The 139,313-nt window shown below is 41.1% G+C and overlaps 15 protein-coding genes, 1 long non-coding RNA gene and 4 pseudogenes across 16 annotated transcripts in view; 5 read left to right on the forward strand and 15 right to left on the reverse strand.

Moving 5' to 3' along the window:
* Positions 1-414: 414 nt before the first annotated feature.
* On the reverse strand, positions 415-3,286 carry LOC114868192 (succinate receptor 1-like). Its single transcript, XM_029171636.2, has 2 exons — positions 3,266-3,286; positions 415-1,388 (listed from the first exon to the last, which is right to left on the reverse strand). The coding sequence occupies exons 1-2, from the start codon at positions 3,284-3,286 to the stop codon at positions 453-455; spliced, it is 957 nt and encodes a 318-aa protein (XP_029027469.1). The 3' UTR covers positions 415-452.
* A 741-nt stretch (positions 3,287-4,027) lies between these two features.
* On the reverse strand, positions 4,028-9,535 carry LOC114868193 (succinate receptor 1-like; annotated as a pseudogene).
* A 486-nt stretch (positions 9,536-10,021) lies between these two features.
* On the reverse strand, positions 10,022-14,801 carry LOC114868591 (extracellular calcium-sensing receptor-like; annotated as a pseudogene).
* Positions 14,802-15,038: 237 nt separating this feature from the next.
* LOC114868024 (extracellular calcium-sensing receptor-like) lies at positions 15,039-19,469 on the reverse strand. Its single transcript, XM_029171301.3, has 9 exons — positions 19,261-19,469; positions 18,804-19,098; positions 18,586-18,672; positions 18,168-18,437; positions 17,881-18,087; positions 17,522-17,797; positions 17,153-17,380; positions 16,792-16,915; positions 15,039-16,567 (listed from the first exon to the last, which is right to left on the reverse strand). Exons 1-9 carry the CDS (start codon positions 19,467-19,469, stop codon positions 15,654-15,656), a joined length of 2,610 nt encoding a protein of 869 aa, XP_029027134.1. The 3' UTR covers positions 15,039-15,653.
* A 3,513-nt stretch (positions 19,470-22,982) lies between these two features.
* Positions 22,983-27,520, reverse strand: LOC114868023 (extracellular calcium-sensing receptor-like; annotated as a pseudogene).
* A 158-nt stretch (positions 27,521-27,678) lies between these two features.
* Positions 27,679-31,713, reverse strand: LOC121202682 (extracellular calcium-sensing receptor-like). The gene is made up of 8 exons (XM_055514006.1): positions 30,991-31,713; positions 30,802-30,888; positions 30,354-30,623; positions 29,927-30,130; positions 29,566-29,841; positions 29,163-29,390; positions 28,950-29,073; positions 27,679-28,805 (listed from the first exon to the last, which is right to left on the reverse strand). Exons 1-8 carry the CDS (start codon positions 31,318-31,320, stop codon positions 27,895-27,897), a joined length of 2,430 nt encoding a protein of 809 aa, XP_055369981.1. The 5' UTR covers positions 31,321-31,713; the 3' UTR covers positions 27,679-27,894.
* A 1,551-nt stretch (positions 31,714-33,264) lies between these two features.
* LOC114868537 (extracellular calcium-sensing receptor-like) lies at positions 33,265-36,750 on the reverse strand. Its single transcript, XM_029172212.3, has 8 exons — positions 36,377-36,750; positions 36,013-36,099; positions 35,654-35,923; positions 35,280-35,483; positions 34,916-35,185; positions 34,581-34,808; positions 34,377-34,500; positions 33,265-34,292 (listed from the first exon to the last, which is right to left on the reverse strand). The coding sequence occupies exons 1-8, from the start codon at positions 36,695-36,697 to the stop codon at positions 33,379-33,381; spliced, it is 2,418 nt and encodes an 805-aa protein (XP_029028045.3). The 5' UTR covers positions 36,698-36,750; the 3' UTR covers positions 33,265-33,378.
* Positions 36,751-38,045: 1,295 nt separating this feature from the next.
* LOC114868540 (extracellular calcium-sensing receptor-like) lies at positions 38,046-42,760 on the reverse strand. The gene is made up of 9 exons (XM_029172218.3): positions 41,493-42,760; positions 41,116-41,410; positions 40,922-41,008; positions 40,453-40,722; positions 40,120-40,320; positions 39,758-40,036; positions 39,325-39,552; positions 39,104-39,227; positions 38,046-38,966 (listed from the first exon to the last, which is right to left on the reverse strand). The coding sequence occupies exons 1-9, from the start codon at positions 41,753-41,755 to the stop codon at positions 38,053-38,055; spliced, it is 2,661 nt and encodes an 886-aa protein (XP_029028051.1). The 5' UTR covers positions 41,756-42,760; the 3' UTR covers positions 38,046-38,052.
* A 2,284-nt stretch (positions 42,761-45,044) lies between these two features.
* LOC114868539 (extracellular calcium-sensing receptor-like) lies at positions 45,045-49,093 on the reverse strand. The gene is made up of 9 exons (XM_029172216.3): positions 48,754-49,093; positions 48,360-48,654; positions 48,114-48,200; positions 47,596-47,865; positions 47,198-47,404; positions 46,858-47,127; positions 46,503-46,730; positions 46,204-46,327; positions 45,045-46,059 (listed from the first exon to the last, which is right to left on the reverse strand). The coding sequence occupies exons 1-9, from the start codon at positions 49,080-49,082 to the stop codon at positions 45,146-45,148; spliced, it is 2,724 nt and encodes a 907-aa protein (XP_029028049.3). The 5' UTR covers positions 49,083-49,093; the 3' UTR covers positions 45,045-45,145.
* An 11,942-nt stretch (positions 49,094-61,035) lies between these two features.
* On the reverse strand, positions 61,036-65,334 carry LOC114868000 (extracellular calcium-sensing receptor-like). The gene is made up of 9 exons (XM_029171242.2): positions 65,084-65,334; positions 64,584-64,878; positions 64,421-64,507; positions 64,043-64,312; positions 63,772-63,975; positions 63,407-63,682; positions 62,934-63,158; positions 62,733-62,856; positions 61,036-62,457 (listed from the first exon to the last, which is right to left on the reverse strand). The coding sequence occupies exons 1-9, from the start codon at positions 65,332-65,334 to the stop codon at positions 61,544-61,546; spliced, it is 2,646 nt and encodes an 881-aa protein (XP_029027075.1). The 3' UTR covers positions 61,036-61,543.
* Positions 65,335-67,872: 2,538 nt separating this feature from the next.
* Positions 67,873-71,198, forward strand: LOC114868194 (extracellular calcium-sensing receptor-like). Its single transcript, XM_029171637.1, has 8 exons — positions 67,873-67,916; positions 68,045-68,339; positions 68,437-68,726; positions 68,915-69,210; positions 69,508-69,707; positions 69,783-70,004; positions 70,076-70,199; positions 70,270-71,198. Exons 1-8 carry the CDS (start codon positions 67,888-67,890, stop codon positions 71,196-71,198), a joined length of 2,385 nt encoding a protein of 794 aa, XP_029027470.1. The 5' UTR covers positions 67,873-67,887.
* A 6,555-nt stretch (positions 71,199-77,753) lies between these two features.
* On the forward strand, positions 77,754-83,876 carry LOC114868130 (extracellular calcium-sensing receptor-like). The gene is made up of 7 exons (XM_029171513.2): positions 77,754-78,029; positions 78,129-78,418; positions 78,560-78,855; positions 79,138-79,343; positions 79,463-79,684; positions 79,757-79,880; positions 79,962-83,876. Exons 1-7 carry the CDS (start codon positions 77,769-77,771, stop codon positions 80,858-80,860), a joined length of 2,298 nt encoding a protein of 765 aa, XP_029027346.2. The 5' UTR covers positions 77,754-77,768; the 3' UTR covers positions 80,861-83,876.
* A 6,884-nt stretch (positions 83,877-90,760) lies between these two features.
* LOC114868195 (extracellular calcium-sensing receptor-like) lies at positions 90,761-94,388 on the forward strand (annotated as a pseudogene).
* A 5,984-nt stretch (positions 94,389-100,372) lies between these two features.
* LOC114868682 (extracellular calcium-sensing receptor-like) lies at positions 100,373-104,394 on the reverse strand. Its single transcript, XM_029172482.2, has 8 exons — positions 104,122-104,394; positions 103,531-103,825; positions 103,152-103,441; positions 102,688-102,983; positions 102,287-102,492; positions 101,969-102,190; positions 101,771-101,894; positions 100,373-101,335 (listed from the first exon to the last, which is right to left on the reverse strand). Exons 1-8 carry the CDS (start codon positions 104,289-104,291, stop codon positions 100,437-100,439), a joined length of 2,502 nt encoding a protein of 833 aa, XP_029028315.1. The 5' UTR covers positions 104,292-104,394; the 3' UTR covers positions 100,373-100,436.
* Positions 104,395-109,564: 5,170 nt separating this feature from the next.
* Positions 109,565-114,490, reverse strand: LOC114868680 (extracellular calcium-sensing receptor-like). Its single transcript, XM_029172481.2, has 8 exons — positions 114,378-114,490; positions 113,766-114,060; positions 113,390-113,679; positions 113,000-113,295; positions 112,388-112,593; positions 112,079-112,300; positions 111,886-112,009; positions 109,565-110,593 (listed from the first exon to the last, which is right to left on the reverse strand). The coding sequence occupies exons 1-8, from the start codon at positions 114,482-114,484 to the stop codon at positions 109,695-109,697; spliced, it is 2,439 nt and encodes an 812-aa protein (XP_029028314.1). The 5' UTR covers positions 114,485-114,490; the 3' UTR covers positions 109,565-109,694.
* Positions 114,491-116,626: 2,136 nt separating this feature from the next.
* Positions 116,627-117,726, forward strand: LOC129605060 (uncharacterized). Its single transcript, XR_008696549.1, has 2 exons — positions 116,627-117,287; positions 117,407-117,726. It is a non-coding gene; the product is annotated as an uncharacterized LOC129605060 (long non-coding RNA).
* A 1,992-nt stretch (positions 117,727-119,718) lies between these two features.
* Positions 119,719-123,613, reverse strand: LOC114868677 (extracellular calcium-sensing receptor-like). The gene is made up of 8 exons (XM_029172475.1): positions 123,474-123,613; positions 122,963-123,257; positions 122,586-122,875; positions 121,978-122,273; positions 121,277-121,482; positions 120,901-121,122; positions 120,701-120,824; positions 119,719-120,614 (listed from the first exon to the last, which is right to left on the reverse strand). Exons 1-8 carry the CDS (start codon positions 123,578-123,580, stop codon positions 119,719-119,721), a joined length of 2,436 nt encoding a protein of 811 aa, XP_029028308.1. The 5' UTR covers positions 123,581-123,613.
* An 853-nt stretch (positions 123,614-124,466) lies between these two features.
* LOC114868607 (extracellular calcium-sensing receptor-like) lies at positions 124,467-128,503 on the reverse strand. Its single transcript, XM_029172351.3, has 8 exons — positions 128,382-128,503; positions 127,775-128,069; positions 127,392-127,681; positions 126,880-127,175; positions 126,457-126,662; positions 126,142-126,363; positions 125,944-126,067; positions 124,467-125,853 (listed from the first exon to the last, which is right to left on the reverse strand). The coding sequence occupies exons 1-8, from the start codon at positions 128,486-128,488 to the stop codon at positions 124,949-124,951; spliced, it is 2,445 nt and encodes an 814-aa protein (XP_029028184.1). The 5' UTR covers positions 128,489-128,503; the 3' UTR covers positions 124,467-124,948.
* Positions 128,504-133,272: 4,769 nt separating this feature from the next.
* LOC114868606 (extracellular calcium-sensing receptor) lies at positions 133,273-136,700 on the forward strand. The gene is made up of 9 exons (XM_055514241.1): positions 133,273-133,630; positions 133,977-134,177; positions 134,264-134,824; positions 134,918-135,048; positions 135,139-135,235; positions 135,359-135,482; positions 135,583-136,055; positions 136,142-136,222; positions 136,350-136,700. Exons 1-9 carry the CDS (start codon positions 133,325-133,327, stop codon positions 136,698-136,700), a joined length of 2,325 nt encoding a protein of 774 aa, XP_055370216.1. The 5' UTR covers positions 133,273-133,324.
* A 1,557-nt stretch (positions 136,701-138,257) lies between these two features.
* LOC114868605 (extracellular calcium-sensing receptor-like) overlaps positions 138,258-139,313 on the reverse strand; it is a 4,462-nt gene continuing 3,406 nt past the window's right edge. Inside the window, exon 8 of the mRNA XM_029172349.3 lies at positions 138,258-139,313. This exon is cut by the window's right edge and continues 201 nt beyond it. Coding sequence (XP_029028182.2) covers positions 138,613-139,313 — 701 coding nt within the window. The 3' untranslated portion in view covers positions 138,258-138,612.

Raw genomic sequence — 139,313 nt, forward strand, 5'->3', positions numbered from 1 at the left:
CTGTTCTTTGTTAAGTTGGAGTTGTAGCACAAGATAAGCAAAAATATCTTCTAAAAAGCTACAAGGAGCATATGCTTGTGAGTTTGTGCAATTCTGTGATGTTTTGTACCATAGGTGTTTACCGATTGAGTGTATTATCATGCAAATCGGTTGTGAACATATGCTAATGTGTGCTAACAATGCTGCTGGAGGGTTAGTCTTTTTGCATAATGCATTTTAGTAAATTGTAGCACATGATGGCTTGTACTTTATTTTTGAAATGCAGAGACTTATTGTGTGTTCTGTATCTCTTTATTTTTGCAGTTTTACAGGGTTATTTAAATAGGTAACAAACGTGAGCCAAAGTTATAAATCAGTGTCATCATTTCAACAAGCTGTTCACCATATATCAATCTATACTGAGACATTTATAGAGTTGTTGTTCATTTATGCTGTTTTATTGTTCTTATTTGCTATCCTGTTCTTCTGACCATTTTTTTAAGTTTAGTAATTAGGAGCTCTCTGAACTTATCACCCACAAAAAAGTAAAAAACAGGATTGATGGCGCTATGGAGGAAAGCCAGTGGTCTGCTCAGGATGTACAGGCCCTCTGAGTATGTCTTTATACAAAGCTCCATCCCTGCTGCCCACGGTTGCCTAAATGCTATTCTGATATTACGCATCACATGGTAGGGAGTATATAGAGTAAGGAACATGGCTGTAGTTGCTGCAACTATCCTGAGAGGTCTCTTGTAGGATGTTGTTCTGCGCTGTAAAGCCTTTTCCTGAGTTTGGAGCAGTTGAGAAATTTGAAGAGAGAAGCCACAAAGTGCCAACAAAGGGACAATGTATCCAGTCAAGGTTAGACCAAGGCTGTAACCTAGTAAATTCATATCTCCATTTAGGCTGGCAAAATCCTTGCAAAGACTCCAGTTTCTGCTCTGCAGGTCCTGAACCATGAGCACTACCATGGGAGCAACTTCCACATTGACTGCTATCCAGCTCAGTCCTGTCAATATCAGAGCTGTTCGCACCCTCAGCAGGTAGTGGTTCCGTGATGGATACTTTACAAGCAGGAAGCGGTCCATGCTAACCCAAACCATGAAGAGTATGGACGAATACAGGTTGACATGCAGGACATAGCGGTTGAAAACACAAGCAAAAGGTTGGGTTTCTGTTTGATTATTGGCATAAAGATACGAGAGGCGTGGCAGCGTGCAGAGGAAAACTAGGTTGGAGACTGCCAGGTTGAAGAGGTAAATGTTGCAGCTTTGCCACTCTGACAAGCAAAATATATAAGCCAGTAGAGCCAACAGGTTACCAGGGACACCAATGCAGGACTCCATGCCATAGGCTGGAGAAAGATAGTCATTTCTGAGCAAGTTCACAAAGTCTGTACAGTTTAGCACCTAGAGAGAGGAGAGAAGACAACATTAGAACAAGGCAAAGGAGGGAAAGATGTACTGTATAGAAATTACTGGCTGACCTACAGTGTGAATTTGTGGAACATGGTTTGAGCATACTTACCATAATGCAGTTGTTTCGCTATCTCATCTCATTGTGAATAGAAAGTGGTTTGTGAGCAATTACTACAACTCCACTGAAAACTGCAGGGACAGGACATACCAATATAACAGCAAAGACATATGTATCTGTAGGTCTTCTAGCTTTTTTTATTGTATTAATGATTAAATGATTGATGCCCTGACATCGTACTGTACATCATAATGTTGTGTTTTTATCATGTAGCACCCTCAATTTTAAATTGCAGTTTTCCTCTATGCTACTAGGTGTTTCAAAGTCTCCCACATTTTTTAACCAACACAGTTTAACGTCTACAGTATATAAAAAAACAGAAAGCCAGTGAAGGGATTTGTAGGGTAGTGAAAGATTTAGGTTTTCTTTCTAGTAGGTCATTGGATCCCTACTTTTTCAGGCTCTAATACACAACTTAAAAAAATCTAATTATAACCGCCACTGTTCTGATACTCATGTGCCTAATGATGAGTATTCACTTGATCTTAAATATTCTTATCAATGTATGTTTCAATCCTCTTGAATGCGATAACAAAAAATGATCTACTTTTACTAAAGTCATAAATATAATAAAAGTAAAAGTATTGCTCATTCTACCAAAATATTATACAACAGCCCGTAGAGCATCAAGGAAGACTATGAACTAAATGAAGGACTTCCATCACTGATATTATTCTTTCTAAAAATTACCTGATTGATACTTTCATCTGGTTTAACCCTAAACACTTTTCAGATTTGAGTTTAGGGTGTACAGGAGGCAACAAATTTCAAGGAAAAACATCAAACTAACAATTCTCACTTTAAAATACAAACCTAGTGATGAAGTCACATGGAGGCGTCTGTAATGGCCACTCCATAAGCTGTGAGGTAAGCAGACTACGGTTTTCTCTAAATACAAATTATAACTACAAGATCCTGTCTTCATTGAAAAAAGGCACATTATCTGTAAAAACGTGTAGGAGCGGTCAGAAGAGAGAGCAGAATAACATGGTGAGTTAACGTAATGCTAATGCTGGATTGCAGTGCCAGCATAGTAAGATCTTAAATGTGACGTTAATTGCTGATACCCATAGCAACATGGCTGGCAACATGAAGACAAAGTGATCTCACAGTACTTGTATATGTGCCAGCTTCTGTTTCTGTCTTTGACCATGTGATGTTTAGTGTACTTATACAAAAAGTATTAATGATGTGTGTGTGTGTGTGTGTGTGTGTGTGTGTGTGTGTGTGTGTGTGTGTGTGTGTGTGTGTACACGCCTTAAGTTACAGCAAAAACTGAAAGCAGTTGTACCATTTCTGGGTGGCTCTCCAAATAACACTTGCACAGTTGTGTTCCTGCAACATAATGCTGAACTGCAGAAGCAAATATGTTTTGAAGAAAAGCTGATGCTAGATATCCAGGATAAGTGAAATATCCTGGCTTGATCTAGAATAATATTTTACAGCAACCTAAAGGCTCAACACTATCCTCATACCCTTTCGTGTGTTTCAGCTATTTTATCCTGTACACTTTTTGTTGTTTGGGTTGAGTTCATTTCTGTCTGTTGGTTGGTTCATCTTTACTATTCTATCCATTGTAAGTTTGTACTTATTTTATTATTGGTTAATACTTATCTGCCTGCATGAGCAGTGATGGTTTGTTCTTACATGTTTTTAAATTATTCTTCCAGTCATGCAGTGATTTTGTTTTTATGAGTAACATTTTGTTAGTAAATGGGTTCTCTAACATTCTCCAACCCTAAAAACTAACCTCCCCCACACTCCACACCATTCCCACTCCTTTCTATTCTCTCCCAATGTTTTCCAGTTATTTCTGTTGTTTAAAGCACTAGATAAACCAGTCCTTAATAAAACTAAATACAAGTGCTCTATTTAATTAGTTTCTGAGAACTCTAACAAAATATTTGCCCACTCTCAATTAAATAAAAAATAGATTTTTTTTGTCTTTGAATAGAACAATATTTTATTATATCAGTTACATTTTGAGTGATATTCACCACCTCCAAATACTTTTTTCTTTACTTTTTTTATAAAGCCATAATGTCTCATTGATGAGAAGTTTGAGGTAGATGGGTGTGAGATGATGATGTATTCACACCCAAACTTTCTGTAAGATCTGTTTGAAGTCTGTTTCTGTTTTTATCTGTTTAAAGTTAAGACAGTGATGACGGCAATTAGAGTTTCTGATGACCTAAATAATGTCCACATTCAGCCATAGTCTATGCATAATTATGCCACAAAGCAGTCAGATTAGAATGAAAAATCAAAGTTTACTATCATACCAACAATACATACTGTATTACGGATATATTATGTATTATTATGCAAATATACTGTTTATTTAGCGACCTTCTTCTCTTTACTACTTAGACAATTAATGTTAAGATGTCAAAACAAATGAAATTTTTACAAGGAATTTACTAACTTCACCTTCATTGTTTATAAAAATAAAATATGTGAACACAAAACTGATCCGTGTGTGCTTTTATAATTAATTCCATTCATGTATCTCTCAAGCTGGTTCCCTTTGCTATCTTAATCTTCTGACCAATTTTTTTAGTTTAATAATTAGGAGCTCTCTAAACTTGTCACCCATGAAGAAGTAAAAAACAGGATTGATGGCACTGTGCAAGAAAGCCTGTGGTCTGGTCAGGATGTATATGCCCTCTAACCATGTCTTTGTACAAAGTCCTAACTTTGCTGCCCACGGTTGCCTAAAAGCTATTCTGATGTTTCTCAGCACATGGTAAGGAGTATATAGAATGAGGAACATAGCTGTAGTTGCTGCAACAACTCTGAGGGGTCTCTTGTAGGATGTTGTTCTGCGCTGTAAAGCCTTTTCTTGGGTCTGGAGCAGATGAGCAATTTGGTAAGAGAAACCACAAAGTGCAAGCAAAGGTACAATGTAGCCAGTCAAGGTTAGACCAAGGCTGTAGCCTAGTAAATTCATATCTCCATTTAGGCTTGCAAAATCCTTGCAGGCACTCCAGTTTCTGATCTGCAGGTCCTGAACCATCAGTACTACCATGGGAGCAATTTCTGCATTGACTGCTATCCAGCTCAGTCCAGTCAATATCAGAGCTGTTCGCACCCTCAGCAGGTAGTGGTTTCGTGATGGATACTTTATGAGTAGAAACCGGTCCATGCTAACCCAAACCATGAAGAGTATGGACGAATACAGGTTGACATGCAGGACATAGCGGTTGAAAACACAAGCATAAGGCCTCGTTTCTGAAAGGTTATTTGCATAGAGGTAAGAAATGTGTGGCAGTGTGCACTGGAAAATAAAGTTGGAAACTCCCATGTTGAAAAGGTAAATGTTGCAGCTTTGCCACTCTGATAAACAAAATATATAACCAAGTACAGCCAACAGGTTGCCAGGGAAACCAATGCAGGACTCAATGCCATAGGCTGGGGAAAGGTAGTACTTGTCCAGCCAAGAAACAAACTCTGTACAATTTATCACCTAGAGAGAAGGCAGGAGAGTAAAACAACAACATCATAAAAGAACATACAGAAAGGAGAGGGACAAAATGAAAGCCTGGGTAATAATGAAAACACAGCACATGAGCATTCTTACCATAATGCAGTCTTTCTAGTAGTCACCCTCAACGGGAATAGAGTGAGCAGGTACAGCCGCAATCGAACTACTGGAAACAGTAGTACATACACAACACACACTTCAGCACATTACTTGAAAATTGCAAAACTAAGACAATGATATCTTTTTTGGTTTGTTTTGTGGGTGAGGCCTTATTTAACTGAATTTACTTCATATAACTAAAAATGCCTCCACACAAGTCACTAAGCACCTTACTCTCCAGAAAACCACTGATACATTTTTTTTCATATACAGCATACTGTAGTTTTTTATTACATGCATAACTGTGATGAATGAAGTGAAGCTTGAAACACAGTATTAATTGAATGAATCTGAATTATTGAATTAATATTTCATTTTTCCTGAAGTGACAAAATAAAAGCAATTATCTATATATTTTATATATAAAACTTTCATGCCACTAAAACAATTTCTCTGGAGTAGGCACGCTTGAAATCTGAAAAGCTGGAACAGCTCCATCAATGCATTGATTGCCTTGAAAGATGGAGCAACAATATACATGTTTAAGTTAATGACCCTTTAATATATTTAATTCACTTGAGTAGAAATAGCAAAAAATATTTCTGTAATAATAATACATTTGTATGAATAACAAATTGTGTAGTCTAGTCGTAGTTTTACTAATAATATTCAATTCAAGATATTTTCTGTAAATTAAAGCTATACAGTAATACTTGAATGTTAGTAAAGCATACTTTAATTTAAAAGGATGTTTTTATTGCCATAAATTCCAAAAATGACTAAAATCAAATATGAACCTTACTACAATAACTGTCACCACACTTTCTCACCCATAGCAGACTGTGGCTCTGAGATGACAAATCAGAAAGATGAGGACCGCTCACTAAGAATCACACCTCAGACTCTCCACCTCCATTTGAATCAGACAGTTCAAGTTGGAGGCAGGAGGAGAAATCAAGACAGCATGAACATCAGCATAACCAAGTTAACATGTCAAGATGACCTCATTGCTGTCTTCTAGTTGAATCATTTCCAATAATAACAAAGAACAACGCCTAAAAAGCAATACTGTACATTCGAGAGACTGCTTTATTGCACTGAAACATAATTAATCTGTTCATTTTCTCCAAAGACTAGTTACACATGCATTCTTTACACTTTGAGTTAGATACAACTCAAACACAGGACACAAAGTACATGTAAATAAGTTTGTAAAGAAAAGGTTTTATTATATTTGTTGGCTTTCAGGTTTGTTTTGTACTTTAGATTGTAATTTTTGGCTGCACCACATATTGCCATATTGTACAATATCTCATAAACCTTACAAGTCCACACTGCAGTAAGTTTCTACAGTATATGTAATAATGAATATTATATGTACTATATACAGGTATTGTGTGTTTTGTCTTGTTGCTTGTATACTTCATGTGAAAATTTGCCAGCCCATATCTCTGAAGATTCTAAAGCATCTTCTACAGTGTTCCACCAGGTCTATGGTCAACCCTAAAGCATCTACTGTAAGTGCATGTACAGTGTTGCCAGATGGGAAATAAAGAAATATGGAAGTCGCTTTAAGATTATCGTATTTTGAGCCAAAGTATCATATGAAATGAAAACAACTTTAAAAATCATAAAAACATGAGCACATAACGTACAGAAAAAACCTACAGGTGTCACAGTCTGGAGTTTTGTTATACATTTCCTGTTGTATTTTGTAGGCACTTCCGGTTTCTGTTCTGTTATGCCCTTTTCTGGCTTTACGGCCTAGTCACGTTATCACACAGCTGCTTTCAATACAGTCTTTTATTTCAGTATATAACCACCAGCACTTACCTTTGTTCCCTGCCAGATCGTTAGTGTTCATAGAGTTCATAGAACTTATTCAGTTTTTGAGTTTGTTCTGTTTCAGCACTGATTCCTTGCCTGCCTGTCGTCGTTTTGTTACCTTTCCCTGCCGGTACCTTTGCCAGAGTTTGTATGTGTTTTAACCTAGAACCTGTTTGACTATCCGCCTGCCTGCCGTCTTTGTACTTTTGCCCATCTGCTTACCCGGTTCTGACCTCTGTATGTATCTGACTAATGAGAATATTAAAGTCCCTCAACCTGAACCTGAGAGTCTACTGAAGCTCTGCATGTGGGTCTGCAATCTTTGCACACACCGCTCCGTGACAACAGGCTTAGTTGTTTCAATTAACCAATTCTTTTTTTCACTGTCAGAGCTATATACTTTGTGTCTTGTTTGTGTTTTCTTTTAACGGTCATGTTTTTAACAATGTAATGTCCGACACAACAAAGGATTCTGCCTCATTCAACAGATGAAGCCTTCCCTAAAACATAGCGTCCAACTCATAGACAGGTCGATAAATCTGCTTTATTTATTCACCAGTCTCTTCTTCTTTTCTTTTACTAGTTTACTTTGTTTCTGAAATTTGCTCAATTCGCTCTTGTCGCTATGCTGGATGAAGCATGCAATTGTGCAAACAAACAGAAACTCGAAAATCAATCCAATCAGCAGCGCTGCTGATGTGATTGACAGAGGGGAGGAGCCAGCCAGCTACAAGTGAAAACAGTTTCTGTGTCAGGGCTGGCAGGTGTCTTGACAAAGCGGACCCGCATGCACGGCAACGGAAACCAGCAGGTACGTACACAGTCTTTAATGTTCACAGTGGATTCCAAGCACAGGTATAGTACAGGCATAGACTCACGTTACAAGGTTCCGTTCAAGGGGCAGGCAAAAGCGATGGTCAAATAGGCAGTGTTGCCAACAGGATTGCTTGGCTAAAGTACAAGTGGACTGGACTGGTGTAATGGGAATGGGATGGGAATGGGATGTACAGTAATGGGAAAAATTGTGCCTTTGTTCTTTTTTTTTAATCCAAAAGTCATGACAGTCGTCATGTGCTGGTTAGGTGCAATATGGAACATTCTTACACAAACAACTAATCTCTTGTGCTCTGACATACAACAAGTTTAAACATCTGATTTTCCATTTGATTGACTAATAGTTTATGATATATGTTTGTCTTTTACACTTGGTCTCGAGCTCTATCCTATCTGACTCCCCACCAGACCAAAGGCTGTAAAACCAAATGCATCTTGTCTTTAAAGCTTGGTGGTACAAACAATTCTATTGGTGCAGAGAGACATTCCACCAGAGCCAGAGAAAGGGGTTAAAAGGCAGAAACAACTTGAGGATTGCAGACTCTTTGCATTATACATTTGTGGTGTATGCACTGATCTCCCTAGCTGGTTTTTGGTTTGTTGATGTGCACGATCAACATCGATGTTTTTAATTTGCTTTCCCCATTATTTTTATTTTCTTTTATTTTTATAATAAATCACACAAAAGACAACTCTCATCTGCCTCTTTATGGGAAATTTCCACCACACTGGATCAAGGTTGAGGTACAGGCAGAGTCAGCAACAGGATAAGCTCGGCTATGGTAAAAGAGAGCTAGGCTACGAACAAGGTCAAGAACTGGCAAGAACGGTAACTGGAACTGCGGATGAAACAATGCTGGAAAGCGGAAGTAATTCAACCACAATCTGCCGGAGGTCTGAGGTGAGTACTGGATGTTAAATACCTTGTCTAAATTGATGATCACCAACAGCTGATGGATATGCGACCGGAAGTAAGGCTTGCACTAGACATGGAATGAACATAACTGGATGTATTACAAAATAAAACAGGAAATGATAACAATGTAAACAGGTAAAAACATGACAGAACCGCCCCCCCACCCCACAAGGTCGACATCCGAGGTGCCCAAAACAGGACCATCCCCCAGCCAAGGTGGGTAGAGGGAGGCCGGAGGAGGGTCTCAAAGAACCACCTCAGTGTCCAAACGGACCGGGGAGGTCTGGATGAGCCTGATGAGAGTCTTTAATTAGGTTGGCGTTCAAGTCTTCCCTGGCCGGGACCCATGAGCGTTCCTCTGGCCCGAACCCCTCCCAGTTGATGAGGTACTGACGGCCCCAGCCTCGTCATCGACAAGCCAGGAAAGCCCGGACCATATGTGCATCAATGACTCGAGGAGGAGGTTGTGGAGGACCTGGAGGAACCAGTGGAGGCAACTGACGTGAAAGGTGGAGTGGATTCGCATGGACCTAGGCAAGGCAAGCTTGACAAATACCGAATTAATGACTTTGGTTATTGCAAATGGCCCAATAGCGCACCCACTTACATGATTCTACCCGTAACGGCAGGTCCTTGGTGGACAGCCACACTTTGTCGGCCATGGCATTCTGTGGCTCAGAAGAGCACTTACGGTCTGCCGCCACCTTATGCCTCGCTTGTGCCCTCATCATGACCTGCCGCTCTTGACACCAAGTCTGCTGGCAGTGCCGGACGAGCACGTGAGCATACAGAACCCTTGCCTCTTCTTCCAGGGATGAAAATAGTGGCGGCTGGAACCCATACACGTCCTGAAAGGGCATGAGACCAGTGGACAAGCACGGAAGCGTGTTGTGTGCGTATTTGATCCATGTCAGTTGCGTGGACCAGGTGGATGGGTTCTTGAATGCAAATATTCGGATATGCCATTGCGACGGCAGTAGCCTGGTCACAAAGTCCAGCGCAATGTGCTACTGTACCACGAACGATGAGGCACCGGGAGCGAGTGCAGGAGGCCCACCGGAAGCTGATGGGATGATTTGTGAGTAACCCCAAAATTATCGTATCAATACAATAATATTGTATGTTTGGCGACACTGTCCAGGTATGATGGTGGTCAGTCGTCAACTTGTCGACTGTGGGTCGATTCTCCCTGATTTTCTGTACAGTAACATAGACCTTTCGTGGGAGGCTGAGAAGTGTGAAAGCGGTAAAATGAAACACCCACTCATGTCCCCCCTTCTTGAAAAGGAACACCACTGCAGTATGCCTCCTCAACAGAAAAATAATTGTGATTTCATGTACAAACGTGTTTTGGGAAAAAAGCATTACAATTTGTGTTATTATCTTTTTTAAAAGTTTATTTTCTTGCAATTAGACTGACAAAGCATGCCTTTACAGAACTACCATGTTTGTTTTAAATTATGTTTTGTTACTAAAATATATTTATATATGTTTTTGTTATTTTGTTAATATTGCAGCCTTGTTTTGCTGCTGGTATAGCAAATGCTAAGGCTAGCTAACTGGTGCAGCTTAGCTAATTGGCTATCTGACAGCATTGGGCCGCTACAATAACAACAATAACAATCTATTGTTTGTGTCTTTTAAATCTAACTGAAATTTTTATGATTTGATGCCTCGGCCCATTATTGCTTTTTTTGTATTTCTCTCTGGTCTCAGCAGGATTATGTAACATTTAGGCCCAAACAGTGCCACAAGGAGGCCAAAACTTGAAGCCAGGATGGCAAACACCTCCACTGCATCAGCATATTTACCTGGCGAGCTGACATAAGCAGGAACAAATGCAATCCACACAGCACAGAAAATCAACATGCTGAACGTGATAAGTTTGGCCTCATTAAAACTGTCTGGAAGATTTCTTGCCAGAAATGCTAATAAGAAGCTGAGGACAGCCAGTAAACCAATATAGCCAAGAAGCACAGAAAAACCAATGGTAGACCCAACCACACACTCATAAACTATCTTGTCATTGTAGTATTGTGTGTTTTTGTGAGGTGATGGGGAGGCAGAGACAAGCCAAGTTGTACAGATTGTAGCTTGAACACAAGTAAGAATCAGAACTGTCCCTCTCTGCTGAACAGCGCCAAACCATTTTAGACTGGCTTCTCCTTCTGGTTTGGAGGCCTTGAACACAGCCAGAACCACCATGGTTTTAACTAGGATACATGAAATACAAAGAACTGAGCTGATCCCAAATGCTGCATGTCTCAGCTGACATGTCCACGGCCTTGGTCGCCCAATAAACAAAAGCGAGCAGAGGAAACACAGTTTAAGAGATAACAAAAGCTGAAAACTCAGCTCTGAATTGTTTGCTCGAACAATAGGTGTTTGTCTGTTATAGATAAAAATCCCCAGGACGACAGCACAGATAAATGTGCCCAGGAGAGATGTAGAAGCCAAGCAGATGCCAAGAGGTTCATATTATGAGAGGAACTCAGTTTCTTTAGGAACACAGTGGTCACGCTGGGGGCTGGACCAGGAGTCCTCTGGACAACTGGTGCACTCTGTGGAGTCTACAAGTCAAAGTGAAGTTTAATACAAGCTGACCTTAACATATCTTCAGAGCAATGTACTTGCATCTTCACAGCAAGGATTAACTTGAACACCAACCAGTCCTATTGCTGATCTTTCCATCAGAACATGAAATGCAGTCAAAGCAACACACTGGTTCCCCCTTCTTTCGGGCCATACGAGTTCCTGCAGGGCAGCTCTTGCTACATACAGACATTGGAGGCTGCAAAAGAAAAAAAATCTTTATAATTTAAAGAATTTACAGTTTACAAGACAAAGTAGAAAAGAGATGCAAAAGTAACCTCTTTTGATTTAAAATTCCAGAAGATTTTGTCTTTATCAAGTCTGAGTTGTTCACCTATGTGGGGCAATGTCTTAACCTCACCCACTGTCTGAAGTACAGTTCTTCCATCAGGAAGCCAAACCCAGTTCATGATATCATAGATGGGTAAAGCATCACCATTCTTCTCAAACCAGACCTGATCACTCACTGGTGTGGTGAAGTTGACTTTTCTTAAGTAATGCACAACCTATGACAACAGGGAAAAGTTACAATAAAACAACATATGTAAAACAATCTGTAAACAATCATTACAATTAAAAACTATGGAAGGTGCCCTCTGCTCCAATACCATCTAAATCTGGTCACTGTATCCCAATTATCTGAATAGCTTGAATCAAACATTTCCCTTTGCAATTATCTTCCTGACATACTTAAACAAATTTTCTCCACACATGCAAACAACTTTTTGTTGTGAGATTCAGCACAACACAACATTTTTAGAGGACTAAACTTCTAAAGTTTACTGGACTTCAGTTTGAGGCATTTTATTACTAGTATGAAATGCAGGGGATAATAGGGCAAAGCAAACCACATCAAGGTTGTACTGAGATACTCAGCAAGGCCTGATAGTAAATACAGGTAACTTTGCTAAAATAATATATGCTCATTAACTGCTGAAAAGAATCTGTAATCTTTAAAGTAGTAGATTTGCTCATGCTATTATATAAAATAAGTAAATTTACTAAAATTTATTATCACACCTGCCAAGGCTCCAGTCCTTGTAAACTGCCACAGCTGTTGTCAGTGAAAGGTCCTTGTCCTGACTCACACTGCAGTAAGTCATGAAGGGCATATGCCAGAGAATACACAGCCTTATACACATTATATTCCGACCGAAGATCCGAAACATCCAAAGTCTCAGCCTCCACCTTCTCCAGATCTTCCTGTCCAGTGCACAGTACTCCACCATCCTCCACCCAACCTGCTGGAGCTGGTGCAAATCTACACTCAAATGTGTACTCCCAAAACTGGTTGACCTAAAGTGTATACCAAGTCAAATTGTTATCTAAAAACAATGTATATGTTTATACTAAGCTACACTGCAAAAATGAAATTTTCACCAAGTTATTTTTATGACTGTTCAGGTCAGGACGTATTTGTAACAGGAAATCTCTGAGCCCAGAAATGTCCCCTCGACGTATAGCAATGCCAAGTGTTCCACCCAGATATGGCATGAGGCGAGTGGTCTGAAGCACAGCAGCTGATGTCCAAGCTTCACTGGAGATCCACTGTAGGCCTGTTACATTCTGCCTCATCACCTGTATGTTACAACAAGTAACATGATTGAGTGTCATTTCCCCATGGTGTTGTTTGTTGTTGTTGTTGTTGTAGTGTGTTGTTTGCACAGTTAATAACTTGTTTATGTCATTTACAAGATGCTTTCATCATAATCTAAATCTAAATGACTTTATTCTACTGTAATATTGTGTACCAGCAAAAATGAATGGCAAAACTAATAATGCCATATTAAAAAAAAGTTGCAGAGCATGCAAATAGCAACAATATAAACAGCTTATCACAAACAGATGTAATGTACTCTAGTAAAGCATGTATTATCTACAGTACATGCAATAAAACTGTTCCATTTTATTAAAAGTGTTGTTCAGTAATCCTATCTGTCATTTGTTATTATTTTTATCAGAACTAATTATTAGATTTGCAAAATTATATAATAGCCATATCAAGTTCTACTGTACCTCTTCCATGAGGTTAATCATGTGACTCTCATGAGCAAAGACAATAACAACACGAGCTGAGGATTTCTTCATCACGTCTACAATCCTCCTTAGTTTAGCTGGGTCTTCACCCCACGGTAAAACCTCTACATAGGCCAGACATCCTCCACCAGACTGACCCAGGTCAGACTGAAAGGAACGGGCAGCGTAAAGTCCATAGTCATCATCACTGATCAGCAGACCTGCCCAAGTCCAACCAAAGTGGTTCAAAATCTGAATCACAGCTCGAACCTGAGTGAAAAAAACAAAGAAGAGATTAGTACTGAGGCTATAACAGTCACTGAAAGACTTGTTTAATTGTTTCCACAGTGGGAATAATCTGCTTATTCACATTCAATTTTGTAACATAAAACCATCAATCAATGAAAAAAAATAATTAAGGATACATATAGTGTTTCTCAGTGCAGAGTTTGATCAATCTTTTTCACTTCCTGAATATTACCTGAAAAGCATCACTTGGGATGGTCCTAAAGAAGGAGGGAAACTTGTGGCGCTCACTCAGGCAGGAGCATGTGGCAAAATAGCTCACCTGTAAAATAAACAGCATTAAAAAAACTTAATCAGATCTGTCAGCTTAGTAGATTTGGATGTGTTATGTCACTAAATGTCATCAAAGTGGTCCAAACAAATGTTCTAACTTACCATTGGGACTCTGTACAAACCTAACACAGAAGAGATGGCAATACAACGTGTAGATGAGGAATCACCCACAATCCCTAGGACTGGAGGAGTCCCTACACAGGTCTCATGTAAAACCACTTGCTGCTCTTCGCCACTGACTAATTTTAAAGCTGCACGAAATCCAACACCTAGCTGGAGGCAGTTATCATACAGACTGTATCCCAGAGTCACGTTAGGCAGCAGCTTGGAGTTTCTGTTGATCTGATCAATGGCAAAGGCCATGGTCTGAGCCTGCCTGAATCCTAGAACATCAAAACTGAAATAAACAAGTCAACACAGTAACTTTGCTAACATGCACATGAACCAAAACTAACAACAAACACAGAAGTCTACTACACTTAACTTCAATTTCCCTTCATGTTGCACATATCGAGATTTCGTAAACAAAAATAAACAATTATAAAATTATAAAGTGAAGGAAAAAATAAAGAACACTTCAAAAAAAGAAACAACAAAACTGACAAACACACAATGGTACTTCTTTCAAGTCATTAGTCGTTACTATCAGCCATGAATTTTGTCCACTTCATGGCCTCTGCTGTTTCCCTGACAGACTCACCCGTGGCAGGTAATCTGTTGTGGCTCTGATGTATAAGACAAGTCAGGATAGGTTGAAAAGAAATGAATTTGAAACAGCCCACCTAGAATCACTTCCCCAGACTTATGCATCCCATTCAGGTGAAATTGTCCCTGTAACTGGCAGGAGGAGGGGATGAGACTCGAACACACAGCAGTCGAAATGTACCAATAGAAAAGCATTAACAAGTTGGCATCAAATAATGTACACATGATTTTTGAAACGTTTCCTCCTCCTCTCTACCTGTTGCTTCAGTCAGTGTCCTTTTATCAACTACAGTATTGGCTAATCTAGTGCACCACCCCTCAGAGCCTGAGAAGAAGTAGGGGCAGGGCAAAAAGACATTCTCAATTGAGACTGAGAAATAATTTATTTTATTTTTAATATTTTAATTTATTGTTATTTGAAGTAAACTAACCTATATCTTTAAATGTCAGCACACTTAACTGGTAGTTAATAGAAAATTTTCATGATTGAGTAAGTTTTTGTCACAGCTCTGTCAGGTAATATATACATATGTAGGTTAAACTAAAACAAATAAAGAGGAATGAGCATGCTTTGTTTAATAAACAGCGTACTGTAGAATGACTGTACATACTGTAGCTGAATGTCTCCCTTACAATAGCACAGCACAAACTGCAGTGGACCCAGGGCGAAAATACATTATTAGCTATAGCAACTTATTCCAATGCCTTTCACACTTTGTAATCCCCGCACTTGGTAGTAATTGGAAATCAATCATCTCTAATGGTTTGGAATTTGTTGGATGTGCTACTTATTCAATACAGCATGGTGCATGTTGTTTGTTAGTATTGTAAAGGGGAAGTATACTGTAAACAAATGTTAACTAACTCAAAATCTTTGCTAAGCAGAAAGAAAACAAGGAAATATTACAAGGTACAAACTAACGAGATAGAGGACGAAAACTTACAAGCTACAACAAAATACAATAACAAAGTGACACTAGTTACTTTTTTTTTTTTACTGGGGGTGTCTGTATATACGAGATATGGAGTCTAGGTGATTGGAAAGAAATAGCACTGCCGACTATGCTTAAGAACTTCTCAGCAATCCTATTCATTTCTGTTACCCCAACCCATTATGGCTTTCTTTGTGTTTCTCTCTGGTCTAATCAAGATTATATAACATTTGGGCCCAAACAGCGCCACCAAGAGGCCAAAGCTTGAGGCCAAAATAGCAAACACCTCCACTGCATCAGCATATTTACCTGGCGAGCTGACATAAGCAGGAACAAAGGCCACCCACACCGCACAGAAGATCAACATGCTGAATGTGATGAGTTTGGCCTCATTAAAACTGTTTGGAAGATTCCTAACGAGAAATGCTACCAGAAAACTGAGGACAGCCAATAAACCAATATAGCCAAGTACGACAGCAAAACCAACAGTGGACCCAACCACACACTCATAAACTATCTTGTCATTGTAGTATTGTGTGTTTTTGTAAGGTGATGGGGAGGCAGAGACAAGCCAAGTTGTACAGATTGCTGCCTGTATAGAGGTAAGAACCAGAACTGTCACTCTCTGCTGCACAGCACCAAACCACTTCAGACTGGCTCCACCCCCTGGTTTGGAGGCCTTGAACACAGCCAGAACCACCATGGTTTTAACCAGGATACATGAAACACAAAGTACAAAGCTGATTCCAAACGCTGCATGTCTCAGCTGACATGTCCACAGTCTGGGTTGCCCAATGAAGAAGAGCGAGCAGAGGAAACACAGTTTAAGAGATAACAAAAGTTGGAAACTCAGCTCTGAATTGTTTGCGCGAACAACAGGTGTTCGTCTGTTATAGATAAAAATCCCCATGACGACAGCACAGATAAATGTGCCCAGCAGGGATGTAGCAGCCAGGCAGATGCCCAGAGGTTCATAGTATGAGAGGAACTCAGTTTCTTTAGGAACACAGTGGTCACGCTGGGGGCTGGACCAGGAGTCCTCTGGACAACTGGTGCACTCTGTGGAGTCTACAACAAACAGAGTTAGTGGGATACAGTGAGAGCTTGAATTAATAAACTGCTAAACGGACAATTTTGTTACATAGTAATTAGTCAGTTTTGGCAAAAGCTTCTATGTCTAATGAGAAAATGTATTATGTTTAGTTCACACTATATACTACTACTTATTATTACACATAATCTATGTGGAATGCCACACATCCAAACTGAGTTCATTTAATCTGAATACTAACCATTCTTACTGCTAAACTCTCCCTGTGAACAAGGAACACAGTCAAAGCAGCATTCAGGTTCCCCTTTTTTTCGGGCCAAGCGGGTTCCTGGAGGACAGCTCTCGCTGCACGCTGATCGTGGTGGCTACAAGGACATAAATTATGCTTTAAAGTGCTTAATTTGTATTATCGTCTATCCTTCCGTTATCTGGTCTGGTCTTTACTGGTCTTATTTAAGCTTTACATAGAAAGGACCCTGGTTAACCAGTGAATGTGAACCCAGGTTCCTGTTGCTAAGAAGAGACAGTCGCAACAACCATATCACATTTCCACCCTTTAGTTACAGTAGATATCAATAAAATGTGCCTAAAAAAATATAAACCTTCTTGGATTTAAATTTCCAGAAGATTTTGCCTTCGTCAAGGTTGAGTTCTTCACCTTTAAAAGGCACCTTCTTAACCTCACCCACATTCTGAACTTTTGTTCTTCCATCTTGGAGCCACAGCCAGTTCATAACATCATAGATTGGTAAAGCATCACCATTCTCATCAAAAGACACCTGATCTCCAAATGGTGTGGTGAAGTTGACTTTTTCCAAGTAATACACAAGCTTTGACAATAAAAAGATGAGAAGAACAGAGGGTAAGAAAACATATAGGACAAAAAAGAAAGTAACAGTTTATTTCTGCTGAATACATGCTGAAATTATTCATACAGTATGTAATATATGCAGTAAGATTTAATATCATACCTGCCAAGGCTCCAGTCTTTGTAAACTGCCACAGCTGTTGTCAGTGAAAGGTCCTTGTCCTGACTCACACTGTAGCAGGTCATGAAGGGCATACGCCAGAGAATACACAGCCTTATACACATTATACTCTGGCCGAAGGTCTGAAACGTCCAGAATTTCAGCCTTTTCCTTCTCTAGATCTTCCTTTCCAGTGCATAGTTGTCCACCATCCTCCACCCAACCTGCTGGAGCTGGTGAAAATCTACACCTGAATGTGTACTCCCAAAACTGGTTGACCTAAGAGATTTTAGAACATTCTGTTATTTTACATAATTAATTTCTATACATACCAAAAAGTCTCTATAGTGTTAAACCCATACCAGACTTTTTCCATAGGTACTGTTTTGGCACAGGTCAGGACGTATTTCTAATAGGAAATCTTTGAGCCCAAAAATTTCCCCTCGACGTATAGCAATGCCCAGTGTTCCATCCAGATACGGCATGAGGCGAGTGGTCTGAAGCACAGCAGCTGATGTCCAAGCTTCACTGGCGATCCACTGTAGGCCTGTTACGTTCTGCCTCATCACCTGTATGTTACATTATTAAAAATGTATGCACTAATTCAGTAGAAAACTGCATAAATGAAGAGAATAAATTCTATTTCAACCTCTTCCATGAGATCAATCATGTGACTCTCATGTGCAAATGCAATAACAACACGAGCTGTAGATTTCTTCATCACATCTACAATCCTTCTTAGTTTAGCAGGGTCTTCACCCCACGGTAAAACCTCTACATAGGCCAGACATCCTCCACCAGACTGACCCAGGTCAGACTGAAAGGAACGGGCAGCGTGAAGTCCATAGTCATCGTCACTGACCAGTAACCCCACCCAGGTCCACTCAAAGCGTTTTAAAATCTGTATCACAGCATACACCTACAGTGAGTGTAGGTGAGAGTAAAGGAATTAGTGCACATTCAACATTTTTTCAATGCTTCTCAGCTTCAGAGGCTTAGCTCTGATATAACTGCAGCAAGAATGTGAGTACTGTATTTAAAATATAAATTGTTGTTGTTAACATTACCTGAAAAGTATCACTTGGGATCGTCCTGAAGAAGGATGGAAACTTTTGTCGGTGACTCAGACAGGAACATGTAGAAATGTAACTCACCTGTGAACAACAGATATTTCCTAATGCCACCAACTATTCAATATGTCAGCTGTATGAGACATCTAAGGACGACCAAAACCAAGGTCATGAAAGTTATATTTACAGCATAGGGTAAAACTTATCTTACTTACCATAGGGACTCTGTACAAACCTAAGACAGTGGAGATGGCAATAGAGCGTGTTGAAGACGATTCACCCACAATCCCCAGGACAGGAGGCGTTCCTACGCAGGTCTCATGTAAAACCACTTTTTTTTCTTCACCACTGGCTAAAAGCAATGTCGCACGGAATCCAATTCCTAGTGCATTGCAGTTATCATAGAGGCTGTATCCCAGAGTGACATTAGGCAGCAGGTTGATGTTTTCGTTAATCTCATCAACAGCAAAGGCCATGGTCTGAGCCAGCCTGAATCCTATGACATCAAACCTAAGATAAAATAACACGGAAAGAAATATATACAGTACTAGGGTTTACTACTACTAGGATATACTAGAAAAAACATGCAGCTATATAATAACTAGAGCAATAACCTGAAAAGCTTTGACAAGACATGTAGCACAGTGTACTGTAACTAACTGAGAGACTCACCCGTGGCAGGAAGGCTGTTCTGCCTGGGAGGTAAAAGACAAGTTTGGAAAGACAGCAAAGAAGTTTATTTCAAACAGCCCACCCAGCATCACATCGCCAGCCTTATGCATCCCGTTTAAATGGAACTGTGCCTCCAACTGGCAGGAGGACGAATTAGAGGAGGACAGGATGGAGGATATGTAGACACACACACACATAAGCGGGAGCATGTCTGCATCCAACAATGCCTGCATGATTTTCCTCTGGCTTAACTTTTGACAGAGTCCTCCGTTGCTTCGTCTTGCACGTCACCAGCTTTTATTGCCTTTCAGTATTGTTTAATATTGTACACTACCCATCAGAGAAGAGTTGTGGGCAGGGCCTAAAATAGATTTGGCTTAATACTGTACTGTTTATGCACTGAGGCGGTTCCTATCATGAAACTCCCAATGAATTCAATTATAAATTCATATAGTATTTTTAGCTTTGTTCATTACATCATTGTAATATGATGACGACACATGATCCAGTATATGCCTCTGTTACTGCTCACAAGCAGCAGTGTGTGCAGTGCAAGAATGTATACACTTAAAAGGCAAGTATGTCCAACAATAAGTAAAGACAAAAACAAGGCAATACGCAGAAAACATGACCAGAACATGATGACAAGATCAATACTCAAGGCAGAAGTCCAAGACAGAGTTCATAACCAAAAGAAAGCAACCGAGTCCAAACCATCCTCTCAAGGAGGCGGAGTCGAGGTAGGTTCCTGCCCAGCAGCCGCTGGGCCAAACCGGCACTTTCAGTGCCCAGGAACGAACATTGAGTTTGGGGCGGTAGGCCCACAGGGAGTGACAATGTCCTACAGGCAGAGAGACCGGAGGACCGAGGTGGCTGCCGATGAAGCAACCCAGGGGGGCAAAGAGTGGAGGAGGCCGGCAACGAACCCAGTCACCTCCAGAGCACCACAGGGAGCAACGGCGCCCTCCAGGTCCCTCCGGAGAGTTGAGGTGGCAGATGACGAAAGACACAGTGCCACCCCAGTGACAGGAGGCACCGAGGGCGAAGCCACCAGCCAGGTAGACGAGACGAGCGTAGAGCCGTGCCAGGCAGACAAGGCAAGAGCCGACGAGGCACCGGAACCAATGTGGTTGTCGCCGAACCTCCAGGCCACCGGAGACTAGAGCAGACGTGGTCCTCTGAGAACCACCAGGAACTCCGGGGAAGACACCTGCACACAAGAGAGCAGAAGGGGAGCAGAATTTCTTTATTTTTCATTTATTCAAAATGTGTACAGAAAGTATTGTTTTACAAACACACTACAATATACACGGACAATAAAACTACTTGTCACGGCCTGGACTCACGTCCTGTTTTATTTTCTCATACTTCCGGTTTTGTCCTGTCACTTTTGTTTTAGCTTTACCTTGCAGTCCTTATTAACATCACCTGTATGTCATTAGTAATCAGTTCTCTAGTATTTAAGCACCACCTCTCACCATAGCACCTTGCCAGATTGTCTACGTTGTTCTTGACTAGCATTCCAGCATTCCTGTGTCTTGTGTTTTCGTGTCTGACCAAGTCTGCTACCGACCTTGCCTTTAGCCCACCCTCTGACAATCCAGTGCTGTAAGTCTGACCATTGCCTGTATTTTGACCTTGCCTTCGCCTGCTCCTTGTCGGATCCTGTTTGCTGCCACAACGTGTATGACCTCTGCCTGCCTGACCGTGATTATTAAAACTCTGATCTTAACCAAGCAACGCTGTGCATTTGGGTCTGACTCATCGCGTGAAAAAAGAACAGGTTCCTTGAGGAAGGACGCTCAGTTGAGTGAGTCCTGAATCATTTTTGTTCAGTTCCATGCAGAGAAGGTACTGCATTGAACTAAACCAGTCGTTCACTGAGAGAACTCGTTCCTCCCGAGTTATATAAAAGATTAGTTCATATTGACCGAATCGTTTACGAACGACACATCACTGCTGTGTAGTAGATGTTTATGTGTGGCTCCTGGAGGACTACATAGCTGGCTGACTATAGGATGTAAAGTTATAACACTTTTTTACCTTTGCATCTATTAGTTTCTTGTAACAAACCTTTTATATATACCATTATACCATACCATTTTTGTTACATACCATACTTATCTGTTAGTACAGCCACGGAGTTGCTTCCCGGTCCCGGTAGAGCTCTCCGTTGACGTACAGTTTGTTAATGCTGATGACAGCCCTGCAGCCTTCTTCCATGAACTTCCTACGGATGGGGAACAGTTGGTGGCAGCGGTCAAGGATCTTCTTGGGGAACTGATCGTTGACACTGTAGTCGGTTCTCTTCAGCTGTCTGCAACTTAACTTAAGCAGTTCCTTAACCCATTGTTCCTCCTTCTAAACAATGGGTTGTGAGTGCTGGCCATCCAGTCGTCTTCCTCCCAGGCAGTGGGCGCAATGAAACGCGATGTTGTCCACAACAGCTGGAAGCTTCATCTGTTGCTTCAGAAAGTTAACTGTGGTTTTTCGCGTTTCCTCCGCCTGTTCTGGAATCCCCCAGAACAACAGGTTGCCTTCAGATCGATGATAGTTTCTTTAATATTTTTATGTTTGTCCGCTAGCTGAGCCACATCCTTTGTCAATGATTGCACCGTTCCCTTCAGGGCCTTGTTCTCGGTGGAGAGAGAAACCACCTGTTGCTGGCTGAATTCCAGGGAGTTGCGGAGGGCCTGGAACTCTTTGTGGAAAACGTCCACTAGCGCCAGAAGTGCATCAAAACTTTCTGTTTTGGACTCCAGGATGTCCGTAATGTTTTATTCGTCGGGCCAGCTCCAGGTGACTCAGGTGAGTCAGACGGACAAGATCTTTTGTTTGGAGCCGTGTTCTTTTTTCCCATTAACAGACACACAAAGCACTCGATGTACTCGAAACTTTCTTTGGTGTTATCCAGAATGGTAAGATGGTTGATTGCTTTCCGTAGGATGAAAAAGTTATTTATATATTTATTGGTGGATAGTTTATCTAGCTGTTGTTTACTGCCGGTTGCGCGCCACCTTGTTGAATAGTGAAATAGTGATGATGAAAATAAGTGGAACCTATTTATGCAAAACAGGTCAAAGTGCGGCCACTTTGAACACTTAAAACTGTAATTAGCACAGCATAGCCACGTTTTAGCTCGCAGGGAAAAACAGGAAATGAAAGTTAGACTGACTTAGCCTGCGACCAATCAGAAACAAGACCTGGTTCCTACCCTTTCCGAAATGTTCAAATGTTGTTTTGTTTTCTGTTACTGTTGTTGTGTTTCCTGTTAATGTCATATTTTTTGTTAATGTTGTTGTGTTTCCTGTTAATGTTGTGATTTTAGTGTTGTTTTTTTAATTATTGTGTTTTGTGTTTTTGTTTGTTTGTTAGCACTTCAGGGCCACCATAGTTACCTTTTTTAGTTTTAAATGATCTAAAAGATGTTATATAATTCCATACTACTAATAACAGAACACTATCTGAACAAACTTTATTGCAATGTGGTGTTAGCTGAGAATCTACGCAGAAGATATACATTACTGTATCTCCTTGGAGAATATATGACATGTAATCATATGACGCTGTTGCAACAATTCTTGGTTTGTCAGTCACATATTTTTCAATGTTCAAGGATACTGTATAATTTCAGCTTAATGTTTTGTCAGGTAAAGGCTGATGCCATGTGTTTACTGTATATCAGAACAGAAACAGGGAATTATAAAATTGCATGCAAACATTTGTTTATTCTTTCATTACAGTGTATTTGTCATTGTTGTGCACTAAAGGACACACCAGGTTCACGCTCACCAGAGCAGTGTGTCATTGAGTTAGACACTTTGCACTACATGTACAGTAGCTCCCCGGGTACCGTGCATAGCAACCCACTGCTCCCCCAGGGGATGGGTTAAATGCAGATGACTCTATGACATTGTAGTGTGACAAATTTTCTTTTTAAAAACAGGTTTACTGTACCAGGTGCTGTTATGACTTATACGTTTGTCGGGCCATCATTGCTTTTCTTGTGTTTCTTTCTGGTTTCACTAGCATTATGTAACATTTAGGTCCAAACAGTGCAACCAAGAGGCCAAGGCTTGAAGCCAGGATGGCAAACACCTCCACAGCATCAGCATATTTACCAGGAGAGTTAACATAAGCAGGAACAAAGGCCACCCACACAGCACAGAAGATCAACATGCTGAATGTGATAAGTTTGGCCTCATTGAAATTATGTGGAATATTCCTTGCTAGAAATGCTAATAAAAAGCTGAGGACAGCCAGTAAACCAATGTAACCAAGTAGTACAGAAAAACCAAGAGTGGACCCAACCACACACTCATAAACAATCCTGTCATTGTGGTATTGAGTGTTTTTATGGGGAGCTGGGGAGGCAGAGACAAGCCAGGTAGTACAGATTGCTGCCTGTATAGAAGTAAGAATGAAAACTGTCCCCCTCTGCTGCACAGCACCAAACCACTTTAGACTGGCTCCACCTCCTGGCTTTGAGGCCTTGAACACGGCTAGGACCACCATGGTTTTAACCAGGATGCATGAAACACAAAGCACAAAGCTGATTCCAAATGCTGCATGTCTCAGCTGACATGTCCACAGCATAGGGCTGCCAATAAACAGCAGCGAACAGAGGAAACACAGTTTGAGTGACACCAAGATCAGGAAACTCAATTCTGAATTGTTGGCGAGTACCATAGGTGTGCTACGATGATAGATGAAGATGCCTAAGACAACAGTACAAACAAATGTGCCCAGTAATGATGTGGCTGTCAAGCAGATGCCCAGTGGCTCATGGAAGGAAAGAAACTCAGTTTCTTTAAGAACACAATGGTCACGCTGTGGGTTGGACCAGAAATCCTCTGGGCAACGGGTGCACTCTGTGGAGTCTGATACAAGGAAGAAAACAAGCTTATTGTGCAAAACTGACTCTTATTTATTCAAATGGATCTACTGTATTGGAACATGAACACCAACCTGTCTTATTGCTAATTTTTCCATCAGAACAAGGGATGCAGTCAAAGCAGCACACAGGTTGTCCTTTTCTTCTGGCCATGCGGGTTCCTGGAGAACAGCTCTTACTGCAGACAGAATCAGGAGGCTGTAGACAGAAGATAACATGTTCATTCTTTACTTACTGTACTGAATTATTTAATTGAATGACTTAGATCCAAAAAGCACCTTTCTTGTTTCAAAGTTCCAGAAGATTTTTCCTTCGTCCAGTGTCAGCGCTTCACCACTATAAGGTGACCTCTTAACCTCTCCCACATTCTGAACTTTAATCGTTCCATCTGGGAGCAACAGCCAGTTCATGATGTCATAAATTGGTATGACATCACCATTGTCATCAAATGACACCTGATCACCAAATGAGGTGGTGAAGTTGACCTTATTTAAATATTGCACAAGCTACAAAAGCAATTGAAGGAGAAATGTTTTACATGCAAAATTAGCTGTATATTATTCTTGCAATTAAGTTTGTTAATAAAAGATCAATTTCCTTTTTTACTTGTACAGTTCACATTCTATAGTTTGCTATAGTTAGCTGTATCACACCTGCCATGGCTCCAGTTTTTGCAATGTGGCACAGCTGTTTCCAGTGAAATGGCTGGTCCATGGCCCACACCGCAGCAGGTCATCAAGGGCATATGCTAAGGCATAGACAGCCTTGTACACATTATACTCAGGCCTAAGATTAGAAAGGTCCAAAAACTCGGCCTCCACTTTTACAATATCTTCTTGACCAGTGCAAACTGCTCCACCATTGTCCACTCGACTGGCATTATCAAATCTACACTGAAATGAATGTTCCCAAAACTGTTTTATCTGGAATGTATTAAATTTTAGTTAACAAATAATTATTTTATTTAAATTACTTTATATTACAATCTATCTATCTATCTATCTATCTATCTATCTATCTATCTATCTATCTATCTATCTATCTATCTATCTATCTATCTATCTATCTATCTATCTATCTATCTATCTATCTATCTATCTATCTATCTATCTATCTATCTATCTATCTATCTATCTATCTATCTATCTATCTATCTAACTAACTGTGAAATGAGACTCATACCAAGTTATTTGTATATTTCTGGTCATTTTTACTAGGACGTATTTGTAACAGAAACTCTCTGAGTCCTGGTATTTCTCCTCGATGGATGGCGATGCCCAGTGTCCCAGCCAGGTACGGCATAAGGTGGGGAGTCTGGAGCACAGTAGCTGATGTCCACGCTTCACTGGCAATCCACTGAATCCCTGTGACATTCTGATGTACCACCTGTGTGTTAAATGATGTAAAATATGTAATTTAAACATCATTTTCAATCTGACAACTGATATTTTCATCTCTGAGAGTCTAGACAAACCAATACTTTAATCATGAAACATTTTTCAGGGGAACAGGTTTTTCATGCATTGAATATTTTTGCTCTGACCTCTTCCATTAGCTGAACTGTATGTATCTCATGAAGAAACACCATGACGATGCGAGCCGTTGAAGTTTTTATCAAACGTACAACATTCCTGACTTCATCTGGGTCACGATCCCAGGGCAACACCTCAACGTAAGCCAGACAGCCGACTCCAGACCGGATTAGTGTAGACTGAAAAGTCTGGGCTACATGGACTCCATAATCATCATCAGTTACAACCAGGCCAACCCAAGACCAGCTGAAGTGTGTCAGAATCTCGACCATAGCACGAACCTAGATTAATGCAACAATAGGAAAATATTAGAAAAAAGTATCAATATATTATACCAATTTAAATTAATGAATATAGCTTGAGTGGCGGCTCGGTGGTGCAGTGGGTAGCACTGTCACCTCTCAGTAAGAATGGCCTGGGTTTGATTCTTGGGGCAGGAATCGCAGTCCACCTGTCTGTAAATAGATGGGATAGGCTCCAGCACCTCTGCGACCCCGCGGGGGCCTTAGCAACACATGACTATTTTCTACTTCTATTTCTTTTTCTATATACTTGGTTGTAGTGTCTCACCTGGAAAGCATCACTTGGGATGGTTCTGAAGAAGGATGGAAACCGCTGACGGTCAGTCAAACAGGAACATGTGGAAAAATGACTCACCTGTAAAAAAAAACAGACTGCATATCCTTAACAGCACAAAATGACTTTACCAGATCTGTCCCCTTAGTAACTTTGGATGTTTTGTGTTTCCAAATAACTATAAACTATAGTTTATACTATATAACTATAAATATGATATGTCATCAAAATGATCCAAACAAATGAACAGTTCTTATAGTATAAAACATATCTGCTCAATTTATTTATTTTATATATGAAAAAAATAAATATTTAAAAATACTTAATTCACATATTACATAAATACATGTAACAGTATACAGGCATACATCATATAAACTCACAATAGGCATTTTGTATAATCCTAGCACATGGGAGATGGCTATAGAAAATGTTGAGTAGGAATCACCCACAATCCCCAGGACTGCAGGAGTTCCTAAACAGTTATCCTCAAGGACAAAGTCTTCCTCCTGACCATTAGCCAGTGACAAGGCAGCACGGAGGCAGATAGCAAGTGCACCACAATTATCATACAGACTGTATCCCAGAGTCACGTTAGGTAGCAGCTTGGAGTTGTTGTTGATCTCCTCAATAGCAAAGGCCATAGTCATGGCTTCCCTGAAGCCTAGAATGTCGAAGCTACAGTAACACACAGTATCAGTGTTAATCAACTAGCTATAAACAAACGGTTTAGTTTTATCCTAAATACTGAGCAGAGGATTTTGAGCAGACTCACCCTTTGCAGCTGGGCTGTTGTGGCTCCGATGTAAATATCCACTCAGGGAACACAGACGTGAAGTGGACCTCAAACAGCCCACCCAGAACCACATCGCCGGACTTGTGCATTTCATTCAGATGAAACTTTCTTTGTACTTTACAAGATGAGGGAGGAGAGGATGATGGCTTAGGAAGTAAAGAGGAGGGAGTTGCAAGCAGCAAGCTCATATAGGCATAGAAGAACAAAAAAAAGTTGAGACAGTATCCCATAATTACAGTCCTGCCGTCACACATTTCTACAGTAATTTTCTCAAAGGATGCTGAATTTTATATGAAAAGCTCTGTCACACCCTTTGTAACATCGCTGTCTTTGTCCAACCTTCCTCAATATGTAGGAAGCATGGGCTGTACGGGCAACAGCCATTTATTATCATTTAAAGATCCACTGTATACTGTAAATACAGTATACTGTAACTATGTAATTTATAAATAACTTGTAGCAATGTTTTACAAATCACACAGACAAACTGCGCAAACTGCAGGAGTTCTTGTAGCTGTGTCAGTGTTTCGCACAAAATATGCAAATTGCTGTCCTCCACTGTAAATAATAACAGTTCATGGAGTCATACAGTATTTAGAGGGACTTTATTGAGCATTCTTTCTAGTGTGACACATACAAAATTTATGTAGTTGGCTGCTGCTATTTTCACTCGATGTGGATGTTTTAACAGTTACAACTTCAATAATACATTTACAATTACAGAATGTTTTCTGTGTTAGTTAAATGTTCACTCTAATTTTTGTGGGGGAATTAGCTTTTGATAGATAGAAGATCTATCTATCTATAAAGCATGTTTTGGGGAAAAAAAGGAAAAGTCAGTGTGTTGTGTCCCGATTCATTATTGCCTTTTTTGTGTTTCTCTCTGGTCTCAACAGGATTATGTAACATTTAGGTCCAAACAGTGAAACTAAGAGGCCAAAACTTGAAGCCAGGATGGCAAACACCTCCACTGCATCAGCATATTTACCAGGAGAGTTAACATAAGCAGGAACAAAGGCAACCCACACAGCACAGAAGATCAACATGCTGAACGTGATGAGTTTGGCCTCATTGAAATTATCTGGAAGATTCCTCGCCAGAAATGCTAATAAGAAGCTCAGGACAGCCAGTAAACCGATGTACCCGAGTAACACTGCAAAACCTATCGTTGATCCAACTACACACTCATAAACAATCCTGTCATTGTGGTAATGAGTGTTTTTGTGAGGTGATGGAGATGCAGAGACAATCCAAGAAGTGCAGATTGCTGCCTGAATGCAAGTGAGAGCTAAAACGGTTTCTCTCTGCTGCACAGCACCAAACCACTTTAGACTGGCTCCACCTCCTGGCTTGGAGGCCTTGAACACAGCTAGGACCACCATGGTTTTAACCAGGATGCATGAGACACAAAGCACAAAGCTGATCCCAAATGCTGCATGTCTCAATTTACATGTCCACAGTCTGGGTTGGCCAATAAACAGCAGAGAGCACAGGAAACATAATTTGAGTGACAACAAGATCAGGAAACTTAGTTCTGAGTTGTTGGCACGTACCATGGGTGTGCTGCGATAATAGATGAAGATGCCCAGCACAATGGCACAGATAAGTGTGCCCAGAAATGAAGCAAATGTTAAGCACATGCCAAGAGGATCATGGTAGGACAGAAACTCAGTTTCTTTAGGAACACAGTGGTCACGCTGACGGTTGGACCAGAAATCCTCTGGGCAACTGGTGCACTCTGTGGAGTCTGATATAAAAAGATACAGTTTTCATTTTGTTTGGCAATATTTTGACCATTTTAAAAAGTAGTAGTCACTATTGTCATCATGCATCATGTATATAATACTGCTCAACACATCAATATTTTACCAATATTTTTATAAAGTAATACCAGTTCTATTGCTGATATTTCCTTCAGAACAAGGGATGCAGTCAAAGCAGCAGACAGGCTGTCCTTTTTTTCTTGCCATGCGGGTTCCTGGGATGCAGCTCTCGCTGCACACTGACCTGGGGGGCTATAGAGAAAAAAACAGGAAAAGTATTTTTCTAATAATATTTGATTTTTAACATAATATTTAAAGGAAGCACAACGCCTTAAAGTTACCTGCTTAGATTCAAAGTTCCAAAAGATTTTCTCTTGGTTAAGTATGAGTTCTTCACTTTCAGATGTTGACTTCCTAACTACCCCAACACTCTCAACTTTAATTCTTCCATCTGGGAGCCACAGCCAGTTCATAATATCATAGATTGGTAAAGCATCACCATTCGCATCAAATGATACTTGATCACCAAAGGCAGTGGTGAAGTTCACCTTCTCCAAGTAATATATTAGCTGCAAATGGCAGAAATAAGGTTTTAGAGTCCAAAGCTCAGAGAGAAAAACAGATTATTAGAGCTCTTATAGTTATGATTAAAATATTATAGACCAAGTACTGATAGTCACAAATTGTAGGAATATATAAACACATATAATGCACATACAGGCTGAGTTTAAGCTCTTATCACACCTGCCATGGCTCCAGTTTTTCTAAAGTAGCACAGCTGTGTCCTTCGAACGGCCCCCTCCCTAGCTTACACTGTAGCAGATCGTGGAGGGCGTGTGCCAAAGCATACACCGCCTTGTAAATATTGTACTCAGGCCTGAGGTTGGAAACATCCAAAAACTCAATCTTCATACTCTCTAACTCTTCCTGTCCAGTGCATAGTGCTCCTCCAGCTTCCAAAAAACCTGGTGGCAGTGGCGCAAACTTGCAATGAAATGTATACTCCCAAACCTGCCTAACCTGCATGAAAACAGAAAGAGTTTAACACAATTATCAATTTACTGGTAAATGCTTGCAATTACTGTAGCAAAGTTCAAATTCTAACCACACTATTTCCATAGGTGTTTGGGTGAAGGTCAGGACGTATTTGCAAAATGAAGTCCTTGAGGCCGGGTATCTCTCCTCGACGGATAGCAATGCCTAATGAGCCACCCAGGTAGGGCATGAGGTGGGGGGTCTGGAGGACAGCCGCCAATGTCCAAGCTTCACTGGCAATCCACTGCAGGCCTCTCAAATTCTTCTTTACAACCTGTGTGTTATATTGGCTTGTTTCAGACCATCATATAATATTAAAAGGTCACTATAATATGCTTATTTGATTTAATAAAAGCAATTATGTAATTAAGGCTGAGGTGATAAAATAAGCTGAGCAATAGTGCTGTAAAAACCACATGTAATAGACTTAATATACTGCAATATTTTACACATTAGACTCTAGATGAATTAGTATTTATGCATCTTCAGAGCCGAACCTCTTCCATGAGTTGAACTATGTGTGTCTGTGGTGCAAAGAGAATGACTACACGAGCTGAGGATTGTGTCATTACGTCCACAATTCGTTTGTATTCATTCGGATTGTTGCCCCAAGGCAAAATCTCCAAGTAAGCCAGGCAAGCAACACTGGACTGACTCAGGTCAGACTGGAACGTTCGAGCAGCATAAAGTCCATAATCATCATCACTGACCAGCAGACCTGTCCAAGTCCAGCCGAAGTATTTTAGAATCTGAATTATAGCACGCACCTAAGTAAATACAAAGAGGAGCCATTAATGTAGTTACAATGATCTAATGATGGCTCATTGACACTTGTGTTTTTTACATAAAAGCCATGAAAAAAAAAAAAAATAAAACATATACTGTATTTCAAACATACAGTAAGTTCACTCTTTGCTGAGCTATTTTACAGTAACTGTGTCTCACCTGGAAGGCATCACTTGGGATGGTTCTAAAGAAAGATGGAAACCTTCTCCGATCACTCAGACAAGAACATGTGGCAAAATAACTCACCTACAGTGAAACACAAAAGTTGTTTGAGTTGAGATGATGCAATTTCAAAGTAACTCACAGTGAAAACAAATGTTTTAGGCGGATAAAATACAGAAAACTTACAATAGGGAGCTTAAACAGGCCCAAAACAGTAGATGTGGCTATAGAAAAAGTTGAGAAGGAATCACCCACAATCCCCAGGACTGGAGGAGCCCCTGAACAGTTCAGCTGAAGGACACCCTGCTCCTCTTGACCACTAGCCAGCGACAGTGCAGCACTGACGCCGATGCCCAGGGTAGCACAGTTGTCATAAAGACTATATCCCAGAGTGACATTGGGTAGAAGGCTGGAGTGTTTGTTGATCTCCTCGATAGCAAAGGCCATGGTCATTGCATGTCTGAACCCCAGAGGGTCAAAGCTAACATACAGTATCACAGTCAAACAGCAACACATTGATTTTAAAATAATCTCTTGGTGTCTGAGACCTACCCTTGGCAGCTCGGCTGAGGTGGCTCTGAGGTAAACGTCAGATCAGGAAACACTGAGCTATAGTGGATTTCAAACAAGCCACCCAAAACTATGTCACCAGCATTATGCATCCCATTAAGGTGAAATCTCCTCCATAACTTGCAAGAGGGAGCAGGAAGGAAAGACTTCGAGGAGGAAAGCAAGAAAGAAATCCAAGTCAGACAAACACACAAGGCCCTCATCACTGTGCTTCCTTCTGGACATAGAGTCTAATCGTACATGAACAGTTAGTTTTATATGCAGAGCTATGTCATTGTCTTTGTCACTGCTCAGTTTTTCGCACCACCCATTATAGCCTGGACATCTGTGGGGCACAGACTGAGCACACAGTTCAATAGAATTTAGTCCTTTATTGTTCCTGGCACTCAATAGTATTTTATATTTTAGTATTTTGTATTTAGTCAGACGTTTGTCCTAGAATGTTTTAACTATCTTATCTCTTCTTCTTATCTTAACCCAATCTACAATACATAAAAATGTGTCATTAAAAAAAACTAAATATATATATATATATATATATCAATTTGTAATGGTCTTAAACAAATTACATTTATGCATTTATGGTTTTTCTTTAGTACAAGTGACACTATGAAGTTCTTTAAATTAAACATATTCAGTGATCTAGTTTCCCACTTAAAGGTTCATTGTATGTTCTTATATTATTGTCACATATATACTTTTGTAAAACTGGGTTTCTGTGTAACACGTGTAACATGTTTGAATCTAGCAAAATAGGTTTGTTTGTTTTTTGACAGACTCCTGCACTATCCAGTTCACCGTCTTACAGTATGTAGGGAAAATGTGTGGGTTAGGACAAGAGTGTGAATGGACATCATGCACAACATCCTTTCACATCTGTGATCTCCTGCCAAAAACGCTTTGAAGGACAGATATTGAGCTGTTGACTCAGCTCCACCTTGTCCAGATCTCAGTCCAACTGAGCATCTGTGGGATGAGCTGGACAATGAAGGCCACCCCTCACAACATACAGGAGTGGTGTCAGATACTACAGAACACATTCAGTGGCCTGAGACCATGTCTCTGTGGGACAGGGATGTTTTGAGAGCAGAGTTATGCCTGATCAGTGTATGTGTACCATGGCAGCCCTCGGCACTAGAAGGAGAAGAGAAAATCTCAGTGACGCAGCGGTGCTTAATTAAAAATATGACAAACAGGCCCTGAGGCAGCCTGTCTTCCAGGAGTTAAGGAGTTGTTTTCAAGGCACCCACCTGCTTGATAACAAACTATAGGTCACATTGGTTAACCTTTTCTAACATCTGTGTCCCTTTCTGCCTAAAAACATCTAGAATGATATTGGCATCCCAGGACCCTTCGCAGCAGGTTTCTGAGAAAAGCACTCATTTGTGATTTTTCTACTTCACTGTCACATTACAGTTATAACACGCTACTCAGCTGATCAGATTCAGATGTGATTCACACAGCAATTTGAGGTTGCTCCATCAATTTTTCATTTCTTGATTTTTAGATTATGAAATCATAAGATAAGATACATCTTGTTTTGACACACCTGGTAGGATCAAACGTTCTCGAAAGTAGAACGTCCAATGTTCTACTTTCGAGGGCGACACACTTTCCCATTAAGCTACCAGGCCTCAAAGCCACTATTTTCTTAAAAAAAAAAAACATTGTATGTGTTATGTATATTTTTTCAGATTAATGACATCACAATCAGTTTGCACTAATTTAGGCTGCTTTCTGTTTTATTTTTCTTGCCCTATGGTCTTCATTTTTTTGTTCTTAATGCTGTGAATTATTCTCTGCGTTTGAGTGATGTACTGTAGATAATATTTTCCATTTGGTAAGTCTGCTCTTCAAAAAAAAAACATGTCAGGGAGGAAAATTCTGTTTCAGTATTTTTTTTTGTTGATTTATTTATTTTATTGATTTTTCCATACAAATACAGTACATCAAGACAAAATGAGACTTTTGAGGTTTAATTAAGGTAACCAATAAGTGATATCTTTAATATTTGGTGATAACTCGACTCATAATTGCCCTTTTTGTGTTTCTCTCTGGTCGTACTAGAATTATATAACATTTAGGTCCAAAAAGTGCAAACAACAGGCCAAAGCTTGAAGCCAGGATGGCAAACACCTCCACAGCATCAGCATATTTACCAGGAGAGTTAACATAAGCAGGAACAAAGGCCACCCACACAGCACAGAAGATCAACATGCTGAACGTGATGAGTTTGGCCTCATTGAAGTTATCTGGAAGATTCCGTGCCAGAAATGCTAATAAGAAGCTGAGGACGGCCAAAAAACCAATGTAGCCTAGCAACACTGCAAAGCCAACAGTGGACCCAACTACACACTCATAAACGATCCTGTCATTGTGGTATTGAGTGTTTTTATGGGGAGCTGGGGAGGCAGAGACAAGCCAGGTAGTACAGATTGCTGCCTGTATAGAAGTAAGAATGAAAACTGTCCCCCTCTGCTGCACAGCACCAAACCACTTTAGACTGGCTCCACCTCCTGGCTTTGAGGCCTTGAACACAGCCAGGACCACCATGGTTTTAACCAGGATGCATGAAACACAAAGCACGAAGCTGATTCCAAATGCTGCATGTCTCAGCTGACATGTCCACAGCATAGGGCTGCCAATAAACAGCAGCGAACAGAGGAAACACAGTTTGAGTGACACCAAGATCAGGAAACTCAATTCTGAATTGTTGGCGCGTACCATAGGTGTGCTACGATGATAGATGAAGATGCCTAAGACAACAGCACAAACAAATGTGCCCAGTAATGATGTGGCTGTCAAGCAGATGCCCAGAGGCTCATGGTAGGAAAGAAACACAGTTTCTTTACGAACACAATGGTCACGCTGTGGGTTGGACCAGAAATCCTCTGGGCAGTTGGTGCACTCTGTGGAGTCTGATACAAGAAAAAAGACAAGCTTATAGTGCAACAGTCACTGTTATTTATTCAAACTAGATATATTGAAACATTAACACTAACCAGTTTTATTGCTGATCTTTCCGTCAGAACAAGGGATGCAGTCAAAGCAGCACACAGGCTGTCCTTTTCTTCTGGCCATGCGGGTCCCTGGAGAACAGCTCTCACTGCAGATAGAGAGAGGAGGCTGTAAACGGAAGTGAATATTATATTATTTACTTATACCATTTTTGAAATGAAAGACTTAGGTAAAAGATATTAATATACCTTTCGCGATTTAAAGTTCCAGAAGATTTTGCCTTCGTCCAGTGTCAGTTCTTCACCACTGAAAGGTGACCTCTTAATCTCTCCCACATTCTGAACTTCAGTTGTTCCATCAGGGAGCCACAGCCAATTCATGATGTCATAGATTGGTAAGACATCACCATTGTCATCAAACGACACCTGATCACCAAACGATGTGGAGAAGTTGACATGCTGTAAATAATGTACAAGCTGGACATAGATGAAACAGATATAAAGATAAATTAATTATAACATTATTTGCACTTTTTCAACTGATATACTGATATAATATAAGTAGGATTTATATTAAATCGCACCTGCCATGGCTCCATGCTTTGCAAAGTGGCACAGCTGTTCCCACTGAACGGCCCTTGACCTGGTTCACATCGCAGCATGTCATCAAGGGCATATGCCACAGAATACACTGCTTTGTAAACATTGTACTCAGACCTGAGGTTAGAAATCTCCATCAACTCTGTTTTCGCACTGTCAATATTTTCCTGTCCAGTGCACTGTGCTGGGCTGGCTCCTTCCCAACCTTCTGGATGAAATCTACACTGAAATGTGTGTTCCCAAAACTGTGACACCTGAAATATATTCAAATAATATTATCACTATCATTATGATTATGTATTTTTATGATTGTTGTATATATTATTGTATATATTATTCAATACATACCATGTTCCTTTCATAGTTCTTGTCATTGCAGTCAGGGTGTATTTGTAACAGAAACTTTCTGAGCCCAGGTATTTCTCCTCGACGAATGGCGATGCCTAGTGTCCCACCCAGGTACGGCATAAAGTGGGGGGTCTGAAGCGCAGCAGCCGCTGTCCAGGCTTCGCTGGCGATCCACTGCCGACCTGTCACATTCTGTGTCACCACCTGCACGTTATAAATGATAAGATATATGTTAAATATAAATCAATGTTTGATATCGATTGTAGCGTATTGATTGGTTTGTTTTTAACTGCTGATTGACAGGAGTTTGGTAGGTGACTTTCATTTAGACATAAACGTTTAGGCATTTGTAAATATGTAATCAAATTTCTAACCTCTTCCATGAGATCAATAATCTGGGTCCTTTGTACAAACACCATCACTACACGAGCTGTTGATGTCTTTATCAACTGCACAATCCTCCTGAGTTCACTTGGATCATTGTCCCGGGGTAACACCTCTAGGTAGGCTAAGCAACCTCCACCCGACTGAAGCAGGTTAGATTGAAAGGAGCGGGCCACATGGAGTCCATAGTCATTGGGAGCAACTATCAGTCCAACCCAAGTCCAGCTGAAGTGTTTTAAAACCTCAATCATAGCACGCACCTGGATATATATATATGGATCAAGGGATAAGTGAACACACCAGCGTTTTAAAAACACATTAGCAGTTAATTCTAGTAAAAGTGTCTCACCTGAAAAGCATCACTTGGTATTGTCCTAAAAAAGGATGGAAACCGTTGCCGATCAGTCAAGCAGGAGCATGTTGCAAAGTAACTTACCTATAGAAAGAGAAGAAAGAAAAACAATGTTATATATATATATATATATATATATATATATATATATATATATATATATATATATATATATATATATATATATATATAGATATATATATATATATATATATATATATATATATATATATATATATACACACATACATACAAGCTATATATATATTCTGTAATGTCTACATGACAATAATTCTAAAATTCTAAATAAACATATAAATCTCAAATCCACACATGCACACACACACACAGCAGTACTCACAATAGGCATTCTGTATAATCCTAGCACATGGGAGATGGCTATAGAAATGGTTGAGTATGAATCACCCACAATCCCCAGGACTGGAGGAGTTCCTGAACAGTTATCCTGTAGCACAACATGCTCCTCCTGACCACTGGCTAGTGACAAGGCAGCACTAAGGCCAATAATTAGGGCACCACACGAGTCATACAAGCTGTATCCCAGAGTCATGTTAGGCAGCAGCTTGGAGCTGTTGTTGATCTCATCAATGGTAAAGGCCATAGTCATGGCATCCCTGAAGCCTAGAATGTCAAAGCTAAAGCACAAGGTGTGAATGCACATCACAATAAGGTAACATTTTACATTGTAGTTCAGTGCATAAACGTACTGTGAGACAAATATTAATATATTTTAACTAATACAGTCCTCAAACTCATTCATATTTTACCCAATGTATGAATACATTAACTCACCCTTTGCAGCTGGGCTCTTGTGGCTCTGATGTAAATGTCAAGGCTGAAAAGACAGTGGTAGGGTGGACGGCAAACAGCCCACCCAGTACCACATCACCAGGTTTATGGATTCTGTTAAAAACAAACTCTCTGCGTAACTTACAAACTGAGGGAGTAGAGGACAACGCCGAGCATAGCGGGAAGAAGGTGAAGAAATAGAAGAAAAGGTAGACAATGAAAAGCAAGTGTGTGTAAAAGAAACCACCCATTGCTGCACTTTCCCCTTCACACATTTCTGTTCTGCAAACAGAGATTTCTGCATTATATATATACAAGGCTACATCAGGCATGTGGCAGCTTTAGGTCTCACAGCCTATCAGATGGTGAGTCAGTACACGGGGTATATTATTATATTATAATATTGGTTAGCATTATATAGTATAGCAATAGTTATTACTATTGTTATGGCAATATTCATATTTCATATTTGAAATGCCTCAAAGTAATAGGTTTTTAGATTTACTTTTTGTTAATCTGCTGAGATATTCTCAATTTGTCAATTTGTGAATTTAATTTGAGAGGACTCGAAATATGTGTCCTGCAATTCCTGCTCTGTCCAGTTGAGGTCAGTGTGACGTAAATGTAGTTTGCTTATGGAGTTGCTAAATATGCTGAGCGAGCATTTAGGGAACACAGTAAACAAACATTTTCCTTTCAGACAGTTATATATTTTTTATAATAACAAAACATTTGTTTTAATGTGGAGAAAATGTTTAGTGATACATTCTAAGTGTCTGAAGGAGCGACACCGTAGGTAGTTTCTACTGTACATGCTGCTGTAAGACTTTACAATCCAAGCTGCTCCCAGTAAATCACTAATAATTGTAATTGTTACTTCAACTGTAACTAACCTCACCTTATACTGTAATCACCATTGTTTGGGCAATATTTTGTCCTCTGCAAAATCCAGTCAATCCATAGTGGAATTACCATTACCTCAGTATGTGTGTGTGTATACAGTATATACTGTATAATACATCTTTATTTTACTTTAAATTTTACATAATTTTGATCCTGCTCTTGTTTTGTACTGCTGCAACGTGGAAATTTCCCCATTGTGGAAAGAATAAATCTTATCCTAACTGTCTAATTTACAGTTTTATTACTGATTTTTTATGATTGGGAGATTGTTGTACTACCCCTTGGGTGATTTTGATTGATTGATTTAAATTTACTAGTCGATTTTCACTTCTTATTGATGTTTCGACCAATCATTGCTTTTCTTGTGTTTCTCTCTGGTCTCAGTAGGATTATGTAACATTTAGGTCCAAACAGCGCCACCAGCAGACCAAAGCTTGAAGCCAGGATAGCAAACACCTCCACAGCATCAGCATATTTACCAGGAGAATTAACATAAGCAGGAACAAAGGCCACCCACACAGCACAGAAGATCAACATGCTAAAGGTGATGAGTTTGGCCTCATTGAAGTTGTCTGGAAGATTCCGCGCCAGAAATGCTAATAAGAAGCTAAGGACAGCCAGTAAACCAATGTAACCAAGTAATACTGTAAAACCAACTGTGGACCCAACTACACACTCATAAACTATCTTGTCATTGTGGTATTGAGTATTTTTATGAGGCACTGGAGACGCAAAGAGGATCCAAAAAGTGCAAATTGCTGCTTGGATCGATGTAAGACCCAGAACCGTCCCTCTCTGCTGCACAGCACCAAACCACTTTAGGCTGGCTCCACCTCCCGGCTTGGAGGCCTTGAACACAGCTAGGACCACCACAGTTTTAACCAGGATGCATGAGACACAAAGAACAAAGCTGATTCCAAATGCTGCATGTCTTAATTGACATGTCCACAGTCTGGGTTGGCCAATAAACAGCAGAGAGCACAGGAAACATAATTTGAGTGACAACAAGATCAGGAAACTTAGTTCTGAGTTGTTGGCGCGTACCATAGGTGTGCTGCGATGATAGATGAAGATGCCCAGGACAATGGCACAGATAAGTGTGCCTAGCAATGAAAAAGATGTCAAACACATGCCGAGAGGATCATGGTAGGAGAGGAACTCAGTTTTCTTTGGCACGCATTGGTCACGCTGAAGGTTTGCCCAAAAATCCTCTGGACAATTGATGCACTCTATAGAGTCTAAATCAAAAAATAATTCTGATTAAACATTCCAGTTTCCTGCATTTTTCTAGCCACAATAGTATCATTTATTACTGACATAATCCCTTATACCTTTAGGATAACTTCCTGAATTAAAGACAATGAAAGAAACCAACCAGTTTTATTGCTGATCTTTCCCTCAGAGCAAGTGATGCAGTCAAAACAGCAGACAGGTTCTCCCCGTTTCCTTGCCACACGGGTACCTGGAGGACAGTTCTCACTACACACTGACCTGGGTGGCTGTAAAAATAGGTAGAATATTGCTTTTTAAACAGAAAAATTTCAAAAAGTCAGTATTTTATATAGTGTTAAAAGGCAGAAGAATATGGAGACTAACCTGCTTGGATTCAAAGTTCCAGAAGATTTTCTCTTGGTTAAGTATGAGTTCTTCACTTTCAGATGTTGACTTCCTAACTACCCCAACACTCTCAACTTTAATTCTTCCGTCTGGGAGCCACAGCCAATTCATAATATCATAGATTGGTAAAACATCACCATTTTCATCGAATGATACTTGATCACCAAAGGCAGTGGTGAAGTTCACCTTCTTTAAGTAATACATCAGCTACAAATGGGGAAAATACAGTTATAGGGTCTAAGGTTCAGAGAGAACAAACAGATTATTACAGCTTTTAAGGTAATGTTTTAACTAATATTATTCAAGTAATGATGATCACAAATTGTAGTAATGTAGAAGTCAACTGTGAGTGTATAGTGATATTTAAACACATTTAATGTACATACAGGCTGAGTTTAAGCTCTTATCACACCTGCCATGGCTCCAGATTTTCTAAAGTAGCACAGCTGTGTCCATTGAATGGCTCACTCCCTGGCTCACACTGCAGCAAGTCATGGAGGGCGTGTGTCAGAGCATACACCGCCTTGTAAATATTGTACTCTGGTCTGAGTTCTGACACGTCCAAAAACCCCACAGTGTCCATGTTAGGCAGACTTTCATCTCCAGTGCATAGTACTCTCCCATTTTCCACCCAATATACTGGAGATGGTGCAAACCTACAGTGAAATATATGCTCCCAAAACTGCTTCATCTGAAATCAGGCAAAATATTACTGGAAACAGCAGCTAACCGACAGGTGTAATTTGTCATGAGACTTTAATGCCAGATTCTCACCATGTTATATCTGGTGTCATTATGTTGGTTAACATTCAGTTCTAAAAGGAAGTCTCTGAGGCCTGGTATGTTTCCACGACGAATAGTAATACCTAGTGTGCCTCCCAAGTACGGCATGAAGGAAGGAGTATGGAGCCCATCGAGTAACGTCCAAGCTTCACTGGCAATCCACTGTAAGCCTGTCAAATTCTTTTTCACCACCTGCACATAGCATTACAGTGACTGTTTTGAACCTCATCAGAACTGTATGGGAATTTTATTTTGGTATGTTACTTCACATGTTTATTAAAAAGCTGTGGATTTCTAAATATTATTGTATTTTGATCCCCCAACCTCTTGCATTAGTTGAAGCATGTGAATCTGGTGAGCAAAGACAATGACCACGCGAGCTGTAGATTTTGTCATCATAGCCACAATTCTCTTGTATTCATTCGGCTTATTGCCCCAAGGCAAAGTCTCTGAGTATGCCAGACAACCTACACCAGTCTTATGTAAGCCAGACTGGAAAGACCGAGCAGCGTGAAGTCCATAATCATCATCACTGACCAGCAGACCTACCCATGTCCAGCCAAAGTGTTTTAGGATCTGAATCATGGTACGCACCTAGGTAAATAAAGAGAGGAGCTATTAGTGTGGTTGTTACAATAATGTCACCGTGGTGCCAGGACATACTGAGGTTTAGGACATAGTTTCAATAATTATATACATTGTACAAATACAAAGTCTTATTTGACATATACATTTTCATATATTACACCTGAAACATACTGTGTGTTTAAATTCTCTTTTAATTGTATCTCACCTGGAAAGCATCACTTGGGATGGTTCTAAAAAAAGATGGAAACCTTCTCCGGTCACTCAGACAAGAACATGTGGCAAAATAACTCACCTTCAATGAAACACAAGGGTTGCATTAGTTGAGAAAATGCAATTTCAAAGTAGAAGTCACAGTAAAAGCAATGGTTTTATGGACAATAAATCACAGAAAAAACTTACAATAGGCAGTTTGAACAAGCCTAGAACATTGGATGTGGCTATAGAAAATGTTGAGAAGGGATCCCCCACACTCCCCAGGACTGGCAGAGCCCCTGAACAGTTCAGCGGAAGCATAGTCTGCTCCTCTTGACCACTAGCCAGCGACAGTGCAGCACTGAAGCCAATACCCAGCGTAGCACAGTTGTCATAAAGACTGTATCCAAGAGTCACATTAGGTAGAAGGCTGGAGTGTTTGTTGATCTCCTCAATAGCAAAGGCCATGGTCACGGCATGTCTGAACCCCAGAGGGTCGAAGCTAACACAGCGTATCACAGTTACACAGCAACACATTGATTTTACAAGCGTTAATAATAATCTCTTATGTGTTTGAGACCTACCCTTGGCAGCTCGGCTGAGGAGGTTCTGAGGTGAGCGTCAGTTCAGGAAACACTGAGCCATAGTGGATTTCAAACAAGCCACCCAGAACTATGTCACCAGCCTTATGCATCCCATTAAGGTGAAATCTCCTCCATAACTTGCAAGAGGAAGCAGGAAGGAAAGACTCAGAGAAGTAAACCAAGAAAAAAAAACAACCTACAAAAACAAAACAAACACGAGTCCTCATCACTCCCTCCCTGCACTGTACACCTGTGTCCCACATGTTTAATTTTATATATGAAGAACTACAATATGTCACTCCCTTCCGACACTGTTTAATGATTCAAACTACACTCTTAGACTTTTTCCTGTTAAAACACAGAAAAGTACAGGCAGTACAGTTGGCAATATTTAACTGTAGATTAACAGTGGTTTAATATAGCTGAAACTTACAGTTTAGTACCGTTTTAGTAAATACAGCAAAAGCTGTACCATAACATTAACATACTCGCCAATATTTAGCAATTAATTACTGTTTATTTACACCTTTTCTAGAAGATATATACAGTATATACAGATTTTTATTGTTAAATTAAATACACTACTTTACCCTACTACTACACACTGACAATACAGTTTAAACTATGTTGCCTGAGCATTTATTTAATTGTTAGCAAATATGGTTGTTTTATTTTTTTCGAAAGTATTACCAAATTATTATGTAAGTTCCAACTCTTACTCCCTCCTACTTTACACAGAAGAAATGTGACTTAAATTTGTAATTTGCAATAAGTAAGCCTCAAAATGTTTTTCAAAATATGCTTTTTGATTAGCTTTATAGCTTTAGCTTTATACATGCATGGTGCTCGAACCACTGAAGGTAATTCTCTATGTCATCACTAGGTTGGAGAGATGGCACTTGGTGAGTCTCTTTGGTGGACCGCTCTGTGCTGACTATCCACCCTCGAAACAGCTGCCGTTGGCCATTTTCTTCCTCGGTCTACTATATTAAAGACAATATAATACCACATGCACCAACGTCTCACCCTCACCACCTGTTTCATGTTTCCCCATCACCTTCAAGGTGCTATTGAGTCCTGTGTGCTCGAATCTCATTCGTCCCCAAATGTCATCCACTCCCTACTTTTTTCACATTTTGCTACTTTATCAAATCTGGTCTAACAATGATCAGTTTCAAAGTTAATAGTGTATGTCCACAGTTTTAGACCATTTACAGAACCCTGCCCAGACAAACCTGGACACCAAAATTTACACCGACATTTTGTTTCAGTCACTCACTGTGATACGAACTGACATGGCGCCATTAGGGTTCAGAAAGTGCTCTGTTGTTGGTTATTCCAACCAGCATTGCAGCCTTTTCATTTTACAGAGCAAGAAAGGAGAACTTTATGGATAAATTTTATTGTAAATGGACCGGTGCTGGCACCGCTGTCTAAATGCTTGTTCGTGTGTGAACACCTTTTCAACTCCGACTGCTTTGAAAACGAGGGTATATTTAATGCTGCGTTTCAGGTTGAAGAAGGGCTCTACAAGATGTGATCCACTTGCTGCGGATTGAATCGTATGATATATGGCACAGAGGTTATTCACCTCAGCTCACATTTTAGCTGCTAGCGCCATGTTAGCCGCTAGCCCTCCACATGATGTTCAGTACAACTTGGGTTTGGCTGCAACAGTAAGTTGTGAGAGTCAGCTGTGTTTCTAATTACTACCAAGTCTGTGATGTGAATGTCGTAGGCCATGTAGACCTGTGAATTTGGGTTATGGAAAGTTCAATCAAAGTCTAATGTTTAATGTTGTTGTCTACTTATAAGTGTTGCACTTCTAGTCAGCTAGCTGTAAATGTGACATTGTTTTTTTATACAGCTTTGCGCATCCCAGCTACCGAGGAGCAAGGAGGTTGCTTCTCAAACTGACACGCCACTGCAGGGTGTGGGCACACTGCTACCTTGTACAACAGTTGTTCACATCAGGAGCAAAGGTATGTACATTTAACAGCAGTATGATAATTTGTTGGCCAATAGGCAGTTTATGTGACACAGCCTACAGTGCCATAAGATAGCCACATCCCCAGCTATCCTTCTATTTCTCACTCCTAGGCTAAGGTCAGTTGTGGATTCACCAGCATCATAAAAATGTTAATTAAAAGAGTTCAGTATCCTAACATCCTGTTTAGCTAAAAATTTATTTTATGGTGATTCAACGCTGATCTGTTAAATCCTAATAAACCGAACTAAACGAAACTGAGAACTTCATAAGCACTCTTTATAGTAGTAGTTTACAACCTAAAATTACCAGACCAAGTAGACTAACAACTGACAATGCAACATTATTATCTGCCAGTATTTATAGTTTATGATTTCTATCATAGAAAATATAAACGAGTAAATAAAATCACATACAGGAGAGTGTGAACTGAAGAATCTTTCAAGAATTTAAATCAGGAACTGATGGCTTAGAAATAGGAATCCATATACAATATAGAAGACCAGTCTTTTGCAATACAATATCACTATATGATAAGAACTGTCCAAGTTTTGAACATAAGACTAATAAGAATTATGTTGAGAAGCCACGGATGACTAAGTGACTACAGAATGCATGTAAAAAGAATAATGCATTATATAGGGAATTTATAAAACACAGATCTGAGAATGCAAAGAACAAGTATAAGACATACAAAAATAGATGAACTAACATTGAGAAATTCTAAGAAGCAGTGCTATACAAAATTATTAGAAGTAAATAAGTATAATATGAAAGGCACTTGGAAGACCATTGTCTATTTTGTCGCGGTTTTCAAAGATATTAGAAAAAACCTTCAATCACAGACTGACATTTATTGACAGACATAAACTACTTGCAAAATGTCAGTATGGGTTCCGAACCAATCAATCCGCATCTCTAGCCATAACTGAGATGAATAAATAAACAAAATAAAATAAAAAAACATACACTTGGGATATAATAAAACACATCATCATAAAACATTTATAAATATAAAATATATAAAATAGACATTTACCTAAATTATAGTGATAATGAGTGATTAGTATAGGCACTGGATAAGTGAGTGGTTCATGAAGACAGCATTACTGATTGACAATCATATTTACGCCATGGATTTAGATTTAATCTTACAGCACATTGTCAAATAAAAATCTAGAATAGGATTTATGCTATCAATATCCGTGCCCAATGTTATGGGGCACTATACTGTATGTTGTATCCCTTTGGTTCAGGTAGTGTATATTTTTTTTTATTGCGTCTTTTTGGTATGAGCAATGGATAATGTTGATGGTATGGGAAGAAAAAATGTAATATGAAAGGAGGTAGGACTAGATAAGTATTACTTCCTTCAACTTCCTTTCAAGCACGTAATATGTAAATGATAGATATGAATGATTTTTTGTTATTACTATAACGATGTTTTTCTGTTATATATACATGTTTGAAATAAATAAATATCTAAATTTTAGCTATTTTTCAGTAATGTTACCCTACATACCATTTCTGTTTGTAAATTTTATATACAAAAGTGAAATAAATATTATTTTCAGTTTAAATATTATATGTTATTTATTTCATTAACTAGTGAAAATGGAAAATACAGACTTACAGCAGTAATTTATTTTACTATTTGAGCTGATCTTCACTTCTTATCAATGCTTCGACCAGTCATTGCTCTCTTTGTGTTTCTCTCTGGTCTGAGCAGTATGATGTAACATTTAGGTCCAAACAGCGCCACCAGCAGACCAAAGCTTGAAGCCAGGATGGCAAACACCTCCACAGCATCAGCATATTTACCAGGAGAGTTAACATAAGCAGGAACAAAGGCCACCCACACAGCACAGAAGATCAACATGCTGAACGTGATGAGTTTGGCCTCATTGAAGTTATCTGGAAGATTCCTCGCCAGAAATGCTAATAAGAAGCTGAGGACGGCCAGTAAACCAACGTAACCAAGTAATACAGAAAAACCAAGAGTGGACCCAGATACACACTCATAAATGATTTTGTTGTTGTGATATTGAATGTTTTTATGAGGAGCTGGTGAGGAAAAAATAAGCCAAACAGTGCAAATTGCTGCTTGGATCGATGTAAGACCCAGAACTGTCCCTCTCTGCTGAACAGCACCAAACCACTTTAGACTGGCTCCACCTCCAGGCTTAGAGGCCTTAAACACAGCCAGAACCACCATGGTTTTAACCAGGATGCATGAGACACAAAGCACGAAGCTGATCCCAAATGCTGCATGTCTAAGCTGACATGTCCACTGTCTGGGTCGCCCAATAAACAGCAGTGAGCACAGGAAACACAATTTGAGTGACACCAAGATCAGGAAACTCAGTTCTGAGTTGTTGGCACGTACAATGGGAGTGTTTCGATGATAACTGAAGATTCCCAGGACAATTGCACAGATAAACGTGCCTAGCAATGAGCTGGCTGTCAGACAAATGCCCAAAGGCTCATGGTATGACAGGAACTCAATTTCTTTAGGAACACAGTGGTCACGTTGGGGACTGGACCAGAAATCTTCTTGACAACTGATGCACTCTGTGGAGTCTAAAAAAACAGGTTTTTATGGTTAAAGTTTATACAATATTTTTCTCACAAAATTGTGACTAGTAACATGTACCCTAAAGAGACTACAGACATTCATAAAGCAAATAAAATTACATCCCTTGCAGACAAGCATTTGATACCAACCTGTTCCATTGCTGTACTTTCCTTCTGAACAAGGGACACAATCATAGCAACACACAGGCTGCCCCTTTTTCCTGACCATACGAGTACCTGGGGGACAGCTGTCACTGCAGACTGACTGGGGTGGCTGCAGGGATTGTCAGATTTTTACTCTTAATAGTTCTTATTCAACACAATTTGTTTTGGAACTAAAGCAATACACAATCTGTCTGTCTGCATACTTCTGTTACTTCTTCATACTTCTGGCTTCTGAAATAGACATATATAACTATTATATTCAACAGACATAGAAGAAAATTTACCTTTTTGGATGGAAAGTTCCAGAAGATTTTGTCTTCATAAATTGTGAGTTCTTCATCTTTGAAATGTGACATCCTGACTACCCCCACACTCTGAATTTTGATTTTTCCCTCTGGGAGCCACACCCAGTTCATGACGTCATAGATTGGTAAAGCATCACCGTTTTCATCAAATGACACCTGATCACCAAATGATGTGGTAAATTTCACCTTCTCCAAGTAATATATAATCTAAAATGTAATGTGAAAAATAAAACAGTCAATAAATATTGGGACTAAAATAAATTTTTATATGTAACAGTAGCAAACAAAATCAAAAGTTTAAAATTTACCAGAAGATAAATAAACTGCATCACACCTGCCATGCTTCTAGACTTTGCAAACTGCCACAGCTGTGCCCAGTGAAAGGTCCCCTGCCTGGAACACAGCGCAGCAGCTCGTCAAGAGCATGCGCCAGAGCATACACGGCCTTGTAAATGTTGTACTCAGGCCTGAGGTTGGAGACATCCAGGAAGTCAGCCTCTACCTCCTCTAGATCTTCCTGTCCAGTGCACAGTGCTCCATCAGCATCCACCAAACCAGGGGGTGCAAATCTACAACCAAATGTGTGTTCCCAAAATTGTCTCACCTAAAATACATATAAAATTAGAAATAACAGATTCAGATACTAGATCAAATTTCACCACTCAAACTCTCACCAAGCTATTTCCATAGGTGTTGTTTTGATGGTCAACAGGGCGCACTTGCACGAGAAAGTTTCTCAGCCCAGGTATTTCTCCACGGCGGATGGCGATTCCCAGTGTGCCACCCAGGTGCGGCATGAAGTGGGAGGTCTGAAGAACAGCAGCAGAGGTCCAAGCTTCACTGGCAATCCACTGCAAGCCTGTCACATTCTGCCTCACCACCTGTTCATTGCAACCAATCATTATTTTTTAAACATACTTTTATTTTTTAAACAGACATTTTTTTATAATTTGTATGGCTGAAAGCACCAGTTTATAAAAGGACATGTTACAGAATGGAGCTTACAAAACTTTTCTAGTCATTTACCAAGAGTAGAAATCAGGCCATGCACAGACAAATCAGATGTAAATACCTCTTCCATTAGCTGAATCATGTGGATCTGATGTGCAAACACAATGACCACCTGAGCTGTGGATGTTTTCATCAATTCCACAATTCTCTGCAGTTCAGCTGGGTTGTCACCCCATGGCAATATCTCTGTATAGGCCAGGCAAACTGCACCAGACTGACCCAGGTTTGATTGCAAGGACCGGCTAACATGGAGTCCATAGTCATCACCACTGACCAGCAGACCTGCCCAAGTCCAGCCAAAGTGTTTCAGAACCTGAACTACAACACGCACCTAAATTAATAATTTGGGAGAGATCAGAACATTGCAATGTTCTATTGTTGAAAACTTAGCCATTACCTTTCACAACAGAATCACAACAATTCTAAGTTTGTGTAATATATGGTATCTCTATGTCCCAGACAAAACTTAATCTCACTTCAATTTTTGTCTAGAAACAACATTTACACATTAATAGAACATATTTTTTAGTTGTGTAGCAAAATCAGATTATTGTGTAAAATATAGTTATTGCGTCTCACCTGAAAAGCATCATTTGGGATTGTTCTAAAAAAAGACGGAAACCTTCTGCGATCACTCAGACAGGAACATGTGGCAAAATAACTCACCTATCAAGACAAAATGCTCCTGAAGCAAGTTGGTAAAAACTGTACATTAAAATGTTTTCATGAACTACTGTATAGCCATTATTTTAAAAGAAAATGTGTTCATATGCAGAACATCAAAGATCAGAGCTGCGACAAGAACAGAAATTGAAGGAAGCTTACCAAAGGCAGTCTGAATAGCCCCAACACATCAGATGTCGCAATGGAGAAAGTTGAGAATGAATCACCCACAATGCCCAGGACTGGAGGAGTCCCCAAACATGCCCTGTGACTCACAAACTGCTCCTCTTGACCAGTGGCCAATGACAGTGCTGCACTAAATCCAGTAACAAGTGTGGCACAATTGTCATACAGACTGTATCCCACAGTCACATTAGGCAACAAGTTGGAGTTCTTATTGATCTCTTCAATAGCAAAGGCCATGGTCATGGCATGTCGGAACCCTGTAGGATCAAAACTAACACAAACAATAGGTCATCCTCTAAAGAAAGCAACCTGTACAGTAATGTAGACACACTGAAACTGTATGATGATGGGGTTGTACAGCAGGACTTACCCTTGACACCTGAGCTGATTTGGCTCAGAGGTAAATGTCAGCTCTGGGAAAACGGAGGTGTAGTGGATCTCGAACAAGCCACCTAGGATCACATCGCCAGGTTTGTGCATCCCATTAAGTATAAAGTGCCTCCTCAGCTGGCATGATGGATAAAAGGAGGAAGATTCCGATATGAGACAGGAAGTAGAGCAAAACAGCAGCATCACACAAATGTATGAGAAACAACATGGGCCTAGAAATGCTTCTGTAATCATCCCCATCTCTTCACCCAGTATTCTCATATTGTATAAAGCACAGTTAGAAGCATTGCAGTTTATATGCAGTGTCATCTGCCTCAGAGTTTTTTCCAATACAGCCTCACATCACCCAACCCAAGCAGTGCGTGGGCAAGGATGATGGAAACCAAATTAGCTCTTTAAATAGATTATTACCAAATCATGCATGTATTACATTTTCTGTTTATCCGTTTGATGGATTCACTTTGTAGTGAAGAAAAAGTTTATCTTGCATTTCTGCCTTTTAGAGCAAAATCTTTAAATTAGTAATAAACAGTTTTTTTCCCTTAAATATTCATTTAGAGTAAAACCCGACATTATAGACAGACAAATAAAAAAAGATTCAAAAAGGATAATCAGGTCAAACATAATAATCCTGTAACTATGTCTGAGTAACGTAGGTTTGCAGTTTTGCTCTTTATATTTTCACAAGAGCTTGTGTTAGTATTTATACAGTAAACTAATTCTGCTTTAAAGTTTTATCCCTGACCTGTTTGATGTGTTCTATGGATTGGCTCTTTGTTTACTAATGCTCCCTAACAAACTTTTGAGAGCATCCCAGAAAAGATGCACCTTAAAGTACTTTATATGCCCTGGTTTTTATTTGCAAGTAGCCTTCGCGCTTAATACAGTAAGACAAGTCTTAGAGGCTGGCCATTATTAACAAAACCTTCAAAATGCAATATTTTTTCAAATAGGTAGGCCTACTTTACTTCAATTGTAATGACCCCTGGGGTTGCCATGTGCCACGAGCTAAGATGGCTAACAGCACAGCTAATTGACTATTCCTAAGCCATATACTGTAGGTGGGATCTTTGTGCTTTAAACTGTACATCACACCACCCCAGCTCTCCCCAGATCTCATGCCTGGAAAAGGAGGACGGGAGCAGATTCCCTTTTCCTAATTATTATTATTCTTGAACTATTGAACATCTCGCAGCACCATGAAGGTCTGTTTTGTTTTGTTTTTTCTTGCACATTTAATACTGTAACAAAAGAATTTTCCATTGTGGGAATAATAAAGTCTTATCTTATCTTAAGGTCGCCTGTGTTAACACCATTCTCCCTCATGCTGTTGCACAACACACAGAATGCATAGCATCCCATGATGCTAAACGACCGAGAACCAGACCGCTACAGACTTTTAGATGCTTCATACTGTAAGAATGTTAAATGGCAACACAACAACATTAATAGGAAACATGATGACATTAACAGGAAACACGACGACATGAACAGGAAACAACAACATTAACAGGGAACACAAAAACATTAAAAGGAAACACAACGACATTAACAGAAAACACAACAACATTTAAACATTACGGAAAGGGTAGGGACCAGGGGGCTATTGCACAAAAGTACTGTACATGTTTTGTCAAAGCTGTCAATACACGTTCTACTGAATATGGCAGGAGGCAGAGCACATCTGCAATGGTGGAACGTACTTCTGCGGATGAGGAGACCGTTTCACTGGAATCCGGGAGGATTGAGGTTTCTGTGGAGATGGCAAAATATTACATTATACAGTAATTTCATAATATAACATAATAATTCAGTTTAGCAGTGCTAATAGAAAGGTTTTTTGTAACAGGAGGACCCAGACACTGTGCAGACTGGGATGCAAACTGAAAACATAGTGAGTACTGCCTAAATTAAATGTACAATTATGCACAAATCCAGCTTCACAAAGTAATGTTTTACAGAATTCATAAACAGTCAGATGTTTCTATGCCACACATCTCAAGAGACAGATATAGCTGTCTGAACTGCAGATCAGGGTGAAGAAGAGAAAGCTGGAAGAAATTCACCTTGATGTGCAGATAAAGCCCAAGACACTGAGGAAACTGGATTTCAAAATCCAGATATTAGAAAGAGACGTAAGTAATTTCAGTGACTGTAACACAATGCATTTACTCATTGCTATTGTTTTGTCTCCAAAGGTCCAAGCGGAAAAAGTTCATATAAATTCAATAAAGTGAAACTAAAGTTTGAGGATTTAACCAGACAGTGTGTGCTAGTAGTTCTCAGAAAATGGAGAGTACACATGAATAAGTGGCACATTATCCTTTATTCAAGGACAGGCTACATCAAACCAATTAACTGAAATAATTCACTATTATGCAGCACAGTACAGGCCACGGTCACGTCACAAGCCCCGACTGGGGAGACTTTCAGGTGGTGCATGCACTGAAAGCGTGATTTCAGGAGCACAAAAGGTCACTTTGATTCGAGCCCTTGTTCTGGCATGGGCATGGTTATAGGCCTGTTGTGCTGGGGTTTGGTGATCTGCCAGGGGTTTCAGCAGAAATGTGTCACAAGCATAGCCTTTGTCACTTCGCGGACCTGAACAGCTGTTCGGCTACCAAACAACGTAGTTGGTGCTAAGACAAGTTTCAGCTCAGTATACAACCTGCGCCATAAAGTACAGTACTTAGTTTGGCCTGATTGAATAGTAAGTCTGTCTATCAAATGATCCATGAGTTAGAGCTCCTTGCTGATTCAGTTTACCAAGCATTTAAACACAGTTTTGTTTCAGGTTTCTATCCTAGCATCAACCACGTTATTCGTTCTCCAGGCAGCTGTAAATGGCACCGACGTTTCTATAAGACCCGTCTCTGATAAAATCCTTCGTAAATATCCCTTAATATTTTAATTAGAGCAGCATAGCCACTTTTTTAGCTTGCAGGTAAAAACAGGAAATTAAAGTTAGACTGACTTTGCTTGTGACCAATCAAAAACAAGACCTGGTCCCTACCCTTTCCATAATGTTTAAATGTTGTTGTGTTTTCTGATAATGTAATCATGTTTCTTGTTAATGTTGTTGTGTTTCTGTGGTGGAAATTTTTCCATAAAGAAGCAGATGAGAGAGTTGTCCTTTTTGTGCGATTTATTGAAATAATAAAGAAAGGATAAAATAAAAATAATGGGGAAAGCAAATAAAAAGCATGGATGTTGATCGTGCACATCAACAAACCAAAAACCAGCTGGGGAGATCAGTGCACACACCACGAAGGTGTGATGCAAAGAGCCCACGATCCTCAAGTTGCTTCTGCCTTTTAACCTTTTTCCCTGGACCTGGTGGAATCTCCTTATCACACTGTGGGTGAAGATGTTCATATTACACAGGGAATAAACAAGGCTACAGCCTTGGGTCTGGTGAGGCATCAGACAGAAAGGAGCCAGAGCCCAGGGTTAAAAGGCAGACTCAGGCCATGAACAATCGGTCACCTTGAGAGGGAGATAGATTGTCTGTCTGAGAATGCTCAGTTCTGGGTCTAATCAACAAGTACAGAATGCATGGTCACTATGCAGAGTCAGAAATGAACCCAAAAGCATTAAAGTACAATTTTTCCATTACATTTCCCCCCTTTTGATTACACATTAATCAAACATTAAAAGAATAAAAATTGTCAATCGTGGCATTCATTTTGTAGTAATAAAGCATTTTTTAAAAATGATTGTTAAATGTATTGTTTATAAAAATGTAAATGGCGTAGGGATAAAAGATTGTGAGCTGTTTTTGTGGGTAGTTATACTAGAATAACCCTTGTGTATGAGCTTTGGAAAGACAGGGACATAAGCCTATAATCAATCAGATCACGTTCAGTCAAGCAAAAATGGGAAGAGGGTTATATGTTGATTTAAACTATTGTGGCGTTAGTCTCTGTGTCACTACCATCATCATCGGAGTCATCTTTGTGGTCCTCGTTATCAACGTCAACATCATCCTCTACAGAGTCAGCATCAGAACCAATGAGTGAATCGGTGTCTAGATTCCAGAATGTAGTGCATTGTGTCATTTGGTACGAAAGCGCCGCTGATATCGCGCGCATGATCTATAGTAAACAAATGTGTGAGTTCTCCAGGAGTACGGGAAGGTCACACATGTCACCACAATGGTTGATATGACAATCATTTTTATCGTGTTTCGTCTGGTGAATGCCATTTTGTGTCAGTGGAAGATAAAAATTTGTGTGAAAGTGTGAATCAAGTGGGAGCATAAAATGCTTTGTTTAAGAATATTGGATGAAAATCACAGAGAGGTATACATGTAAATCAATCACATAATTTAGAGCAAATATTAGAGTAACATATCAAAAACAACAGGGTCACAATCAATGTCTTCTTCTTCCTGTTGAACAGTAGCGTTAGATTGTTTCCAACCTGTTTGTTGACACCATGACAGTTCGTTGGGGTTCTTCAGGTTGTGATCAGCTGATCACAGAGACACCTGGGATTCGTTATCACCTCCAGGTTTCCTTCCAATGTCGTCTGAGTCACTGTCACTCCCGTGATGTGAAGAGTCTACACGTCGTCCAGCGTCGGCAACTCAAGGCTGCTCGTGTGTGTGTTTTCTCAGGAACGTGTGTGTAGATGTATGGTCTGATAGTGTAATTCACCGGCGCAGCTTCAGGCGGCGCTTGGCTCGCACCTTCAGCTGAACGGTCAACGCAGCCTCGCCTCAGTGCGTGTGTGAGCACAGCGAGGGTCGTCCTTCTCAATTCTTTTCGACAGTGGTGGTTTTCTCGTGTGGTGTAGATGGAGATGGAGGGTCGTCTGTCGGATCCGGGACCTTCCTGCAGTGGCTGGAGTGGATCCAAGTTGCTCTTTCTGCGATCTTCACAGCCGTGTTGGTCGTCAGAAGGACTTGGAAGGGACCTTGCCACCGCTTTGAGTTCCAGTGCTTCCTGCGAAGCTCCTTAATGATCACCCAGTCTCCTGGTTGAAATATGTGCAGTGGTTCTGTCGCCTGTTTGGGCAGAGCCGCTTTCACCTGTTTAGAGATTTGGGACAGAACAGAGGATAAGTTCTTACAGTACTGTAGCATTGCGTCTTCGCACATTTCAGTAGGTGGTAAAATCCTAGTCTCGGTCTCAGGGTGGAGTCCCATCATAGGAGGTCTACCAAATAGAATCTCATACGGGCTGAGGTTTGTTCTCATCCTTCTCCTCATTCTCATGTATGAGAGCACAATGGGAAGAGCCTGAGTCCACTTGAGACCAGTCTCTGAGCAGCATTTAGCCAGTTTGTTTTTCAAAGTGCCATTCTCTCTCTCTACCGCCCCTCCGCTTTGAGGGTGGTAAGAGCAGTGCTTTCTGATGTCAATGTTCAGAAACTTTCCCACTTCCTCGAGGGCTTGGTTTGCAAAGTGTGAGCCGTTGTCACTGCTGATTTTAGATGGAATCCCCCATCTGGGAATTATTTCTGTCAGCAAGGCTTTGGTAACTGCATGGCTGTTAGCATGTTTAGCTGGGAAGGCCTCCACCCATTTTGACCACATATCAACAATCACTAAACAATACTTTTTACCTTCTGCTGGCGTTAGTTCGATGAAGTCCAGCATTAAATGGTCAAACGCCTGTTCCGGTGGTGGATGAGCTGCCAGTGGTTTGGCAGTCGTCTTACCTGGGTTGTGTTGGGCGCATGTCATACATGCTTCACAGTATTTTTGTGCATAGATTGAAAATCCCTTAGTGTACCAATGTTTTGTAAGAGCATCTAACATTCCCCCCTTTGATACATGGTCTAGTCCATGTGTCAACTTCGCGAAATGAGGGAAAAAGTGTTTAGGTAGGCAAGGTTTGCCGTCGGGCCCATACCAAACGCCATGGCTACTGGTGGCGCCATTCGTCAGCCAGAGCTTGCGTTCCTGTGGGGTAGAGAACGTCTGAAGATCCGGGAGAGCAGAGGGAGGAGAGGGAGGTCGGGTAGAGGTGGAGGATAAGAGGCAGGGAGCAAAGGGAAGGGGAAGTCGGGCAGCTGCCTTCGCAGCAGCATCAGCGCGTGCGTTTCCAGCAGAGATGGGATCAGTGCCCCCAGTGTGTGCGGGGCACTTACATACAGCAATTGCAGCTGGTAACAGAATTGCGTCGAGCAGATCAGCAACCTTATCATGATGCAAGATAGGTTTGCCATCAGATTTCAAAAACTTTCTGTGTTTCCACAGAGCACCAAAGTCATGTGTGACGCCAAAAGCGTATCTGGAGTCTGTATAGATAGTAACAGACTTCCCTTCAGCCAATTTACAGGCTTCGGTCAGTGCAATCAACTCCGCAGCCTGAGCAGAGTAATGTCCTGGCAAAGGGCCAGACTGTAAAACAGTATGAGAGGTGCAGACTGCATATCCAACCTGACAGTGGCCCGAAGCAGGGTCTCTAGAGGCGGAGCCATCAACAAAGAGAACGAGGGTCACAGTTAGGAATTGGCACCTCCGACAGATCTGGGCGCGGAGTGCAGACCTGGTTCAAGACCGAAACACAGTTGTGAGGCTCGCCATCGTCAGGGCCTGGAAACAAAGTGGCTGGGTTAAGCACATTGCACCTTTTGACAGTGATGTTTGGCATTTCCAGTAGGATGGTGTTGTATCTAAGCCATCGGGCTGTAGAAAGATGCGATGTTTTTTGTTCCAAAAGGATCAAAGACACGGCATGAGGAACCAGCAGGGTGACATCAGAATAGCCAACAATGTCACGTGATGCCAGCACGGCTTTCTCTGCCGCAGCCACTGCTCGGAGGCATCGTGGGAGCCCCGCAGCGACTGGGTCAAGCTTAGCAGAGAAATAGGCTACAGGGCGTGGACGCCCTCCGTGATCCTGTAGAAGGACAGAGGTCATACAACCTGATTTCTCATCCACTGTTTGGGTGAAAGGTCGCGTAGGGTCAGGCAGACCCAAAGTAGGAGCCGACTGAAGAGCTAGTTTGAGGTCGGTGAACGCCTGTTCAGCCTCAGATGTCCACGTGAGGCGGGTGGTGGATGCAGAAGACGTCTGCATCAGAGCTCTAAGCGGAGCCTCCAAGACGGCGCAGTTAGGAATGAAATTCCTGCAATAAGAGCACATGCCTAAAAAGGATATAAGCTGTTTGTATGTGCACGGTTTAGGCAGGTTCTGAATAGCTTCAGCTCTTTTAGGTGAAATGGATTTTCCTTCCGCGGTAATGATGTGACCTAAGAAGGTAACTTCCGTCCGCACAAACTGTAATTTAGACAGACTTGCTTTGTGTCCAGCAGCATGCAGGTGTTTCAGCAGCTTGATCGTGTCTGCTGCGCAAGTTTCCTGATCCTCAGTGCAGATCATCAAGTCGTCAACGTACTGCAGCAGGGCGGTGCCTGGGGACAAGACAAGATCATCCAGGCTTTCTTTCAGTGCCATATTGTAGATGGTAGGGCTTTCTGAATACCCCTGGCACAGTCTGGTAAAGGTGTATGACTTTCCGTTGAATTCAAAAGCAAACCAGAATTGACTGTCTTTGTGGACGGGCACGCTGAAAAAAGCATTAGCCAAATCAATTACTGAAAAAAAATTTAGCCTTGGGCGGAACCTGAGAAAGAATGGTGTAGGGGTTCGGTACCGTAGGCGCGCGTGGTTGGACCGCCGCATTTACTGCTTGCAGATCCTGGACAAACCTCCATTCTGTTGGCTGTCCTTTGTCTCTGATTTTCTTAACTGGGAAGAGTGGAGTCCTCACTGGAGAGTTGTCACATGGGACAACGACTCCTGCTTTCAAAAGAGAGTTAAACACCGGTGTTATTCCTTCAATTGCTTCTCTCTTTAAAGGGTATTGCTGTTTGCATGGTCTGTAGTCAGATTTTGGCGTGATGACCACTGGGTCACACCCTTTGATCAAACCTACATCATATTTGTGTGTGGCCCACAGGGAAGCCGGAACTTCCTGTAAGGCTGGATACTGCGTCAGAGCGTCCTCTGACAAAAACACGTGGTGTGGAGTGTGTGTGGAATGTTGAGGTACCAAGTGCACTGTACGCTGCGCATGAAAGATAGACTGAAAAAGTTTTTTGTAAGCATGCAAAGTAGGTGAATACATCACATTCGGGTCGGAAGTCGTTTGCCAGTCTCCTTCCCGTTGACATCTGTCCACGAAAGGACCCAAGTCCTGCCATCTGTCTCCGTCATGTTTTGACAGAAGGACATGTGGATCTGTAGAGTAAGCATCAACAAATCTCTCTTGTTCGTTAGTGAGAGAAATCGCAAGCGCAGACCTATGTTCATCCCAGAATAGAGAGGTTGAGGTCAGTTTGTCCGCATGTGTGTGTAACCATGATTTTTCAAACTCCTCATCAGGACCAGTGGACACATGTGCTGTACAAGACAGGTCAGATGCGCCTCTAAAGGTCGTATTCTGTGAGGAAACAAGCTGTCGAGCAGCCTGTATGAGGGCCTCAGTTACAGCCTCTCCCTTCAGCAGCCACTGATAAGAGTAGAGCAGCGGCTCTGAGCTGAAATTAACACAAACAAAGGAATAATTATTCACATTGTCCGTGGTTGTGACCTGCACTCCCTCCGGATTGGAAATCAGTGAAATACCTAAACTACACATGAGATCTCTTCCTAATAGATTTACTGGGCATAAGTTTGAAAGCAAAAATGAGTGTCTTGCCGTCTGATGTCGTGCAAGACAGAGGCACAGTAAGTTTTTCTTTTATTGTCTGGTACGTACAGTAATTATTATTACTTCTCTCTAATAGTCGTCTTCCCTTTAATAGTCATTTATAGTCTGTTTCAGTCAGTTTCAGTCTTCCTATAGTCTGGTTTTGTTTTTGTTTTCCTACAGTCTGGCCAGACAAACCTATATTGTGCACAAATCTTTTTTAGAAACATGAAGGATTTTATTACTGAATTTGTTGCAAATTGAAATAGTTTAAACCCATCAGACTGTAAAGTCATGCAGCAGTTGTCATTTAGCTGTTTGTCATCATTTTAAAATCACTCTGTGGGGTTTTTTTTTTTTGAGCAAAAAGCTATTCTTCATTGCAAGCAGATAAGCATGAACATGAATTTGAGCGTGTATCAGCTGTAAGCGTGTTTCTTCATTGCGTGTATAAATGTGTGTGTGTGTGTGTTTGCGGTACCGTCTTGTACGTCACGTGAAAAGGAACCGTCACCTTCCTCCTTCCCCAACCATCAGTCTAATGTGAGCGCCAGCGGGTGAAGCCTTTCAATGGGACAGTTGTTCCTCGATGACAGACCTTTTCTGGATCCTCAGATGCAGCTCTTTTGGGCCGATCACGTCTGAAGCCTCTCCTGTTGTTTCAACCAGTGTCTGTGTCAGAGCACGTCTTCTCTGCTGTTGCTCTGTCCTTGTTTTCCTTTGCTGATTGTCATAAGCAGGTGTCTGTGTCAGACACACACGCTTATAGTAGCTGGTTCATCTGATGAGCCCAGAACGTGATGGCTGCAGATGTTGTGGAGTCGCTGAGGCGTCCATGCTGTGGTCTGTGGCCTCCAGCTGCTGTGGTGTCAGAGCTTCCACCCTGTTCTGGTTGTTGGTTGGCGCTTCTTCTCCTTCGGTTCTTCTGCTGACAGTGGGAAAGGAGTCCAGATCCGGATTTACCCTCATCGCGCTCGGTTCTGCATTAGAATAGAGAGCAGAAAGAATGGGAGCATTTGCTCTTGACATGATGTGTGTGTGTGGTGTGTGTGTGTGTGTGTGTGGCGAGTGCAAACAATTCTTCCCCAGAGTTGTTATGTCCTTTGTTTCTGTTACTCTCATCACTCTTTTGTTTCTTTTAGGGCTTTAGTTTTGATAGTTTTGCTTTTTCAAATCTCATCTTTTGTATCTAACTTTTCTTTTAAGGTGCGTATGTCTTTCACACTGAGTGATCCACCTTCTTGAAACCCATAATGTTTTGTCCAGTCGTGAAGACATGACACGCACTCATCACCATATTTACGTCTCATTAATTTTGTAATGCTGCAGTCTGGTGGTGGAGACTTAGATCGCCCCGAACCCATCTTTCAGAGTCCCGGCGGTTTCCTGCCTTAGATTTTTATGTGTTCCGGCCGGAACCTTTTTTCGAAATTTCTCTTCCACGGACGTCTCCGTAGAAAGGGAACCGCTCAGATCAGCGACAGGGTTCTCGGAAGTGGTCCCTCACCGTCAGGCCCCTCTAAGACCCGGGTCCCTCGTATCTCAAAACCACTTCCCCCTGCAAACGCGCTCCGTCTTACAGAAGCCGTCTTTTATTTCCTTGTCCACTCCCTCTGGACTGCGCTCAGATCTGCACACTGGTCTGTATCCTCAGTACAGACAAAACAAGCTCGGTCCCACGAGCCAACCCTTAGCAACCACCGTCTCGGCCACCAGGGCAGACTTTGACCTAATTAATTTTACCCGAATATTGAATTTAAAATTAAAAAAAATATATATATATATTATTTTTGGATGTTTTCAGCTAAATAGTCGTTTTAGAAATATTATTATCTCTAGTCCTAGTTATATTTTTCTTTTATCGTTGTTTGTTTTAGTCTAGTAGGGGATGCTTAGAATTAATTGTTATTTGCCTTACTTTCCCTAAACCAAATGATCAGAGCCAAGTAAACCCCGAATAACTAAAACCAATTTCAAACCCGTTTCTTTTTTTTTTTTTTTTTCTTCAACAAGTCGCAACAAAACGGAATCTCTCTCACCGGGCCGAGTAGAGGTTGGATTTTGTGTTCGTTGGATTTTTGAGTTCGTTGGATCTCGTCAGAGGCGATCCAGACGGGTGAGCAGTCCTCCCACTCAGAACAGCTGTAGAGGTTTGGAGGCTGAGCGACCCTAGTCCTCAGGACCGCCGTCCCTGGTCACACCGTCCAGACGACCTGCAGCGGGATCCTGTTCGTGACGCCAATTTCTGTGGTGGAAATTTTTCCATAAAGAAGCAGATGAGAGAGTTGTCCTTTTTGTGCGATTTATTGAAATAATAAAGAAAGGATAAAATAAAAATAATGGGGAAAGCAAATAAAAAGCATGGATGTTGATCGTGCACATCAACAAACCAAAAACCAGCTGGGGAGATCAGTGCACACACCACGAAGGTGTGATGCAAAGAGCCCACGATCCTCAAGTTGCTTCTGCCTTTTAACCTTTTTCCCTGGACCTGGTGGAATCTCCTTATCACACTGTGGGTGAAGATGTTCATATTACACAGGGAATAAACAAGGCTACAGCCTTGGGTCTGGTGAGGCATCAGACAGAAAGGAGCCAGAGCCCAGGGTTAAAAGGCAGACTCAGGCCATGAACAATCGGTCACCTTGAGAGGGAGATAGATTGTCTGTCTGAGAATGCTCAGTTCTGGGTCTAATCAACAAGTACAGAATGCATGGTCACTATGCAGAGTCAGAAATGAACCCAAAAGCATTAAAGTACAATTTTTCCATTACAGTTTCCTGTTAATGTCATTTGTTTTTTGTTAATGTCATAATTTTTTCTGTTAATGTTGTTGTGTTTCCTGTTAATGTTGTTGTGTTTTTTGTTAATTTCAACGTGTTTCCTGTTTATATTGTTGTGTTTCTTGTTTTGCTGAAACCAGGACAATACACAGTCCTCAAGTTCATCACTAACTTTCTGGGTTCCTCCTCCTTCTAACCACTTTCTGCTTGCACCTGTGTCCACCTTTGCAGAAATAAGATTCTCATATTGACTCGTCTAATCTAATCTAATTTTAAAGGCAATTTCAAATGACTGTTTTGGCAGCATTTTGTACAGTAGAATATAGTAGTAGTAGTAGTAGGTAAAAAATTGCCAAGGTAAACTCCACTGCTTTTTTAAAAATGAGAAATATTTTAGTTTCTAAAAAAACAACGTATTCAGGAGGTGTTGGGGTGTATAGGACCGGATAATATTTTCCTGAGTCCCATTTGAAGCCCGTCTACCATTAAAACTACTTGCCGCATCCCCTCATTTATTATAGATGGGCAGCTAAAAAGAGACTCAGCGGCTATAAGAGACTTAGCGTCTATTGGAGCATATGCTGTACTTATAGTGTATATTTATACCGCATATGCGATATTTATATGGTATATGAGAGTAAACTTCTCATAGGTGGCCTCTTAATTTTATTTTTTAAATAATTTAAAGGCATTTATCATATTCCATTGATTTCACCATTATGTGTATATTACATACATACAGTATATAAGGAGGAACACAGACTTAAGTTTAACTACTGTATATGCAAATCATGTACAGAACATACATTAGTTCATGTGTGAAGGAAGAAATATTATTGCTTTGTTGTTTGTTAATACTTAGTTCAAGCCACACCTTTATTGATAGGCTTGTTCTTTTTGTCTCCTCAGTTTCTTTTCTCATTTGTGATCATTGTGTTTATTCATTTATTTTTTATTAAAGATTTTTTTGTTATGTGTCTGAAACTCTCTATACTTGTGCGCTTGGGTTTAGCGCTATTGAAATATCTGCAGCATGGAACTGTGGATATTACCTTTCCTCCTGAATTTTGTTTACTTTTGTTTTTGCAATGTTGAATGGAGTCAGTTTAGGTCACATTTTAAACACACCTTAGACTTTGTTTCTGTTTTTGTAGCCCATCATGTGAAAGGCTAGACTTTCAATGTATATTAGATTATCTAAATTTTTGTTTTATTGTATGACTTACACACCCACACAACACATACTATTTTTTTCCTTCCCAGGTGAGAGCAAATAAAAATGTATAAAAGTAAATGAAATTACTGAACATAAACCACAGACCAAACTAAAACAAAACTACTTTATGTTTTGGAATTGGCTCGACCCATTATTGCTTTCTTGGTGTTTCTCTCTGGTCTCAGTAGGATTATATAACATTTGGGTCCAAACAGCGCCACCAGCAGACCAAAGCTTGAAGCCAGAATGGCAAACACCTCCACAGCATCAGCATATTTACCAGGGGAGTTGACATAAGCAGGAACAAAGGCCACCCACACAGCACAGAAGATCAACATGCTGAACGTAATGAATTTGGCCTCATTGAAGTTGTCTGGAAGATTTCGTGCCATAAAGGCTAATAAGAAGCTGAGGACGGCCAGTAAACTAATATAGCCCAGCAACACTGCAAAGCCAATTGTGGACCCAACTACACACTCATAAACTATTTTGTCATTATAGTATTGAGTGTTTTTATGGGGAGCTGGAGAGGCAGAGATAAGCCAGGATGTGCATATTGCTCCCTGAACAGAAGTAAGAACCAGAACTGTTCCTCTCTGCTGCACAGCTCCAAACCACTTCAGACTGGCTCCACCTCCTGGCTTAGAGGCCTTAAACACAGCAAGAACCACCATGGTTTTAACCAGGATGCATGAGACACAAAGCACGAAACTTATCCCAAATGCTGCATGTCTCAGCTGACATGTCCACAGTCTGGGTTGTCCAATGAATAGAAGTGAACAAAGGAAGCAGAATTTCAGTGAAACCAGAAGCAGAAAACTCAGTTCGGAGTTGTTGGCGCGTACCATGGGTGTGCTGCGATGATGGATAAAGATGCCTACAACAAGAGCACAGATAAACGTGCCCAGCAATGAGGCACTTGTTAAGCAGATGCCCAGAGGCTCGTTGTAGGAGAGGAACTCTGTTTTCTTTGGAACACATTGGTCACGTTGGAGATTGGACCAGAAATCCTCTGGACAGCTGATGCAGTCCATGGAATCTGACAGAAAAAGGAATATATATATTTCTTAACAGACACTGGAGAAGTGTTGTTTACTTTTGCCTAGATTGATGCTCCCTAATTTTTACGAATACTGTAGAACTACAGTAATTAAACCACTTGAACATACTTTAGTATCATAGTAGCTCTCATATTGTAGATCGTATCGAGTGATTATTGCACTTCTGGTTGGATGATAAACTGAATTGCCCTGTACTTATACGTAATAACAATGAAGATGGATGTAATTTAATGTACTCTAATCTAATACCAACCTGTTAAATTGCTGATCTTTCCCTCAGAACATGGAATGCAGTCAAAGCAACACACTGGTCGCCCCTTTTTCCTCGCTACTCGAGTACCTGGTAGGCAGCTCTCGCTGCAGATAGACTGGGGCGGCTGCAGGAATTGTTGTATTTATTGTTGCGGACTATATTTGAGTTAGACAACACATTTAAATAATTAGTTATACTAACCTGTTTAGATTCAAAGTTCCAGAAAATTATATCTTCGAGAAGTATAAGCTCTTCACCCTGGGCAGACTCTTTCACCTCACCTACATTCTGAATCTTTGCTCTTCCATCTTGGAGCCACAGCCAATTCATAACGTCATATATTGGTAGTGCATCACCATTCTCATCAAAAGACACTTCATCTCCAAATGGTGTGGTGAAGTTCACTTTGTCCAAATAATACACCAGCTTAATCGAAAGAAAGCAACAAACATCCAGTAAAATGCATAGCAATCAATTATTTTATATTCTGAAAGTATTTATAAACATATCTTCGCTGCAATTAAAAGCACATTGATAATCTGTATTTGCTTCACTGTGAAGTTTGAACCTAAAAGTTAAATGACTGATCAGAAGGATTTGAATAAAAAAAAAAAGTTTCATCTAAGTACAGTGGTTATATATGGAGACAAACAGGTGGAGTGTAGTTATCCCACCTGCCACGGTTCCAGACTTTGCAAACTGGCACAGCTGCTTCCACTGAACGGCCCTTCTCCTGGCTTACATCGCAACATGTCGTCGAGGGCATACGCTAGCGCATACACAGCCTTGTACACGTTGTACTCTGGCCTTAGGTTTGAAACATCAAATAACTCACTTTTTACACTATTCAGATCTTCTCGGCCTGTGCAAAGGGCTCCGCCGTCTTCTACCCAACCATTTGGAGCTGGAGCAAATCTGCACTGAAATATATCCTCCCAGAACTGAGTTACCTAAAAAGTAAACAGAATAAATATATGGATGCAAGAATCTGTAACTCAGAGCTACTATTACTAGGATTGCATTATGAAACAATACTCACAATACTATTCCCATAGCTGTTGTGGTGTTGGTCAGGGTGTACGCTTAGAAGGAAATTTTTAAACCCTGTTATTTCTCCGCGACGAATGGCAATGCCCAATGTGCCAGCCAGGTATGGCATGAACTCGGGTGTCTGGAGCACATCGACTGATGTCCATGCCTCACTGGCCATCCACTGCAGGCCTGTCACTTTCTGTTTCACTACCTGCACATTGCAACATTTTTAGAACAAGACCATGAATTTGCAAATAATATTGCATGTTGAGTCTAACCTCCTCCATGAGTCGATAAATGTGGATTTCATGTGCAAACACCATGACCACACGAGCAGTGGATTTTTTCATTACTTCCACAATCCTGGTACACTCAACTGGGTCACTGCCCCAAGGCAAAACCTCTATGTAGGCCAGACAGCCTGCGCCAGTTTTAGCCAAGTCCAACTGGAAGGAGCGTGCAACATTTAGACCATAGTCATCATTACTGACCAGCAGTCCTACCCAGGTCCAGCCAAAGTGTTTTAGGATCTGAATCATCGCACGCACCTGGTGTGGTAGACATATGTTCAGGTTAATACTTTAGATTTATAGTTATGCATTATTCAAATTTCACAATTGTCACAAAATACAATTTTGTTGCACTTAATGTTTCACCTGGAAAGCATCACTTGGAATTGTTCTGAAGAAGGATGGAAACCTCTGTCGATTACTCAGGCAGGAACACGTGGCAAAATGACTGACCTAAAAAAATGCATGGTACAGGCTATTTACCCACATGTCAGCCTATCAAACACACAGAAAAGACACCAACGCTCACCATAGGTAATCTGAATAAACCCAACACGTTGGAAGATGCAATAGAGAACGTTGAGTATGAGTCACCAACAATCCCAAGAACTGGAGTGGCACCAATGCAGTTTCCTTGAAGCAGAAACTGTTCCTCTTGACCACTGGCCAGCACCAAAGCAGCACGGAAGCCAATCACAAGTGCGCCACAGTTATCGTAGAGATTATATCCCAAGGTCACATTAGAGAGAAGGTTGGAGTTTCTATTTATTTCCTCCACTGCAAAGACCATAGTCATGGCATGCCTGTATCCCTGGTTATCAAAGCTTAAACACAAAAAGTAAAACCACATAAAACAAACACCCAGCTCGGCAATTTCCATACAGCTGTATTTCAAACTTGTAGAAATGTAAAAAAAATATAATTAGGACACTTTTTTCAAAACCTGATGTATACAGAAAACAGACAGCAAACTTTATGGTACTGTACATGTACTGCTTAAATCTTTCTTGTATGTCACACATGACTTACCCAGTGCAGGTTGGCTGACGTGGCTCGGATGTGAACGTCCACTCGGGAAAGACAGAGGTGTAGTGGACCTCAAACAAGCCACCTAGGTTTACGTCTCCAGCCTTGGACAGCCCATTGAGATGGAACTGTTTCCACACGTTGCAAGAGAGTGAAGCAGAGGAAGATGCAGATGATAAAAGAGAAGAGAAGAAAGAGGAGAACAGAATCAGCAGCAGACAGATACAGAAGCATATGTATAAAAATCCCCCCATAACTGTCGTCATTCCTTCAACTCTTGTTATGAACCTGATGCAAGCTAATTTAAGTTTATATGCAGGTTATGTCATTGTCCTTTTCATGATTGGCTTCCAAGTCTGTCACACCGCCCTTCAGGGTCCAGCTAGTACCTCAGACAGGAAATGACAGACAGACATTGTTCATTCAGTAGGTAAATGAAAATATATGAATACATTTATCCAGGACAGTCTGTGCTGCTGGATGGAGCAGCTTAGCAATAATACAGCACTATCAAAATAATAATAATAAGAGTTATTGAGACCTAATATAGTATTTATGTTAGTTGTATTCAAAGTCAAATGTCTCGTTTAACAAGTTTTTTTTTTATTTGATTATTTTGTTCTGTTTAGGTTTGAGTTTGCTGAACTAAATACACACATGCTTGAGTGCCAGAAGCTGAACCTGGATCTGAACTTCATTTACTGGTGTAGAGCCATTTTCAGGGCCGGCTTTGGACATAAGTGAACTAGGTGGTTGCCTATACTGTAAAACCAAACAGTTCTACTACAGTATTTTATCAAGATTGAGGGCGCTATACTTAAACACTGTCAAAAAGTTAATGGAACTCATAGCTATTAATGTCTTCTACCTACAATGAACCTACTTAAAATTTTTTGGTGCTCAGACATTTTACGTAAAGTAAATTTCCTCATAGTTTTTGAGTGTCCACCTTTTTCATCAGGAAATGCCATTATTAAGTGGCAGCAGTGTGAGTGCAAGTGGCAGTGTGAGATACTGTGTTTCATTCCCGGGGGCATTGCAGTCTGTTGTTTTAAGCTATTGCTTACTTAAAAATTATTTTATTTTTCATTAACTTAAATATTTTAAAGAGTTTGAGTTTTGTGATTGGGTTTTACAGTGTAGGGCACCACCTGCTTTAGGGGCTGGGCAGCTGGGCGTTGCTCCAAGTCTTCAGAAAAAAAAACATTATTGTTGTGTTGCGGTGGGTAGCACCATCGCCTCACAGCAAGAAGGTTCTGGGTTCGATTCCCGGAGGCGGCCCAGGTGCCTTTCTGTGTGGAGTTTGCACGTTCTCCCCGTGTTTGCGTGGGTTCTCTCCGGGTTCTCCGGCTTCCTCCCACAGTTCAAAGACGTGCATTAGGTTGATTGGCCTCTCTTGTAGGTGTGAATGGTTGTCTGTCTATGTGTTGCCCTGCGATGGACTGGCGACCCGTCCAGGGTGTACCCTGCCTCTCGCCCATAGTCAGCTGGGTTAGGCTCCAGCACCCCCGTGACCCCGCATTAGGAAATAAGCGGTTTAGAAAATGGATGGATGGATGGAGTTTTGTGATTGGGTTTTACAGTGTAGGGCACCACCTGCTTTAGGGGCTGGGCAGCTGGGCGCTGCTCCAAGCCTTCAGAAAAAAAAAACATTATTGTTGTGGTGCGGTGGGTAGCACCATCGCCTCACAGCAAGAAGGTTCTGGGTTTGATTCCCGGAAGAGGCGCCTGGTGCCTTTATGTGTGGAGTTTCTGGATTCCTCCCACAGTCCAAAAAATCCAAAGACGTGCATTAGGTTGATTGGCCTCTCTCGTAGGTGTGAACGGTTGTATGTCTCTGTGTTGCTCTGTGGTGGACTGGCGACCCCTACACGGTGTACCCTGGCTCTCTGGGTTAGGCTCCAGCACCCCTGCGACACCGCATATGGGAATAAACGGCTTGGAAAATGGATGGATGTTTGCCATGTATACAGCATGGCGGGGGAGCAATTGTGGGCAAATTGCCTAGGACACCAAAATGGCTAGGGCCGGCACTGGTCGTTCTATCTCTTACCAATCACTTCAGATCACTTCCATATCTTCAAATAAATCAAACTTGACCTTTTCACATCCAACAATCCCAATGATCACACAAGTTTCAGTTTTTTTTTCCTTTATGTGCCTTGTGCAGCTGAGTCTATGTGATCTTAGTGATATAAAAAAAATGAAGTATACAGGTTTCATTGTATTTAAATAAAAGAAGCCAATCTTGTTTTCTGATAGTGCTCCATAGTGATGACATTGTAATTGTAATCATAAAAAGTGACCTGATAACTGTCAAATGGCTTGGAAAGAAGATTTATGAAGCATTTTACTATCATAGTGTAACAGGTAGTAAGTATAAATTTTGTAAGTAAGTAAACCAATCCTCTTATGGCTGATGTGCTTGTCAGCTGATGTACAATAAAAAAGATGGATGCTTATTTCCCAATAGATATATAAAGCTGTGAACGAGAAGCACATATTCATAAACCTCAACGATGGAGCTATCATCTCTGTTCATTTGTCTGAGACTCACTCTGGGTTTGATTCAGATTAACACACTTCCTGTCTTGAATGATATAGGGAATACTATGGCACTAAGGGCAGGACAGACAGAGCCTGAAGCTGGTTCTGCCTTTGGTGTTTCAGCTGAGGCTTCAGCTGTAAAGTGTAAACTGAAGGGTAATGTTCGTCTGCCTGCATTTTCAGTGGATGGTGACTACATTATTGGGGGTGTTTTTTCTATTCACCACTACACAAACATAGTGGAGCTCGACTATACCACCATGCCTGAGCAACTGAGGTGCATAGGGAGGTTAGTATAAATGAGAAGACTTAATATTGTGTGGTCAGTTGTTTTCATAGAAAACATATTTTGCATATTTTTTTGTACAGTCCCTATATCTAAAGATATGTCAACAATGAATAAATTTCCATCTGCAGAATTGACACACGTGAATTATGGATCTCACGTGCCATGATCTTCGCTATAGAGGAGATTAACAACAGCAGAAAGCTGCTTCCAGGCATCAGGCTTGGTTATCAGATCCACGACTCCTGTGCCTCAGTAACCATTGCAGTGGAAGTGGCCTTGCAGCTTTCAAACAGACTGGATCCTGTGTTCTACACTGGCAGCAACTGTTCACAGTCTGGTATGATGATAGCTGTTGTTGGTGAGTCTGGGTCAACGCCATCCATCAGCATGTCGCGCATCATCGGGTCCTTTAACATTCCTCAAGTACTTATTTCATATTTTTGTTAAACTGTGTTTTAAACATACTTATGCTGTCCATTTTTTTCTGCAATCCTAAAGTACACTGTGTTGTTTTCTGTAGGTGAGCCACTTTGCCACTTGTGCATGTTTGTCCAATAAGCAGCAGTTCCCCAGTTTCTTCAGAACAATCCCCAGTGATAAGTTTCAAGCCTATGCACTCGCCAAGTTGGTGAAGCAGTTTGGCTGGACTTGGATTGGTGCTGTCCGATCAGACTCAGACTATGGGAATTATGGCATGGCAGCTTTCCTGAATGAAGCTCACAAAGAGGGGATCTGTGTGGAATACTCTGAATCTTTATACCGTACCTATCCAAGTAGCAGGATAAAGAAAGTGGCTGATGTCATTCGCAGGTTTTGTTCTACAAATGTTCTGCCTACAAAACAACAAAGCAAAATTATTAACATGTAGTCAAAGCAAAAATTAGAGGAACATGCATCTTGTCTCCTTTGTAATTTTGGTGTATTTCTCTGCATTATGGCTAGCTATATATAAATATTCCCTGAATATTTAGGTACATCACAGTGTAATGTCTCTCTAGGTCAACAGCTATGGTTGTTGTAGCCTTTGCAGCCTCCGGAGACTTAAAGATTCTGCTGCAGGAGCTGTCTCATGAACCTTCCCCACCCAGACAGTGGATTGGCAGTGAGGCCTGGTTAACGGACCCAGACATGATAAAGTTCAGGTTCTGTGCTGGAGCCATTGGGTTTGGTGTTCCACGATCTGTCATCCTAGGTTTTCCAGATTTCTTGTTAGATCTCTCTCCCAGTAAAGTGGCAGCTTCTCCAATGCTGACTGAGTTCTGGCAGGATGCCTTCAACTGCACACTGGAAAAAAGTGAGCAAAAGGCTTGCAAATGATGTGGCCACAACTGATTTATCCACAGCTTCAGGAATGACTGAATAACACTACATGTATATTAGATTATAGAAGCTGATCTGTATTCCTTTGAGACACAATAAACAAAATGATTGGCAAAATATACTTTTGTATAAACGTGACAGATATTTTCTTTATAGCTTTCATTTTATACTTTCCAAAATACAAAAACAATACAACTGATTATTATTATGTGTAAATTAATTTATGGGTAATAAATTCTGTCAATTATTATATTAATTCTGATGATTTCAGGTGCTGCCAAAAATTTGTGTTATGGACTTGAGGACAAACAAAAGCTTCAAAGCTTGCTTACTGACACATCTCAGCTCCGAATTACTAACATGGTGTATAAGGCTGTTTATGCAATAGCTCATGCCATTCATGATGTTGTTTGTCAGGAGATTAATTCTACGACTCAGTGTGACAAACTCACCAAGATTGATACCAAACAGGTTTATTGGAATAAATAAATTATTATTATAGAACTAATTATTCAAATTATTTAATTATCTTTATCACTGTCACAGGTTCTCACTCAGCTGAAAAAAGTCAACTTCTCCCAAAATGGTTATCATGTATCGTTTGATGTCAACGGGGATCCTGTGGCCATGTATGAGCTGGTTAACTGGCAGAAAAGTAAGAGTGGCAGCCTTGAGATGGTGACAGTAGGATACTATGATGCTTCACTGCCAGAGGGCCAAGAGTTCCACATCTACCAGAACCTCACCTGGATGGAGGACAGGACAGAGGTAAAATGGCGTATGTTACCATCGCACCAGCAGTGTAGCAAAGTGTCATATGTGTTTGGTCATTCTGTTAGGTGCCTTTATCAGTGTGCACTGACAGCTGTCCTCCAGGAACTTATAAATTGCTGCAGAAAAGAAAACCTGTCTGTTGTTATGACTGTGCCCCATGTCCTGAGGGAGAGATTAGCAACACCACAGGTAAAATAACATGTTTAACATGCATAACTACAGCATCACATGACTGTTAAAAGGTTTCTTTCACTTTTAGATTCACGCAATTGTTTCCTTTGCCCAAAAGAGTTCTGGCCTAATGCAGAGAGAGACACTTGTTTACCGAAGCCTGTGGAGTTTCTCTCTTACAACGAGGTTCTAGGAATCATCTTGGCTACATTCTCCGTTGGTGGAGCTTGTCTGGCTGTTATAACAGCAACTGTGTTCTTCCGTCACAGAACCTCCCCCATAGTCAGAGCCAACAACTCTGAGCTGAGCTTCCTGCTGCTCTTTTCTTTGACTCTGTGCTTCTTATGCTCATTAGCTTTCATTGGCGCCCCCTCAGAGTGGTCCTGCATACTGAGACACACAGTGTTTGGCATCACCTTCGTCCTCTGCATCTCTTGTGTTCTGGGGAAAACTCTAGTTGTGTTGATGGCCTTCAAAGCAACACTACCAGGCAGCAATGTCATGAAGTGGTTTGGTCCTCCACAGCAGAGAATGACTGTGGTGTCTTTCACATCCATCCAAGTTTTAATCTGCACTGTGTGGTTAATTCTTAATCCTCCTTTTCCCATCAAAAACCTCTCAACGTACAAAGACAGAATCATCCTGGAGTGTGCATTGGGTTCAGCAATTGGGTTCTGGGCTGTGCTGGGCTACATAGGCCTGCTTGCTGTGTTTTGCTTTGTGTTGGCTGTTCTAGCCCGAAAACTACCTGATAATTTCAACGAAGCCAAGTTCATCACCTTCAGCATGCTGATATTCTGTGCAGTCTGGATCACTTTCATTCCAGCTTATGTCAGTTCTCCTGGGAAATTTACTGTGGCTGTGGAGATATTTGCTATTCTGGCCTCTAGTTTTGGATTAATACTGTGTATATTTGCTCCAAAGTGTTTTATCATATTGTTTAAACCAGAGAAGAACATGAAGAAAATTTTATTGAATAAAACATTAACATTTAATTCTAGGGTTCATAGTTCATAGTTCACAAACATACCATAATGTAGTATACAGGATAATCAATAGAAATACTGTAATACAATAATTGAAAATAAAGCTGTTTACCATTTTGTTTGGTAGCATGTTTTTGTCACGTTTTGTCTAATTTCTCAAAGCGATAGATCATGGACAGAGTGAGAAAGGTGGAAAACAGTGGAAAGGAAAAACTTTATATCTAACAGGTAAAAAACATCCAGCAGAACCAGGCTGAATGTGGAAGGCCATGTGCTTCGACCGGTTGGGGTGAGGGGAGAGAGAGAAAAGCACATCAACAGTAACAATCAACAACAGAGCACAGGCAGGATGGTTGAACCAGGGACTGGACACAGGCAGGGTGGCTCGATCCACAGCTGCCCATCACAGACACATAGTCCCATGACACCTGTAGGTGAGGATAGAGTGCGGGGGGGGGGGGCAAGGTTAGTTAAACAATAACACTCGTCCAGGAATCTGGGGGCTCCTTCCGGGGGGGCCAGTAGATGGAGCCTTCCCATTGATGGCTCTGTCTGTTGGACCCCTCGGAGAATCTCTCAAAGTTCCTCATACTTAGCCACATACAAATATATTTAGGGCCGGGGGTGGGCTCTTTCACTGGGGCCTGGGGCTGAGGCCAGTTGTGGCCTCACCCCCTGGCCCTGGTGGAGAGATCACCACCCAGTTTTAACTGCAAAAAGACATTTAGGGTGAGGGGGGGCACTGTCCGGGTGACACACCATCAGCCAGCGGTTGTGCTCCTGGAGGTGTCACCCACCTTCAGTGCACTTTAGTTCCACACACTCACGTCCAAGCTGGGTTGCAGGGTTCTGGGGTGCCTTTTCCGCTGCCCTCTGCTTCTCCCGGGTTGGGGGAGTTGGGTGGGGCACGGGAGGAGCTGCGGTCCCTGCCTGGGGCCACATGGACGGCAGGCTGGAGACCTACCCTCCCCACGAATGTGATCAAGCAAATGGTGTGGGTGCGAGAACGTATCTGAGAGTGCATTGGTTCACGTATGATTGACTAGTATGTTGTGAGAGAGTTTATGGTGTGTGTGTGTTGATGAGATGATGTGTGTTGTACGTGTGGGTGGATGTATTGTTTGTGTGAGTTTGTATGTGTGTGGTGCGGTTGGAATGTGGGGGGTCTGGTTTTCTGCCCGGGGTACGATGATTGTCTGCCTGGGTGGTCTCTTTTCTGCTGACCCCCACCAATTGCTGGCCTTGTGCTGTAGGCCGCTGTGGTGCCAGGGGATGAGGTCGGGCCGATGGGGTAGGCCCCGCTCCGCACGTGTAGGGGTGGTGGACTGGGGGCGGGCCCCACTCTGGGTGCAGGGGCATCTCCTGGTGGGCTCCCTGCGGGCCGTGGGTCCTCGGGCTCTACTCTTTCAGGCCGCCGACCCTCTCACCGGGGGGAGTGTTTGCCCCTGGTTCTCATGGGGCGGACAGCGTTGACCCACGGTGGCCCACTCTGACCTCGGGTGCTGCCTCTGTGGCTGCTGCAGCTCTGCCTGGGGGGCTCTGTGAGGGTGGCTTGGGTCGCAACACCTGCCCTCCTGGAACTGAAGGTGTGTGGGCTCCCTGGCTGCTGGGATTCTTTCCTCTGCTTGATGGATGGGCGGAGTGGCCGAGCCCCTTGCATCACCCTGGCTTCCACAAGTGGCATTGTTCATGCACCAACGTCTGCCTCACCCTTTGGGTAAATAATACTAAGCTACAGCCTTACTAACCTTGTAGTGGGACACTTTCCAAATCCAACTGTAAGTATTACTGATACTTATCACTACCAATATCAATAATGTGTGAATGTGGAAATTGTGGTGTTGTATGTCATGATTTTTATTAAGTAGTATGGGATATGTATAACAATGCACATGTGTATGTATATGATATGTATATGTTTGTATGAGTATGTGCATATACCTTAACACTATTATTGGTATTAGTATTAATCTCCAAGGTAAACCACAGTACAACAGTTGTTTAGTTATGAATGTGTTAGCCTAAGGTACATCCCTGCTTCTTATTTATTTTGCTCCGATTGTTTACGTAACAGATTTGCTTGGTTTCAGCAGCTGGTTGCACCCCTTAACCCCCCACCCTCCCGCATAAACACCCTAAAGCAGAAACTTAACCTGTCCACCAACACAGCAACATCACACATATTTTGAATTAGCTAAATAAACTATTAAATAAACCATAAATAATGAAGAGTATATATATTTTATATATACTCCTCTTGTTAAAGCAAAGCTGTCCATCACAATGTGGCATTCAGCGTAAAATATGCTGCTTGTTAAACTGCTGGACAGAACAAAAAAAAGAAAAGTTAAACAATAAAACAGAGTAGGAGAAATGTGATTTATCTTTCTAAGTGCCATCAGAACTCTGGCTGCAGCATATTGAATTAGCTGTAGGAGTTGAACTGTTGGAACTGTTAGGACATCCTATTAGTAAGGAGTTACAATAGTCCTGCCTAGAAGTAACAAATATATGGATCAGTTTTTCTGCATCACTCTGAGAGAGGATGCTTTTAATTTTAACTTTATTTCTAAAATGAAAGTGGACCCAACAATAAGAACATCTGCTTTATCTTAATTTAGTTGGAGAACGTTTTGGGATATCCAGGATATGATGTCTTTTAAACAACTTCAAGTTTTTACTAGTTTATCTGATTCATTTGGTTCCAAAGACATATATACTGTAGCTGAATATCATCTGCATCACAACGGAAATTTATAGAATGCTTCCCAATAATATCACAAAGGACACATATTCTGTATAGACCTAACAGAATGTGACATTAACAACTAAACAGAATTTAGGAGAAACAGAATTTAGGAGACATTTAACAAGGTGACTCGTTTGTCAACATCCCTGGGCTGGCTCTACCCCTTTCTCTCTCACAGCCACACAACCCAGTCTTGAACATGCCCTTTGGATCCAGGCACTCACACTTCTGTTTTTTCCCTCTGAGAAACTGTCTTGTGAACCTTCTCAACCTCAACAGTGGGTAGGCAGTGAGGCCTGGGTAACTGAACCAAACATGCTGAAGTTTGCTTTTTGTGTTGGAGCTGTTGGGTTTTGTATCCCACGATCTATCATTCAGGTCTGAGAGACTTCCTGCTGGACCTTGCTCCCTCTAAAGTGCAGTTTCTTCAATGCTACTGTACTGTACCTAAGTTCTGGGTGGATGTTTTGCTTTTAACTGCAGGCTGGAAAAAAGTGAGAACACTGCACAAAATATTTATATGTACATAATATTTTATCTAATTCTTGTTCCAGTAGCCTTCACACTTCACACATTAGGTTGTCCTGTTTTCCCAACACCTGACGAAAACCTTGTTGACCCCAGCAAGTGAGGCTTTTGTGTCCGTATCTCATATCTCATAACATCTGATCTGTTACGTGCCAATAGGTGGCACTGTTTCTTTTGTGTGTGTGTGTGTGTGTGTGTGTGTGTGTGTGTGTGTGTGTGTGTGTGTGTGTGTGTGTGTGTGTGTGTGTGTGTGTGTGTGTGTGCGTGTCTGTGCTCTGTTCTGTGTGTGCAGTTCCGGGCCATCTATAAGAGGGACTGAGAGTTGAGAGTTGAAAGTTGAGAGAACCAGCTGACTGGCCAAGCAGAGGGAGTGAGCAACGCGTGTGTCAGTCAATTGTGTAGTAAGTAGGGAAGGTGATCAAAGGGATAGCCAGGGGCCCCTTTACACTGCATCACTTTCTTTCCTTTATTAATTCTATTGTCCAAAGTTACATTTATCAAAATGTAACAGGTAAAAACAACTGGTCACGGGCAGAAGTGGACAAAAAGCTGATTGCAAGAACATCTGACTACCTTACCAAATTACCATAGCACGTGAGGCAGCGCTACTGTGTGTCTGAGGTGGTGGTTGTTTCCAGCACTGGGGCCCCTCAGGGGACGGAGCTCTCACCGTTCCTCCTCACCTTTTAAAACTCGGACTTCACATACAACACCAACAGCTGTCATATCCATATCCATCTGTGGACTGGTGCAAGCACAACCACTTGTGCTTAAGTACAGTACCAGTAAGACTAAGGAGATGGTGATTGACTTCCGGAGGAGAACAACACATCACACACTGGTGAACATCCAAGGCTCAGACATAGAGACGGGGGACAGTTTTAAGTACCTGGGTGTTCACCTCAACCATAAACTGGACTGTACTAATAACACTGATGTCCTGTACAAGAAGGGCCAAAGTCACCTCCACCTCCTGCGGGGACTGTGGTCCTTTGGAGTGTGCAAGCCCATGTTAAGGTCATTCTGTGACTGTGTGGAAGCATTTATTGTTACCGTTATAACTTAACATAGCAGGTACCTGTTTGTAATCCGTAACTGTGCTTGGGCTTTGTCAGGGCGTTGTAGATGACGGACCCACATGCACAGCACAGACCAGCTTGAAGATGGTAAATGAGAGTTTATTCCGAAATAAAGAGTCCATATCAGGCAGGGTCATACACAGGTAGTCAAATACGGAGCAGTGCAAAGGATCAGGCAGAATCGGTGTCAGGGACAGGCAAGGTTCGTTAACAAGGCTCAGGATTACAGTACCGTTCTGTCAGAGGCAGGGTCGTCATCAGGTCAGCAAGCAAGGTCGTTATCAGACAGGATCAAAGGCCAAGCCGTACAAAACAGACAAGGGCTAGACAGGATCGGCGTCGGTGGTCAAAACAAGGTTCACGATAACAAGGGCTAGGATTCAGAACGCTGGAATGTGGTGAATATCACGCAACAATCTGGCAAGGTACTGGGGTGAGAGGTGGTGCTTAAATACAAGGTGACTGATTACTGAATGAGCTGCAGGTGTGGATAATGACCGGTAATGGCAGGAAACAGCTGTGACATGACGTTAACCGGAAGTCCTTTCACAATAATGGCGGAAGTAAAACCAAGACGTGACAGGCTTTTACTAATTTACTAAAGGTGTTTTTCTGAACCAAAGAATATTTCCTTAAAAAAACAGATACCAACTAAGGTCTACTTTGTACAGAGGAAGTCACCTAACTTTTTAGGCCCCAAGCCTATTTTCTGAGGGTTTTCTGAAAAATGGCATAGCTCACATTCAAATGAGTATTTCTCTGCAACCACAAAGTCTATTTAACTGCAAATAGTGTCATAATGTAGGGGACACTTGTGAGATGTGATATTAGGTGTAAAATTAGTGTAGGTGTTACTGATGTGATGTTTATGAATAATAAATTAGTAAAATGTTTCAGTAATATCTAAAAAAATTGCAATTTTAGAATGAATATCCAAGTAAAGCAGAGGCTGCTGAAACTTCTAAGCCCTGTGAAATCATAGCACAATGAACATCAACTCAGCAAAAAGTTGCTTTCAATATAGTGAAGCCGGAACGAAGTTATAACAGTTTTAATGTGAACGGGAATTGGACTAAAAACACCATCACAAGATTAGCTTAGCATTTTTTAACTCACCACATGTGATAGCTAGCATGCTTTGGTGTATCCTTAGATTCCTTTAGATTAGAGCTTTCATCTGAGCCCTTGTTTATGTGTATTGAATAAAGTATCACAGCGGTAGACCCATAAATGGGTCGCAAACTAGCCCAGGGCTGGCTATAATGCTAACTACTGTGTTTGATGTACTTGAAGGACACTTATATAGTGTTGTAGCCCCCCACTCTGTTCAATTTGATTTGAGGCATGTCGATATTCATGCATTTTGTTCATCCTGTAAAACACACTCAATGGGCTAGAAGACGTTAAGGAATTGCTTTATTTCAGAGATTGAGGTGTTTTTTATAAATTTGGAGCATTATGGTATCTGTGTTTTTAAAAGGTTAATAAAACGTTTTGGGCGTATCTTCAAATCAGGGCAGTACAACGTTAGGGAGTTGGTAACAGCTCCCTCAACCTGGTATATAATAATACAGTATGTGCTGCAATAATGGGAGGGAAGATACCAGCTTGTTAGTTATATAAAGCAAAACATTCATTCAGATACACACATACATAGAGGATGGAAATCTCAGTTCTCTTTTTTTTGTTTCAGCTGAGATCAGCTCTAGTCTTAAATGCTTTAGGGGCTGTCTACACACAGGCTAGGGCTGATGCTGCACTCAGGCCTGATGATTTACTTGTGAAGTGCAACCTGCAGGGGACAGCTCTCCTACCTGCATTCTCGATGGATGGTGACTATATAATTGGAGGTGTTTTCTCAATACATTACAATAGGCAGGCCACAAAGCATAACTACACCACTAAACCTGAGGTACTGAGGTGCACAGGGTATGTAAAACAGTTTTGTTGTAGAACACTTGCCTTGTGAAATTCAACAGGAATGTTTGTTAATATGGGACAAATCAGTATTTGCTCATAAACTGCAAAACTAATGTTCACAGAGTCATGCTGCCATATTGCCATATAAAACGCTTATTCTTTTTCTTAAATGAATGAATATATATATAGATATTCTGATTATGGTAGTCAGCAGTTAAATGTACTGCAATCTTATCTGTGGCTTTTGCAAAATGCCTAGTATTTATTTCAACAAAGTTGTGTTGTATTTAGAATTGAACCGCGTGAACTGCATTTTTCACGTGCAATGATCTTCGCCATTGAGGAGATTAACAACAGTACAAAGCTGCTTCCAGGCATCAGGCTCGGTTATCAAATCCTTGACTCCTGTGCCTCAGTTTCCATGGCAGTGGAAGTGGCCTTTCAGCTTTCAAGTGGCCTGGATCAAGTGTTATACACAGCTGACAACTGCTCACAGTCTGGTATGGTGAAGGCTATTGTTGGTGAGTCTGGGTCTGGACAATCCATTGCCATGTTGCGTGTCATCGGTTCATTCAACATTCCTCAAGTAGGTATTTTTCTATTTCATAAATAAAAAGTCAGCTTTTTCATAAGCATCAAATGCGAATTATATACATAGTTGTCATGTAAGGGATGTTTGCTGTAGGTGAGCCACTCTGCGACGTGTGCATGCTTGTCCAATAAGCAGCATTTTCCCAGTTTCTTCAGAACTGTGCCTAGTGATCAGTTCCAAGCTGATGCACTGGCCAAGCTGGTGAAACGGTTCGGCTGGACTTGGATTGGTGCCGTCCGATCAGATACAGACTACGGTAACTATGGCATGACATCTTTCCTGAATGCAGCATACAAAGAGGGGATCTGTGTGGAATACTCTGAATCCTTCTATCGTGGTGACCCACGTAGCAAGATCCAGAGAGTGGCTGACGTCATTCGCAGGTTTTTAAGCCTCTTTAACAAGTGTTTTTGTGTGTGTGTATATATCTATATCTATATCTATATCTATATCTATATCTATATCTATATATATTGATTATACTGTAAATAAACATTGAGCCTAGTATATTTTAATGCCTCTAGGTCTACAGCAATTGTTGTTGTGGCCTTTGCGGCCTTTGGAGATATGAGTGTACTGCTGAAGGAGCTGTCTCATAAGCCTTCACCACCTCGCCAGTGGATAGGCAGTGAGTCCTGGTTGATTCACCCAGACATGCTAAAGTTCACCTTCTGTGCTGGAGCTGTTGGGTTTGGTATCCCAAGATCTATCATCCCAGGTCTGAGAGACTTCCTGATGGATCTCTCTTCCACTAAAGTGGCAACCTCCCCAATACTAACAGAGTTTTGGGAAGATGCATTTAACTGCAGCATTAAAAAAGGTGAGAAGGTTGTAGTATTTTTGTAAATTACTCCAATGTCATTGTGATTCCTTGCAATTGAGCTGCTTCAAGACCAAGAAGTTGAAATTATGTTAATATGGCTTGAAGTGGATGTGAGGTACTGTATAATCCCAACAGACCAAATGATCCTGATGAAAATAAGACATTATAATTCTTGCATATGTGAATTACATTATAAGTAAAGTTTAAAATATTACAAAGCATAACAACATCATAGATGATGCAGTAAATATTTCACAGTATATCTGTGTCTGTGTTTAGGTGCTGCCACAAACAAAAGAGTTTGTGATGGAAGTGAAGACATAAAGAAGCTCCAGAGTCCGTACACTGACACATCTCAGCTCCGTATAACTAACATGGTGTACAAGGCTGTTTATGCAATAGCTCATGCAATTCATGATGCTGTGTGTCAGAAGATTAATTTGACAACTCAGTGTGACAAACTAATCAGTATAGAGGCAAAACAGGTCCTTTAAAAATATTAAATCATAATAAAAAAACAGCCTTTCTTTGATTGAAATGTCACTTTAATTACAATACATTATGTTATTCCCTTTTTCTTTGTGTTTCTTTATTTTAACCTCAGATTTATTCTCAGCTGAAAAAAGTCAACTTCTCCCAAAATGGTTATCATGTGTCGTTTGATGCCAACGGGGATCCTGTGGCCATGTATGAGCTGGTTAACTGGCAGAAAAGTAAGAGTGGCAGCCTTGAGATGGTGACAGTAGGATACTATGATGCTTCACTGCCAGAGGGCCAAGAGTTCCACATCTACCAGAACCTCACCTGGATGGAGGACAGGACACAGGTAAGATGGCATACGTTACCATGGCAACAGCTGTGTAGAAAGGTTTTGTGTGTGTTGCTGATGTTTGTGTAGGTGCCTGTGTCAGTGTGCACAAACAGCTGTCCTCCAGGAACTCATAAAGTGCTGCAGAAGGGAAAACCCATATGTTGTTATGACTGTGTCCAATGTCCTGAGGGAGAGATTAGCAACACCACAGGTAAAATAACATGTTTTACATGCATAACTACAGCATCACATACATGAATGTTAAAAGTTATCTTAACTTTTACTTTTTCAGATTCACGCAATTGTTTCCTTTGCCCAAAAGAATTCTGGCCTAATGCAGAGAGAGACACTTGTTTACCAAAGCCTGTGGAGTTTCTCTCTTACAACGAGGTTCTAGGAATCATCTTGGCTACATTCTCCGCTGGTGGAGCTTGTCTGGCTGTTATAACCGCAACTGTGTTCTTCCGTCACAGAACCTCCCCCATAGTCAGAGCCAACAACTCTGAGCTGAGCTTCCTGCTGCTCTTCTCCTTGACTCTGTGCTTCTTATGCTCACTAACCTTCATTGGAGTCCCCTCAGAGTGGTCCTGCATGCTGAGACACACAGTGTTTGGCATTACCTCCGTCCTCTGCATCTCTTGTGTTCTGGGGAAAACTCTAGTTGTGTTGATGGCCTTCAAAGCGACACAACCAGGCAGCAATATCATGAAGTGGTTTGGTCCTCCACAGCAAAGAATGACTGTGGTGTCTTTCACATTCATCCAAGTTTTAATCTGCACTGTGTGGTTGGTTTTTAACCCTCCTTTTCCCATCAAAAATCTCTCAACGTACAAAGACAGAATCATCCTGGAGTGTGCATTAGGTTCAGCAGTTGGGTTCTGGGCTGTGCTGGGCTACATAGGCCTGCTTGCTGTGTTTTGCTTTGTGTTGGCTGTTCTAGCCAGAAAACTACCTGATAATTTCAATGAAGCCAAGTTCATCACCTTCAGCATGCTGATATTCTGTGCAGTCTGGATCACCTTCATTCCAGCTTATTTCAGTTCTCCCGGGAAGTTTACTGTGGCTGTGGAGATATTTGCTATTCTGGCCTCTAGTTTTGGATTAATACTGTGCATATTTGCTCCAAAGTGTTTTATCATATTGTTTAAACCACAGAAAAACACCAAGAAATATATAATGAACATAAGTTAAATGGCAAATATGGTGTAAATTACAATAAATACATAATAAATTATTTTTGTGATTGTACTAGTATTATATTTAATTAATAAATAAATTATAAATAACTAAAATAAAATAAATACAACTTTTGAGTAACCAAAAGGCAAATAAATAGAATAACCAAATTGTTAGTTTTTTCTGGCTATGTAGTTACATTTTTAATTTTAATTTCTTTCTATTGCCACAATTTTCAAATAATAATTTATCTATTTTATTATTTTATTTTATTTATCTATTTATCTATTTATTTTTTTATATAATTTTTTTTTTTAATTTATTATTATTTTTTTTTTTATAAATTGTACTGTTCTGTTTCTTTGAATAATATTTAAAAACACGTAACAACATATGGTATATATATATATATATCTGGTATTTATATGGTTTAACATAATGAATGAAAAGTAGAAAATCTTGTTCTAATTATAGCTGAAATCAGAGATTTACACTGCATAAAACGACACCTATTGTATTTGTACTACAAAAAAGTTTCGGTGAGAACTACATGGCAACACTACCAACGCTTGGGGCGGCCTCCCCTAGCAACAGGACAGTGAAATCGGGTGTAAATGTCCGGGTTCCTACAGTTTCTGAAAGGCCAAATTCAAGCACCTTTCTAGCACTTATATGGTCCGTCTTCAAGCTTTTCCAGCGATTGGATAAGTGTCACTGTCTGTCTAGTAGACTGTTAATATTAGTTTATGTACAGTTGTTTGTTATAAAACAAGACACCAACCTCGCCCCTGAAAATAAAACAAAACAAAAAACTGTCTCCCAGAGAACTTTCAATAAAGTATTTAACAGAATAAAAATAAACAGGCAGAAAGTCAGCATATTTAACCATTTATACATAATTTTATACATATACATTGCAGTAATATTCACATAAAAACAAAAATACTTTTATGCATACATGTTTCTATAACAAATCTTCAGTTCAGTTTTCAGTTGAGGTTATCGTAGCAAAATGTGCAAATAATTTTTTCTTCAAATTAACTGAGCAAAATGTTTGGCAAATTTAAACAAACTAACTTATTTTAGCTCCTTCGTGTAGGCTGTTGTTGAGCAACCCACCAACATGTTTGACATGGTCATGAATGATACGCTAAGCAATGAATGAGTGCTCTTTAAGGTTCTCCACAATAACCTCTCTGTTACCTGAAAACCCTCTTTAAACAGAGGCTTAACCATGTGAGAGGATCAGAATGAGTTTTACAATGTCCCATAGATGGCAAAACTTTGCTTTGTTGGCTAAATGTTCATGGTAGAATTCATCCAACCTTCCACTTTTTGGAAGGGCTCTTTGATGTGGTCAGTTTCACCAAGGAGTCTGAGAATAGTGGTAAGTTTTCTGGTGCTTACCTCTTTGCTTCTTAGAAGCACACTTGGATCCAGAAGACACATACAGTACTTCTTAGAAGAGGATATTTAAGTGCTGCCTTTTCTAAGAGCTTTGGAACCATCTTCAGCAAAAACAGCTTGCAGTTCTGTCTGCACATCAGCCTCGGTTTTTCATTTTCTGGTTTCTTCTTCATGTGCTACTCCAGGACTTGCTCTGTGATACATCCAACTTTCAGTTTGGTAACATCCATATGGTAGACTGTGTTAGCATAGTCAACTTCAGGAAACTTCATGGAGGTAGTTGCAACTTTGATGACACTTGGTTTGATAAACTTCTCTAATAGACCCCTCAGCATATTTGTGAGATCACTGCACATTAAAGGAAGCATGGGTTTGTCAGTCTGATATACTGTAACTTCAGAACTGGGGTCAATTCTTAAGCCACCATTAGAAAAAAGCTTTGCTTGGAAGAGGTCATCTTCCATAATCATCTGAGCTATCTTAAAAGACTTTTTAATTGGCTCCATAACAGTTTTCATTTTTGCTGCCCTGTAAATTTGCCCTGTAAAAGAGGACAAAATCTGAAGGGCACGCTCAGCCACCACCATATTTCCCAGCCAACGATGGCTACAGGTGTCAAGAGGGAATAGTGTAGAACCAGTGACTTCTGTGTAGTCCTCTACAAGCTGAAACTTCTTTGAAAAACCAAAAAAAAAGACAATTCAGACATTTCCCAGCTCCCAATGTGTGGCTTCACATCCTGCTCTGAAGGAATTGTGTAGGACACGGTATGCAAACCACAACTTCCAACATTTACCATTTTCTTGCCCGTTTGTTTGTCAATGTTCTGCTGGACCAGTACCTAGATAACTTGGTAACCACATGTAAGCTTCACTCCTTCCACAGAGACAAAGCTGTGGTTTACCAAAAGATAAGAATACATGGAACTCTTGTTTATTACCCAGGTCACTGTTTCCTCTTACAACAGAACTGTGAGTTTAACATAAACAACACACATATGGCTAAGTGCACATGAACCATGAATACTTTTATGTGACACCACCTAAATCTCACCAGGGTCCTCCTCTGCCTTATCACTAACTAGACCAAGACTCTCATAATTTCTCTGCCAAGACTCATTTTATGAACTCTCCCACTAGCCCAGGAGATCTGGATCGTAAACCAGGAATGTGAACTAAAGAAAAAAAGGAAAACTCTTCATTTGGACACAAGTTCTGGTTCAGATGCACCAGAACTTTCAACTGCCATGAAACAGATGCCATTGTATTCTGTGAGCAAAATTCAATTATTTGATATTAGATTGGTTTCTGTGTGATGTTCAATGCCTGATCTACAGATTTGCCAGGAAACTCCTTAAAAACAACAAAGGGACCTCAGACAACTTCTCAACATGCTTTCTTTTGAATGTATAAAGCTGAAATGAAAGTTGATTTTGCTTGCAATTTTTATTTGTGTATATTTTAGTGTTTACTTGGTGTTACATAGGGACAAGACCATTCATCATGGAATAACATTTCTTTTGTTACAGCGTTTTAAAGGACCACACATAAAGCCTTAATAATCTACATGTATGCATTTATTTTTATTTTCTAACCATTCTGACTTTTCTGCCTTTTTGAGTGCCAAAGTGATCGTTACATGTTTACTGTGTTATAGTGTGATGGAACTTTGAGCTTGATGAAAAGAGGAAAGCTTATCCCAAATTTAGAATCAAACCAAATGACATAGTCTGATACGTGATCTGATCCGGTTTATTCGTCTGGCTTCGTTATCGCTGGTGTATCTCTTTAGGCGGCTGGCCAAGGCTTGTAGCCTTTGCTTGGCAGTTTTGAGTGCTTCAGGTATGTGCATCTGACTGTACCTCTTGGGCATAGGTCTTTTCATCGCATCTCTCTGGGCCTCTGTCATTTGGCTCACTTACCTCCGAGCTGCCTTTATTTTTGCCGTTTCCATGGTGGGTATTTTTTCTCATGGCTTTTATAGCCAAGCACCTCTAACAAATCACAAATCACAAAAAGATCGGTGGCTTCAGTAAATAATTTAACAACTTTAAGGGCTAGGCTCAAACTGTATGAAAATGAAGGGGGACTGATGCTGTACATCCTTCTATCTTCTACCACTAAATCCCATTTTGGGTCGCTAGAGCCTATCCCAGCTAGCGAGGAGACACCCTGAACGGGTTGCCAGTCCATTGCAGGGCCACACAGCCAACAACCATGCACACACACACACCTACACTGTAAGGGCAATGTAGAGTAGCCAATTAACCTAAGTCATTATCACAAATTGCAGCTTACAAAAGCAGACTTGCAAAAACACCAAAACTTCAACTTGAATCATTGGACGACTCACTCGTTTTTCACACGTTTTGTGTTTCTGTTAGGGTGCCACAATTGTTCACAATTTACTAACCATAATGCATTTCGATCTAATTTGCATACAATACTGAATGCTTTAATGTAGACTTTATTTCTCAAGAAACAACAATTTAACAATTTGAAGAATAGCTGAAAGTGGATGATACAAAAGGGAACATCTGGATATCTCTATAAAAGTAAAAGGGTGAAGATTAAGAGCCTTTTCTGGATTAGTAAGTAATTTATGTAAATATATGTATATATATATATACCACTATATTATAATAATATATATATATATATATATATATATATATATATATATATATATATATATATATATATATATATATATATATATATATATATATATATATATATATATATATATATATATATATATATATAAACTCTATTCTCACCCTCCGCGGGTGGTCTCATCCACTTTCCAAGCTCGGGTCCTCTACCAGAGGCCAGGGAGCTTGAGGGTTCTGCGCAGTATCCTTGCTGTTCCTAGGACTGCACTTTTCTGGACTGAGATTTCAGATGTTTTTCCAGGGATCTGTCGTAGCCACTCCTCCAGTTTGGGGGTCACAGCCCCTAGTGCTCCGATCACCACAGGCACCACTGTGGCCTTCACCTTCCAAGCCTTCTCCAGTTCTTCTCTGAGCCCTTGGTATTTCTCTAGTTTCTCATGTTCCTTTTTCCTGATGTTGCCATCGCTTGGTATTGCCCCATCCACCACTACGGCTTTCCTCTGCTCTTTATCCACCACCACAATGTCTGGTTGGTTCGCCATTACCATTCTGTCAGTCTGGATCTGGAAGTCCCACAGGATCTTGGCTCGCTCGTTCTCTACCACCTTGGGAGGTGTTTCCCACTTTGACCTTGGGGTTTCCAGTCCATACTCCGCGCAGATGTTCCTGTATACTATGCCAGCCACTTGGTTATGGCGTTCCATGTATGCTTTGCCTGCCAGCATCTTACACCCTGCAGTTATGTGCTGGACCGTCTCAGGGGCCTCTTTGCACAGTCTACACCTTGGGTCTTGTCTGGTGTGGTAGATCTGGGCCTCTATGGCTCTGGTGCTCAGGGCCTGCTCCTGTGCGGCCAGGATCAGTGCCTCTGTGCTGTCCTTCAGCCCAGCCCTGTCAAGCCATTGGTAGGATTTGTTGAGATCAGCCACTTCAGTTATGTTCCGGTGGTACATCCCGTGCAAGGGCTTGTCCTCCCATGATGGTCCCTCTTCCAGCATCTCATCCTCTGTTCTCCACTGCCTGAGACATTCACTCAGCACGTCATCTGTCGGGGCCTTATCCTTGATGTACTTATGGATCTTGGATGTTTCATCCTGGATAGTGGCTCTCACGCTCACTAGTCCTCGGCCTCCTTCCTTGCGGCTAGCGTACAGTCTCAGGGTGCTGGATTTGGGGTGGAACCCTCCATGCATGGTGAGGAGCTTTCGTGTCTTAACATCTGTGGTCTGTATCTCTTCCTTTGGCCACCTTATTATTCCCGCAGGGTATCTGATCACTGGCAGGGCGTAGCTGTTTATTGCCCGGGATTTGTTCTTGCCATTGAGCTGGCTTCTTAGGACTTGCCTTACTCGTTGGAGGTATTTGGCTGTTGCCGCATTCCTTGTTGCCTGTTCAAGGTTGCCGTTTGCCTGTGGTATTCCAAGGTACTTGTAATTGTCCTCAATGTCTGCTATTCTTCCTTCTGGGAGTGAGACCCCTTCTGTGTGGATTACCTTGCCTCTCTTTGTCACCATCCTCCCACATTTCTCGAGTCTGAATGACATCCCGATGTCCGAGCTGTAGATCCTGGTGGTGTGGATCAGCGAGTCGATGTCTCGCTCACTCTTGGCGTACAGCTTGATGTCATCCATGTAGAGGAGGTGACTTATGGTGGCCCCCGTTCCGGAGTCGGTATCCATAGCCAGTGGCCAAGGCTTGTAGCCTTTGCTTGGCAGTTTCGAGTGCTTCAGGTATGGTCATCTGGCTGTACCTCTTAGGCATTGGTCTTTTCATTGCACCTCTCTGGGCCTCTGTCATTTGGCTCACTTCCCTCCGAGCTGCCTTGATTTTTGCCTCCAACCGTCGTTTCCATGGTGGGTATTGTTTCTCATGGCTCCCATGGTTGCTCTTATAGCCAAGCACCTCTAGGATCACTGACGCTGAAGCGTATATCAGATCATTGGTTTCTGTGATTGTTGTGGTAGGGATCGCTCTCAATGCTGCATTCACATCTTCCATGAGACTTTCTGATGGTACTTCACTTAGCCGTTGTAGTGGGGTTCGGGGTTGCCTGTTCAATCTCGCCATGATCTTATCTTTCAGGTCAGTTGCTGCCTCGCTCAGCATATCTGTGCTTATTGGGGCTTCGTACCCAATTTCCGGTTGGGGAGATGGTGAAACCTCCCCTCTGACCTGGCGTCCTGGCTCCTCCTTGCCGTAGCATTTGTGTTGTAATCTCAAGTTGTGATAGCAGTTGCCGTTTGTGGATGTTGGAACACTGAGCTACTAGTTGCTTCGCTGTCAGCTTTGAATGTGGGTTTCTCCGTTCCCATTCACCGCGCATTCCAACAGAGCCTTGTTCTCGCATCTCAGCCATTTCTTTCTTGTTCCAGTAGCCCACTTCTCGCCAAGGTGCTCTGGTTCCCTGACGCAGACCTTGTTAGACCGGGCGACGTCTGAGCCGGTATCTCATGTGGTTCATTGTCTCTCATGATATGAGGTAGGCGGTAGCTTGAAGGGTCTTGCCCAAGGACCCACACTGGATGCCTATTCGCCCTAACGGGGATTCGAGCCGGGGACCACCCGTATACACGTCTTGCGACTTTACCGATTGAGCTATCCAGTGAGCATATATATATATATATATATATATATATATATATATATATATATATATATATATATATATATATATATATATATATATATATATATATATATATATATATATATATATATATATATATATATCTTCTTGGAAGGATAACTCATTCACACACTGTTAGGGTGCATTACCCATAAGACATTGCACATCTCTCCATTCATTTCAATGGGGCAAGGAAAGTTGGAAGCTTAATGACTTAAAAAAATATGAAACATATGAATAAGAAAAATAATAGCCCGCATCTGTTACTACTCTGGACTTTTCTGCCATAAGCATACGGTTTCCTGTTTTATTGTGGAGTCATTTCTGGTGTGGTTCATACCATGTTTATTTCCTGCTTTACATCCGGTCACGTTAGTCTCCAGGCTTTGAGATGTTTCCACTGGTGTAACAAAAGAAAAGTTAAGGTTATTGATAAAGGCAGAAAAGAACATTGTGGTTTCAAAATGATCCATTCATTTTAATTAACAGCGTGACAGCGTAAAAAGCGCAAATTTGAAGCTGGTACCAGATCGGTGGCTTCAGTAAATAGCTGTAAAGAGCTGTTATCCTTTTGTTAATGATGTCATTGGACCTATGATCAATACCTTTGTGTTTGTTTATCTCGATGATATTCTTATTTTCTCCCGCACAGAAGAGGAGCACCGTTTGCATGTCCGGCAGGTACTGAAATGACTACTGGCACAAAAACTTAGTAGTACTTAGAAGTACGTCAAGACCGCCAAGTGATTGAATTCTCGTCAGGCTCGCTGGGCACTGTTTTTCAATCGTTTCAATTTCCATCTTTCTTATCGTCCAGGCTCCAAAAATACCAAACCTGATGCTCTCTCCCGACTCCATGATTTTCGTGACGACCCAGCAGAACCGGAGAACATCCTGCCAGTTGGATGTCTGGTTGGCGTGGTTTCCTGGCCGGTGGAACGACACGTCAGGGATGCCATCCAGGGTCTCCCGGTCCCACCAGCGTGCCCGCCTAACAGTTTGCCTGACCCCCAGATCTCCAAGGGGAGTTCGTCCACTGGGCTCACGCCTCGGCGGTCAGTTGCCATCCAGGAGCCCCTCGGACGACGTTCATTTCCGGTGTGGTTCATACCATGTTTAGTTCCTGCTTTACTTCCGGTCACGTTAGTCTCCAGCTGCAATCAATTAGTAATCTACATCTGTACTTAACCTTAACAGTACTCACCGCATTCCTCTGCCAGATTGGGGCGCGTTTACACCTTTCTCCAGCGTTACCTTACCTAGTTACCTTGAGATCTTGATTCCACGTCCGTCCTCTGTTCCCAATAAGAAGGCTCCATCTTTGGGCATCACCTCAGCCAGGAAATCAGCAAAGTCACTTATGAAATCCGTTTTATATTTCGGTGGCAACTGCGCATAGTACGGATGAAGGGCAAGGGCAAACAAAATTAAAAAAAGCTCTTTACACTTGTATGTGCTTCTGAATATAGTGGCAATTACTCCGCCTCGTGCCGATGTGCGCAGTGCGTTGTAATAAAGGCAATCTGGAAGTTAATTAAAAAGGCTGGATTCACCAGCATTCACCCACGTCTCAGTAACACAGAGAAATCCAATACTGTATGCTGGATGTAAAGAAATCTTTAGGGATGAACATTTTGTTCGCTAGCGATCTGGCATTCAGAAGGCTAAACCTGGTAGAAGCCGGGATCGTAGCAAGTCCAGGAGCATGGTCGAAAAACCACATGTTCTACATTGGCAACTACCTCTAACTTACATCCCCTTTCATGATGCACCGTGCATCATCATAAATGTAGCGGATTCAAATGAATAATTTAATATTAATACCAAGCATTGATATTCTTTAATATAGGGGCACCAGGGGCCTCATGTACAAAGACTTGCGTAGATTTCCTACTAAATTTGGCGTAAGTTCAAATCCAGAAAACTGCCTAAGTACAGATGTATCAACCTCCCTTAAGTACGGATCTATACATGTTTTCTTCGTACTTAAAAAAACAAAATATAATTGAGCGCAGGTTAATGAGTATCAGACTCCGCCAATGACACGCCTCCATATAAATATGTTAATTATTTTAAATATGGTTTGCATCTGCGCAGGACGCCGAGCGGGGCCATGTATTTATGCTGAAGGTTACGCACAGGAGTGGAAATAAAAAAAATTGTCTGACATGAAGGTGGACGCAAAGTTTACCCCTAATGCGCCACTAATACAGGCAGAAGTGAAGGAGAAGACACTGTGTTCAGCTAGCAATAGGAATTCTTTACATTAAACCACCGACTAATGCTGACGCTGAAAACAGGATGTACTTTGGTTGCGCACTAGTTCTATGCTCAACAGGAAATAATATTAAGGCTGTTAAATTATTTACTGACCAAGAAGCCCCGATACGGTACCAGCTTCAGATCTGTTCCAATGGATCATCTTAACCCAGGCACATCACTGTTGCTGACTGTAGCTGCATTTGTGCTTCACTTATTATTTGTTGATGAAATAAAACATTTTTATGTTTCAACCTGTGAAGATGCTTTTATAGCGATGTGTCCAGTGATGAGTCTGATTACATCAGGTAAACCGGTTCTCGGCACAAACTGATGTTGCCGTGATCAACCATTGTATGGGAAGTTGACGCCTTTGTACATGAGGCCCCAGGTCTTTTTGCTGTACCAAGCATTAATTATTCTAGTAAAACACCAGATGTCAATTTAATGAGGATTATGATTAATAATAACAATCTTCCTTTGATAAAGCCAAATCTTTCTCTAATGTTGTGGATTCTTGTTGCAGTTCAGCGACCTCTGTCTGAGTCTGAAGAAGAATGCACACAACATTTAACATTTTATTAATCTTATACTACCGGATATATAAATAAAATAATATTCAAATAAGAAAAACTAAAAATGAGCAAACAATAAGCATGAAATGATCAGCAATGAATGACCAGAGAATAGAATGTTGACGAATAAAGGTGTGTGTAGTGAAACACCATTGGGTGAGAGACACTGTCTGACGTATACTGTGGTATGTTTGTCTGATAACCTACAATGTATATAAACAACAAACTTGAGTGTGTGTGTGTGCACATGAGAGATGGAGATCCCAGCTCTCTTGATTGCTTTAAGCATAACTTTACTGTTAGAGCTGAACTCAGCTCTTGCAATGAAATATTTTGAGGATGGTTTTATCCAAAGGGATTCCTGTCCACAGGCTAATCCTGAGGATTCACAAGTCTGTAGACTGCAGAGTGCAAGCCTTCTGCCTGTATTCTCCATGGATGGTGACTACAATATTGGGGGCGTCTTTGCCATACACGTCAATATGTATACAGTGCCGCATAACTACACGACCAAGCCTGAGCCACTAAGGTGTACAGAGAGGTTAGTGAGATGGAAAAGCATGAATGAAACAATCTATGTGTTATTCCTTTCAAAAACCCTCTTTCATTATGCGCACGTGTGTTATTTAGTTAAATTGTTATTACATAAAAACCACATTATACTACTACTGTATTTTAGAAAGACTTTTGTGTTCATTAACTAAGGGTGATGATTTAAGGTGGACAAGCACAATCTGGTGTGTTTGTATAAACACCAAACAGTTATAAATTGCCATTTATAAAATTGTAATTTGACATGCTCATATTTATTATTGAAATAATGCTATAAAGGTCTGTTTGTAGAATTGACTCCCGCAACCTGCACTTTGCACGTACAATGGTCTTTGTCGTGGAGGAGATTAACAACAGAACGAAGCTGCTTCCAGGCATCAGGCTTGGTTATCAGATCTACGACTCGTGTGCCTCGGTTCCGATGGCTGTGAAAGTGGCTTTGCAACTTGCAAATGGCCAAGACCCAGTGTTTTGCAGTGGCAGTAGCTGTTCACATACTGGTATGGTGATGGCTGTCGTTGGCGAGTCTGGCTCTGGGCAGTCTGTCGCCATGTCACGAGTCATGGGACCCTTTAGGATTCCTCTAGTAAATGTCTCACGTTTTTTGAATAGGGGTGCATAACATATACACATGTTTATTTAATGTTGTATTCTGCTTTGGTTTTACTCATATACTCTTTTCTATTAGGTGAGCCACTTTTCCACTTGTGCGTGTTTGTCTGATAAGAAGCAACATCCTAGTTTCTTCAGAACAATCCCCAGTGATAAGTTTCAAGCTGATGCACTGGCTAAACTGGTGAAGCAGTTTGGCTGGACTTGGATCGGTGCTGTCCGATCAGATTCAGACTATGGGAACTATGGCATGGCATCTTTCCTGAATGCAGCACACAAAGAGGGGATCTGTGTGGAATACTCTGAATCTTTCTATCGTACCCAACCACGAAGCAGGATAAAGAAAGTTGCTGATGTCATACGCAGGTTTTTACACTAACCAGTGTGCCTGTGTTCCTGTCTTAATAGTATAAAGTATGCTTCAAAACTAATGTCATATAAAGACAGTCATTAAAAAAAGATTTTATTATAATTTTAATCTGAATTTAGAGTTCAGGTTACCCTTTTTATTGCTCTCTGTGTGCATATTGTGTATTACCTTCATTTAATTTTTCAAAAATCAGATTACCAAAATATAATGCAGCATGATGTCTGTCCAGGTCAACAGCTGTGGTTGTTGTGGCATTTGGAGCCATTGGTGATATGATGGTACTGTTGGAGGAACTGTCTTGTGAGCCTTCTCCACCCAGACAGTGGGTAGGGAGTGAGGCATGGGTAACTCACCCAGACATGCTGAAGTTCACCTTCTGTGCTGGAGCTGTGGGATTTGGTATCCCACGATCTGTCATCCCAGGCCTGCGAGACTTCCTGCTAGATCTCACTTCAACTAAAGTGGCAGGCTCCCCAGTACTAACGGAGTTCTGGGAGAATGCCTTCAACTGCAGACTGAAAAAAAGTGAGAAAGTACGCACACAATGTTTTTTTGTTTTATGAAATTTTCTGTCTTTTTGCTTTTGCAGGATTATGCTGTCTAATAATATGATAAACAACAAGTAATTTACAATGTAATTAAGAACAACACAATCTTTACATTGTAGGTGCTGCTACAGACAAGAAATTTTGTGACGGAAGTGAAGACATCCAAAACCTTCCGACTGGATATACAGACACTTCTGAGCTTCGTATAACTAACATGGTGTACAAGGCAGTTTATGCAATAGCTCATGCCATTCATGATACTGTGTGTCAGGAAATTAATTCTACAACTCTGTGTGACAAACTAATCAGAACTGACTCCAAGCAAGTAAGTTAAACAAAATTAATTAACATAAAAATTGGAAATTGTCAAACATTTCTTTTGAGTGTGTGGACATTCAAACTGACACAAGGAGTGTTGCAGAAAGCTGTTAAACTTAAATGAACATTATCTATTTTAGATTGTTACATTTGTATTTAGATTGTTTGCTTATATTGTCTTTAATCCTCACAGATCCTCTCAGACCTAAAAAAAAGTCAACTTCTCCCAAAATGGTTATCATGTGTCGTTTGATGCCAACGGGGATCCTGTGGCCATGTATGAGCTGGTTAACTGGCAGAAAGGTAAGAGTGGCAGCCTTGAGATGGTGACAGTAGGATACTATGATGCTTCACTGCCAGAGGGCCAAGAGTTCCACATCTATCGGAACCTCACCTGGATGAAGGATAGGACACAGGTAAGATGACCTAGGTTACCATGACAACAGCTGTGTAGCAAATCGTCATATGTGTTTGGTCATCCTGTTAGGTGCCTCTATCAGTGTGCACTGACAGCTGTCCTCCAGGAACTCATAAAGTGCTGCAGAAAGGAAAACCCATCTGTTGTTATGACTGTGTCCCATGTCCTGAGGGAGAGATTAGCAACACCACAGGTAAAATAACATGTTTTCACATGCATAACTAAAGCATCACATACATGACTGGAAAAAGTTCTCTTAACTTTCGCTTTTTCAGATTCACCTAATTGTTTCCTTTGCCTGAAAGAGTTCTGGCCCAATGAAGAGAGAGATGATTGTTTACCAAAGCCTGTGGAGTTTCTTTCTTACAGCGAGGTTCTAGGAATCATCTTGGCTACATTCTCCATTGGTGGAGCTTGTCTGGCTGTTATAACAGCAACCGTGTTCTTCCGTCACAGAACCTCCCCCATAGTCAGAGCCAACAACTCTGAGCTGAGCTTCCTGCTGCTCTTTTCTTTGACTCTGTGCTTCTTATGCTCATTGACTTTTATTGGACCCCCCTCAGAGTGGTCCTGCATACTGAGACACACAGTGTTTGGCATCACTTTCGTCCTCTGCATCTCTTGCGTTCTGGGGAAAACCCTAGTTGTGTTGATGGCCTTTAAAGCAACACTACCAGGCAGCAATGCCATGAAGTGGTTTGGTCCTCCACAGCAAAGAATGACTGTGGTGTCTTTCACATTCATTCAAGTTTTAATCTGCACTGTGTGGTTGATTCTTAATCCTCCTTTTCCCATCAAAAACCTCTCAACGTACAAAGACAGAATCATCCTGGAGTGTGCATTAGGTTCAGCCGTTGGGTTCTGGGCTGTGCTGGGCTACATAGGCCTGCTTGCTGTGTTTTGCTTTGTGTTGGCTGTTCTAGCTCGAAAACTACCTGATAATTTTAACGAAGCCAAATTCATCACCTTCAGCATGCTGATATTCTGTGCAGTCTGGATCACCTTCATTCCAGCGTATGTCAGCTCTCCTGGGAAATTTACTGTGGCTGTGGAGATATTTGCTATTCTGGCCTCTAGTTTTGGATTAATACTATGCATATTTGCTCCAAAGTGTTTTATCATATTGTTTAAACCAGAGAAGAACACAAAGAAACACCTAATGAAGAAGGGTCAATCCATATAGTATCTGTGCTGTTAACAATTTAAGGTGATTTTGTGAAAATTCTTTCATGTTTTGTCTAATATCTGCCTAATTGTGTCTTGTGCTAAAACTGAAATAAAGTACAAAACCTTACAAAACCAAAACAGTCCTTGGTTCAATTCTTAATTAATTAATTTTTCATTGTACAATTTTTAAATATGCTTCAATGTAGCCTGTGTTTGTTGCCGGATTCATGACAGTTCAAAGGCATAAAATAATTCTTTTTTTTACTATTCTCTTTTGAAAGTTTCCTGGCTATTCCTCTCAATCAAGATATATTTGTCCACACAGCCCGTAGCTGAGCTGCAACTTTCACATGATAAATGAACGGACAAATGAACCGTAAAGATCTGTAGAAACAAATCATGAATAAACTGCTTAGGCTCAGCTCCATCTTCACCACGACAGACCAGTTCACAGACCGCTTTACTGCAGCCGCCACACTGATTCGTCTGTCAATCTCACGCTTCTTCCTTCCCTTACTTGTAAACAAGACCCCAAGATACTTGAACTCCTCCACTTGGGGCAGGAACTCTCCTCCAACCACTGGAGAGAGCAAGCCACTTTTTTCCGGTCGAGAACCATGGCCTCAGACTTAGAGGAACTGATTCTCATCCCAGCCGCTTCTCACTCAGTCGCACCCGCCCTGGCGCACGCTGGAGATCCTGGCCCGATGAAACCAACAAGACTTAATCTGCAAAAAAGCAAAGATGAAATCCTGTCCCCCTCCGGCCCCTGGCTGCGCCTGGAAATTCTGTGCATAACAATAATGAACAGAACCAGTGACAAAGGGCAGTCCTGCCGAAGTCCAACATGCACCGGGAACAGGTCTGACTTAGTGCCGGCAATGCAAACCAAACTTCTACTCCGGTTGTACAGAGACAGAACAGCCCAGGCCGAACGCGAAATTGCTCGTGTCTCCTTATCTGAGACTTCTGCATCATTGGTGTCTTGTTATCAGGAAGGAAGGAACACCAAGCTTTAAAAACAAGATAATCTAGGTTTCACGGCCTTGGCTCTGGTGAGGAATCAGATAGGAGGGAGTCACAGACCATAAACAATTAATCAGTCAAACAGAACATCAGATGTCAACACTTGATGTACGGCAAAGGAGGGTAAGAGAGATTGTTTGTATAAGAATGTTCAGTGCTGCTAATCAGTCACAGAGCAAATAAATACTATGCAAAATGAAAAAAGCACAAGAGAAGCACAAAGGCACAATTTTTCCCATTACAACACCAGCACCCCCCACAGGATGCTACGAGGGACGCGGTCAAATGCCTTTTCCAAGTCCACCAAACATGTAGACTGGTTGGGCAAACTACCACTCAAGCACCCTGTTGAGGCTATGAAGCTGGTCCAGCGTTTCATGACCAGGCCGAAAATCACATTGTTCCTCCTGTATCGGAGGTTCGACTATTGGCTGAATTCTCCTGTCCAGTACCCTGGCAGAGGTTGAGAAGTGTGATCCCCCTATAGCTGGAACAGACTCTCCTGTCCCCTTTTTGCAGAGAGGGAAAACCACTCCAGTTGTCCAGTCCAGAGGAACTGTCCCCCTTGTCCATGCAACAAACATGTGTTGCAGAGGTGTGTCACTCAAGACAGCCCCACAACATCCAGACACTTGAAGTACTCAGACTCAGACTCAAACAAACTGGATTTTCATTTCTCTTGATATGAGCGACAAACGGAATTCAAGTGTTATTATTTTTTCGACACAAGGCACAGAGTTGGATTTAAAGCAGATTTTTTGTTTTGAGAAAAAAGCACAGAACGAAAAAAATTATATCGTTATAGCAGCTTTTAAGTTGGTGGAGAAACCAAACTCTTAAAATTTACTCATCGCAATGACCTATAGTTTGCTCTGACTCTGAATGAAACGTAAGAGCCCGAATGACAGATAGAGCTTAAACAGAAATGTATGCATGTGCTAATGCAGGCAACGAGAGAATCGGGGAAGTGGCGTCATGTGATGTGACGTTCCAACGATTTGGTGCTGAGAAGCCACCTATTCATAGGCAGATGCCTGGAATCAAGTTGTCAATTCGCGCAGTGTTTGTTGTCAATTGCTGATTTTGCTGCTGTCTTTATACAGTATGTCCTCGTGTTTAAGTACTGTCGGGTGTGTCTGGTCCGTGTACGTTTTTTTTACGTTATATTTCCCCACCAGAGTAAAAGCTGGGAAAACGAGACGAGTCGTTTTCCATTGTTTTCCTCAAAACGAGAAAACAGGAAATGGCTTTAAATCCATTTATTTGGTTTTGAAAACACTGTTTTCAGCTTCTTTATTCGTTTTTAAAACAATGCTTTGATTAAATGCCATTTGTCACTTTTATAAAGAGAAACGGGAAAACTGTCTGTGTACGTTGTAAAAGTTTCATTTCCCCCTCCAGAGTAAAAGCTGGAAAAACGAGTCATTTTAGAACGTTTTAGAACCGGAGGACCTGTTAATGTGTCTGAACACGCAAGAAGGTGAGACTCTAATTTTGAAACACAGTACAACGACGTCAGGAAGCTAGTGCTCAAGGGCAACTTAAGTAATGGATTTATATTTTCCTTTCCAGACAATATCGGCTGAAATCAAGCCATTTTCAGGTTAAGCTGTCCAGAAAATAAAATACAAAGAACATCCGTTTCCTCGTTTCTCTTAAGCGAAAACGGAATTTAACCACAGCATGTTACGAACTCGCCCCGTCGGTTCCGAACCGGCGGGGTTTGACAGGGAACCTACTAAACTCCTCCCGTCGGTTCCGAACCGGCGGGGCTTTGACGGAACGGTGGAGAGAGACGGTGACAGCACCCGCTCCAAGCGGGGAGAACTACGGCTCTCACGGAGCCGGGAGGAGAACGCGCTCACACTGAGCGGAGGCTTCAGGCACCACGGCCGACGTGCTTCCAGCACACAGCTCTGTGTAATCCCTCACACAGACACCTGGCCGCAACCGGCAGACCAGGTCGCAGGGAACACAGGAGAGGGAAGACCCCAAATGCACGACCCGAACACAGTGTCTTAACAGTTAACATAAAGTGGTTTATTTAAACACAACAAAAACTCACTGCACCGCAAAGGAAGAACTAAAAATCACTGCCTTGCAGGAAAACGATTAACAACCTAAACTCACAATATAAACTAAACGCTCCGTACACTACGGGCAGAAATCCTCAACATGAAACATAAGACACTAAACATGACTTATGTGGTGGGACAGGACATAAACAAAACCAAAGCTCCTTTGCATCACGACTCTCCTCAATGTAACAATGGGGTAGCATCCAGCTACACCGAGAGTACACACCAGCAATGTGTCGAACAAAAAACATCCCTTAAATACAAATCAAACAGGTGGGTCAACTAATTACACAGGAAATTAAACTCAAACACAGACCCACCAAAAGTCCCAGGAGCGCCTCTAGTGGCGCCGAGGCAGAACGTCACACAGCACAGTGATAAAAACTAATAAACGAGCTGAAAACAGTGTTTTCAAAACTAGACCCGGAAGGAGATTTGAAGCCGTTTCCCGTTTCCAAATGTTAACAGTTATACTGGATGAAAACGAAAATAACTCCTTCTGCTCAGCAGCATAAACCACTTCGACCAGTTTTAAGGTGTGTGTGAGAACAGTCAAACCAGTAAGATATAGTCAATGCCCTTTAGACAGAAGCTCCAACATTTTAACAAAATGACATTAATCACAATATCTGCAGAAAAACTTTTATTACACAGGCAACACAGTGGATTTGGAAGTCCCTCTGCATCGTAAACATGGCGTCTGATGTTGGTTCAGTCGCTAAGGCAAACTTCAATACCTTCCCCCTACTCCGTATTGGCACAGATACATTAACATATTTTCACCACTCGGTCAATAGGTGTGAAATACTTTAGCTCCGAGACAAAGAAAAAGCACCATGGGAGATCGGGCAGCATGATCAGCTGCGCCTACGTAGGCTGTGGGACGCCAAAACCTTTCACTTCACTTTTTTTAAACGCTCTTCTTATGGTATTTCACATAAGTCTGGCAGACTACAGTACCACTGATAACTTGTAGAGGATATTATATAATAAAAATAAATAAATTGTATTAAACTCTCTCTACTGTATGCCAGAACGCCAGGAGTCCACAGATCTCCGACTCATTAATGTAGCAAGTTGTTTGTTCTGCATATATTGATTCTGCATGAGTAATAAGGACTGTTTTACACTTATTTAGCCGAAGACAAAACTCAAAAGAGATCGAACAATTCGCTCAGCTGCATTTAGTCTGTGGAACGCTCTCCTAGAGCACACGAGAACGCCACAGACTGTGGATGCTTCGTAAAACGTATTTATTTAAAGGAGCATTCAAAGTGGGCAAAATCTAGAGTCGCTCAGATTTATTTGCGACATTTGATTCTCCCGCAGGAATAATATCCTAATAAAATTGGGTCAAGACTGTTCAACAATAACTAACCATTACACCACCAAGGCATTGTTATGTTACTCTACGTGGGCCCATATAACATAGTCTTAGTACGGCGTCATAGGGGCCAGTGTGGGGGCTGATCGCCACCTATAGGCCAAAAAGATGTAACACATGCTCCAACGCGGTAAACGCAAGGGCTGCAAATGGAAACTGATTTCCATTTCCAGGCTGACACTTTTAAGTGCTACGACTGTACGTGGTTGTTCAGGATCACAGGCCATGTTTTATTTTCAAATAAAAGTTGGATAATAATATTTACTGTAAGTACCCTTAATGTGGCAAATATTATTCATAGTCCGATGTTATTAAAGCTTTATTTAGTGCTTCTGCAACTTTGTTTATTACTACATAAAGTTAAATCAAAAACTTTTATTTTAATTTATTATTATTATTTTCTTTTATTTTTCCACAGAACATGACTTTAATCACCTTCTCACAACCTCTTCAGCTTTGGTGATGAGCCGTTTGCGCGGCAATGATGTCTGACAAATAAAGATATTTTTTTTGAAATTGCGACTTTTCAAAATGTATCAACATTTTGAACATCCACTCATGAGCATGACCTGCCCTTGTTTGCGGCTCTAGTTTGTCCCTGCTAGAACCCTGGTAAATAAATAGCTATTCGTCATTGAGGATAAAACATTATGTAGCAGCCTGTAGTTCCGGGTCATGGAGCTTGATGGAATATTGTGTGGGGGTTGAGTTATGCAGCACCTTGATTGAAGTTGTTGTTAGCTCATAGTGCTGCAATGTGTTCAACTGTTCAAAACTAAAATTGGCCATCTGAGTGCATGCTCACATGGTAGCAAAAGTGCCATTGTCCTCCTTTCCTCCTCTCTCTCTGCCACTATAAGATGCCTGGGGTCACACTGCGTATGGATAACAGACACTCTTACCATTAGGGTTTAGAGTAGAATAGTTAGCTGCAAAAGTTAATAAAATGAGCAAAGATGCAGCTGAGATAGACTGGCAACCTGTGAAAGGTGTAGCCTGCCTTTCAAAAAATGCCAGGTGAAGATGGCTCATGCACCCCCAAAGCCCTCAATACTGTACCACCATCTGTTCTGATGACCTTTGAGTCAAGGAGATACAGGACAACAACCTGGATTGTCTTTAATTCTGTCATGTAGAATGAACTCAGCCTTTTTCTTTCCCTGTTCCAACATGTTCAAGTTTCTAGAGAACATTTAGTTTGAATTATGGGAATTTGTGCATCTTGTCTTAGAGAAGCTTAAATGAAGGAGCCAGAGACTGCAAATTGGCATGGTAATGTAAGCTGTGCAGCTTCAAATATGATAACCCCCCCTTTGAAATCTTACAGAGACTGATGGTGCTGTAGCGGTGTACAAGTACCATGCACATCTAAAATGTTAGGTTTGACTTGATGGATAATGAAAGAATATAGACTCTTTATAGAGAATATAGTACACATGACTGTGAATGTGGGGGCAATAGCTCTGTCATAACAGTAAGTTCAAGATAGCTGCTAAACTCTAAAACTATAGTAGTTTTAAGAAACAATTGGACAGAAATCAAGTATTCTTAAAATTTCTGAATTTATTTTCAGTGTCAGATTGATAACATTTATACCATTTAACATAACACAAACTATATTTTCAGCAATCCTAGATTTAATTCTTTTTCATTACATGTTTCTTGGTGTTTTTCTTTGGTTTAAACAATATAATAAAAAGCTTTGGAGCAAATATGCACAGTATTAATCCAAAACTGGAGGCCAGAATAGCAAATATCTCCACAGCCACAGTAAATTTCCCAGGAGAGCTGACATAAGCTGGAATAAAGGTGATCCAGACTGCACAGAATATCAGCATGCTGAAGGTGATGAACTTGGCTTCATTGAAATTATCAGGGAGTTTTCGTGCTAGAACAGCCAACACAAAGCAAAAGACAGCAAGCAGGCCTATGTAGCCCAACACAGCCCAGAACCCAACTACTGAACCTAATGCACACTCTAGGATGATTCTGTCCTTGTACATGGTTAAATTTTGCATTGGAAATGGTGGTCGAAGAAGCAACCAAATAATGCAAATTAAAACTTGGATAAATGTGAAAGACACCACAGTCATTCTCTGCTGTGGAGGACCAAACCACTTCATGACATTGCTGCCTGGTAGTGTCGCTTTGAAGGCCATCAACACAACTAGAGTTTTCCCCAGAACACAAGAGATGCAGAGGACGAAGGTGATGCCAAACGCTGTGTGTCTCAGCATGCAGGACCACTCTGAGGGGACTCCAATGAAGGTTAATGAGCATAAGAAGCACAGTGTCAAGGAGAAGAGCAGCAGGAAGCTCAGCTCAGAGTTGTTGGCTCTGACTATGGGGGATGTTCTGTGCTGATAGAACACAGTTCCTGTAATAACAGCCAGGCAAGCTCCACCAACAGAGAATGTAGCCAAGATGATTCCTAGAACTTCGTTGTAAGAGAGAAACTCCACAGGCTTTGGCAAACAAGTGTCTCTCTCTGCATTAGGCCAGAATTCTTTTGGGCAAAGGAAACAATTGAGTGAATCTGAAAGAATAAATCAAAAAGTCGTTAGAAGTATTTGTTTTTTGACTTTGTAGGTTTTCAGGAATATTACATAATAGCTTATAAGAATCATTATTACAATTTAAGGTTGACGCACACCAGCCACAGGACAGTGTGTAAGAATACCTTCAAATATTGGCAGTATCAAGTGAGTGTGGTTAAGAATTACACAGATGTTGCACAACAATTGAACACCTGTCAGGATGCTAACTCATCACACCATAGATTCACTCCTAGAGAACTGCTGAGGTGTTTTGGTTGTTAGCAGCAGATCCTATACTACTATACAATATCTTTCTGTGATCATCATAATACAATTGCAGGATTTGGTTTTGGATTCTCATCATATGCTACTAGCCATTTAGAAGGTATTCATTAAATATTAGTAAAAAGTATTTATCTGACACATTATGTTACCTGTGGTGTTGCTAATCTCTGCCTCAGGACATGGGACACAGTCATAACAACAGATGGGTTTTCCCTTCTGCAGCACTTTATGAGTTCCTGGAGGACAGCTGTCAGTGCACAATGACACAGGCACCTACACAAACATGATGAAAACACATATGACACTTTGCTACACAGCTGTTGCCATGGTAACATATGTCATCTTACCTGTGTCCTGTCCTCCATCCAGGTGAGGTTCTGGTAGATGTGGAACTCTTGGCCCTCTGGCAGTGAAGCATCATAGTATCCTACTGTCACCATCTCAAGGCTGCCACTCTTACTTTTCTGCCAGTTAACCAGCTCATACATGGCCACAGGATCCCCGTTGGCATCAAATGACACATGATAACCATTTTGAGAGAAGTTGATATTTTTTAGAGCAGCAACAATCTGTGACATAAAAGTAACAAATAAAAAAGAAAAAGAATATCTAACTAAAACAATTTCACTAAAGCTAAATTACACATGTATTTTTATCCAACTGACCTGTTTGGACTCTGTCCTGGTGAGTTTGTCACACTGAGTTGTAGAATTAATCTCCTGACACACAACATCGTGAATGGCATGAGCAACTGCATAAACAGCCTTGTACACCATGTTAGTGACACGCAGCTCAGAGGTGTCAGTGTAGGCGTTCTGGAGCTTTTTTATGTCTTCACTTCCATCACATGTGCGTTTGTTTGATGCTGCACCTAACAACATATAAATCAAAGTGTTGCATTGTAGCACGTTATATCATTTTCACATTTAATACTTAATTGTTCTCTCGTAATTGACTTTTTTCTTCTATGAACCAATAACCTCCACAAACCTAATGTATGTATTTTACTTTGATAGTGTGTATTTTTGTAGCAGCTTTGTTAAATTTGTCAGCAGAATCCTCTCACTTTTTACTAGGCTGCAGTTGAAAGCATCCTCCCAGAACTCAGTCAGTACTGGGGACTCTGCCACTTTAGCAGTGGACAGATCCAGCAAGAATCCTCTGAGACCTGGGATGACAGATCTTGGGATACCAAAACCCAAAGCACCGGTACAGAAGGTGAACCTCAGCATGTCTGGGTGAGTCACCCAGGCTTCACTGCCAATCCACTGGCGAGGTGGGGAAGGCTCAATAGTCAGTTCCTCCATCAGTAATTTCAATTCTCCATAGCCTGCAAATGCCACAATAACTGTGGCTGTTGACCTTTACACAAAAGATTGTAATACAAACGTTCAATAAAATTACTTTAACTTGATGAGCTGCACGTAAAGAACTGACTATAGTCATGAGGTAACACAAACAAAGCTACAGTAAACCATTTACTAACGACATTTGTTACAAATCCCAAATACAGTTAATGACTTCAGAAACCTGCGTATGACATCAGCCACTCTCTGGATCCTGCTGCGTGGGTGGTTACGGTAGAAGGATTCAGAGTATTCTACACAGATCCCCTCTTTGTGTGCCACCTTCAGGAAAGCTGCCATCCCATTATTCCCATAGTCTGAATCTGACCTGATGGCACCGATCCAAGTCCAGCCAAACTGTTTCACCAGTTTAGCCAGAGCTTCAGCCTGGAACTGGTCACTGGGTACTGTCCTGAAGAAACTGGGGAACTGCTGCTTATTTGACAAACATGCACAAGTGGCGAAGTGGCTCACCTACAGAAAACAGCATCACATCTTTTACTAGTATTCTAAAACATCAGTGAGAGTCTATTGAAACACAGCTGTTACTTGAAGATATTTACTTGTGGAATATTAAATGGCCCAATGGCGCGTGACATGCTGATGGATGGCGTGGACCCAGACTCACCAATAATAGCCATCATCATACCAGACAGTGAGCAGTTGTCACCAGCATAAAACACAGGGTCCAGGCCATTTGAAAGCTGGAAGGCAATTTTCACAACCATGGCAACTGATGCACAAGCATCATGGATCTCATAACCGAGCCTGATGCCTGGAAGTAGCTTTGAGCTGTTGTTAATTTCCTCAATAGTAAAAATCATTGCACGTGCAAAATGCAATTCACGTGGTTCAAGTCTATACACACAGAAAACAAATAGATATACTATAATCAATTAGAAGTTGACAGATTACAACAAAAGTCAAGAGCATAGTAATGCTAGTGATATCTTTGCTGCACATACACAGTACAGACAATACCTGATTAACCATCACAGTAATAAATTTAGTTATATAAGAAACAACAAATCTGCCAAAACCTGTAAGCACAATGTCAAATTTTCTTTTTGTCATAATACCTTATTATAAAGTCACATAATGTATTCTATTCTATGCATCATTATATCAGATCCTTATATTCCAGTCTTACTAACCTCCCCATGCACTTGAGTGACTCAGGCAAGGCCGTGTAGTTGTGCTTCACTGCCTCCATGTTGTAGTGAATGGAGAACAGTCCACCGATAACATAGTCACCATCCTTGGAAAACGCAGGCAGACGAGGGGTCCCCTGCACTTTACATACAACGGAGGAGTCTTCTGTCATTCTAGCAGCTGCAGCAGGTGTAGCCTGTGTGTACTCATATCTTTCTGTCTGATCAGCCCCAGAATCATTCAACACAAGAGCTGATTTCACCAACAAATCCAGGGCAAAGCTGAAAGCAAAAAAGAAAGCAAACATCTCCATACATTATGTGTGTGGACCTCAGCATGTTTTCCACTTGTTTATATAATCTTTGAACCATGCTTTCCCTCCTTACCCTGCGTAAGCCGACCATACATCATCCTTGCTTCTCCTCCTAGGCTACTATTGGACATTTACTCCTAATTTGGAAAGTGAAGTAAGACACAGCAAAGCTATGCAGTGTAGCAGTGGCAGCAGGAGAGGTCGGCACTAATGAGAAGCACATGTAGTTAGTTTTTTTTAATTTGTTAGTATTGCAGTTATAGTTCTAGTCATCTCGTTTATATGATGGGTGTTACAGAAAATCAAGACAATTGATGAAGAGTTTGTAGAAATCTTGGATGACATTAAACTTGATTTGGGTACAGTGTATATATAAGCAGGATCAAATACTAATATAATACTAAATGAATACATTTTGATAAAATTTGATTTACATTTTACATACTTTGGGTAAATATGGGGCGGCACAATGTCGATTCCCGGGGCGAACTGGGTGCCTTTCTGTGTGGAGTTCGCATGTTCTCCCTGTGTTTGCGTGGGTTGGATTCTCTCCGTGTTCTCTGGTTTCGACTCGGTCCGAAAAACATGCATTAGGTTAATTGGTCACTCTAAATTGCGTTTCTCTGTGTTGGACTGGCGACCTGTCCAGGGTGCACCCCCGCCTCTCGTCCATAGCCAGCTGGGATGGGCTCGCAAACCCCCGTATGGGATTAAGCAGTAGAAGATGGATGTATAAATATGGGTTGCAAACTACAATAAACATAATAGAGCTGTGTCTAAATGAAAACACATTAGCACTTTTAAGCTCTCAAAGATTGTTAACCAACGTGGATGTACATGTTTTGAACCTCTTTTTAATAATTGTTTTATATCGTAGCAGATGTCTTTCTCACTCCCAACATGATTTTCTGTCTTCATGGTTCTATCCTATGTGGGTAAAGCAGCAAAACAATCCCTACAACATTATTCTCCCACCTTTATGTCGGATTTTAGTCACATCTACAAAAAATACATTTACTGTACAATAAATTTAAACAGTGTAAATCGTCTCAATTTGTTACTGTACCATATACTTAAATCAGACCCTTCCCTTGGCAAAAAGTGGTACATACAAGTACACTATTTGTATACTTTCTTTAGATTAAAAAAGAAAAAGTGTCCATTAAGTTCACATTTATGCACATATATACTAAGATATACCAAACTGAAGTAGATTTAAGTGATCAAGTATACAGTACTTGGTTTGTATGTTATCTGAATGTATAACTATAGAAATACTATCATGAAAAATGCATAGCGTACCACATGCACAGTCTGCAGATATTTGATGTGCACATTTCAGTTGCCTAAATGCTTGTTCGTGTGTGGACACTATTTAACCTCCGACTGCTTTGAAAAAGAGGCCACTGCAGGCTGTGGGAACAACAAGAGTTGTTGCTCACCTCAGGAGCAAAGGTATGTACATTTAACAGCAGTATGATAATTTGTTTGCCAATAAGCAGTTTTATTTGACAGAGAATTTTGAATTTCACATTTGAGTAGTTGAAATATTCAGAATCTGATCTATATTATTGTCTATAATTTTTCTCTGTATGCAGTTGGTCAACTTATTTTGATATTTTTATCTATTATATTTTTATTTTAGTCTGTTTATGGGTAATTTGTAATGTTATGGTTCAGATTATGTGGGAACCTGATGGAGACCAACTTCAATAATGTCCTGATGGACCCAGGTCGTTATGTGGAGGACCTTGTGAAAATCCTTGTCCCGGCCCATCCGAGTGAATTTGAGCAGCCTGACAGAAAGGAGGTTTTTAATGCCATGCCAAGATTTAACTGGCCATCTCTATAAAAGCCAAGGTGAAAACGTGTTTACTCCAAACACCATTACAATTGATCTAACCTCTGACCTGATCCTCTACATATTGTTTACATTTGTGAGGGAAATACTGGACATTTCATTAATCTACTGTTCTATTCTCTATAGCTTCCAGAGTGGTGTCAAGGAAAACAGCTGCATTCTCCATCTGAACAGCAGCTGTACTGCTTCCGATCAAAATCTCTTCCAAAACATGATGAGCACAACAAAGATCCTCACATCTCCCCAGCCAACTGCCCATGACTGTACCTGTTCTGCTCCAGAAACTATGCTTTCAACGTAATTATGAATCCTACCCATTCATTCCGTGGTCTGCACGTTAAACTGTGAAGGTAACTTATCCAGCATTATAGTGCTGGTGCATTGGTTGACAATTGGCTTTGACTGTTGCTGTTTCGCTAACCTCTTTTTTTGAGGCAAAACAGACAAATGTTTTATAGTATTTCAACTTTTATTCAGGTATTGCAACACTGCCCTGATCCACAAGACCAGGGAAGATGGGATGACAACCTGTACTCTTTGCCCTAGAATTCCCCAGCACCAGCTGACAAAACCTCTCTAGGCTAGATACCTGCAATGACTTGAGATACACACAGACACAAATTTATGAAGAAAAAAGCAATAACTACATTTCTATTGGTTATATATTAGCATTTGATATATCATACACCTTACTAAAAGCAATTAAAATATGTTAGGTCAATATGTTTTTAGAACCAAAGCTATGTCTGTAAACCACAGTTCCCAGGTAGGTTATGCGGTGATTCATCTGTAAATAGTAAAATGTTCTAAAATTGTTGGAAATTCTGAGATACTGATTTATTCCATGCAAATGTAATTGTCCATAGTTTGTCTGATATACTGTATATTAAATGCGTTCTGTAATGAATACACATTCAGACATACTGGCTCCAGTCCTGGATCATCAACCATACATGACAGTAGGTTTGGCAACTGGGTCAGGCATCTTGAGATAACGTTTATCAAAATTTCAACATCAAATACCATGTCAAATCGAACCACGGACCCAGGGCAATCTATCTTAATGTGTGCAGATGCAGCACCTGGTGGTCCGGCCACATCTGCATCGATTCCTGGTGATCCGCCTCCAGCCTCGCCTGCGTCTGTTCCTGGGGTTCCGGCACTGACCACACCTGCATTGGTTCCTGGTGGTCTGGCACCAACCACGCCTGCATCGGTTCCTGCTGGGCGTCTCGTCGGTCTATGTCTCTGGTTCTGGCTCCAGCGCCACGTCTGCCCTGGTCTCTGGTCCAGGTCCCACGTCGGTCTTCATCTCTGGTTCTGGTCCCACATTTGTGTTGGTCTCTGGTTCCGGCTTCCCGCCGGCTCCTGTCTCGTCCTCCTGCCTGGTGGCCTCGCCCTCGGCGCCTCCAGCCGCTTAGGTGGCGCTGCCTCCTTCGGTGTCGTTCGCCTCGAGTCCGCCTTGATCACAGCCGCTCGCCTGAGGGACGTCCTCTCCTGCCACGGCGATGGCGCGGTCTCTGCCATCACCGCCTACCTCGGCCCCCGGGTCCCTGGAGCATCGCCCCTCTGGAGAAAGCTGGTCTCGGCGCCGTCCTCCTGGACCCCGCTGTTCGCCCTGGACAAGCTGTCTGCCGTTCTGGCCCAGCGGCTGCTGGGTCGGGAATCTCTCCCCATCACCACCCTCCAGGAGAGGGGTTTGTTTGGTCCCTGTGGGGGCCTCCTAGGGTTGTACTATGTTCGAGACTTTTTCTGCAATGGACTCACGTTGATCCTTGTTTCTGTTCTGGCCCACCAGTTAAACTACCAAGTTTTCCGTGCTGTGCATGTGGGTCCGATATCTGCGTAATCCTGACAGCATTCACTGTTCTCAAACTGGCACTTAATTACAAAAATATAATCTGCAGCTAAAGATCCCATTATAGAGAAATTATTTTGACATAGCAGCAGCACGAGAAAGAATATAACGTGTGAAAATGAGTTTATATTAGTTTATCGAGCTATGCATCCAAAACAAGCTATAGTCGTTTTAGGAATATTTTGTTGTATTAATTTCAAACGGACAGGTGCACCCCGAAAAGACTGGCTGTGCGGCTGTGCTGCCACAAACCGCCTCCACTGTACTGTTTTCCCTGCTTACTTTTTTCAACCTGTGATAACGTCTGGACTAACACGGGATATTGTATATAATATATAAAACTAAGACCACAAATGGTTTTCAGTTTTCTAAAAAATAACTGATGACAACAACTTAGATTTTTAAGTCAAGTAAAGTCAAAGTCTTGTGTTGATTTGCAGTCCTGTGTTAACTAAAAGCAAAGTCTCACGTTTTTATTCCAGTGGTATTTTAAGGCAGAGGTCCTGTGTTAACCAAAAACAAAAGCCAGTATCACTGTATCACTCTGTTCCTCTGTTATAATTAAAGTAATTATGTTTGCCGTAGAGAACATATAGATACTCATTGCAGTTCTTTTATTGTCTGACTCTGGAGAAGTCAGTGCCTCACCAGCCATGAACCTCACCACACGCCACTGGTACACAGGTATTATTAGTAATCTTTAAGAAGCAGAGGGTCTCCGGCTTGAGCCCCCAGGTGTCTTGAAAAAGACACTTATCACCGGCCCAGTACCAGACACATGGAGACCTGTTCATGTTGGATACTTCTGATTCGTGGTGAACATAGGCCGTAACGCAATAGGTCGACAATAGTGAAGGCTCCGCCTCTGTGCTCTTAGTAACACCACACGCCCTCAAGAACAGGTAACAGGTGCATCTAATAACCAAAAGGAAATAATCATGTGATTAAAGCAAACCAATCATCAAACACAGTGCAAAGCCAGATTGTGATTTTGCGCCTTCTACTCTACTTGAATTACACTAATTTAGTTGTTCAGTACAGTTAGTAGCCTAGAAGTACATAGAAAATATGCAAGTTTATTTAAATTCCATTTAATGCAGTTAATAGTGCATAAACTATGACTAATTTTGTGCTTAAAGTTTACTTTTCATATATTTAAAATATACTTCAGGTGAACTTTTGGTGACTGAAAAGTGGGCCGATTTAGTCCCAAGAAGTATTGAATAAGTAAATTCATAAGAATACTGGAAGTAGATTCACATGAGTATACTTGCTATACTCAAAGTATACTTTAGAAATATACTTCAGTATACTTGATCAAATAAACCTTTGGTATACATTTTTTGCCAAGGGTCATCATGGTAAGGGTAATGGTAAGATTTGTTTTTATATATTTAAATGAATATAAATGTCCTGAACCCGTGATCTGTAGTTCAGAGTAGTTTTTAATATAATATAGCATATAGAATATACTGTATAGAGGAAAAGCAAACTGCACAAAAACACAGCAAAGTGTTTACAGTACACTGCAGCACTATAAAAATTACTTGTTGTTCATAACATGTTTCTTGGTGTTTTTCTCTGGTTTAAACAATATAATAAAAAGCTTTGGAGCAAATATGCACAGTATTAATCCAAAACTGGAGGCCAGAATAGCAAATATCTCCACAGCCACAGTAAATTTTCCAGGAGAGCTGACATAAGCTGGAATAAAGGTGATCCAGACTGCACAGAATATCAACATGCTGAAGCTGATCAACTTGGCTTCATTGAAATTATCAGGTAGTTTTCGAGCTAAAACAGCCAACACAAAGCAAAACACAGCAAGCAGGCCTATGTAGGCCAGCACAGCCCAGAACCCAACTGCTGAACCTAATGCACACTCCAGGATGATTCTGTCCTTGTATGTGCTTAAATTCTTCATTGGAAATGGTGGATGAAAAAGCAACCAAATAATGCAGATTAAAACTTGGATAAATGTGAAAGACACCACAGTCATTCTTTGCTGTGGAGGACCAAACCACTTCATGACATTGCTTCCTGGTAGTGTTTCTTTGAAGGCCATCAACACAACTAGAGTTTTCCCCAGAACACAAGAGATGCAGAGGACGAAGGTGATGCCAAACGCTGCGTGTCTCAGCATGCAGGACCACTCTGAGGGGGCTCCAATGAAAATTAATGAGCATAAGAAGCACAGAGTCAAAGAGTAGAGCAGCAGGAAGCTCAGCTCAGAGTTGTTGGCCCTGACTATGGGGGAGGTTCTGTGACGGAAGAACACAGTTGCAGTTATAACAGCAAGACAAGCTCCACCAATGGAGAATGTAGCCAAGATGATTCCTAGAACCTCGTTGTAAGAGAGAAACTCCACAGGCTTTGGTAAACAAGCGTCTCTCTTTACATTAGGCCAGAATTCTTTTGGGCAAAGGAAACAATTGAGTGAATCTGAAAGAATAAATCAAAAAGTTGTTAGAAGTATTTTTTTTTTTAATTTTGTAAAATTTCAGAAATAATACATAATAGCTTATAAGAATCGTTACAATTTAAGGTCAATGCACAGCAGCCACAGGGCAGCGTGTAAGAATACCTTCAAATATTGGCAGTATCAAGTGAGTGTGGTTATGAACACAGATCAAGCATAACAATAATGAACACCTGCCTAATGATGCTGACTCATCAAACCATAGATTCACCCCTAGAGATCTGCTGATGTTATAAGTTGATGTTTGCAGCAGATCCTATAAATATACAATGTAAGGCATTTGCATTTGAAACAATTTGGTGAATCTGGGTTAAAGTGAAAGAAAACCTCAGTCATATACACTGAAAAAAGTGTAGAGTGAAATTTACTCAGAAAAACCTACAACAATTTCAACGCAGAAATTCTAAGTAAATATCACAGGGCTAATTTGTAGGTACACTATACCTAATAGCACATAGTAGTTTAATTCAAGTACTCAAGTAAACTTTACTTTTTTTGGTAATTGATCCAAACAAATCACTAAATCTTACTCACTCCTTAGTAAATTTTATTCTAAATGAATTTGCATCAATACTTACTGTGATGTACGTTTACAAGTTATATTTCAGTAATGATTAATTCATTTTTTGTTATTGCAAAATATTTGCTAAATTGTACTTATTAGTACTTAGTATTTTTATTTAGTATGTATTTGCAACAATACCTTCAAGTGTTTACTCATATATTAATAAAAAAATTAATTGCACTAGTTGTTTGGTGCAGTGGTTAGTGCATGCTGCCACTAACACACAGATTGTGGTAGTTTTGCAAGCCAAGAGCAAAACCATCACATTTACTTTTAACACAATAAATTGCATCGCTGCATACTAAGGGTCAGTTACATGCGTACTCTTCCCCATCAGGGTGCAGCTGACAAAACACAGAACACATTATAAACACACATGAACGAACACTTCACTAAGTCACCACCAAACTTATAACACTACTCAACTCCTATCTTTAACTATAACATTAGGAACACAGAAACTGTCATTTTTCCCATGAACCTCAGTGACTCAGGGCAGGTCTAAGTTCCTGGACTGCTACAATATCTTAGATAAATACTGAAACTTTTTTGTTAAATTTACCCAGGTTAACAGTATAACATTTACAGCACCAAGAACATATTTTTTCAGTGTTATGTTATTATAACATACCATGTTATGTTACAATGTATGTGATGCTGTAGTTATGCATGTAAAACGTGTTATTTTACCTGTGGTGTTGCTAATTTCTCCCTCAGGACATGGGACACAGTCATAACAACAGATGGGTTTTCCTTTCTGCAGCACTTTATGAGTTCCTGAAGGACAGCTGTCAGTGCACACTGATATAGGCACCTAACAGGATGAACACACACGTAACACTTTGCTACACAGCTGTTGCCATGGTAACATATGCCATCTTACCTGTGTCCTGTCCTCCATCCAGGTGAGGTTCTGGTAGATGTGGAACTCTTGGCCCTCTGGCAGTGAAGCATCATAGTATCCTACTGTCACCATCTCAAGGCTGCCACTCTTACTTTTCTGCCAGTTAACCAGCTCATACATGGCCACAGGATCCCCATTGGCATCAAACGACACATGATAGCCATTTTGAAAGAAGTTGATTTTCTTCAGTTGAGTAAGAATCTATAAAAGTGCAAAAGCAAACAATACCATATTTTTGTCAAATTATACAATGCATGTTATATATTGCATTTATTCATTTTGACTGACCTGTTTGGACTCTATTTTTGTGAGTTTGTCACACTGAGTTGTAGAATCAATCTCATGACACACATCATTATGAATGGCATGAGCTATTGCATAAACAGCCTTGTACACCATGTTGGTGACACGGAGCTGAGATGTGTCAGTGTAGGCGTTCTGGAGATTCTGTATGTCTTCACTTCCATTGCATACACTCTTTTCTGTTGTAGCACCTAAAGGTGTTGTAGTATTGTACGTATATATGACATAAGTACAGTACAGTATATATTAATTTTATGAACAACCTAACCACATGTTCATTCGTTTAGTTTACATATCAGCTTATTTAATCTATACAGTACAGTGATAATGCATTTATACAGTATTTTGACACAGTAGAAATTGTGGAATGCAATATATAAGTGTAATGTACTAGCTCACACTTATACTTTAATTGAGAGCAATGATATTAACAATTTGTTCACAGAAAGGACTGACTTCATTCACAAGTTACACCAGGCATGCATGTTGTTTATCGTTTGAATTACCATAGTAAACTCTGCTCAGACAGTTGCTATAACAACAACTACTAAGTAAACAGTTGTTTTATACTGTTGTTTTAAGACAAAGCCTTGTCACCTTTCTTGATAGTGCAGTTGAAGGCATCCTCCCAGAACTCTGTTAATACTGGGGAAGCTGCCACTTTAGTCGGAGACAGATCCAGCAGGAAGTCTCTCAGACCTGGGATGACAGATCGAGGGATACCAAACCCCACAGCTCCAGCACATACTGTAAATCTCAGCATGTCTGGGTGAGTTACCCAGGACTCGCTGCCTATCCACTGACGAGGTGAAGAAAGTTCACGAGAAAGCTCCTCCATCAGAATCCTCATGTCACTAGCAGCCACAAATGCCACAACAACGACAGCTGTTGACCTAAAAAGGCATTGCATATTTATTTGTCTCATACATGTACTATTTATTTTCTTTGACTAAAATAAAAACCAAGGACAAGCAATGATGCATCAACCTGCGAATAACATCAGCCACTTTCTTTATCCTGTTACGTGGTTGGGTACGATAGAAAGATTCAGAGTATTCCACACAGATCCCCTCTTTGTATGCTGCATTCAGGAAAGATGCCATCCCATAGTTTCCATAATCTGAATCTGATCGGACAGCTCCAATCCAAGTCCAGCCAAACTGCTTTACCAGTTTAGCCAGTGCATCAGCTTGAAACTTATCACTGGGAATTGTTCTGAAGAAACTGGGGAACTGCTGCTTATTGGACAAACATGCACAAGTGGCAAAGTGGCTCACCTACAGAAAGCAACACAGTGTGAGTATTTCATGCCAGTCATCATAAAGAAATTTGAAAACATTGTTACAAATAAAACATTTATTACTTGCGGAATGTTAAAAGACCTCATGATGCGTGACATGGCGACGGAGTGACCAGACCCAGTTTCACCAACAACTGCCAATGTCACACCAGAGTGGGAGCAATTTCTCTCAGTATAATAGGACACATCCAGTCCATTTGTAAGTTGCAAGGCCACTTTCACTGCCACTGGAACCGATGTGCACGAGTCGTGGATCTGATAACCAAGCCTGATGCCTGGAAGCAGCTTTGTGCTGTTGTTTATCTCCTCAATGGCAAAGATCATTGCACGTGAGAAATGTAGTTCACGGGATTCAACACTTAAGAAGACAGACATGTCAGTATTAAAACTAAAAATGCTCATGGCCAATTGATAATTGATGAAGTAAACACAACAAAGCTGAAATGTTCTTCAGAATTATGGACCATGAACTGCATTACATTTTTTTATTTCCTCAAATATAAATAACCCAAAATTACACAATACTTTTTTTTTCAATAAGAAATATTCTGATGGTCAAATGAATACATGTCATACACATTATCAAATACTGATATACAGTAGCCTATTAATTTAAAAGCAGAAATCCTTATAGCATCACATCCTGTGTTTTCACACACTCTCCTTCATACCAACCTTCCTGTGCACCTCAGTGGCTCAGGCATGATGGTGTAGTCATGCCTCACTGTGGGAATGCTGTTATGGGTGGAAAACACTCCTCCAATCATATAGTCTCCATCCATTGTGAATGCAGGTAGATGTGTGCTACCCTGCAGCTTACACATGACAGATGGATCTTCAGGGCTGACTACAGCTTCAGCATGTATCTGGGTATTTGGCCTTTGTTTCTGACCAAACCATAAATAACAATCTGAGATCAGTTCGGACAAACCTAGAGCTAAAGCAAGACCAATAAAGACAGATGAGATTGCCATCCCTCAGGCATATACATGTCTTTATAAGTGTGTGTTCACTAGTTTATATAACTTAGCAGAGGTCCCCTTATCATTGTATGTCATACAATGCTCAGAGATGAGGTCATTGTCCAATGCTGTTTACTTAACTACAGGTCCTTTAGTTATGTGGCTTTATGAGCCATATAACTACCAAATGTCATTGTTTTTCTTGCCTTTCTAAGTTTTTAAAAGTCACTATTATTTTGTTTTGGGTGGTTTATATAGCAACCTGCTCTGCACAATATTTGTGTAAATCTGTGAACAATCATGTATATTGTTACTGGTACAAATCTTATACCCATTACTGTGCAATAACCCTGCAATGACCTCGTACTTACTCCAACCGTACTGTACTGCTTTGTACTGTGCCAACACAAACTGTTCTGTAGCTGTATTCTCGATTATCTGTACTGCTGTTGTGAGAAGTAATTTCCCCACTGTGGGACTATTAAAGGTTTTCTTATCTTATGTTATCTTATCTTTTGTCCCTATTAGGTCATAATCTAGTCACAGGGATTGCAAGCCAGTAACTTCTGTGCTAGTCTCAAGCCCAGATAAATAGAGAGGGCTGCGTCAGGAAGGGCATCCGACGTAAAACTTGCCAAAAACAACCATACCAGTTGTCCATAAGAATTTCAAACCGAATCAGTTGTGGCCTGGGCTAACAACAACCGTCACCGATGCTGTTAACCTACAGGGTGCCTGTAGAAATTGAACTACTTTTGGTCAAAAAGGAGAGGAGGCAGAAGGGTTCATGGACAGAGAGAGAAGAGGAAAGGCAGGAGCCTAGATCTGAGAATAGAGACTCTTAACATTGGCACAATAACAGGGAAAGGCAGAAAGTTGGCAGACATAATGGAGAGACGGAAGGTCGATGTACTTTGTGTGCAGGAGATGAGGTGGAAGGGCAGCACAATTATTGGAGAAGGATACAAACTGTTCTACCATGGTGTAAATGGGAAGAGAAACAGGGTAGGAGTGATCCTAAAGAGGGAGTTTGTGAACAATGTTCTAGAGATGAAAAAAATCTCAGGCAGGGTGATGGCCTACAGCTAGAAATGATGGTGATGGTGAACGTAATCAGTGGGTATGTTCCACAAGCTGGCTGTGACTTGGAAGAGAAGAAGAGATTCTGGAGTGAGTTTGATGAGGTCATAGAGAGCTTCCCCAGAGGAGAGAGGGTAGTGGTTGGAGCAGATTTCACGATTTATTGATATATCAGGGAAAAGAACAGTATCGAAAATCTATATTTTAATTTCCAATGTTGATCAGGCAGTGAGCCTTCTGATCTCTAAATGGGAAACTGATCTGGACATCACCACTAATCACACGTTCTGGAATAATATATGTTCTAATTTATTCAGAATGAGAAAAAATACAAATTTACAAGTAATACAATATAAAATTCTTCATAGAACCCATTATACAGGACACAGGATGTTCCAAATGGGTCTCACAAACTCAAATATTTGCCCTCATTGTACAGATAATACAGCAGATAGATTCCTACATGCATTCTGGTCATGTTCACCTGTGCAGCAATTTTGGCAAATAGTATGTGAACACCTGTCAACCCGGTTAAGCTGTCCAATCCCAGCAGCCCCTGCACTTGTCTTCTAGGAGATCTAAGTGGGCTTGACCTAGAGACAAACTTATCACACACACTCCTTTCTGCCTTCTGTGTCGCAAAGAAAATCATCCTCATGAACTGGAAAACTAAAAAGAAATTAAGCATTACTCAGTACTGGAACAGCTTGTTGACACATTGTCTGCTTCGTCAAATCAATAACCAGGTAGAGAGATTGGGCTGTGGTCTTCAGTGGGCCCTAACCCCTGAGCCCTGGGCCCTCAATGCACAAATGCAGAGTATGTGTGTAGGTTTGGAGTGGAGCATACACGGGGCGAGCATGAGCATACTTGAGCGAGAGAATGGGTAAGTGTGACAGAGGGGTGAGGATGGTTCTGGCTGCGCTGCGTGTGGTGCCTGGGTAGTAGTAGTGGCTGGGGGTTGTGGGGGGCGGTGGGAAGGGATTTAGCAGAGCTAGTCTGGAACCTGGCTCTGCGGACCCCGGTGCCTTGTGTAACCCAGGTTACCAGGGTTGAATAGCGGTCCAGCTTATCAATTGATTAGTGAAGGGAATAAATGGATCAATATGGTTAATTGGAAAAAAAAAAGAAAAGAACCCTGTAGAGAAAAAAAGTAATAAATTGTATTTGTGAATAATTCAACATGTATGCACAAACATGTAGGTGTATGTAAACAAACGTACAAAAGTTATCACGTCTTTAAAAAAAAAAGAAAAAAAACGTTTTGGCCACTTTGAATAAGTTTTCAGCAAGCCCACTTGAAACGGGAATACGAGGGGTTCATGAGATGCGGTGTGAGCGATCGGACGTTGTCACGTGATACGGGTCATTCTGCCAAGCCAAAGTCAAGGTGGCTACACACTAACTTTTGCTGCAGACTGTTAGTTCTACGTGTAAGAGAGACAATTAATTTGATTTATTGTGGTCATAATCGGTGTGGGACATAGTCTCTTCGGCTGTGAAGTCGCTGGCGGACAGAGCGTCGTGCCAAAGATACAACGGAGTAAGTTATGATCATTAGCCACTACGGCGCTAGCTTGGACTGGCAGCCGCATGGGTTTTGCTAGCGCTAGCTTGACACGATGTATTTCTGAACTCCCGTGTTCCTGTTTCATCTGAAAGCGACACCTGGATTGCTGAGGGCCTTGTGATGTGCAGTTGTGCCGAAGCGTGTGTGTGTGTTGTGTGATGCTTGAACCTCTGGCCGGGTCTTTTTCTTTCCCTTGTTTGGATCTCCTTACTCTGAGGATAAAGTAAAGATCTCGTCTGCTGGGATTCCTCTTGGTCCTGAAGATAAAGAGGAACTCCAGTGGTCGTGGCGAGCCATCCAAAACCACCAATTGTGACTTGGAGTAGGATGTTCTGTGTTACTGGTAGAAAAATGTCTCATACTGCCGTTAATGTGTCATTGATGTGATTTTAATACAGTGCATAAAAAATTACATCTGCGTGCCAGAGTTTTACTCTTCCCCTCAATGCACGTTGCTGATACCCCTTTCTCCTAGAGCGAACTCAGACTTCTGACTCACTGGTCCACATGATAATTGGCATACCAAGAAACCGATACCTGTATCACTCAGTTATTATCCTGGACAGTAAGCGCTGAGGTGGGTTACACTTGCTTCCTACCTACCTCCCTACACATTCATCCACTCAGGTCTGTGAGGGGCGTCCTACTGATGGAGGGACCGGGGCTACCGGTCCCTCCATCCGGTGGTTCCGTCCCTCCTAAGTGGGATGCTCTGCAGTTTTAATTGCATTAGTCATATACACTAATGCTGCGGTCTCTGCCTGGGGCCACCTGGGTGGCAGGCCGGAGACCTACCCTCCCCAAGAATGAGATTAAGCGAATGGTGTGGGTGTGAGAATGTATTTGACAGTGCATGGGTTCACATATGACTAACTAGTTCTTTGTGATAAAGTTTGTGGTAGTGTGTGTTGATTTATGTGTGGATGTGGGTGTTCGTCTGTGTCTGTGCGGTTGGTTTATTGGGGGTCCCGTTTTTCGCATATGTGTATGTATATCATATATGTATATGTTTGTATGAGTGTGTGCACATACCTGTGCCTCAACATGTAATGACGGCGCGAGAATGGGAGCTGGAGCCCTGGGCTGAGGGTCGGCTCATTGATGCCTCTTCTCGCGTTTCTCCCTGTATTAGGGCCAGAATTGCGCATGTTCAGCGATTTTACTTGTTGTTGTTAAGAATTTTTGAAAAATGTAGAGGAAATACATTTGTAACACAGATCAATGGACAGATATCAATTTCTATTTTATGTTATTATGTATTCATATTATGGTATTTTGTTGGTGAGGTTAGGCCCCGCCTCCCCTGCCAACCCTGACCGCATGTCACTGTCGGTAGAAGGATGTTGGAGATGGAGCTGCCAGGCAAGAGGGCAAGAGGGCGACCAAGAAGGAGATATATGGATGTGCTAACAAAGGACATGAAGTTGGCTAGTGTGTCTTCTGTGTGTCTGCTTCACTGGCATACTGTACAGGCGCACGCACGTCATTTACACACAGGCACTTAGAGATGCAGAGAGACAATTAGGTCGCCTCTTTGAAAAAACAACAGCAGTGTGGAGGAGTAAAGATTCAACCAAAGTATTGGTATTTTTGTCTGGGTATTGATCGATATCAATACTAGCGTTGGTATCGATATTATCAATATTAGGATTGATTTGCCCATCTCTAGTAGATCCCTATTAAGTCATAAAATGATTATTCTGTAAAAGACATAATAAAATATTAAATTTTAATTGACATAGTTTGCAGGTTTCCATCTCCCATTTCTAAGAATGATATACTGATATATGAGTTAGACCCCTTCATTATAGTTAAGTCCAATACTTCTGTCCTCTACTATAAACCTATGTAAGTGCATTATAACTGTTTATAATGTTTCTTTAGACTGGTAAGTTATTTTTTGTGATAATTAGGTCTAAATGTAGGTATCATCATTGTGTTTTTTAAATATGCCGCTATATATGTGTATAGATAATATGTGTCTATTTTGTTTGGGCTTATTATGATAGTGGCAGTTTGAGACCTTTTATCTGACAGCTTATCTGCACATTGGCCTAAAACAATCTAACATCTAATGTAAATTTCATGCATTTCAAAGCTATTGTAAGGTGTCGTGTAGATATGATAAAGAGGTAAACACACTGGACAAGTTAGGTTTTCAGCAACACCCCAGTCTGTAAAACTGTTTGGTTTTATTGTTGGATAAAAATAGACACCAGACACAAACTTCTATTTTAAAAATGTATGAATATATTCATTTTAAAGGTATATGTTTGCTGAAATATGACTCACTTGAGTGAGATGAAAAGAGAAATCAAGAAGGCACAAGAATTTGTGACGTTGACCTTTTGTGGTAGAAAAGCTGGAAATGGGCTATGTAGATGTGTCAAAATTCGTAAGACTGTTATTTTTTCATTACATGTTTCTTGGTGTTTTTCTCTGGTTTAAACAATATAATAAAACACTTTGGAGCAAATATGCACAGTATTAATCCAAAACTGGAGGCTAGAATAGCAAATATCTCCACAGCCACAGTAAATTTCCCAGGAGAGCTGACATACGCTGGAATGAAGGTGATCCAGACTGCACAGAATATCAACATGCTGAAGGTGATCAACTTGGCTTCATTGAAATTATCAGGTAGTTTTCGAGCTAAAACAGCCAACACAAAGCAAAACACAGCAAGCAGGCCTATGTAGCCCAGCACAGCCCAGAACCCAACTGCTGAACCTAATGCACACTCCAGGATGATTCTGTCCTTGTATGTGCTTAAATTCTTCATTGGAAATGGTGGTCGAAGAAGCAACCAAATAATGCAGATTAAAACTTGGATAAATGTAAAAGACACCACAGTCATTCTCTGCTGTGGAGGACCAAACCACTTCATGACATTGCTGCCTGGTAGTGTCGCTTTGAACGCCATTAACACTACTAGAGTTTTCCCCAGAACGCAAGAGATGCAGAGGACGAAGGTGATGCCAAACGCTGTGTGTCTCAGCATGCAGGACCACTCTGAGGGGGGTCCAATGAAAGTCAATGAGCATAAGAAGCACAGAGTCAAAGAGAAGAGCAGCAGGAAGCTCAGCTCAGAGTTGTTGGCTCTGACTATGGGGGACGTTCTATGACGGAACAACACAGTTGCTGTTATAACAGCCAGACAAGCTCCACTAATGGAGAATATAGCCAAAATGATTCCTAGAACCTCGTGGTAAGAAAGAAACTCCACAGGCTTTGGTAAACAAGTGTCTCTTTCTGCATTAGGCCAGAATTCTTTTGGGCAAAGGAAACAATTAAGTGAATCTGAAAAAGTGAAAGTTAAGAAAACCTTTAACATTCATGTATGTGATCTTCTAGTTATGCATGTACAGTAAAACATGTTATTTTACCTGTGGTGTTGCTAATCTCTCCATCAGGACATGGGACACAGTCATAACAACATATGGGTTTTCCCTTCTGCAGGATTTTATGAGTTCCTGGAGGACAGCTGTCAGTGCACACTGAGACAGGCACCTACACAAACATGACGAACACACACACACGACCCTTTCCTATACAGCTGGAGTCATTGTAACTTATGTTATCTTACCTCTTTACTGTCCTCCATCCAGGTGAGGTTCTGGTAGATGTGGAGCTCTTGGCCCTCTGGCAGTGAAGCGTCATAGTATCCTACTGTCATCATCTCCAAGCTGCCACTTTTACTTTTCTGCCAGTTAACCAGCTCATACATGGCCACAGGATCCCCGTTGGCATCAAACGACACATGATAACCATTTTGAGAAAAGTTGACTTTCTTCAGCTTTGACAGAATCTGTTATAACAGAAAAGAAGACAGGGAGAAAGAAGAAAGATGTAAACAGATAACTAATCTTTTCATAAGCATTGTTGACGAAAATCACATAGGTGATCCTTAATGTTATATACGCTATAACTAACAAAACTTGTGTTTATTCATTTTGACTGACCTGTGTGGACTCTGTCCTGTTGAGTTTGTCACACTGAGTTGTAGAATTAATCTCCTGACACACAGCCTCATGAATGGCATGGGCTATTGCATAAACAGCCTTGTACACCATGTTAGTTATACGGAGCTGAGATGTGTCAGTGTACGGCACTTGGAGTGTTTGTATGTCTTCACTTCCATTGCAAATATTCTTGTCTGTGGCAGAAACTAGAAACATTGACAGGATTTGCTAGTCAGTGCCTACACCAACTTATATTACATAACAAATAGGTTGTAAAAACATTTGCGACAACCCTATTAAAATAACCACATTTCTTAAGGTGTGTTTTATCACATATTATTACTGTTGCATTTATTATTATTTATATTATTTATTATTATAATCAATATAAGATTCATCCGCAAGATACAGTACTGTAAGTAAATTGGGTTTTGTCCTGTACTATTCCCTATATTTTAACATAGAAATCCCCAGTTTGACTCACATGAGATTCAGATTTAAAACACTACTGTTATTTTTTTAGCCACAAACATGATGAACAAAATGTGGCTACATTTACTGGCTGGCAAGAAAAATAAATAACTGACCCACACAAACACTGAAATAATAATTGAATCATATTTAGAACCAAAAGTCAGACATGCAGCAGCAACAGAACAAGCCACAACTAAAATTTATTAAGAGAAGCACAATCCTCTCACTTTTTTCCCGTCTGCAGTTGAAGGCATTCTCCCAGAACTCTGTTAGTACCGGGGAGGCTGCCACTTTAGTAGGAGGGAGATTCAGAAGAAAGTGTCTCAGACCTGGGATGATAGATCGTGGGATGCCTATTCCCATGGCGCCAGCACAGAAGGTGAACCTCAGCATATCTGGGTCCGTTACCCAGGCCTCGCTGCCTATCCACTGGCGAGGTGGTGAAGGCTCAAGAGACAGCTCCTCCATCAGTATCTTCATGTCACCAAAGGCTGCAAATGCTACAACAACCACAGCTGTTGACCTGGACAGACATTAAACAATCTGTTTATTACTGTATATCATGTCCATAAACACCAACATAGGTGTGAAATATAAATCAGTATAAATACATTCCCCTAATTAGCTTTTTATGAAATGGAAATGTCTTTAACACGTAAACATCACATAAGAATGCAGTAAACTTTCAAACTTTGAAAGCGAGTAAATATGTCATAACCAATTGTTACTAAGGTCATAAAATATCATATTCTTATTCTGATGGTTTTTGATACAGGTTTGTATGAAGACGTTTGATCCCAATTAAGAGAACACAAGCAAAATGAGTTACTAATACCTTCGAATGATATCAGCCACTCTTTGGATCCTGCTACGTGGTTGGGTACGATAGAATGATTCAGAGTATTCCACACAGATCCCCTCTTTGTAAGCTGCATTCAGAAAAGATGCCATGCCATAATTCCCATAGTCTGAGTCTGATCGGACAGCACCGATCCAGGTCCAGCCAAACTGCTTCACCAACTTGGCCAATGCATATGCTTGAAACTTATCACTGGGGATAGTTCTGAAGAAACTAGGGAACTGCTGCTTATTGGACAAACATGTACAGGTGGCAAAGTGGCTCACCTACAGAAAACAATAGTGTGTGACTATAAAAAGTCAGTTTTAAAAAACAACAGTAAAAACAACCTGCCAAAAATTCAACATATTAACCTGAGGAATGTTAAAGGACCCAATGATGCGTGACATGCCGATGGATGGTGTGGACCCAGACTCACCAACCACGGCCATCACGATGCCAGACTGTGAGCAGTTATCTTTGTTCTTAAACCCAGAGTCCAGGCCATTTAAAAGATGGAAGGCCACTGTGGCTGTCATGGGGACCGAGGCACAGGAGTCATGGATCTGATAACCCAGTCGGATGCCTGGAAGGAGCTTTGAGCTATTGTTAATTTCCTCGATGGCAAAGATCATTGCACGTGAGAAGCGCAGCTCACGGGAGTCAATTCTACGTAGAGACACACATTAGTACTGACACACATTAATGTGACACATTACAGACGGAAATTCCAATAAATTTGGCAACAGACATGATGGCCACATGGCACAAGCAAATGCAAATGACAACTAATTAACCACCTGAATGTATTAACCCAACCATGAGTTTAGTTTAGTTTTTGTGATCGTGTTATGACATAAAGAAACCTTTCACATTTATACTAACCTCCCTGTGCACTGCAATGGCTCCGGCTTGGTGGTGTAGTTGTACTTTACTGCCTTGATGTTGTAGTGAATGGAGAAGACCCCACCAATAACATAGTCACCATTCATTGAGAATGCAGGCAGATGAGGGGACCCCTGTAGCTTGCATGTAGCAGATGACCTCAAAATACTGTCTTGCACAAAAGTCCTGGCAGCCGGGCGACTGGCACTTTGTTGCAAATCATCCGCAGAAACATTTAAAAAAAATGCCGGCACCATGTCAAAGCAAACCAGTGCTAATATAAGATGAAAATAAGGGGCTGACATTTCCAGTGCTACGATGTAGGTACTGTATGTGAGCTTAAGTGGTTTCATTTGGTTTATATAGCGTCTATGATAGAAGCTTCCCTGTATGTCAGCTTTCCTTGCATCAGAGAGAGGGAGCTCTCACCCCGGTCTGTGGGACACATGTACTAAATCACTTCACTAAGGTTTAATGTTTCATTACCCTTTTTGTAAAATAACAATTGGATATAAATTTTACATAATCAATTGTTTGTTCCCTGATCCAGGCAAAGTTGAATCCTTGACCCAACTCTACAATATAATACAAAACAGTAATGAGTTGGCTTATGAATTCTAAACCTGCCTCTAATGTAAGCTACAGTAAAATGTTCCAAGAGGTTTCACATTTATTTAGTGAAACATATATTGATCATTGTTTACACTGCATAATAAATGTTTATACTTGTTCAGCACTTTGGGTCCACCTAAAAGTCTGCCTTCCAAGTTTTACGAATCAAATCTTGGTGCTTTGGTAGAGCCTGAGGAGAGAGTCCTAGTAAGAAATATAGAAACAGTCTTTGGACCTGGTTACTGATAGATGGATTAGGATTCTGGTAGTGTCAACCAAAGGGTATCCATGGTCTTTTGATGTTGCACTTAGCGCTTCTGATACAGTAGCCAGTATTTATAATGACGGTGAAATAATACTGTATAGGATCTAAAAAAAATATTAAATAGTGAATTATGGTAATATCTCTTGAAGACAGAGGACCTTGCACACAAACACAGCCTTACCAAGCATTTTATTCTTGGACAATCACACTGCTAATCTACTTATGGGCTACAGTAGCCGCACGGTCACTATAGACTACTGACTGTCTTGCAACCTTATACTTTATTCTGCCACCACAGTACAGCTGCTGCAGCTTAGTAATATTTATACAATTATTATACAGATGTGTTTAGATCTCCACCTATCTGCTTGTACATCACCATGAGACCAATCAAACTTATTGCAGAGGTGCACAAATTGACTTTACAGTATATCAGTAAAAAAAGAAGGCAATTTTACAATTAAACCAAGAATAAAAAAATAATCTGCTGTTAAGGATTATCATCTTAAAAATGCTAATTAATTACTAAAGCATTTAGATTCTGATACATCCACACAGCATGACCCCTAAAATGTATGATGTCGTCTTACCAAAAGGTCTAGAAATTACGTCTGGTCATCAAATGTTTCTTGGTGTTTTTTTCTGGTTTAAACACTATAATAAAACACTTTGGAGCAAATATGCACAGTATTAATCCAAAACTAGAGGCCAGAATAGCAAATATCTCCACAGCCACAGTAAATTTCCCAGGAGAGGTGACATAAGCTGGAATGAAGGTGATCCAGACTGCACAAAATATCAGCATGCTGAAGGTGATGAACTTGGCTTCATTGAAATTATCAGGTAGTTTTCGGGCTAGGACAGCCAAAACAAAGCAAAATACAGCAAGCAGGCCTATGTAGCTCAGCACAGCCCAGAACCCAATTGCTGAACCCAATGCACACTCCAGGATGATTCTGTCTTTGTACGTTGAGAGGTTTTTGATGGGAAAAGGAGGATTAAGAATTAACCACACTGTGCAGATTAAAACTTGGATGAATGTGAAAGACACCACAGTCATTTTTTGCTGTGGAGGACCAAACCACTTCATGGCATTGCGGCCTGGTAGTGTCGCTTTGAAGGCCATTAACACAACTAGAGTTTTCCCCAGAACACAAGAGATGCAGAGGACAAAGGTAATGCCAAACACTGTGTGTCTCAGCATGCAGGACCACTCTGAGGGGGCGCCAATGAAAGTTAATGAGCATAGGAAGCACAGAGTCAAGGAAAAGAGCAGCAGGAAGCTCAGCTCAGAGTTGTTGGCTCTGACTATGGCGGAGGTTCTGTGACGGAAGAATACAGTTGCTGTTATAACAGCAAGACAAGCTCCACCAACGGAGAATGTAGCCAAGATGATTCCTAGAAACTCGTTGTAAGAGAGAAACTCCACAGGCTTCGGTAAACAAGTGTCTCTCTCTGCATTAGGCCAGAACTCCTTTGGGCAAACAAGACAATTGCGTGAATCTGAAATGAAGGTTAAGAGAACTTTTAAGATTCATATAATATTCATAACATGTAGTAATGCAACAAGTAGTTATGCATGTAAAATTTCACCTGTGGTGTTGCTAATCTCTCCTTCAGGACATGGGACACAGTCAAAACAACAGATGGGTTTTCCCTTCTGCAGCACTTTATGAGTTCCTGGAGGACAGCTGTCAGTGCACACTGAGACAGGCACCTACACAAACATGATCAACACACACATGACACTTTGCTACACAACTGTTTCCATGGTAACGTATGCCATCTTACCTCTGTCCTGTCCTCCATCCAGGTGAGGTTCTGGTAGATGTGGAACTCTTGGCCCTTTGGCCGTGAAGCGTCATAGTATCCTACTGTCACCATCTCAAGGCTGCCACTCTTACCTTTCTGCCAGTTAACCAGCTCATACATGGCCACAGGATCCCCATTGGCATCAAACGACACATTATAACCATTTTGGGAGAAGTTGACTTTCTTCAGCTCAGTTAGAATCTGATAGATGGGGAGGAAGAAAAAATAATGCAAAAGAAGCTGTTGATTTTACAGGTTTATTACAAAAAATTACAAAAATTACCTAACCCTAACCTGTTTGGACTCTATTCTGGTGAGTTTGTCACACTGAGTTTTAGAATCAATCTCCTGACACACAGCATCATGAATGGCATGAGCTATTGCATAAGCAGCCTTGTACACCATGTTAGTGATACGAAGCTGAGATGTGTCAGTGTACGGGCTCTGGAGAGTGTGTATGTCTTCACTCCCATTACATGCACTCTTGTCCATGGAAGAACCTAAAAGTTAAATTAATAAAGTAATGTTTAACATATTTTGTTACCACCACCACCACCACCACCAAATGACATTATAGAATAGTTATTTTACATAGACCTAATTTAGAACAACTCCACTTTAGTAAAATATTTAACCACTGTTAAATTACAATATATCAAACATGTACCAATGAATATGAGCAAAATTAAAAGAAAAACATGACCACAAATATCTCACTTTTTTCCAGTCTACAGTTGAAAGCATCTTCCCAAAACTCTGTTAAAATTGGGGAGGCTGTCACTTTAGAGGGAGAGAGATCTAGCAAGAAGCCTCTGAGACCTGGGATGGTAGATCTTGGGATACCAAACCCAACAGCTCCAGAACAAAAGGTGAACTTTAGCATGTCAGGGTGAGTTACCCACGACTCACTGCCTATCCACTGGCGAGGTGGAGAAGGGCCAAGAGACATTTCTTCCAGCAGAACCTTCATGTCTGCAAAGGATACAAATGCCACAACGACCACAGCTGTTGACCTGGACAGAAGTTAGCGCTCATAAAATAAAAATATATTTAAATTATCAAACAAATTTAAAAAGTAAGCACGTTTATACACCTTTAGCATTATTTTAAAAGACAATATTTGGCTGAAGTGCTAAAATAACTTCAATTTTATATGCAATAAACACTACAAAAATACCAATTAATTAATCATTAGAATACCAAAATTTTTTTTTATGTTTTTCACTCGCCTGCGGATGACATTGGCCACTCTTTTGATTCTGGTAAGTGGATGATAACGATAAAAAGATTCAGAGTATTCCACACAGATCCCCTCTTTTTGTGCTGCATTCAGGAAAGATGCCATGCCATTGTTCCCATAGTCTGAGTCTGATCGGACAGCACCGATCCAAGTCCAGCCAAACTGCTTCACCAGCTTGGCCAGTGCATCAGCCTGGAACTGATCGCTGGGGATTGTTCTGAGAAAACTGGGATATTGATGCTTATTTGACAAACACGCACAAGTAGCGAAGTGGCTCACCTAATTTAAATGAAAATAAAAACTTAATTATTGACACAGTATTCAAATTAACACAAGGGGTAATTTTAAGGAAGTAAAAAAGTAGTTATTTACTTGAGGAACATTAAATGACCCAATGATGCGTGACATGGCAATGGACTGCCCAGATGCAGACTCACCAACAACAGCCATCACCATACCCGACTGGGAGCAGTTGTCACTAGTGTAAAACACTGAATCTAGGCCACTTGAAAGCTGGAAGGCCACTTTTACAGCCATGGGAATTGAGGCACAGGAGTCGTGAATTTGATAACCGAGCCTGATGCCTGGAAGCAGCTTTGTACTATTGTTAATCTCCTGAATGGCAAAGATCATTGCACGTGAGAAGCGTAGCTCACGAGGTTCAATTCTGAACACGGACACATTAAAAAATACATTATTACTAACTGATTTGCTGCACTGCAACCATTGTGTTAACGTGAAAAAGAGCCACAAGAGTAACACATAATTGTCTGTTACAGCTCACTGCACATTTGACTATGTTGCCACAAACTATTGAAAGTGATGCGAAAAATTTTACATGTAGCTATATGATGTTTTCAGACACTGAATGTAAACTCAAAAATAACCACACTTTGTTGTTGGAAATATACAGCCAATTAACATCTATATATCCACACAAATATTTTAGTTATTAATAATTGTTTTAGTCTTTACCGACCTCCCCGTGCAACTTAGTGGCTCAGGCTTGGTGGTGTAGTTGTGCTTTACTGGCAGCATGTTGTAGTGAATGGAGAAAGCCCCTCCAATAATATAATCACCATCCATTGAGAACGCAGGCAGACGAGGGGAATCCTGCAGCTTGCATTCCACAGATGAAACATCAGGACAGATTTTAGCATAAGCTCTTAACTTTATGTAGTCAGCTCTGTGTTGTACGACATCTCCTGCATCATTATCGCTGAGAGCCGTGTTCATCTTAAACAAACCCAGAGCTAAACTCACGCCAATAAAGAGAGTCGTGACTGCCATCCTTCAGGTGTGTGCATGTGTTCACCAGTGTGCCGGTTTATATAACTTCTGATACAATGGATTTCACCCCTTACTGTTGCTCGTCATCATACATCGGCAAAGGAGAGAGTGAAAACTGTTTGTTTCTTATCATAAAAACCACCACTATATCAAAACAGTCTTGCTTTATTCCATGTGTATTAGGAATTTTGAAGATAGACTTAATTTACAAATACTGTTTCATAATAATCAGACCCTAAAGTTAGTTTTTTTCTAAAAGTATAAGATAAAACAGTCAAAATCAGAGTGCAATTTATCAGACAAGCAATTATACTAGCAAGAAGATCAGTTCAGACACAATAAGGCTGAATGGTCTTTAAGGGAGCAGACAAAATGTCTGCTCTGGATAGTAGGTTTCACTTGAAACACGGGCTATCTGTGCTGATAGTTTAACTTCATATGACAGAGAAAGGATGGTTGACCACACAACAATGAGCCATGTGAAGTGAAACCACATTGATGTGCTGAGCAGGTGGAAGTGGGTCTAAAACAAAAGGAAGGCTTGTATTTGAAGACAGGGAACCCAGGGTCTGTTGTTAATACATTTCAGACAAACAGGTCGATTTGCATTTCTGGAAAAAAGTCTTATATCTGGTAAAAAGAGTCAGCGAAACTCATCTTTTTTCAGATGCCATCAGCACACCAGTGAGCAGCAAATGGGACCTTGCCCTCAACGGCCTTGGTGGAGAAGAGCGTGGGTGGGAGTAGTGCACATACTGTATTGTACTAAACTCAGTTCCTTTTTAAGGTGCAGCCTCTCTGATCATGTTGTTCGAGAGAGTTTGAGTGGGCCCATCGCTGCCCACGATAGGTCCCCCTTCACATCATCCACCCCCACCTCACACACAATTTCAGCGGATCAGGTGAGAAAGGAGCTAAACAAGCGTCATCCAACAAAGGTGGACAGTCTTGTCTACCTTCCTCATCCCCCTGTACACCTCTGACTTCAGGTACAACTCAGAGTCCTGTCATCTCCAGAAGTTCTCTGATGACTCTGCTATTGTAGGTGGAGGTGGTGACCGAGTACAAATACCTGGGAGTATACTTGGACAATAAATTGGACTGGAAAAGAACTTCTCAGCTGTGAACAAGAAGGCTCAGAGCAGGACGTACTTCCTGAGGAGGCTCAGGTCCTTTAACGTCTGCAGCTCAATGAGGATGATCTATGAGTCTGTTGTAGCGGATTCAAATTAATAGTTTGATATTAATGCAGAAACATCAATATTCCTCGAAATTGGGGCACCAGGTTTGTTTTAAATCTGAAACCACGCTTGTATCAATCTAGTCAACGCCAGATGTCAATTTAATGAGTTACTAGTTATGAACAACAATAACAACTTCCTTGCGATAAAACCAAATCAGTCTCTAATGTTGTGAATTCTTGTCACAGCTAAGTGGTCTCGGCTTAAATCTGAGGAACATTGCACACAAAACCAGATTCCTTTTAACGTTTTAGTAATCTAATACTACTGGTTATAGAAATAAAAAAATATGAAAATACTCAAAAAAAGCTGAGCAAACAATCAGCATGAGATGATCAACAATGGATGAGCAGAGAACGTTGTAAGTGTTGGTGAATGAGGGTGTGTGTGTGTGTTGAAAGCATTGTATGGATAGATAATATTAATGGCAATTAATGAACATATGTGAACACAATCACAGATACTCAACTTAGAAATTAATGGATCAATGAGTAACAGGATAAGGAATGGTCAACCCCAAGTGTGTGATGGCTTTGATCAAGTGAAAAGAGTATCTTTGTCTAACTTATAAAAACTTAACTAACCTATAAAACTTAACTAAACAATGATACCTACAGGTATCATCGGACTCTGAGCTTTGTGTCTGTGATGGGCAGCTGCGGATCCAACCATCCTGCCTGTGCTCTGTTGTTGCTTGTTTTTTGTTACTGTGCTTTTTTCCCTCTATATCTCCTCACCCCAACCGGTCAAGGCAGATGGCTGCCCACATCCAGCCTGGTTATGCTGGAGATTTCTTCGTCTTTAGAGAGGGGATTTTTACGCTCTACTGTTGCTGTCAAATTGTAATTAAAGGCTTGCTGTAAATGGGATCTCCATCCATCCATTTTCCATACCGCTTAATCCCATATGCAGGGTTGCAGGGGTGCTGGAGCCTATCCCAGCTGGCTATGGGCGAGAGGCGGGGTACACCCTGGAAAGGTCGCCAGCCCATCGCAGGGCGTATGTAGGACCTTACCTTGTAAAGTGTCTTGGGATAACCTTGTTGTGATTTGGTACTATATAAATAAAATTGAATTAAATTGAATTGAACTGGTGCAAGTTGAAATAAAAATTGATACAATGCAATCTAAAGTGCAACATGAATTGGCTCCTGGGAGACTGGAGGGATTAAACTCAGATACAATCTATAACAGGGTTAGCTTTGTTTTCTATATTTGTCATTTATAGCCAGCAATGACTATTGCATTTAATCATGGATCATATCAACTTAAGACTTGTATTAATATTTGATACAGCCTCTGATGAAAAAAGTAGGATACTGTTTTTTCTCCATGTCAGATTCATCTTTTATAAAAGTTTATTATAAATAGAAAAAAAGAAATAACCTATATTTAAAAGTTTAGTCATTTCACACCTGCCATGGCTCTAAGTTCTCTAAGCTAGAAGGCCTGGGTCCACTGAAGGGCCCGTTCCCTTTCGCACATTGCAGCATGTCATCAAGAGCATGTGCTGAAGCATATACAGCCTTATGATATTGTGCTCTCGCTTGAGGTCGCACACATTCAACAATTGTATCTCGACATTTTTAAGAGCTGGGGAAAATCTACACTGAAATATGTCCAAAAACTTCAAAAACTGATTGATCCACTGGTGGCTTGTCACGTTCAGTCTCACCACCTGTGAAAATGTAAACCAAGATCACTTTGTGGTTTTGGCCCTATTTAATTCTAAAAGGTATTTAGTAATATTTACTATACTATACTATAAAACATACTATACTATACAACATAAAACCATAATTTTGTGTAGCATTGTTTATCTGTCATAAACAGCATATCCCAAAGTGATATTAGGCACCACATGTGGGTTTCTGTTGATCTTTCGAATGGGAATAGCCATGGTCTAAGCTATCCATGAACCCTAGGAAGTCAAAGCTAACACACAATGTCAGTTAACACCATTATAAATTGAGAAGTATCTAAAATCATTAGAATAACCTTTTTTATTTCTGTAAAACTAACCATTGGCACTTTGAGTTACTGGGCTAAAAGAAATCTCAGGAAAAACACCAGCCCATCTAGGATCACATTCCCAGCTCTGTGCATGTCATTGAGATCGTATTTCACAAGAGGGAACAGAACAAATTAAAAAAGTGGAAGAGGACAAGAGCAATACAAATAAAAGCAGGCATGTGTCTGCAACTCCCTAGCTTAGTAAAATCAGAAAATGTTTTAGTCACATGATAAAAAACACAAATAGTGTTGCCACGTGGAGATCCTTAAGGGGAAGACGTGAAGCTGATGGATAATGGTGTGTGGAGCCAAGATGGCAGCATGTGGTTCCAGGCATCTGCCATGTGGTCGGAGGTAGATGGAGGCTGGAGGTAAGTATCAAAACGAAACACAAATTACAAAGGTAGCAGATAGCGGATCCTCCAAACATCAAACTAGGATCATGAAGGGAAATCTTAATTTTTTCTTGCACAATAGACTCAATATATTAACAGTGTTATTTTGTTTGTTTTGTTTAATTGTCTGAGACAATTTCAGTGTAAAGACAATGTTCAGCACATTCACAATTGTATAACATGTAATTGTGTAACTACAAGATGGCGTCTACAACACCATCCATCATTACATCTTCTATGGCTTATTCCCTGTAGGGGTCATTGGATACACCAACACCAAGTAGGTAAAACTTGCAAACACGTGTCTTGTCATTGTTCCTTTCTGTGCAGTCGCTTTCTGTTGTGATTGGTTGCTCTGACGATGACTGACACATTCTATGAAATGGCTTCCAGAAGGTTTATATAGTCGACTATATCAGGCTTTCAGTTGTTGGAGACCCATTATCTCTAGATCACACAATCTTTATGGGGTCATTATGGAATCTGCTTCAGGGGCTTCTCTGTGGCTACTCACATGGGTTTTATACAGTCTTTTTACCGTGTTTTTCAATGTTCTTTATGTTGTGAACGGAGAGAAGGAAGTAAGTTTGGGTGAAGGTTCAAAGAGGGAACAACAGACCTTAACAAAGCGTGGTTTGGGGACTCAGGGAGACAGTGGCTTTGAGTCGAGTGTGTTATCTCCACCCCTGTGTGTAAAACTGGATGACAGCGTGTCTTTGAGCCTAGAGGCTGAAGGGGATGTTGTGATAGGAGGGTTTTTCCCGATACATAATCTGGCCCCTAGGCCACAGCACAGCTACTCTAGCAAACCTCAAATCATGCCTTGCTATGGGTAAGTGTGTGGTACTTTTTTCATTTGCAAATTTTATATCCCCTTTCATTCTGTATTTCTTCTACATTCTTATTTGTCCTGTGCTGTGTTTATGTTTGTGCCTTATCATTCTTTATACACAATGCAGATTTGACCACAGAGCCTTTCGTTGGATGATGACTATGGCATTCGCAATTGAGGAAATTAACCGTAACACAAGTCTGTTACCAGGTGTTAAACTTGGCTACCGGTTAGTGGACAGCTGTGATCAAATCCACACCAGCCTGCAAGCTCTGCTCTCTTTAATCACTCACACTAAGAATGGGATGAGTGAGGATGAGAAAAGTTATAGGGTAGGAAACAACACAACAGGGTCCTCCTGTCTCGCTGGTGCTCATGTGCATGCTCTGATCGGCCTGGCTTCCTCCTCTCCCACCAGAGCCGTGGCTCAAATTCTTGGCCCTTTCTCACTCCCACTGGTAAGAAATAAAGGAAAAGGCAGGATCGTGCACAGGACTTATTAGCTGCACCGACTGTGTTTCCCTCTATCAACTGGCTTTTGTAATAACAGACATCAATACTTAAATTCATTTCTTGCAGGTTAGTTATTTTGCCACCTGTACCTGTCTTACTGACAAGCACACCTATAGATCATTCCTGCGGACAGTGCCAAGTGATCTCTTTCAGGTTAAAGGTCTTGTGCAGCTGGTCACCTTCTTAGGGTGGCTATGGGTGGGCACAGTAGGAACCACGGTGAGAAGGAGATTTTTTTTACACCAATAATCATTTAATACACCAGCATCAACTTTGATCTATGCATTTCAGGATGACTACAGTCAATATGGTATTCAGGAATTCTCCAGTCAGTTTAGACAGCATGGAGGCTGTGTAGCCTTTCAGGTGATCATCCCCAAATCACCCAATGCAGCTGAAATACAAGAAATGGCAGAACGGTTCCAGACTTCAACTGCACAGGTTGTAGTTGTCTTCGCTACAGAGGGACAACTGCTGGATCTGCTCTTAGAGGTAAACACTGTCCAAATTAATGAAGTTTCTAATAATTATGAATATCAGGCGAAAACCACTAATATTCCTTGTGCGTGTTTTTCCAGCTTGCTCAGAGAAACGTGTCACATATCCAGTGGGTAGCTAGTGAAGCCTGGGTTACTGCTAGTTTGCTCACTTCCCCTCGCTTCCACACCCTGCTGGAAGGCACACTGGGCTTCTCCTTTCCTGGAGTCAGAATCCCTGGCTTGAAAGAGTTCCTTTTTAATGTTCGCCCTTCTCCTGCACCTGAAATGGAGTTTGTCAACATGTTTTGGGAAGATCTATTTGGCTGTAGGCTTGAGTTCAGAGAAGTCACTACATCCCAAGATAAGAATTCGGATACTTTAAATGAGATAGTGAAATTAAAGGTTGGCTCACAAAATAGTTCTACATTCCAATACACACCTAATGAAAAAGATGCTGCAGAAAAACCTATATGCACAGGTTTAGAGGACCTGACATCGACTGATAGCAGTTACACTGATGTAGCCAAGGTCAGAGTATCCTATAATGTGTACAAAGCTGTGTATGCTATTGCTCATGCTCTGCATACTTTGCTGAACTGTGATTCTGATGGAAGCAATACAAGTGTGTGTGAAAAACATAAACCGTTTGCTTCTAGGCAGGTAAGCTCACGCTGGAAATTGAACTGGAAATTAGGTATCTACAGAATAGCGGAATATTTCACTTTCGGTTTGTCATTGTGTTGTCTCTTACAGTTGCTGGATCACTTGAAGGCAGTTAATTACACCAACCAGTTTGATGAGAAGGTGTATTTTGATTCAAATGGTGAGCCAGTGCCTCTTTATGAGATAATCAACTGGCAGAAGGACAGCGAGGGTCACATGAGGTGGATTATTATAAGAAAACCAAGCATGTGCTTGAATGTAAACTTTTGAAGCTTGTTTTATTGTTTTAAAACATTGTTTGCTCTCTTTAGATTCATCAAAGTGGGAAGCTATGATGCCTCTGCTTCATCACAGCAGCAGCTAAAAATGGAGCTTAGCGCCATTGTATGGACAGTGGGACGGTCACAGGTAGGTTGTCTGTTGTCCAAAATGACATTAAATGCTACATAAGTCTCTAATGCTCCCTTGAAATACTAAATAGTTCAAAGGAAACATTTATGTTTCCATACGCATTGTTTGGCCCTTCTGTAGGTGCCTGTTTCTGTGTGCAGTGCTCCATGCCCCCCTGGCAGCAGGCAGGCCAGACGACCCAGAGAGCCTCGGTGCTGCTTTGACTGTGTGCCCTGTGCTGACGGAGAGATCAGCAACCAGACCGGTGAGTAGTGCCAGATTTATTTCTTCATATACTGTATAGTGCATATTTTGCTTAAATCAGATGATGGATAGGCGTCTCAATGCGTGTGCTCCCCCCAAAGGTTCCACTGAGTGTACAAAATGTCCTGAGTACCACTGGTCAGACAGAGACAGGATGATGTGTGTTGCTGGGGTTGAAGACTTCCTGCGTTTTTCTGACATCATGGGCATTGTCTTGGTGGTCCTGTCTCTGCTGGGGGTCACCCTGACGGCCGTTATCACAGCTGTCTTTTACCATTTCCACTCTACGCCTATTGTCAGGGCCAACAACTTAGAAATCAGCTTCTTGCTTCTCCTGTCACTCAAACTTTGCTTCTTGTGCCCTCTGCTGTTCATCGGCAAGCCATCTGTGTGGACATGCAGGCCGCGCCAGGCAGCTTTTGGCCTTAGTTTTGTGCTTTGTCTGTCCTGCCTCCTCGTTAAAACTGTTGTAGTTCTCCTGGCTTTCCGGATCAATGTGTCTGGTTCCAGGGCTCTGAGACTCTTTGGACCATCTCAACAGAGAGCCCTAATCCTCTGCACCACAGCTCCTCAGGCTGGTATTAACTTGTGACCATTTTATTTGTTAATTTATTTATTTGTGTGTTTAGTAAAGAACCATCCCTCTTCTTTTGGGCTTAGGTTTGTCTTTGTGCTGGTTGGCTGTTAGGTTCACCTCCCTTCCTATTTAGGAACCCAACCTACCAAGCTGTAACTGGAAAAGTAAGAAAAACATCTTTTGACGTTTACCACAGTGGTGAAACACACATTATTACTATGATCAAAATACAGTATAAGCAAAAACTCTAAGCTAATTATAATAAATCTACTTTTTTAATCTTTACACAAGATTGTTTTGGAATGTCAAGAGTCGTGGCCTCCTGGATTCTACCTGGTCCTGGGTTACATTGGCATACTGGCCTTCACCTGCCTTCTCCTGGCTTTCATTGGCCGGAAACTTCCTGACGCTTTCAATGAAGCAAAGCTAATTACCTTCAGCATGTTGATCTTCTGCAGTGTATGGATATCCTTCATCCCAGCTCATGTCAGCTCTCCTGGGAAGTTCACAGTGGCTGTGGAAATTTTTGCTATGTTAGCTTCCAGCTTTGGACTGTTATTGTGTATTTTTGTGCCAAAATGTTACATAATTTTTATGAAACCTGAAAAGAATATTAAAAAAGGCATGACTGGAAAATATTGAGAGACCTATTGCACTTTATTGCACAACAAATAGCCTTTAAAAAGGCTGGACCTATGAAGCTACGACATATACTGTAAAAATATCATTATCAAGATAGATAGATACTACTATACTACTAGATACTACTCCGATGCCAGACTGGTAGGCAAACTACAGCGGATTCATTGCTAAGCTCACCATGGGGCGCAGTTGATGCAGAACCAGTCTCTCCAGTGTCTTTATCGAGTGTGATGTCAGAGCCACTGGCCTGAAGCTGTTGAGGTGTTTAGGGTGTGTAACTAACTTAACTGGACTTGGTGTCTAACTAGTTAATTTAGCAATCCTTTTCTTTTGTTGACTCTGCGTTGTGTTTTAGTTGTAGAATAACGATTGGGAGGATGTTGTCTGTTTGCAGGGGACCGTTTATTTCCGACTAGCATAAAATAATCATCTCCATGCAGCTTCCTCGTAAAAAAACTTTCCCCACAATCCCCATACGCATGTGCAACACAACTGACGGTCCTCTGCACATACAGCAACAAGCTCAAAACCAAACTTCCTGGACTGGAAACAGTCTGGTCATTCGCACACTGGAGCCGCTACCATTGCTACTTTCTCTCTCTGTGTAGACTGATTATCAGCTGCCCTTCCTGGGTCCACCACTTGTGGTCTCCTTCCACTCCCCAACAGAACCCCACCCCCCAAGGGAGAGAGAGAGCTCCCTCAAGCTGAAAACAAGTGAAATTACTGTAACATTAAACTCTTTTACAGGTGCGTTGTCTTAGCTATTGGTACCACACAGGAAGTCTTCCACAGCTGTGGTACCACCCTCAACTTGAGGCTCAGATTGAAGACATGCTCCATAACCCCACTCAGTTCATCTGCACAGAACTTACGGAGCCTGGAGCTGATGTCATCTGGCCCAGCTGCCTTCCTCGTTTTTATCCTCCTTAGCTCAAGTCTCACCTTAGCGTTGTGAAGGACAGTAAGGAGCAGGGGGTGGGGGGGTTTCATGGAGCTTTGTGTCTGAAGAGAGAATGCGGCAGGGTAGGGGGTTCAGCAAGTAAATGATCAAACATACAGAAATGCAAATTTAGGTCCTTTGCCCACTGTCGGTTCCCCTATGTCTAAGTGTGGGGTTCTTTAAAGCCTGAAACAGACTTTAGGCTCCACCCACTTATGTTCTGTTGCTGCAGCTGCTCCTCCATCTTCCTCCTGTAGCTGGCTTTCCCCTTCTCTGATTTCTCTCCTCAGCTCCTTTTGTACAGTCCTCAGCTCCACTTTGTTCCCTTATCTGAAGGCTCTCTTCTTCTCCTTCAGCAGAGTATTAATACCAGGGGTAATCCACAGCTTGTTGTAAGGAAAACACAGCACCTTCCTGCTGCAGATAGTATGGCCGCATGCTAATTGCTAAAAGTTGTCTCTGCAGCACAGCTCCTCCTTAACAGCACAGTGTCTATCAGCGCACATTAACAAACACAGCCAGGCCTCCTCCTTTCCTCTTTCCACTGTTCTGTCTGTTGTCTGTCTGTTGAGTCAGGGTTATGAGGGGTCAGCCACGTCTCCATGAACAACATAACGCATGTCTCTATATTCGTGCTGATGTCTTGTGAGCGTGTTGAGCTCGTCAGTTTTGTTGGGGATATACTAAGTAATGCTGCTTACCACAGTAACTGTATTACAGACATGAGGTACACATTTGTAGTGGGTTCATGGTGAAAAATGTAAATATTTTTTATTTTATTTTCCTTTATTATTTTCCTATTTATTTAATTGCACAATGCACTATACAGTATGTACAAATACGTATTATACTGTACATACAACTGTCCTAAATCGCTACTTATAGTGACATTAATTACTGAATAGATATAAAATAAGATATTTTTAATGTAAACCTATAGAATTACTTCTTACTTCTAGTACTACTACTTTACTTCTTTTCCTTTCCCATAAGGTGTTGTTTTGTATTCTTTTCTGGCTTAAGTAAAATAATGTAACACTTTGAAGCAAACAGACAGAACAACAATCCAAAGCTGGAAGCCAGAATAGCAAATGACTCCACAGCATTAGCATATTTTCCAGGGGAGCTGATATATGCAGGGATGAATGCCAGCCACACAGCACAGAATATCAGCATACTAAATGTGATGAACTTGGCCTCATTAAAGTTGCCAGGCAAATTCCGGGCCAGAAAAGCTAGTACAAAGCACAGACAAGCCTGTAAACCAATATAACCCAGGACGCACCAGAATGCAAGGGTCGAACCCACACTACACTCTATGATGATCTTTGAGTGTTCATATTGTGTATTTCGAAATGGTTGAGGAGGAGCGCCAATGAGCCAGGCAGCACAGATGATGACCTGCATCAGAGTGCAGCTGAAAATAATAGCCCTCTGCTGCCTGGGGCCCAACCACTTCATGACGTTGTCCCCTGGCCTGGTGGCAGTGAAAGCGGCCAGGACCACTAGCGTCTTCCCTAGGATGCACGAGATGCACAGTGAGAACGTGATGCTGAAAATTGTGTGGCGTAGCATGCAGGACCAAGCTGTTGGCTCCCCAATGAACACCAGCGAGCAGAGAAAACATAGCACCAACGCAAACAGGATGAAGAAGCTGAGTTCAGAATTGT

The sequence above is a fragment of the Betta splendens genome, chromosome 13 (genome assembly GCF_900634795.4).
Source record: "Betta splendens chromosome 13, fBetSpl5.4, whole genome shotgun sequence".
NCBI classification, from domain to species: domain Eukaryota; kingdom Metazoa; phylum Chordata; class Actinopteri; order Anabantiformes; family Osphronemidae; genus Betta; species Betta splendens.

Excerpts from the sequence above, each read along its gene's own strand:
- LOC114868606 (XM_055514241.1), top strand. The coding sequence starts at position 133,325 with ATGATGACTATGGCATTCGCAATTGAGGAAATTAACCGTAACACAAGT. Across the intron at positions 134,178-134,263 it reads TGCTGGATCTGCTCTTAGAG|CTTGCTCAGAGAAACGTGTC; the intron begins GTAAACACTGTC and ends GTGTTTTTCCAG. Across the intron at positions 134,825-134,917 it reads AACCGTTTGCTTCTAGGCAG|TTGCTGGATCACTTGAAGGC; the intron begins GTAAGCTCACGC and ends TGTCTCTTACAG.
- LOC121202682 (XM_055514006.1), bottom strand. The coding sequence starts at position 31,320 with ATGTGTTGCTGTTTGACTGTGATACTGTATGTTAGCTTTGACCCTCTG. Across the intron at positions 30,889-30,990 it reads GCCTGTTTAAGCTCCCTATT|GTGAGTTATTTTGCCACATG; the intron begins GTAAGTTTTCTG and ends GTTTCACTGTAG. Across the intron at positions 30,131-30,353 it reads TAGTTCAACTCATGGAAGAG|GTTGTAAAGAAGAATTTGAG; the intron begins GTTCGGCTCTGA and ends TATAACACACAG.
- LOC114868024 (XM_029171301.3), bottom strand. The coding sequence starts at position 19,469 with ATGCTCCCGCTTATGTGTGTGTGTGTCTACATATCCTCCATCCTGTCC. Across the intron at positions 18,088-18,167 it reads TGATTGATCTCATGGAAGAG|GTGATGAGGCAGAACGTAAC; the intron begins GTTGAAATAGAA and ends TGTAACATACAG. Across the intron at positions 16,916-17,152 it reads GGAAATTTAAATCCAAGAAG|CCACCACGATCAGCGTGCAG; the intron begins GTTTATATTTTT and ends ATGTCCTTGTAG.
- LOC114868537 (XM_029172212.3), bottom strand. The coding sequence starts at position 36,697 with ATGTGCATTCACACCTTGTGCTTTAGCTTTGACATTCTAGGCTTCAGG. Across the intron at positions 36,100-36,376 it reads GATTATACAGAATGCCTATT|GTAAGTTACTTTGCAACATG; the intron begins GTGAGTACTGCT and ends CTCTTTCTATAG. Across the intron at positions 35,484-35,653 it reads TTATTGATCTCATGGAAGAG|GTGGTGACACAGAATGTGAC; the intron begins GTTAGAAATTTG and ends TATAACGTGCAG.
- LOC114868192 (XM_029171636.2), bottom strand. The coding sequence starts at position 3,286 with ATGGTGTGGAGTGTGGGGGAG. Across the intron at positions 1,389-3,265 it reads TGGTGTGGAGTGTGGGGGAG|GTGCTAAACTGTACAGACTT; the intron begins GTTAGTTTTTAG and ends TCCTCTCTCTAG.
- LOC114868680 (XM_029172481.2), bottom strand. The coding sequence starts at position 114,484 with ATGGATGGAGACTATATGATTGGAGGAGTGTTTTCCACCCATAACAGC. Across the intron at positions 114,061-114,377 it reads CCACTGAGGTGCACAGGAAG|TGTTGAATCCCGTGAACTAC; the intron begins GTTGGTATGAAG and ends TGTCTTCTTAAG. Across the intron at positions 110,594-111,885 it reads AGAAATTAGCAACACCACAG|ATTCACTCAATTGTTTCCTT; the intron begins GTAAAATAACAC and ends TTATTCTTTCAG.
- LOC114868539 (XM_029172216.3), bottom strand. The coding sequence starts at position 49,082 with ATGACACTGCATATAAACTGCAATGCTTCTAACTGTGCTTTATACAAT. Across the intron at positions 48,201-48,359 it reads GGCTATTCAGACTGCCTTTG|GTGAGTTATTTTGCCACATG; the intron begins GTAAGCTTCCTT and ends TTGTCTTGATAG. Across the intron at positions 47,405-47,595 it reads TGATTCAGCTAATGGAAGAG|GTGGTGAGGCAGAATGTGAC; the intron begins GTATTTACATCT and ends TGCAATGAACAG.
- LOC114868000 (XM_029171242.2), bottom strand. The coding sequence starts at position 65,334 with ATGGGGGGATTTTTATACATATGCTTCTGTATCTGTCTGCTGCTGATT. Across the intron at positions 63,976-64,042 it reads TTTATCGACTCATGGAGGAG|GTAGTGAAACAGAAAGTGAC; the intron begins GTTAGACTCAAC and ends TGCAATGTGCAG. Across the intron at positions 63,159-63,406 it reads AAAGTCTGGAACCGTGGCAG|CTGGTGTATTATTTGGACAA; the intron begins GTGGGATAACTA and ends CTTTCGATTAAG.
- LOC114868130 (XM_029171513.2), top strand. The coding sequence starts at position 77,769 with ATGATCTTCGCCATTGAGGAGATTAACAACAGTACAAAGCTGCTTCCA. Across the intron at positions 78,419-78,559 it reads GTGGCTGACGTCATTCGCAG|GTCTACAGCAATTGTTGTTG; the intron begins GTTTTTAAGCCT and ends TAATGCCTCTAG. Across the intron at positions 79,881-79,961 it reads AGAGATTAGCAACACCACAG|ATTCACGCAATTGTTTCCTT; the intron begins GTAAAATAACAT and ends TTACTTTTTCAG.
- LOC114868540 (XM_029172218.3), bottom strand. The coding sequence starts at position 41,755 with ATGTGGGACACAGGTGTACAGTGCAGGGAGGGAGTGATGAGGACTCGT. Across the intron at positions 40,321-40,452 it reads TGCTTCAACTAATGCAAGAG|GTGGTGAAAAAGAATTTGAC; the intron begins GTTGGGGGATCA and ends TGCTATGTGCAG. Across the intron at positions 38,967-39,103 it reads AAAGATCAGCAATAAAACTG|ACTCTATAGAGTGCATCAAT; the intron begins GTTGGTTTCTTT and ends TTTTTGATTTAG.
- LOC114868677 (XM_029172475.1), bottom strand. The coding sequence starts at position 123,580 with ATGAATGGTGACTATGTTATTGGTGGGGTCTTCTCCATTCACTACAAC. Across the intron at positions 123,258-123,473 it reads CCATTGCAGTGCACAGGGAG|AATTGACTCCCGTGAGCTGC; the intron begins GTTAGTATAAAT and ends GTCTCTACGTAG. Across the intron at positions 121,483-121,977 it reads CAACTGCAGACGGGAAAAAA|TTTCTGCCACAGACAAGAAT; the intron begins GTGAGAGGATTG and ends CAATGTTTCTAG.
- LOC114868607 (XM_029172351.3), bottom strand. The coding sequence starts at position 128,488 with ATGGATGGTGATTATATTATTGGAGGGGCTTTCTCCATTCACTACAAC. Across the intron at positions 128,070-128,381 it reads CCACTAAGTTGCACGGGGAG|AATTGAACCTCGTGAGCTAC; the intron begins GTCGGTAAAGAC and ends GTCCGTGTTCAG. Across the intron at positions 126,068-126,141 it reads GGATGGAGGACAGGACAGAG|GTGCCTGTCTCAGTGTGCAC; the intron begins GTAAGATGGCAT and ends ATGTTTGTGTAG.
- LOC114868194 (XM_029171637.1), top strand. The coding sequence starts at position 67,888 with ATGCCTGAGCAACTGAGGTGCATAGGGAG. Across the intron at positions 67,917-68,044 it reads CAACTGAGGTGCATAGGGAG|AATTGACACACGTGAATTAT; the intron begins GTTAGTATAAAT and ends TTCCATCTGCAG. Across the intron at positions 69,211-69,507 it reads CAACTGCACACTGGAAAAAA|GTGCTGCCAAAAATTTGTGT; the intron begins GTGAGCAAAAGG and ends TGATGATTTCAG.
- LOC114868682 (XM_029172482.2), bottom strand. The coding sequence starts at position 104,291 with ATGACAGAAGACTCCTCCGTTGTATGTAAAGTGCAGGGGACCCCTCGT. Across the intron at positions 102,984-103,151 it reads GTGGCTGATGTCATACGCAG|GTCAACAGCCACAGTTATTG; the intron begins GTTTCTGAAGTC and ends TTTTGTGTAAAG. Across the intron at positions 102,191-102,286 it reads CCAGGACAGAGTCCAAACAG|ATTGTTGCTGCTCTAAAAAA; the intron begins GTCAGTTGGATA and ends TTTATGTCACAG.